Raw genomic sequence first — 122,718 nt, 5'->3', positions numbered from 1 at the left:
TAGAAAAATAAAGAATCCCACGCAGACGACGTCAGTATACAGCTAGTAAATAAAATAAACTTTGTATATTAATGATATTCTTTTTTTTTAGAAAAAAACATTTTTTTTAGGAAAATAGTGTTAAATTCCACGCGGATGACGTCGCATATACAGCTAGTTCTAAATAAAATAAAATATAGTAGGTATTATGACATCATAGCGGATTATGTACTCACATTCCTTAAAGCATAAATAAAATGACACACATATAAATGTCTCTAACACTTAAACGTCATTTATTATAATATAGTGCAAGTGTCAGCTATAACTCGACACCTATTGACCCCTAACGTATTAGATTTTAGAGTTCTGTATTCAATATTCCTAATCCACAAGTTACTGTAGCGCACTTACTTACAGCGAGGTTACCCTAGAGCTAGCTACTTTACCTAGAAAATAAGTACTAATAAAAATTCAAAAAAGGAACGCTCGATCGGTTCACAAATGGAACGCTGCTTCCTCCCAATCGAACCCCCGTCCTATTCAAAAAGAATCGAAATTACGACGGCCGGAGTCGACGTCCTGACTTTAAACTGAGGGCACCCCTTAGACTAAAGTTGTATCCGTCAGGCAGGAATATAAGGAAATAATAAGGATGACCTTCAGGCGAGATAAAAATAATTTAGATATATATTGCGCATTTGTATATTACGTATTATTATATGCTTATCCAAAATATTATTATTTACACATATTTTCAAGTGTATCTTACAATACGTAAGTAATAATAATAATAATAATCTCGGGACAATTCACACAGCGCCATCTATACCCAATTTAAGCTAGTTAAAGCTTGTGTTACTAAATAACTTTAAATTCTTAGATATATTTTTTTCGTAAATACATACATATTATACATAGAAAACACCCAGACCGATACAAATAATCATACTAATGAATAATGTTTGTGCCGTGCGAGGAATCGAACCCGCGACCATCGGACCTAAAGCGGTATTCTAAATCATGACCAGCTTTAGGTCGCTCAAAAACTTATTTTATGATTACCTCTTGTCTGTGGGTAGAAACTAAATATGCCATTACTCTATTACCGCGCCATTTTCCATAATCTTTTTAATATTCTATTTAAACGGAACCCAATATATATAGTTATACTGGCACTTGATATTTTTTCTACAATGGCTGCTCTATGCAAAAAATGTTTACGTCCATTCGTACTTGAAGTCGTAAATATATATTTACGATCATGCCCTGTCCCCTCAAAGTTAGAGTTCGTATAATCCAAATACAATTTCAAGGAATAAAAACTAAAATACTTAACACAAGTGTTCGGAGTGTGTATTCCTTTAAAGTAATCGAGGGAACGGAGTAATTAGAAAAAAACTAGGATTAATAATTTTATGGTAAATATAGGTATTTATCTTCAGACGATTCGTTCAGTTCAATTAGCCATGGCCACGAGGTGACTGGATTAAAGACCTACAGATAGAGAGATAAAACCACTCCTAAGAATATCCTTCAAATTTTTATACCTCACGGGTCTACGTAGTGAACTTAATATCAGGTCGCAGTGTTACGGGTCTTAAAGCAATCGACAATGTCAAAGTCTGTGTATCAGTTTTTTAACTTTGCACTACAAAACTGCTGAATGGATTTTAATGAATTTTGATAGTATAATAATAATTATTATTATTATTATGATTGTATCCTGATGATCAACATAGGTAATCTTTAATCAAAAGTAAACAAAGTCGCGGTTAATTGTTAGTATATTGTAACATTGGACGCAGGTGACTCAGGGTTCAGTTCTTTAGGTACTCTATAATGGGTTTAAGTGTGGTGATTCGTTGCCAGTTCATTATATTTCAGACATATGATTGATAGGTGCAATTAATTTCATAATATCTCAATCTTATAATTATTCGTTACTACAATTAATTCAGCAATAAGTTCTGTAATCGCCATTTGTATGGGAGTGGACGAGAGCATTTCGATACCATTAGTAAATTTAGAGTAACATGGTAGAGAGGCTGAACGAAAATATTAGCTCTGTATCCCGGCGGTCGGTGTGCCCACATGTTCCAAACTAGTGATGTGAACGGTCCACAATAATTACAATCGATAAAAATGTCGATATTTGTTGATTTTATCGAAATTAACAAACTGCGGCAGAGTATAAAGCATCTTGTGTCCTCTGTCTGATATATTTCAGTACGTTTTTTTGTGTATGTTTTTAATTGAAAATTAAGCTATAGCGTTGAAATGGCAAGGTTGAAGAGGTGATATCTTTTAATTCATGATATCTTAATTCTTGAATGCAAACGTATGAGTGATATCAATGGACGTCATATGATGATGGATGTTCATGTTGCTGTTCAGGCAACGGTTAGTATTTAGGTACCATAAGATGGGTAGCTTATTTTCCATTACAGTTGAATAAATAAAAACTGACATAAAAATGATGAGGTTTTTAATTGGACAATATAAGTTCATGTATTCATTCTGCAATTAAATATTCTTAGCAAAGACTTAAAAAGTCTTAGACTAGTAATCTTAGACTTTAACTTAAAAAGCCGGTAAATTAAAGCTGGCTTAAAACGGTATTCTATCTGGTAAAATATAAAGTTATAAAATTGAGGATTGGAAATTTTGAGTATTTTTTTTAACTTATGTTAAATGTGATATCTTTACAAATAGTACACCTATTCTAAGCATTCACTTGCAATCATTATAATTTATGTACTGTTTTAAATGACGCGGTCATTATTTATTAATAAAATCACGGGACCTTACCACGTTTCATTTTTATTGAGTTCCCGATGTTCATTACAATTTAGCACAAAGGTGAAAGTAAATAGATGTCATGAATATAAATATATTTCGTGTTAATTTTTAACTTGTATATTTTTTTATTTGTTAATTGTTGCTATACTATTTTTATTTAATATAACATTTACTTGTTAATTGAGCATTTACAAATAAAGCAATATTTATCTCGATATCCTTCTGTAACAACTCGATAATTATAAAATATAATAAACAAACACCATCCTTATTCCCAGTCGGGCGTCTTACGAGCGGCACAGTCACAGTGTAGTCAAGTGCGCGCGCATCCCGAACACCAGTGCGATTCAAAAATACCGACCTATACGGCTCAGCCGCATTAGCTTGACATGGGCTGACCGCGCTCTGTTTCTTCTGTACAAACAAATTTTCAATAATTTCAACGAAATTCCAAATTCGGGAAACGATTCTAATTTGAAAAACATTCCAAATTCGAAACAATTTCCAAATTTAAAAACCGGCCAGTGTTGTGCCGTTTTCTGAGTGGTTTCCGCGAGGCCGATGGCGGCGATGTCGCCGACTGCTATCAAAACACTTATCGCAATGGTGCGGTAAGACAGAGAGCTGCCCGCAAGCCTACTCGGCTGGCTTTATTTGACTCCACGACCAGAATGATCAGGTAAGAATTTCACATCACTATTATAGCTAAAAACACTGTATTCCTATGATTACATTGACTTAGTCGCCGAGTATCCGCGGCATTTACATATGATGGAGTCTATTTTTAGGTTTACAATTCTGGCTGTGTGAAAGATACAATTGAACTGGTATAGTGAAACTTCCGTTCGTTTTCATTTTATATGTAAACATTTAGGACCGTTTTTAATAAATGTATATAAAGTACCGTAGAACCTAAACTTTTGGAGAACTAGCTAATATTTTCTGTTTTTAAATATTTCCTTAAAGTGAATTCGTGTTTTGAGCCTTAGCTAATTGCGTTTTTTATAGATTTTTATATAAATGGAATGCAAACAAACTGACAGCCAAACTGGTGGTAAGTGGTAATCGTCGCGTACAATGGAAAAAATTTTCTATAATTTCAACGAAATTCCAAATTCGAAACCAATCCTTATTTGAAATGTAATTGAAACGTAAATCGGTTTATCATGGACGCCTGCAAAACACGCTTGTATTATCATTTAGGAGAACTAAGATACTCGTACCCAATAATTTCGCTGCCATTCACCTTAACCGACATACAGGTTACAACAAAGCTGCTTGGTGCAGAAATGAGTAAAAAACTGGGACAGATGTGGGTTCCTGTTTAACTCATAAAGTATATGTACTGTTTCACCTATAAGCAAGATAAAACACGAGTCTACCTCTTGTATACCTCTGGTCCTTGACGCTGAATTGTTCAGAAGTCAGTTCTGAATTCAATTAAGCAAAGAGTGGGCTTGTGTAGTTGTAGTCACTGCTAGCTCTTATTTTATAGCAAATATGCCTTTTGCAAATACATTTGTACAACTGTTATCAGATTCAATACTAAAATAATCTCGAGAGAACTGTACCTTATTGTCAATCTTTTTTAAATAAATTATAATATGTTAGTTGCTGATAATAGATATCTATAGGTCAAAAGAATGTTAATAAACACCAATTAAGTGTAATTTATTCTTTACAAAAAAAATTACAATAGTTTTCATTTAATTTCATTAATACAAGCATCTAAATATTGTATATTAGTAGTATATAACAAAGATATCAAAATATGGGCTAAAAAAGAATTTGGAAATTATAAAATTCTACGTAAGCTCAGTGTGCTGATGACAAACATAAAACAAAACAAGGCAATTATTCTGTTTTATTTTACTATAATAAAAGACGACCTTGTGTAGCGTTAGTTGTTCAGACAAGGGATTCTATAATATGTTACGCAAATACTACTTGAATCCTTTTCAGTCCAGGATTTAGGGGGGGAGACAGTTGAACCATGTCCTGGGCGGGCAAATTCGAACTTATTTAGAATACACAACTCATCATTTTTAACGCACCTTTGACAACTTCATCACTAAGAGATGTAAATCAAATAAGTTGTTCATTGAAAATGAAGATATAACTCTTAATAAAGCCACAATAATTAACAGTAATAGTTATTGGATAAATAGTATGATAATATATAGCATGTTGCAAATATAGTGAAATTGCTGGTCGGAGGGAGGGGGCGGGGAGGTTAGTGAGGGCGTACTTTAGTTTGCGCCCCACCTAGAGAAAAAGGGAAATCTGAGGCTGTTAAATCAGCCCCAGATTTCCCTTTTCCTCGAGGTCAGCCCCAGATTTCCCTTTTTCCCGAGGTGTTTAAAGATTGTAGTCAATCGGAAAAATCCGAATTGTATTCTAGAAATTGTTATTTTATTAACCAACAGGTAAGGCGGTTATCTAATTTTAGATTAATAGCTGTACAGTGTTGCTAAGTTGACCGTTTTTTCCTACGTTTTGCTCTAAATTCCGATAAAATTTAAATCCTCAAGAAAATTCTAAAAAAAAATTTTGAACGATAATGGTAACTAAACTAAAAATGAACCCGAAAGACGCCGGTAAACTTGTCTACGTTAGATTCAAATACCCAGAAATGTGGTTATGTCAAATGATGATATTTACTACATAACAGCAGGGTATGCAAAACGGTATTATACACACTATAAGAGTAGTGAATATGGTATCAATTTTTTGTAATACGCTGACCAGAATATGTAAATTTATTTTAATTTAATAAATTCAAGCAAAAATGACTAAACTAAATTTTACATGTCTCTCCAATGGAAAATTATCGTCGCACTCACCCTAATTTGGGGTAAATTCCCCAATCTGGCATCACAGTAGTTGCAATAAAGTAATACTGTGGGAAGCCATCTCCATTGCGGACCACGTGTAATTGTTGCAATTACATTTTATTTGTAGAGATCTTTTACTCAATATGAATAAAATTACATTGCAGTCGTAGAATCGATTTGTAACGTTAATGAATGGTTTGCGTAATATGAAAGCAACTGAAACGGCCCAGGTACATAAATAATTACATTATTACGACGCTCGTCGGCATACTTGTGATATAGTAATGCATTTCAGCTCGTAGTATACATAATAGATTGTGCTCGTGTATGTTATACAAATAACTTTATCTAACGTCATGCAGTTATGTAGTGTTTAATATAAATAGTCTAATAATCAGTGTAAAATTAGAGTAATTTAAGATATAAAGTTAATACACAACTTCCAACCCCACAGTTTACTCTCACCACCAATCCTGTCATTGTATATACGCGATCATCGATGATCATGATCATTAATGATGACAATTGTTTTAATAATTAAAAAATCTTTAATTAATTATAAATTTGTATGCCTAATGAGGCAAAACATATTGGGACATTATATTATTACACAATAATCAATTGTAAACCCACATGTTTATCGCAAATAAATTTGATTTGATTTGATTTGATTCGGAAGTAAAGCGGTGTGCTAAACCGTCAGAAAAACATATTGGGACATTATATTACAATAACAATTAATGTAAACCCATGTTTATCGCAAATAAATTTGATTTGATTTGATTTGATTCGGAAGTAAAGCGGTGTGCTAAACCGTCAGTAAAACATATTGGGACATTATATTACAATAACAATCTATGTAAACCCATGTTTATCGCAAATAAATTTGATTTGATTTGATTTGATTCGGAAGTAAAGCGGTGTGCTAAACCGTCAGACCAACGAAGCCGTCACTACATATCAGCATCATCATCATCGCAGCCCGGAAGACGACCACTGCTTAACATAGGCCTCCCCAAAGATCTCCACGTCATTACATATAGCGAACTATAATGCATATACATGAAATGAAATTATACGTATAGTACATGAAATTAAATATCTGGGATTACTACATTCTTGCCTCTCATAGCAGAACTAAATACATAGGGAAAAGGTTTATTTTTTTAATTTAAAAATCTAAGATCTTCCGCTAAAGGGTAGTGTCGTGATATATCATGACATGACGTGTGTTTTCATGACATCTTAGTCTGTAATGGAGCTCATGGGAGTACGAGCAGACGTTGTTCATCGCCTGATGGTAACGGTCACCTAAATACATGAAATTTATATAGGTGACCGTCAGGCGATTAACAACGTCTGGTTGTTTATCACTCCAATGACATAAAAATTGTGTCGAAAGATACTTATTGAATAAAATAGGTATATATTTTTTTACTATCATATCCAGTCGGGGTTTTGGACGTCCCGATCATTAAGATTATTGTCAATATGTATTAAAACGAGAATTTAACTAACTAAGGATATATTTTTGTGTTGGATAGTCCATCTGTCGAAGAAGGCGTTAAGCTATATAACATTACGCTACGACCAATACGAGCGGAGCTGCAATTAGAAATATTTCAAAAGGTGGGGAAATTAAACGCAGACGAAGTTGCGCCGGTCAGCTAGTCATCTCATAAGCTGCTACCAGTCCTGTCAAAGAAGCCGCAACAGTATCTTAAACATAATCGTTCTTAAACGTAACAAAATTAAGATACTGATACAAATGTGGCTATTACGGTGACAAAACAGGTGTCTGGTGCATCAAAGGCGGCAGGATGTAATCATTAGACTGTATACTAACAGCGGTGCCTCACAGAATGGTAACAGTATTCGGTAACAGTCTATATTAGGAGGCTAAGAACTTCTCCGCATACATCTGTTTGTGTTCCAGGGTACCATAGCATAATTGTATAACATAAATTTCCCACATAAGGGCATAGTAAGAGGTTACTCATGGGGATAAGTCTTTTATGACAATAGTATTTCGGTCACGGGATTTTAAATACCCAATTATGTAAAAAATACTTTTTACCATTTTAGTCCATTTTAAAAGTAAGTTTGAGTTTCTTGCCAGTTATTCATAACTAAGTAACTACTTACTGTATGTTATGCGTTATGCATAAGTGATAAAATAGTAAAAGAATTGTAAAAACATACTATTTTTAAATAAATAATTAACCCTGGACAATTCACAAGAAACTTGCGTATACTCGTCCTTTTAAATAATTGTATGTTGCTTGTTTTACCTAAATACTTTGCGTATAAAGCATTATTGTTTACTGGAGTTATAAAAATATATTAAATATCTTAATCAGTTAATAATTATACAATGGAAATATTGTTAGTAATGATATCAAGTCAATATCGAGACACGATTCGATTCAGTTCGGGATATTTCTGTTTAGTTAAGGTCAATCTTACTCGATTCAAGTCAATTCAATCTTGATATTCAATTTCAAGACTTTATGAATTGACTATACATAATTGCAGAATTTGACAGAATAAGAAATATTAATGTAATAAATATTAATCCTTAACTAATATTATAAATGCGAAACTAACTCTGTCTTGCTGTCTGTCGCGATTGTTTTATCTATTACAGGAAAATGACAAAATCTCTTTCTGATAAAAAAATAATACATTGTTTTTAGTGTTAGCCATATTTAAATATTTAACAAATAATATTACCATATAACAAATAATAAGTCGACATAGTGAACCTAACCTATAGGTCAGCATACTGGCAATATTGTTGAAAGTACAAACGTATAATGCCTGCTATCAAAGATTTTGTACATTTTTATAGAATACTAGCTGACCCCATAAACGATGTTTTGCCATATAAATTAAAATCGCTATTAAAAAATAAGGGTCGGTGATAAAAGGGTGAAAATTTAGGGGTGTATGTGTTTTTCAGGCCACATTATAAATACAAAAAAAAAATCCAAAATAAAAATGTTAGATCAACCCTTATACCAGATACTATACAGACATACTGAATATTCATATAAATTTTCATAAAAATCAGTCAAGCCGTTTCAAGGGGTAAAGTAACTAACACTGTGACACGTGAACTTTTTACATAAGATGTAATTTTCGTATCACGCCACTTTTTCTACCATTATTATTTTAATATATTTTAATAGTATATCTGCTGCACAAATCTCTATTTAATATATTTTTAGCTAAAACGTGTAAAATATAGTGAAAATTATAATTGTGATATTCAAAAATGGAATAGAGATTTATCTACTGCATCTCTGTTTCCAAAAAAATATACTCGTACTATGTAATGGCAGAAATATGTGATTACAAAAATAATATTTTTATACCCGGATAAGGACGCGGGAAATCAACAGTGCAGTGAACTCTACTGTACCTACACGCGATTGTTTTTGTTTCGTATGTTAAATAATACAAGGATAATTTTACATCGCTAAGATTTTTTTTTATCTATGGTGTTATATTTTTTTACAATGAAATAGTAGACATATAAATAATCTTTATTCGAACAAACGTAATATCTATATGAGGACTTTTGAATAGTTTTATTTTTTTATTTCTACGTAATAATATCACTTAGCTACTGGCAATGTTTGCTAACAACTGAACAACACAAATAACAGGAGGGAAACTATAAAGTGGTCGACTGAAGGACTTGTATCCATGGTCATGAATAAAACATTATTTAAAAAAAAGGGAATTTATCAAGATAGTCTGTAGGTAGTGTAATCTAAACTAATATAAATGCGAAGGTGTATCTGTCTGTGTGTAAGCTTTCACACTAAATGGCTGTTTTACTTTAATAAAGAATGTACAAATATTATGAAATCGAAAGTAACGACATCGTTACATTAGATTTCGTAACATTTTGACATATGGTATATTTTAACTAAAATAAAATTAATGATAAAAGATATATTACAGATAGTGCGAATATAATTATGTAAATGTTATGCTCTATAAATAATAAATGAATGAATTTTAAAAAGTAATATATTCAAATTATAAATTTCTTTATTGAAGTAGGTCTAATACTTATGATATGTCAAATCTACTGTCAGTTCGGAATTACGAGATGAGAAGAATTGACAGAGACAAGAAACTCAGCTTGTATTCTTTTCAAATAAATGCTGTACATGTTTACAATAATACGGATTCATTTTCAAATTCAAATTTGGGAGAATAGAGTGAACACCAGCATATGCTATTGCAAAAGCAAATAGTCTAATCAGTGTTCGTAACCCGAACTGACTATTCCCCACGAGCAGCAATATACATATATAGTCTAGTAACCCCATAGCCAGCTATGTTGACCTTGATTATGTTGACCTCCACACGGTTCCCCCTGGAAATCATTAGATAAGTTTTCATTTTCAAAATTCCATTTCAATTGGCACTATGGCTAACTGACCTGACCTCATGCTCATCCTATCATCCTCTACTGGTTCCCCGCCAGCGTAAACCTAATGGTTTACGCTGGCGGGGTAATAATAATGGTATGGTATACCTTTATTATTTTTATTAAAAAATTTGCATTTTAAAAAACCCCTTTTGCAAATAACGTCCTAAATAGAAAATACGGTCAGTATCAAATAGAATATGGTGAGTGCGACCAACGTAACGTTGTCTAAAATTACCCCACCCACTATATATGCGTCTAATTTTAGTTTCTTCATGAATATGACTACTACTATACTGTAACTTTTAAGAATTTTTTTATCTATATAAACTAGTGGTCGCGCCGTAGTCGAAATTCAACCATAATAAAAAATACAAAAAGATCTTTGAACCAGCAATAATAAATGTATATTTTTAACAATAAACAAAAGAATATGTGTGTCTGGGTCAAATATAAATATGTATTTTCCATCAATGTTTAAAGGACCTAATCTATACATCTTTACATATAAATAAAATTGGAGTGTCTGTTTGTAATATTGATATAACCGTTTTTTACTACATGCATATGAATATAAATACGGTACATACACCAAAATAACATTATTTACAATTTTTGTCTGTCTGTCTGTTTTTTCCGGCTAATCTCTGAAATGGCTGAACCGATTTTGACGAGACTTCTTTTGGCAGGTAGCTGATGTAATAAGGAGTAACTTAGGCTACTTTTATTTTAGAAAAATTAAGTTAAACTCCACGCGGACTAATAAAATTCGCGGTAGAATAACATGATCTCGCGACTCCTGCAATTGAGATCGTAGGTACACGTGGTTTAGTGTTTAATTTAGTTTAACTCTTTTTATATTAATATATTTAAAGTTTATCTTTTGTATTTCTTAACAAAAATTATACAGGTATATGTTACTTCACAGTCTCTACCATTACCATTAAAACATATATCCCTTTATAAATAGGTATATTTCTACGACAGTAACCACACTGGTGGAAAGACGATCGTGTGAAAATTTTTCCACTCAAAAAAAAAAGGAGTTAGCTTTCAGCAGGAGTTAGCTATAAGTCCTTCGCAGGTTTGGAGTGTACTTTTTTTTCGTCCGCTGTGCCACGCTGTTTAACTTGACTGGAAGAGATCTCGTTCAGAAATAAATCCTTCTTTACTCAAAATATTTCTAATATTGTATTTAAAGGCAATAAAGAATATATAAAGCTTGACCAGTTGCAGCTAACAGCTATAGACAAATTAAAGCCACCTTCATAAAGGAAGACTACTGACCGAAAGGAGTGGTGTATCGGCGTTACAGTGGCAGATTACCGTCGTTAATGCCATGACCACAATTTATATTTATTTCTATTATTATTACATATGTGTTAGTCTATAAGGTATTTATAATATAGGCCCTTAGTAGCCTGAAATAAATTAAAAAAAAAATAAACGTCCAGTCTCCAAATTCAAATATTTCTATTAGATGTTTCGAAGCGATCTACTAGCGTATGAGTAGTCGTGACTTATTAAGAGAGAAATTCAAAGAGTCAAATATTCTCATCGTTGCTTCTCAATTTATATACTCGAATATGTAATATGTAAACAAAAATCTGCACTTATTTCCAAAAAACAGCCATATTCATAACATTAATACTAGATCTAAAGACACACTTGGAGGCCTCAAGTGTCTTTTAGAAAAAGTCAATAGGTCTTTTATAAGAACGGGTATAAAAAATTATAATAAGATACCAAAGGATATACTGGAATTACCCTTAAATAAATTCAAAATATCTGTTAAATCATATTTACTGAGCAAAGCCTATTACTCACTAAACGATGACTTGAATGAGCGTGCATGGCAATATTTGTACATGCACGGGATTTTCGTTTAATGTTAGACATAGACACCTATATAAGTAAACATTGTAAATAAAACGGGCCTTAAAAAAATAAGAGTTATAATTGAGTTTATTTCTTGCCAGTTCTTCTCAATTGAATCTGCATACTGAACTGGACGGTAGGGTAAAAATTATAATATAAAAATTTTACGTTCATAAGCGGCCAAAATGTCCTACATGAATAAATGATTTTAGAATTTGAGGACTTAGTTAATACGCAGTAGGAAACCCGTCTTAACATAATCAATGTGGTATCTACGCGGAGGAGATTAGTCAAATAAAATCGCAGTAAATAACAGGCTACGCTTTCCTATTGGGCGGCAGAGAAGCGCGCGCGCATCTGTTTAACGAATTACTTCGGTCCAATTCCGTGCGCGTGCGTTGACGCCGTGAATCATGCCTCGAGCTGCCACTAAATAAACAACCTTATCACCAAACCGTAAGGTCTATACAAAACTGCGTCGATTTCAATTGACCTAATGTGAATTAGGAATACTTTTATATTTACCCGTGAATAAACTATAGCAATTTGAATTTTTGATGGTTGATGACAATGATACTTATGATGTAGTTTATTGTATCAAATCTGAATGACAGTTTGAACTATAGACAGCTATAGATAGATATGAACTGTACCACCGTTATCACAAAATATTTTGTTACGCTCGTGTATATGTATATATTATAAATAAATAAAATTGAAGTCTATTTTTAATTTCAAATTAACAGTTGCACATAACACTAAATGCATATGATACGTTCATAAGATTTAACATCAACAAATTAATTTTAATTATTTTAGTCTGCCTATTTATTCTTGTGTTGCTAATCTCTGCAAAGGCTGGACTATTTTTGACGGAGCTTTAACTCGGAGATAGCTAATCATTTACGGAGTAATTTTGGCTTTTATTTTAGGAATAAAATCAAATTGAATATAATTTATTCAAGTAGGACGACTAACCTATGTTAGTCGTTCATGAATGTCGATATTTTTAATTTTATCCCTACCATCTACCTAATTCGATAGTATTTTTTACAGCCAGTTTATTAAAATTGTTTATTTATTTAGATGTCTGTATCTAACATTATACTGTGTTAGAGTTGTAAACAGTTCTGTTTTCCCAAGACATGTCCTAGTTTTTACATGTATTAGTACACGACGCGACGTCATGAATTGGTTGTAACTTGTAAGCAGCGTCTTGGGATTTTAATACTTTGGTTCACTAATTTTCACTACATGTTAATTAACGACTGCAACTTTATTATTGCGTCCTGTTTTTATACTCAAATGTTCTAATTTATCCAACTACAAATCCTGTTTTTTTTTAATTTGGGGTTGGCAACTCTATACTATGTCTACATAATAATATTTAGTAGCATTATAATACAGTTCCTTCGCTCACATTCTCCTTCATCACTTTACAGTGGGTGCCAGGCTCGGTATGGGGACCTCTACCAACTGCAACGCCGGGCTCTGCCCAGCAGCCTCCAGCAGACGATACCAGCTCGTTGGCCGAGCAGCTAACTGCGTTGTCACTGAGACGACCACCCAGACCACCCCCTCCGGCTTACATGTGTCATTTATGCTTCAAAAAAGGCCATTACATTGGAGATTGCCCCCAGGTGAGTGATTTTAATCATATTGCTTAATTGTTTGCTAGAAAATGTTGGGGCACTTGATACGACACGACGAAATTATGAATAATATTATCAAAGGAAAAAGGGGATAGGGAAGACCACGACACAGCTATATTAAGCAGATTGAGGAAAAACTTGGAATAGTGTCATATTAACAACTAATGAGGTTGATGGAGAACTGTGGAAAATTACTAGAAATCAACCGACAAGAGCGCGACTCTTAAATTATGAATGGAATAAATAAATAATTTTTATAGAATAAAAAATAAATTTAAAATAGAAGTAATTTTGGTTAGAGAACTAAAAATCGTATTATAATTTATTATAATTTTTAAATTTGTATTTTTCTAAAATATATACTATATTATATTATACTAGCCAGAGACTGTCTATTGACTGATCATCACGTTGTTTCTATAATGATCATTGTACTTATATTATCATAATCTGGAGGATTTTAAATCTAATTGTTATGTTATGTTAACACACAAGTTTGTTGCTTGTTCGTCTTGTGATGAGACAGCATTCCGACTGAACGGTAGATTAAAAAAAATGTTATGACTATTCAAAAGTGCTTCAATGTAAGTTTATTTGAATAAATGATTTTCTATTCTATTCTATTCTATTCTATGATTCTGAATTTAAAAAATAAAGAATAGCACTCATAAATAACAAAAATATAAATAATACTGGCCAGTGATAATTGATATTGAATGAATAGCGTTATTTCATATGATGGTCTATTAACATTATCTTTGGCTAATGGCAACACAAACCACCGGAGCCAAAAGAAAAAAAAAATTAACATAATCTTGAATCTGGGAAATTTAAAAATCGAATTACTTGTAATATACGGCGCGCATGTTTTGAAAATAGAAGTATAAAAAATCATTTTTAAAACTACATTTTATGTGTACCAGTGATCGAAATTTGGCCAATATTGATTAAATTATAAGTATGAACATTATTAAGGTTCTTCGCAAAGACTATAATCACAAGCACTGGCAGTCGCACAAGCAGTAAACAAAACGTGTGTGTTTGATACACACACGTATTGTGTGATATTTTTTTATTGATATAATCTATTTATATACATAATTTAAAAAAAGAAATTAACATTTTGCACTTCTAAATAAACTATGTACTCTTTCTCTATATAAACTATAAGCACAGATAACATAATATAACACACTATAAGTGTGCGAAATTTCATACTCCTCTGTCCGCACAATTTTGGTAAAAAGTACCCCTTTTCCTTTAGTCTTGTCGTGAAGCTATATATAGTATACTATATATCAATATACTATATATATATACACTAGCTGGACCGGCAAACGTTGTTTTGCAATATAAATTTAAGTACTATTATTGCTATTAAAAACAAGGGTTGATGGTAGAAGGGTGAAAATTTAGGGTTATATAATTTTTTTAATGCCACTTTATAAAGGAAATGTCAAAATAAATTTATAAAATATTAGGGGTGAACATCACTTATAACGTAGGGGTGTGGAAAATAAATAGTAGCTGATTCTCAGATCTACTGAATATGCATATAAAATTTCATGAGAATCGGTCAAGCTGTTTCGGAGGAGTAGATATGGGAACGAAAACTGTGACACGAGAATTTTATATATAAGATATATAATTTTTTAACGGTTGCATCATTCTATATTCATCTATTACTAAATTTAAAATTAATTTGGTTTATTTATTTATTTGGTCAATGTATCGACCAGTATACAATAGCGACGAGTATTATTCCTGTATGTAAGTATAGTCTATCTTTCTACTAGAACACAACGAGTGCTTTGTTATAAACATTTGTTTCTTTGTTCCAAGAACACAAACAATGTACTGATTTACTAGCTAATAATATAAATTGTACTTTATCTCATCCGGTAACCCGAGACCTTACCTAAATATTGATAATATGTTCCTTAAGGAAAATAATTAATATAATCATACAATTTAAATGTTTTGTTAATTTGAGCCCATATCAACCTTAAATAAATTAAATTTCATGAACACTCAATTATTTTTTAACAACGGCATGCCACGCTGCCATGTTTAAGTAAAGAGTATACTATATGTTAATTTTGTATGTTATTATCTATCTGTGTACCAAATTTCATTCAAATCTGTCTAGTAGTTTAGAAGACGAAGCCTAGGGTAAAAGCTAGTCATATATGTATATTATGGACAGTTGCCTGCGTTACAGCAATTCTCTCACGAATGTTTATATAATACCGAGAATCGTTCATCTCAAATGTACTGGAGTAAGCACTCGATAATGTTACCATTACCTACTGACAATATTAGCTTACAATTAAAAATGTAAGCATTGCACATTACAATGTCAGCAATGATTAAATTAACGACCACCTAGGTATAGCGATGGCTATAGTGTAGGTACTCAGACCACTGCTGATGTTAATTTATGTATAACTAGCCGAGAAATTTATAGTTTTTGTATTATTGTAATATATAAGCTATATTCAACGGCGGATCCAGGGGGGCGGGGTCATGGGGGTCATGACCTCCCCCCCTGGTTTGGTTCTAGGACTTAGGTGGACCACTAATTGAACATAATGGTTTTATTTATATATTTTGACACTGTACAGACCTTCGACAACTACATACCTTCAATATTTAATTAATTTAATATAATATAATAACTTTGTCCATTATTAAAATACCTACTTTTTACTTGTATCTATTGTTATCAAAATTAAATTATTAGTTCTTGAATTGACCACGACTATGTGACCCCCTCCTGACGCCAAAGCTGGATCCGCCCTTGGCTATATTACTGTAAAGTTTCTTCATAATCCGTTCAGTAGTTTTCGCAAAACAGAGTAACAAACATTCATCCATATTCACAAACTTTCGCGTTTATGATATAAGTAAGATTAATGTATACAAAATATTTTTATTTTGCTTAAATTACGGGAACATTTAATTTACGCAAAGTAACTTTATTATGTAGATAAATTGTTTATGCAACAATTGAAGAATTCTTTTACATGATGCCCACGGTTACCTTTTACCATCATCGCTCGGCATGGACAGGGAATTCGTACCCAAACGGTTTCAGAGAAGTTTCCTCCCCCCGCGTACATTTATATTGTAGAATGAACTACCTGCCGAGGTTTTCTCGAGAGACTACAGCATGGGGTTTTTCAAAAAGGGTATATTAAGGTTTTTTAAGAGTCGGCATCGCGCTCGTGACACTCCTGGTATTTCAGGGTATATAATAAATTACAAAGAATGTGATGTATTATGTTATTTTATTAAACTATTTGTATTACATGAATAAAGATTACATATATTTATATGGTCAAACGCCCCGTGAGACGGACGAAAAGGGTTGAAGATTGTGCCCAGTTACGTGCCTTGTCCAGAAATGAACTGCAGGGAGCCTATGATGATGATGATGATATAATTAAATAGAACTCACTTACCAGCGTCCATAACCTAAACCACCTGTTCACGAGTATGACGGTATAACATTCAATATTGTATGTTACAGGCTCGACCTAAAGGCGAAGGGTTAACCCCATACCAGGGTAAGAAGCGATGCTTCGGTGAATACAAGTGCCCTAAATGCAAGCGCAAGTGGATGAGTGGTAACTCCTGGGCCAACAATGGACAGGAGTGTATCAAGTGCCGCATCAATGTGTTCCCGCATAAACAGGTAACTAGTTAGTTAGGTACTCTAGTTCTTCTTGTTCGTCATCGAACTTATAAGGGTTACCAGTGGGAATCACGTAGAAGCCACCTGATAAAGTATATTGCTTGCTAGCAACGGGATTCTTACACCACGTTACTAACAATCTCCCACTCTGTTATACGGGGCCGGTTTGTCGGTCTGTTATTTCCTAATCTTGAGGCGCCATTTCGCTGGTAAGCAGCGTCATTTGACAGGCTCTTCTCCTTCATGCCCCTATGGACTTTAGTCAGCCAGATTAGCGGCATGCCTCGTTCTCTTTTCTGCCTCGTTCTCTTGTTGCCATGAAAAGGCACTTCTTCACAACGTGGTTTTCAGGTTTTGGCAAAATACGTCTATACCACCTAAGTCTAGGTACGCTCTCTATAAGCTTAAGAAATCTTATTAAACTTAATAATATTTTATAGATGATAATGGAATGATGCATCCGCCTGTGCTAATGGTTTACGCTGGCGCGGCACAGGCACTGAGGGTAATAAGATGAACATGAGTTCAGATCAGTTAGTCCGTCACGATAAATTCACCAGGAATTTATCAGAATAGTTTCTAGGGGAAACCGCCTGGATGTGAAGCTTACGGGTACATTGCTATCTATGGGGTCAACAGTCCACATTACTAACAATCCACTTTCCCCATGTAGGTGACTACCATCAGGCAGTCAGCCTGTTTCCTATTCCAGTTACATGAAAGACTGAAGGAACAACTCAATCGGGGGAAAAGGAATTGTTAGTAATGTGGATTAATAATCTCATTGCTAGAAAATACCATGTCAGTTGTCTTATCATCCTCCACTAGTGCCCCGCTAGCGTATACCATTAGTGCAGGCGAGTGCACCATTACAATATTATCCTTCAAAAAAAAAGAAGAAATCAATCATGAAGGAAAGAGAAATGACAATCAAACAAAAAGAGAAATGAAAATATTATATTTGTTTATATTTTCTTGCAGAGACCACTGGAGAAACCTGACGGGTTGGACGTGAGTGACCAGTCCAAGATTCACCCTCAGCATCTATGTCAGAAGTGCCGTTCCCTCGGGTATTATTGCCGGCGCGAGTACTAAAAACTAGTATTATCTTAGTTACTAGGATACGAGTATATACTGACATAAATAGACTCAAGATACTGTATCTTAGATTAACTTATCTTCAATTCAAATATTGCACACTTGATTTTCATTTTCATTGAAGCGAATCCCTATTTTTTATGCACCCTTAATACAATACTGCAATAATTAAAAAAATATGAATTTTGGAATATTTGGAATTTGGATTTTCGACTCTAAAGTATTAGCGTTATAAAGTCAAGTTTCCAAAATATGAATGGCAATATAGTATTAGTAAGCGATTATGTTTATTAGTATTCAATTTAAAATATGTGAAATAAAATTCATTACAACTACTAAACTATCAATACTGTGCAAAAATATTTGTTATAATGAATATATATAAATTATATAACCAAAATATTATAAAACCAAACCATTTGCTATCCCAAAGAGAACAAAAAAATGTCAAAATTATTATACAAATTTAGTATTACTTAAGTAATTTTTAAATGTTTTATTTTTGTCTCTATAGGTAATTTAATTTTGAAACTTGTTTCAATATATTTATATTTAGAGACATATATTTACGGTGCAAATAAAAATATTTACTAATTTACTACTTATACTGTGGTTATATGTACACAGTTTAAGATGAATAAATTACTTTAACCGTAAAATGGAGTAAATAAACTCCTATATCACTAAATTTTAAATATTTTTAATTAGTTTTTATTACTTAATTAATTGCATACAGTTAAGTACATTTTTTTATGCCCACATCGAAATTTATATTTTTGTTGTCTTAAATGTTAATCCTAGACTTAAGTTTTAAAAATAAGTTTTATCAAGATATTGAAATGTATATTTCGAACTTTAACTTTTGAAAAATTTTATTGTGTGTTTTGACTTAATTGTAAGATTATTATTTCATATATATATACTATTATTATATTATTAATGTCTAGATATTACGATATACTCTCTCCAAATGGCATTACAGATACTTATGATGGTTTATATGTATATTTAGATATGAACAAGTAATTTTTAGATTATATAGATTCTTGTTATTGGGGATATGGCGCTGATTCGTATAAGTAGTTATAGGTTATTTTTTTTGTGTTTAGGATTTTATGGCTCTTTTACGTTCAACTACATGATACTCCGCCTTAAAAGAACACATACTGCTTCTAACTCGCAGTTGTGTAATTTTGACTAAATTAGAAGAGTGCAGTAGGAAAATAAAAAAATACATAAAGAAACACACATTTGCTTGCTACAGCTGTTCCTTAAATAAATTATAGTTTATAAACCGTACCACCGTATAGATATGCTACTACTGTTTTAGAATTTTGAACAAAGTAAGTCAGTCAGTCCCTTCTGATAGCGCTCGATTTAGTTCTTTAGGTATTTTCATTAAAATGTTTCAGTAGATAATGGTCCAGCAGTTTAGCACACCGCTTTACATCTGATAGTTGCGGGTTCAATTCCTCTTGCGCTACAAGTATTTGTATTCATGAGCAATTAGTATCTGTCTGGGTGATACAAATGCAGATATAATATAGAAAAATATATTTTTATTTATTTATATATATTGTATATCATATACAAAAAAAAATAAAGTATTTGTATCACTCGTCTAGTGCCTATAATAAGCTCCGCTTATCTTGGGACTAGCCGGCACTGTGTGAATTGTCCTGGAAATTAAAATAAAATTTATAAAACCTTGGTAAAATATCCTACGCAGCTAGATTTAGTAATCACACCATAAGAAAAAGATGTACATCTGTTATTGACCCGATGGCCAGGTTGTGTTAATACCTTTTCTTTAATTTTATTCAGAAAGGAAAAAAACATTTAACATTATTTTAAGTTATTTTGTTTATTTTAATCTTTTTGTATATTAATTTTATAATTAAAAGCAAATTATTATGATCATAGACAACGAGTAGTTGAATTGTCAAATGTCAGTAACCTACATTAATTGCATTAATTAATTATTGTAATTATAATATAATATAATACTTATTATTATGACTTATTCATCTAATAAAAAATCTTTAAAGTGGGCTAGGTCAGCCTAAATTAGGCTCATTACGTGAGCATTATTTAATTATTACGAAATTTTACATTTTCTAATGTTTTACCTATTTTAAACTATCTCGTAACAAAGTTGATCTATCACTGGCAGGAAATGTCAGGATTGGTACATTCAAAAGGCTATCGGGCTAGTCGAACAAATACTCCAATAGACTACTGCTATTGAGTAAAAACAACATATGCATGATGACTAGACCCCTCACAGGACACTGCAAATTAAACAAACATATGGCAAAACTAGGCCTATGCACAACAAAAATCTGCAGATTTTGCCAAACTGAAGAGGAAACGTCACTACACATCCTATGCGGTTGTAGCCCACACTGCATAAACGAAATATCTCCTTTTGAAAGTTTACACTCTTTTCCGAGAAGATAAAAACCATAGCTCCCAAGAATATGCTTCAATTCTTGTCCCTGACGGGTCTAGGTAGCGAACTCTGAAAATGGGCGAGCACAATAGATCTATGTAGGCCGCAGTGCTACAGGTGCTACAGGCACCTGACAATAGTCTAAACAACCCAATAAAAAAAAGTTGATCTATTTGTGTTAATTTTTTACTACTCGTAACAATAGAAATATTGTTTCATTATTTCTATTGTTACGAGTAGTACAGGGGCTTAACATAAAATTATTTTATGATAAATTGAGGTATTTACCTCTCTCGACGTTTCGACTAGTTTACACTAGGCGAGGTCACGAGCTGACTATATGTCAGCTAGTGGCCATAAAATTATCGGTTTTAAGTCGCGGTTTACAATATAAATAAGTAAAGCTATCTCTCAAGATATTGCCTGTATTCTACTTCTAAATTTGCCATTTATTCTTAATTTTGTATTTTAAGATATACCTATGTATAAATATCCAAAGAACCAGTGAATTCTTAATGTGCCAAAAAAAATATATTATAAGTGTTATTAACTGTAGGGAATTAAGTTTCTTTTTTTTCATTTGTAATGTATTATTGCTAAATATGTGCCATTAATACTTATTGTTTTAAATTAAATATTTTTATATTTTATTTTTTATAATTTAGTTACATGTTATTATTAATTTGAGACAGCCATTTAATAAATTTTAAGACGTCCATGTTGTTGCGAGTTATTTTTCAGAGGTTTACAATTATATTACATTTCACATGGATTTGTGTAAAAATTTAAAATCTATACGATCTCTAATTAGTTAACGAAATTTAATTATACTTTTTTATCGTTTAATTTCACAAAAAAAACGTTAACGATAGTTGAAAGTTGTTAACGATGAAACTATAATACATACATATTATTTTTTTCCGTATTGTCCCATTTTTCACATTATTAACAAATAATACCCAACATACGACCTAACATTTATAGCCGACGTGGACGTCATAAAATCATGCCATTTCGATTTAAATCCATTTATAGTTTAATTATAATAAATTTAAGTAATGAGTCGCTGAATCGACGGTGCTTGAGTGTAGGTATGAGCATGGCCTAAGTCCATTTTCGTTCCATTATTTATATATAACATAATCACTAACATATATATATGTTTTAAGGATAAACAAAAAAAAATTAAATTTACATGTCCGTGTTAAGTACATCTTTACATCATCATCATCATCGCAGCCTGGAAGACGTCCACTGCTGGACATAGGCCTTAAAGATCTCCACGACGATCGGTCCTGCGCTGCTTTTATAACTTTAAGTACATCTTTACATAGTACAAAATAAAGTCGCTTCCACTGTCTCTTCGCTCAGATCGTTTAAACTACGCAACTGATTTTAATATATAGATAGTGTTTTAAGATGATGGTTAATATGTATAATACATGTATATTGTACACCCGTGCGAGGTCGGGGCGGGTAGCTAGTATACTATAAACGTATTCACACAATTCTAAACAACGCAAACTCTTTATAAATGTGCACTTTGATACAATTACAAGATAATTCAAATGAAACAAACTCAATCAATTTCGTAATTTAATCAATATTGTTTTTGCATTATCTTACTCTTACATTCTTTTTTTTATTTTATCTGATAAAATAACCTATATTTATTAGTGCCATATCTATGTAAAATATTACTAATATATAATATTATAAATGCATGTATATGACGACCTCGGTGGTTTAGAGGTTTAGCACACCGCTTTACATTCGATGGTAACGGGTTCGATTCCTCGCAAGGCACAAACATTTTGTATTCATAAGCATGATTGTTTATAGCGGTCTGGGTGTTTTCTGTGTATAATATGTATGTATTTACGAAAAAAAATCTATTTGTATCAGTTATTACTAACTAGCTGAACTTAGGTCTAGATGGTGCTATGTGTATTGTCCTGAAATTATTATTATTATAATGCAGACACTACTCAACTGATATTGATGAAACTTTACAGTCATATAGCTTATACATCAGAATAACACATAGGCTATAATTTAAAACGTACTTCTTCTTCTTCTTCTTCCACTATCCCACTTTATATGGGTTCGGCTCTTGCGCGGGTCAACTAGTATTAAATATATATGATATAATATTCCCTAAACTATGGACTTTCGTCATGTTGTTTTAATTTTATTATAAAAAAAACGCGTGTTCCATTAATAATCCTTAGTATTTTTAATTTCTACTGAAGTAATTAATTATGTCAGTATTGGCATACTTAAATTACTATATTTATTAGTATTAAGGAGATTGTATTACAATATTGTATTATTATATTATTGATGAACATATTATTATAAACTGTTACTTAAGCTGTATCGATACTTCTAAATTTTTAATAAAATTTGATTATGAAATAATAGTTTTCTTTTCATTTGATTCAATACGATTCAATATATAATTTTCATGTAGAGCCTCATAGAGAACGATTTCATATGCTCACATTTCTCGCAGTAGGAACTAATGATCCACTGTCATTATATATATACAGGCTACATGGCTATAAATATCTTATGTACATCGACAGGGAATTCATCCCCACACGTTAGAACCTAAGTGGTCTCGGAAAGTGCAGTTTCAGAGGAGCTCCCTCCCGCGTACACCTAGATTGTGGAATGAACTACCTGCCGAGGTTTTCTCACGAGACTACAGCATGAGATTTTTCAAGAAGGGTGTATTAAGGTTTCTTATGGGTCGGGCTTATTAACAGGCACGTGATAACCTTGGTGTCTCTTGCATCCATAGGCTACGGGAAGCATTTACCATCCGATGGGCCGTATGCCTGTTTGCCACCATCGTAGTATAAAAACAAAAACCTTATGTACTAATATACCTATGACATAATAATAAAATATAAATATAATTTGTCTCTACGGTCGCGCTAATAAAAACAAATAGCTAAATTAAAATGGAATAATAGACCCGTGCGAAGTCGGGCTGCGTTGATAGTTGATAATATTCTATTATCATATACTTTATAGAAATATTTTTATCATATCTATGTCAGATTATTTATACAAAATCTTTTAATGATATCATCCTGACATAACTTATCATGTTTAACTCTCCATCAAAATCTGGAATATTATTTACTTACTCATGGGCAACTTTATCAGATGGAATTTTGCATGAATAGAGCAGTGTTGCCATTTATTAGATTCACTAGATCCGGTATATTTGACCACCTGTATTGTTGACAAAATTTCTTACTGGCTTTAGTGGATTTTTTATTGAAATAAAAACCTAACATAACTAAACATACAAAATTATTAGAATTTAATAATATAATTGTTCATTAATAATTACTGAACTTTTCCAACAGAAATTATATTCTAATATCGTCCTATATTCCAAAATAAATAACCTAAATATTGTCAAAATTTAATGGAATATTTTTTTACTGTATGGAATTGTAACATTCTTATTTATTTCATAAATACAGGGTAACAAATTGGTTGGATATTTGGTGACTTTGAGAAGTCCTGCTGGTGGCTTGCTGAGGGGAAGGGGAGGGGAACTTTTTAGTTGTTAGTAATGTGAATGTTACTACGTCAGGTTGAACTCTACGTGCTTCTCCAGGAAACCATCACGTTAAATTTCTGGTAAAGCAACGATGGGCTGACCTCACCTCATACTCATCTCATCATCCTCCACTGGTGTCCCGAGTTACAATTTCTTAAAGAAAAAACTGGTGGCTTGCTCAAACTTTTTTGGCAACACTGATAAAATATTATGGTAAATTACTGAATTCTGTCATATATTTAGATCAGATATATATGCAACTTGTGATTAACAAACGTTAGACAAGTTTGTACACTTTAGACGTTTACATCCTTTTGTGTCAATGTAACAGTGTTATTTATTTATTACATATAATTACAATATAATAATCACAATGGTAAGTTAACTAAGTAGCATTATGAACACCTTTCTTTTATTTAATCGAAATGATAAAATGGCCAACCAATTATTTAATAAGTGTATTGTAAAATGTAATTGTTAATTGTTGTTATACATATATATGTATAAATATATTCATATTTAATATGTACGTATTTAACAATTTCTGTTCATTAATAATGAATAATATAGAAGCGATTTTAATTTCATTGATTTATTTCAGGTACTTACTTGTCTTTATCGTTTATGTTGCTATATTGACTATTTAATATAATAGCTGTTCCCGCGGTTGCAATTGCATATATTACTGTAAAGATTCATCAAAATCGTCAAGTAATTTTTGATTGAAGAAGTAACAAACATCCATCCATTTATCCATACGTTCATAGTCACTAACTTTTGCTTTTATTATATTACTGATATTAGTAAGATAATTTATAACTATATGTTTTTACTTTGCTTTGTATTATAAAGGGATTTGATAGTTTGTTTTCATTAAATAGGCTCCGAAACTACTGGACCGATATGAAAATTTAGTTAGTGTTGGATAACCCATTTATCAAGGAAGGCTATGGGGATATAAGATCACGCCATCACCAATAGGAGCAGATCTGTAATCAGAAATGTTGCTATATGTCCGGGTACTGGTGAAGAATAATTGGATGAGCATGAAACCAAGGCACTTAGATCGTATAGTAGAGGTCGACTTTACTAAATGATTGTTAATTATTTCAGTCGAAAACACCTGGAAAAGGCTTAACACCATACCAAGGAAACAAACGGTGTTTTGGAGAATACAAATGTACAAATTGCCAGAGGTTGTGGATGAGCGCTAACTCCTGGGCTGACTATGGCCAGGAATGTACAAGATGCAAAATCAACATATATCCACACAAACAAGTTAGTACTTCATCTATTTTTAGTGTATTAGTAGTTTTGGCCAGATTCGAATTCACGACTCACATGGACATCTGTCCACTTGTTTTTGCCGTAAAAACAAGTGGACAGATGTCAACTACAACTTCAACCCTTGAAGTGGTGATAAGGCAGTGAAATCGGCAATTGCCTTATCTCTGCTTATATGACATTTTAATAACAATAACATATTACTTGGTCCTCCAGAATGGTAACGCATGAGTATTTATCAGAGGCTTCACATGATAACATGAAATCCGTAGTGCTGTTCCGTTGTATATTGGCTTATTTACCATTTCAATTCAAATTTATTTCCTATTGCTACAGAGCAATAGGAAATAAATTTTAATGCACATTGATAACTGTTACCCACAGCCCTGTGGGTATAGCCCTGACAGTTATGAACGTGCAATTAACCATATTGTTAAATGTTTATAGTGGATATTTAAAAAACATATTTCGGTCGAATATAAATTAACTTTCCTACTAAATGATGATCCCGTCCAGTTCAGTATACTGAACGGGAGGGAAAATACATTAACTCAAAAAAATTTACGTTCATAAGCGGACATTTAGTCGCTTATTTGATTTGATTTAAATTAACCCAATTTATATTTAATTACATTTTATCTGATATTGGTTTCAGGCTCCACTAGATAAACCTGATGGACTGGATAAATCTGATACAGAAAAAGAACATATCCAGTCATTGTGTGAAAAATGTCGCAAACTGGGCCGTAATTGTCGCAATTACTATTCACATTAATGACTGTAATTAATTAAAAAATTTAGAAAAATCCACTCTATAGTTTTAATTTTAAAGTCTAAATACAAAAATTTGAATTGTATTAAATTGAAACAGTACAGTACCTTTACATGTGTTGAATTGTTGTTATAAGCAACAAGATTAAATAATAAAGAAATACCTATTACTCAGAATATCGCAGACCTAGTACAATACTGAAATAACTTAAAACTTTAGGAATATCCACTGTAATGTTTTAATTTTAAAATCTGAATAAAATTTATATTATTTTTGTTAACACAGTACAGCTCTTTTAAATGTGTTAAATTGTTATATACAACAAGATTAAATAATACTACAGGAATATCTAGTACACATTTAACAATATCACACCTAGTAAAAAAAAATACGACTTTAAGAACATCTTCTCTATAGTTTTAACTTTAAAGTCTAAAGCCATAAATTAGTATTTTTTCAATTAATACAGTACAGCACCTTTACATGTATTAAATTATTGTTATATGGCGACAAGATTAAATAATATAGTATTTAAGAATATGTATTATTTTTCTATAATATAAATAACAAAGCAGTTAACCGCTGACCTAATGAGAAGTGTTAATAATCACATATTTTTAACTAACTGTGCCCGCGACTTAGTCCGCCTGGAATACTAACTTTGACCAAATAAAGATATAATATTTAATAGTCTAACCCAAAAAAGCCAAAGAAAAATGCTTCTTTGTACTAAATTAAAAAAAAATCCATATAAACATTCATTTTATTTTAAAAAATTAATTATAAAAGTATGTAAAAAAATTTTTTTTGCAAACTTTGTATGTCATATTCGTTCATATTTAATCCACAGCCTACAAAACAGATTTAAAGTCTTCCTATGTGATGGGTTGAAAAATCGATTGTTTTTTTTCATAAATTGCTCCCTTAACATGTCTAGAATACGGTAGTAAAGCGATTTTAGAAAATTCGAAGTCGTTTTAAAGATACAGCAGGTAAAAGAAAGAGCGGTTCGGAGCGGTGAGTTGGCAGTTAGAGACCGGGCCTATTGTGTACCGTCGGCTTTATACCTGGCCTCCCTTTTATTAATATATTTGTTTATACAAGTTTAGACACGTTTCTACAGACTTAAACAGAAATTAAGGAATAGGAGGAAAAGGAGCAGGTAAACTTACTGATAAAGTTATCTAAGAAATTACAAAATTCTACGGATTAGCAATTCGACGCCATCCAGATTCGCTTGAAGATATGAGAAAGGAAGTTTGGGCAACGTACTATCACAAATGTTCTTCTGATGAAAACCCTCAGCATCAATTTTGTCCAGAAGGCGAAGACAGTTGGTGTAAATGGCGTAAGGCTGAAGCTAATAATGAACTGGACCAATTTCATCACGATAAACCACCTCTAATTCCGCAAGTCCAAGAAGCTATCAAACCGGTTTTCGAAGATTTATCGAAAGACGAATTATTAATTCGTTGTTTAGGAGCAGTGACACAAAACAATAACGAATCTTTGGATTCTTTGATTTGGACTTTCGCTCCTAAACATCTTCATTCTGGTCCCAAAGTTGTTGAAATTGCTAGCTACTTAGCAGTTATTATCTTTAATGAAGGTTTTCAAGGTATTTTAAAAGTTATGTCGATTATGGGATGCCCTGTTGGTCGTGAAGCCCAAGCGTATGTTGAGAAACGGGATGAAAAGCGAATCTTACGCTCTGAGCGGCGCGTAAGTGATGTCGTTAAACAAGCCAGGATTGACTCAAGAGCTGAACAATCTGCTTTAAAAGAGTTTCACGAGGAAGAGGAAGGAATACTCTATGGACCAGGCATCGCCGATTGAGAGTAAGTTGATATTTTAATAGTTTTTAACGGACTTGAAACTTTAAACGCGTTTTTCTCAAAACTGTGTTTATCAAACTTTCCTCCATTGTATCTCAGAAACGGCTGGACCGAATTACTTGAAATTTACAGGGCACACTCAATATATGTAAACGCATGGAATGAACTATTATCAATCGAAAATCGAAAAACTTCGATTTTTTTATAGCAAAAAACAAAAAAAAAACGCCTAATTTGCAACTTTTATTTCAAATGTCTATCAAAAATCCAATTTTTTTTATATTCATTTGATTATAGGTCATTCCGTGCTTTTAAGCCTACAAATTAAAACGCCGTTTTTTTTTTTTTTTCAGGTAAGCCGATCAGCCGGAATCGTGGAGGAAGTGGGAGCTCTTTTTTTCGAGGCGGGGGTGTTCAGAGCGCTGTAACTCTAGTTTGACTGAATATTTTTAGCTGAAATTTTATATTTATACTGTCCAAATATGTGTTAATAAATGATAAAAAACTTGAAGCTCTAAATATTTACTGGTCGTAGAAAAAAAATCCTAAAATATCCCTAAAAAACAGGCCGTCACATAGGAAGACCCCCTTAAAGCTATTCAACCACTTACAATCTATTTAATATATCGATCCAATAGATTTGTCAGAACAAAATTGTGTTATCTATATCTTTAAATAGTATAAAACGAAGTCACTTTCACTGTCTGTTCGCTTAGATCTTTTGCAGTTTAAAAGATCTATGCGAACAGACAGTGAAAGTGACTTTACAGTTAAATACTAGGCAACAGATTTTACAGTTTAAAGTTTATTTAGCAATAGATAGAGTGATTTAAAGGGTAGGTTTATATGTATAATACATGAACACCTAAACGGTCTACAACTCAGAGGGGACAGTGAGTCCCTCTGCTGTTCTGTTGTAGCCATGTAGGTAGTATCTTGGTAAATTATTACAATAAAATATCAACGACGATAGTAAAGATATTAGTTTGAATGGCAACGAGCATCTATGGAAACTCAGCAAACATCGCCTACATACATGAGAACACATTTCGCTGAGAATATTTATATCTGAGAGGCGAGTCCCTATCCTAACATTCATTTAGTTTATTATCCATCTTCTCTTAATTAGACAATGAAATTACTGGAGTGGCATCTAGTTGTCACATTATGATGATGATGATCCTCCTTGTCGTAAATCCAACAACAGCCACTCACAAATGCTTCCTTTCATGCGCTTTGTCACATTATAATGTGACATAAGCATACTACCGCTTACCATTGGGTGGTCAGCTTGTTTATTATGCTAATTATACAAAAATATCGCAAAATATAAACACAGAACAATATTTTTAATGTAAAATAACTATTGGACTTAATTGTCGTTATTAACGATAACTCAAAAAACCACAGGTCAACTGTATATGGGTTCACACGAGAAATACTAGATTTCAAATAAAAGAGGAATTTTCAAAAATGGAACAAATAAACCCATAAAAAATACTTACAGTTGATTTGAGAACCACAGCATCATCTATTTCTGAAACAGAACTAGTTCCATCGGTACCTGACAACTAAAAGTTTGATTTATTTATTTCCACAAATAAATATGTGTTAATCAAATAATAATATGTTCTCGATTACAGAGGAAGACATGAAAATAGATACTTATAACAAACTCAAACATAACGCAATACGATTGTTATCATTGTATTGTTTATTAGAAAAAGAAATAGCTGGCCATATATAAGGACTCTCGTATAGAGACGAACCATATAATCATTTCAAATTTGGAATAGAAAAGAAGCAAAACAAAATGGCCAACGTGTTTAAGTTGACAGCATTCTTTTTGCTCGTGTGTTTGATAGCGGCTTGCATGGCAGAGAGTCAGCCCCAAGATTTACAAAGTGAACTGCATCATGGAGATCATAACTTAGAGAAACGGTCATTGGATCATGAAGACGGCGATGGAAACGAATATATACAGCCGGCTTACGAGAGCGCGTACGGCGGACATCGTATTCGTGTGTTGCCAGGATTCCTTCATTGATTATTTTAAAATTACCACAAAATGATATCTGCTCTATGAAATGGATTTACTTTTATGCTTTGTTGTATATATTAAAGGACTCATTCAATACTACAATGTTTTTTCCATCTGCCACTAATCCGCCACCTATTTTTTGTAAATACTCTCTTTCCAAAGGTTGAAGAGATTGCATTAGCTATAAGACCGCCTTTTGTACTTAGTATTATTTTTTATGTTTTTAAATAGTACTACTACTAAGTAGTAAAAGTTTATAAATAAAATAAAACGCCTATTAAAAAAATATGAATGAAATCACATTGTAGTAAATAAACTCACTTCTCTATATACGTCTATATGTATTTATTAGTTATATACATTTCATAACTCGTTGCTCAAGTTGCTTTGGCCTTAATCCGCCCCGCGCCTAGGGCTAACGCAAGGTAGATGTCATGAAATCATGAGTGAAAGTGAAAAATAGGCTCCGATTTACAATGGGCCCGTGTAGCCTTAGTCCGCCACTACGTCTCATGCATTGTTTGTATGACTAGCACATTAATCGCCACGATAATATCAGAAAAAAAAATCAAATGGGCCATAGTAACTTTATTTGATAATTCAGATAAAAATGTATCACAAAAAAATTTGCCATAATTCCCGGACAAACACTTTTTTTATTTCTCACATATGTCATATATGTGTGACATGACCCTATATTAAAACTTTTTTTCTCGTCTTATATGTCTGACGCATCCAAACAAGATACAACAAGTATTAACCTATCGTTTTGAACACAGCGCCTTCTACCAAATCGGGTAGGTCAGACATACATATATATCTGACATGGCTCATGTAGAACTTCTTATCGTCAGACACGAATGACTGACATGGCGATTAACGTGCTAGAATTGCAGTTTGTACAAAGTCATCCAAACAGTTCAATGACTGAAATCTAAATATACCTATATAACTCAAAGGTAACTGACATAGTGATCTATCAACGCACAGCCCAAACACCTTGGATCGGGCTGAAATTTGGCATGCAGGTAGATGTTATGACGTAGGCATCCGCTAAGAAAGATTTTTAATGAATTCTACCTCCAAGGGGATAAAATACTGGATGAAAGTTTGTATGAAACTTGTCAATCAAGCGATGCCGCGGGCAAAAGCTAGTATATGTATAAATGTTAAATAAAAGACGGTGTCTGCTTCAACGGTTACTTATGAACGGAAGAGAACTAGCACAGTGTAATACTATGTAATATTATGTTATCTGTGGTAATACTATCCTATAACATAATAGTTATATTATGAACTGAATGGAACCAACACAGCGTAATACTAACTTATACTAATATTTATAAATTTAGCCACAGTATAACAAAAACATTAGTAAGAACAGAACAAAGACATCAAATACTATCTGTCACTCACGACTTCGTCCGCGTTGAATTAAAATAAATAAAAATTAAACAAATGTACTCTAATTTTCTCCTTTTAGCTATCTGCGAGTGAAAGTCCCGTTCAAATCAGTCTAGCCGTTTCAAGATTACCAAAAACAAACAGACAGGAAGACATTAAATTTTAATATTGTTTTTTTATAATAGTATATTAAAGTATTATAAGTAAATAAAAGTATAATCCTATATATCGTATGTACATTCATAAGCATTTAGTGAAAATATTAAGAATGTAACATTTTTTATTATAAAATTGAATTTAAGTTAAAAATCATGTGGTTTTATGCCCCCTGGATACGACAATCGTAATTTGCAATAGTATATACAAAGATTTAGCTTTAACGTTTTGACAAATAATAGGATTTAATACATCAATATTCAGTCTCTTATCAATCTTTTGATAAGTTTATTATAATGGCTCTGTATTATCACAGAGCGAGTATGTTAAGACTGTGTAAACTAAATAAATATAGGTAGTAAGTAAGTTTATTTGCTTTACAGACAGGATAAGTAAACAATTAAGTCACAGTGATGATATCAGCAGGCAGCTCTGTAATATGCCTTTATACAGTAGGCATGCAAATTTTTATTACAAAGCCTAAAAAAATACATATGTTATAACAATTATATTCTAATTTAATATTTAACGATTATTATACAATGTTTTTACAATTATTATTATTATATATATATATATATATATCTCCGTTTGATGGGGTAATAGACTGATCATTGCGGGTAAAAATAACCAAACAATGATAGTATAAATGATGAATGATGAGGATGGATAATTTTCAAGTGGAAGACAAAAATTTGCGGACTATTCTATTCAATATTACAGCTTTTTGGAGAAGGAGTTTCCCTCTCTACCACACAATGGAACTGGCACTCGTACGGTGCCTTCGTAGAATACTAAGAAGTGAGTTTCCCTCCTCTTAATCAATTTGTATTGCCATATATATTAATTAGTGTTCCTATTAAAAGCATTCGCAACGACTCGATATATGGTTTAATTTTAGAGTTTTCCATCACGGTAGATGTTTAATGTATAATATACTAGCTATGCCTGCGGTTATACCCGCGATATTTATAGCCTATACATTATTCTGATGTATAAACTATATTATTGTAAAGTTTTATCAAAATTTGTTTAGTAGTTTTTATGTGAAAGAGTAATAAACATCCATCAATACTCACAAACTTTCGCGTTTATAATAGCTTTAACCCGTGGCTTCGCTCACATTGAATATATTAAATAAGTTTATTACTGGCTGCAAGATAAAGTAACAAAATGTTATTTTTTATTTTTATAAAACACTAGCTGTCCCGACAAACGTTGTTTTGTCTTAAAATAAAAAATAATTAGGGGGTCTACCCCTAACATTTAGGGGGATGAAAAATAGATGTTGGCCGATTCCCAGACCTACTCAATACGCTCACAAAATTTCATGAGAATCGGTCAAGCCATTTCGGAGAAGTATGGAACGAAAACTGTGACACGAGAATTTTATATATAAGATTAAAAGTATTTATATATTGATTAAGACGGCGTGGTTAATTTTATTGACTTATATAAAAGGAGGCAATTCTAGCTTCTAATTATGAAAAATGTCATGTTTCTATTTAATCGACGATATATATTTTACTCACCTAGGAACGTGTCTCATATTAAACCAGTTTAATACAGTCCTTCCGTCACACTATTTGCTCCAGCTGGCTTTTCCAGCTTTAACGAACAATTGGTGAGAGCAGGTGGCACTCCAAACCCGCGGCATATTTTCTTGACTTATGGAGCGGCTGAAGGCCAGTTTCTGTCTTACTGATATGACTTTAGTCTGAGGGCACCTCGAACTCGAACCTCGATTTCGAACGTCCTAATTTCGATCTCCGTTTGAATTGGACGGTAGATCAATCGGAAGCCCACATCCACCACTGCATCATCATCCATTTAAAAAATCTTCATAAAGTTAGATCTTATTATCTAATTTTATGAAGATTTTTTAAATTATCTATTATCGTACGTATATATTATATAAATACATAATTTTAGTGTCTACCGGTGCCCGAAACTGACTAAAATCAGTATTAATACTTTAATAATTATCTTATCTGTGGTCTTAATTGTGTAGTCTTTAATAGTATAAGCTATTATACAGGTATAATATAATAATTTGAGTAATTACATTAGTACAGTTACATCAAAATGCAGACTATACTTTGTGCGTTATAGTATTATGCGAATGACAGTTGTTTTATGTAATAATAGCTACTCGCCCCGGTTTTGAACGGGTGTACATGTGTTATATATATAAAGCATCCTCTAGACACTCTATATATTAAAAAAACAGCTTTAAAATCCGTTGCGTAGTTTTAAAGATTTAAGCCTAAATAGAGACAGACAGCGACAGCGACTTTATTTTATACTATGTAATGATGATTATATATCTGTGGTAGTATTAACAACGGGCATACAGCTATGACGCACTCGTCACCCTACTGCGCCGTGCAACATTCTGCATCTGTGGCGCATTATTTTGCGCGGGAAAATGAAAGACGACAAAATGGCTTCTTCTTCTTCTGCAGAAATACTAATAAATTGTTATGCTCTTCATTATTAATTATTTTATACTGTTCTACACAACTTTATATGTCTGTAATTCTTATATTTCAATATACTACTTTTATATACAACAAACCGAATATTAATACAGCTGCTAGTAACATACCTAACACAGTTAAGAAAAGGAATTACGTAATACGGTGTGACTTCTCAGCAGGGATGTTATGGATATGAAATTTCGGATACGATAAGTTTCTAGTATAGTGATGATTATTATACCGGACACGGATACGGATGCGGATATGAAATTATTTCGAATTATCCGTTAGTTTCGGATAATTTCGGTTACGGATATTAATTTTTTATGTAAATTCTATAGGAAAATACAAATATATACATATAAATACAATTGGAGTGTCTGTTTGTAATATTGAAATAACCGGTTTTTAGTACATGCATATGAATATAAATAAGTAGCTAATAAAATGGTTACATAACGTGTCTCAATTAGGCTCCGCCCCTATCCGATATTATCCGGAACTTTTATTTCGGTTTCGGTTACGGTTACGAATATTTTTTTATATCGGATATCCGATAGTTTCGGTTACGGTTAGCTCCGTAACATGCCACCTGCTTCTCAGTCCTCCGCAATGACAGAACATGAACGGTATAATGTGCGTCACGTAACCACCTGATATCCATAGTTCTGTTCTTGTATACCAGTTGAGGAAAATATAATGATTATGAATAATACGTCTAACTTTTTTTTTAAGGTTTACACTGGAAAGATGAACTCGCCTTCGCTGACGTTTTACGCTGGTGGGCTACCAGTGAAGGATGATAAATGAGGATGAAGTCGGGGCAATTAGCCAAGTTGGCAAATGATTTGTGATGACGACCTCGGTGGTATAGCGGTTAGCACACCGCTTTACGATCGATGGTCGCGGGTTCGATTCATCGCACGGCACAAACATTTGTATTCATGAGTATGATTGTTTGTATCGGTCTGGGTGTTTTCTATGTATAGTATGTATGTATTTAAAAAAAAAAAAACTATGTATATGTATCAGTTCTCTAGTACCCATAACACAAGCTTAAGCTAGCTTAACTTGGGTCTAGATGGCGCTGTGTGAATTGTCCTGAGATTATTATTATTATTATTTATTACACCTACTTTTAAATTACTTGATTTACATGATGGTTTCTAAGTGGAACTGCATGGAGGTCAACCTGACATGGTACGTAGCTAACTATGGGTTTATCTGTCCATATTTCTAACAATACCCTTCCCCCCAATACGACCAGGTATTAGATTGACATAATTAAATTAAATTAAATTAAAATTAAACATAATTAGATAACAAGTTATAACTTCGGTGGTTTGGCAATTTAGCACACTGCCTAACTTTCTGATAGTCCAGGTTCGATTCCAATACCTGACAGACTTTTCTATAGATGTTGTTTGTCTTGTCTATATTATGAGTATATATATTTACAAAAAAGTATTTCTGTTAATTCACTAATACCTAATTAGGGATAGTTGTGTCTGTCTGTACTCTCTGCTTAATTTGTCGCTAGATGGCGTTATATGAATCATGTATTTAAATATTTATAATAAAAAGTGGTAAAATGTATCTGTCAACCGTAGCATACTACTGCGCGAGAGTTAAGATATTTCTTTATGACTTAAACACGTTTATAACTATGCGTATAGTCATTAAATTACAGTGACAAAACGGTGGGAATTTACACAGCGTTTTAACTTAGGAGAATCAAAAATAATTTTATTCTATAATATTCATTAGACTACTTTTGTATATATTAAATGAAAGGATTCAAGAAAAATAGAGATGTGCCTCGCAAAGTTTACGAGTTATGGGAGATCACGGAGAAGTTTGGCAAATATCAGGCATTGCAATACGCTTGCATTTCCTTCGGGACAATATTCGTTGCAATTGTCAATATTAATTATATATTTATTGCTAGTGACCTTAACTACAGGTAAGAAACAAAAAAGTTATTATATATTCAAGACATTACAATAATCTTTACATAGTATAAAACAAAGTCGCTTGCGCTCTTTGTTCGCTTATATCTTTTAAGTTACGCAACGGATTTTAATTCTATAGATAGAGTAATTCAAGAGGTAGGTTCATATGTATTGTACATGCGTTTTATAGTATAGAACAACCCGAGAAATTCAAAGATCAGTAATGTGCCCGTGCAAAGCTGGAACGGGTTAGTATTATAATATATAAAATTCTCGTGTCACAGAGTTAGTTGCGATGCCTCCAAAACAGTTTAGCAGTTTTTTATGAAGTTTTATAGCTATATTCAGTAAGTTCTGAGAATAAGTGGGATATAAATAGTGTCATGTGATGATAGTGTTTATATAAATAAATAAATAAGTTCTTACAAATTTTTTGTACCCTAAGTGATAAGGATGGCACAATTTAATAACAATAATATCTCAAGACAATTCTCACAGGCCCATCTAGTCCCAAGCTAAGTAGAGATTGTGTAATAGACATAGATTGGGTACTATACAACTGATATAAACAGTTGCCATGTACATGGATACATTTTTTTGTAAATAAACACATATTATACATAGAAAACACCCAGACAGATACAAACAATCATACTCATGAATATAAATGTTTGTACCGTGCGAGGAATCGAACCCACGACCATCGTATCCGATGGTAAAGCGGTGTGCTAAACCACTAGACCACCGAGGCTGTCGATGATGTTTATAATTATAACATATTATATGAATAGAGTTAATAGTAGGGAAAGATACTTTCATATAGATAGATAGATAGATAGATAAAAAGCTTTATTTTTCAAATTTTACATATTATTATTCTACTATCCTGCAAAACTCCTGTCGGGGTTTGTCTGCAGGCATGTAGTTATCTCTTATCTACTTACAATAGGTACATGCTTATATATTATTTTAGATAGTATTTTAACGTACACATAAAATACAGTATTCCGTTTTACAATATTTAAGTATTAAATACTATTAAATAAGGACAAGTTTTTTTTTTTATGTGATGTTATATGTTTTTAATAAATGGTTTCTATAATTTATACAAAAGGATTTATATCTATTTTGATTTCTGATATGTTGAGGCATTTTATTAAATATTTCAGGCAATTTTAATTGTAACAATCGATATCCATAATAATTATTTAGATGTAGGGGTGGGGTTTCGTATTTACCTTGTACACATTTCCTAGTCTCTATACGATGGCTTGTTTTCGTCATTTGGTGTTGTTTGCTGTGGTTTTTAGTAGCTAATAAGTATTTATGTTTTTCTGATGCAGGTAGAACGTTACAAATTTTAAATAATTCTTTATAGTTGTCTTTAAATATTATTTTTAGTTTTTCTCCTACAATTAATTTTAAAAATCTTATTTGTATTATTTAAATTTTTTCTATATACGTTTTAAAGGTTAAACCATAACATTCAAGACATATTACATACAAGACATATATATTATGTTATCTGTGCTTTCATTAAGGTTTCCGATATATAGGCAAAAAATAAAATATATTTTATATCCTTCCGGCGGTAGGACATGCTGACCTGATATGCAAAGAACTGGGATTACAAAAAACCCCTTGAAATATATTTTCATAATAACAAAATTTACCTTTTTAGATGTCGAATCACAGAATGTGAGACTACGGAAGCTGCATATGAAACCCCACCGTGGGGGTCAAACGTGTCCGTAGACAGGTGTTCGAAGCCCGTTCTGAACGAAAGCTGGTCGCAAACACAGTCGTGTACGGCCGACAGTTTCTCCAGTTCTATAGAACCCTGCACGCAGTGGATCTACGAGAGTAACAACACCATTGTAGCGGATGTAAGTTAGTTAGTAAGTTATAACTTCAGACCAACATGATATGGGAATATAGTAACATTAAAACTACTCATAGGATTCAAGGCTAATTTACTTATAAACTGTTGACTGACACTGGTATTCTATACCCGTTGAAGAGGGAGAAATGTTGGGGCCTCAGAGTAAGCCCCTATACCCCGAAAACAACACCCGGGTAACTGACAAAAAATTGACAGCCTCTTGGGGCGATTTACTAACTTAAATTCTAAAAACTAAGCTAGGGATTATTATAGATAGAAATTATTTACACTCTTAACTTATTAATTTAAGGGTACTATTTTACATGGGGTCTGAGATTATTTAAATATTTTATTTTATTGTTTTTTTTTTAATAAATACATCAAATTTTTATAACAGCATTATTGCATATACTAATAATTGCTATGAATATAATTTAGGCGCTTGTCGACTTATAATCTATATCAATATTATTTTTCATGTCTTTTTAAATACGCCCCGTCGACACCGATATATGGTGTTATTATTTTAAAACACTTCAATATTTTAACAATTCCTACTGTACCACTACGTTAAAACAATAATACAAATTAAGAAGTGATTGCCATTAGCAAATGAACATGTTTCTATTACCGTGAATTTCAGACAATCTTCTAATATATAAAATTCTCGTGTCACAATATTTGTAACAAAGCACCTCAGAAATGGCTTGACCGATTCTTGTGATTGATAGTACCCTCACACCTACCCCATACCCTTAAGTGATAAAGTAGTGATGCCAGATTTTTTTTCTGCCTCTAAGAGACAAACGCCTAAATAGGCAAAGAAATACGGGACTAAGCCGGGACTTCTGGCAACGCTAGTGATAAGGGTGTTGCACCGCATTTTTTCTACTCTCGGCGGCCGATAACTGATACATTTATATGGAAGAACAACGTATGGAGACAGCGTACAAGGTCAGCTAGTACATAAAAAAATCTTCTACTGTATTAATTCTTCCAGTTGGACCTGGCCTGTGAACCTTGGAAGATGAACCTGGTGGGTACAGTGCATAGCGCCGGTATGCTGATCTCCATGATTGTAGCCGGCTGGATAGCAGATAGGTATAAGAATTAAAGACATTACGCTTCCCTCCGATCGATCTTCAGTCTAATCCAAACGAGGGGCCATAGCCAAGGTTCGAACCGCTAGTAGTGCCCTCAGACTAAAGTCGTATCAGTCAGGCGGGAGTTGACCTTCAGCCGCTCCGTAAGTCCTTCCGCGGAGTGCCAACTGCACTTGCTCCCTATCGTCCGGTGAAGCTGTAAAGTTCAGCTGCAGCAAATAACATTTGTGTAGTCCGAAAAAAAATTTTTTTTTTTTTTTTAAATTGATGATAATGTAATGGCATACTCGTACACGCTACTGGTTTACGCTGACGGGGCACCGATGCAGGATTATAATATGAGTATGAAGTTAAAGTCAATTAGCCCATCGTGACAAATTGGTGTCATGATGGTTTTAAGATGGACCTACGTGGAGATGGTACATTTACATACAGGGTATGGATGGTACATAAATACAATTACAACCTGACATGGTACATTCCTACAATATTGAGGTTAGTCAACATTACCAATTATGTTATCTGTGACATTACTAACAGTCAGAGACATTAGTTATTGAAGATTTCATGGTGTTAGTAACATTTGACATGTCCTCATTCCGCCGCGTATATATATTGAAGCCAAAGCCGGGGGTAAACTTATAGCCGCGTCTCGAATTAATGTTTGTTATTATTATAGGTGTTCACTTTAGCGGAGAATCAGTCAGAAATATAAATTGACACACAAAGTTTTTTTGGTGACGACCAGATTTGAACTCACAACCTTTTGGATGTAAATTCAGGGTAATAAACCACTAGATCTCAACGCTGTCATATAATTTCCTTTTAAATATAAATACTTATTATGTTTCCTAGGTTTGGACGTAAACCAGCCGTAATATTCTTCGTAGTGGGCACGTGTATGGGACACGTCAAGACTTTCGCCACGTCCTATTATATGTACATAGCCATAGAGTTCATTGAAGCGGCAATTTCCGGAGGTGCTTTCACTGCCAGTATGGTACTCTGTAAGATATTTTTTTATATAAATAACTCTTACTAACGCGGGAATATATGCCGATGGTTCACCATCAGATCTACACAGAAATTTACTATAAAATCTACTCTACTCACTGATCTGTAATAGATCATGTAGCAATTCTTTTGTGGACTCCTGCGATACGGGTTCACCTAATGCGGGGTCCAATGTATAATCAACTTTATAATATTTTGAATGTTTTAAAATAAACTGAAAGCTAATCTCCATCTCAAAAAGTCAGCTTTAACAGTAGTCTCGCGGAATACTTCTATCGGTTCCATAGAATACCAGGAATTCGCGAACAACACCTTAATAACCATTGGACAGTGTACAGCAATATAATAATATTATACATATTAATTTTCTTTCCAGTGATAGCAATAAACGGAAAAAACAGACGTTTCTATCTTCTGTAACATTTGCCACAACGCTTATTTTTGATTACAACTCTTTCTACCCCATCTGGAATAACAGTTATAAGGCTACCTATGTATCTATATATACCATATCTTATCTTATTATTAATATTATAAACCCAAATGTTGGATGGATGGTATGTTTGTTACTCTTTCACGCAAATACTACCGAACGGTTTTGATGAAACTTTATAGTACTATAGCTTGTGCATCAGAATAATATATAGGCTATAAATTTAGTGCAGGTGAAACCGCGGGTACAGCTAGTATACCATAATGTTATTACAATAGAATTAATAGTACATACCTATGTATATTAAAAAGTGTATACCACATATAGAAATCTTTGTTTCCAGTGATAGAAATAAGTGGAAAGAAACAGAGGCTTCTATCTTCTGTGCTATTTGCGTACGCCATTTACGTTGGAGAATCACTTTTCGCTGTCCTTGCAATGTTTATTCCATACTGGAAAACTCTTGCACGCATCATATACACACCAGGGATTGTTTATCTCGCTCTAATTTTCTTTATCAGAGAGAGTCCGCGATGGCAATTGTTAAATGGTAAAACTAAAGAGGCAATTGAAACCTTAAGATTAATAGCAAAGACGAATAATTTGAAAATCAACGACGTAGTAACAGAATCGGACGAGGAGAAATTAAAAAGTAAACTCAATATTGGGGAGACTGTTATGAAGGAAAGTTATAAGAAGATTTTTACATCAAAACAGATATTAAAACGTATATTGGTGGGGACAGTGAGTCGTTTTACATCAAGTTTTGTGTATTACGGGCTGATAATAAACGCAGTATGGCTGCCTGGGAACAGATATACAAACTTTTTGTTGTGCACAGTGATGTCGTTTCCAGGCGAACTTATATCTTTGTATTTAATGAATAAAATTGGAAGAAAACTGCCACTTATTGTTGGATTTGCCGTTTGTGGGGCATTGTGTGTAGGATCTGGTTATGTACCTACATGTAAGTATAAGTATCTACATATTTTTTGTATTGTTAAATTTGAATGGCAAATAAAATTGGTACCACCTAGCATGAACAGCACTAAGAACATCATGTTACAACCATATTACCACTAATGCGTTGGTATTTCAGATGTCATGACTCTTATCCTACAATTTCACTACCTAATCTGACTCCTATAACAGAAGAATCTTAAAGCTTTTGTGGGCCTTCGACCGCTCTATAAGATCTTCCACGGGTTTGAAGTGTCCTCTGCACTTACCTCCAATTCTGTCTGGTGAAGCTATCAGGCCAACTACGGCCAACAGCATTAGAAAGAACATGAAATGAACAGTAGAAAACAAAAATAACGTTTAAATGAGTTTCTTATCACACTCTTTTTAAATCTTATTGCTTTACGAGTGCATTTCAATCTAACTTTTCTCTACAGCACTGGTTTGGTTGAAGATAACTCTGTTCCTATTGGGCAAAGTGGTGATATCTTCATGCTTCACTGGGGCTGTCACCTACAGTATGGAGCTGTTCCCCACCAACGCCAGAGGCACTCTACTCGGAGTGTGCGGCTTCGCTTCTATTCTGGGCAACATGCTTGCTCCTTTATCACCCATGTTGGTAAGTGATTTAATATATATTATATTTTTTTGAATGTCTGTTTATAATAGTAGTAACAGATAACTTCATGATTAGAAAATTTAGACAGACAATAGATACTTTTACAGATATGTACATATTCTTTAACAATATATCATAAATTTATGTGGAAAAAATATATCTTTGTAATGATTGCAAAATTGTAAAAAGATTATTATTATAATGGATATATTAAAAACCCTAGATTAAATTGTTTCATGAAAGCGGGTATTGTATGTTTGTTTGCTTGTAATATCTTTTATCTACTCGTGAACAAAACGTTTTTAAAGACATCGAAATATCACCTTCAATATCCCTTTTATACATTCAAACCAAAACGAAATGCTTGATAATCTAATATTTTTAAAATTTTTAGCCTTTAAAAATATATTTTGTCACGGAGTAATATGACTTTTTTGCATGTGGTGTTAGCTAGCAACTACTAGCCCCGTTTCGATGGCCTTTGAAATAGCTAGTCTATATCACTGTGAGATATCTTTTTAAGAATTCACATGATATCCTACATCGAATATATTATTTTGTTTCAGTATGTAATATCATCCTCCCTTCCCACGATATTATTCGGAGTGTCTGCAGCTGTGACAGCCATACTGATAACCATCACACCTGAAACGAAAGAACTGCCCCTATTCGACACCGTCGAACAAGTTGAAGCCAGTATGAAAGCGAAATCTCATCCAAGTAACGAGAAGACTACAATATCTACTATTACATGAGTATTATTACAAAGGCCTCACATTATTAAGTGCCCGAACTACTCGACGACGGTTTTCGATTGGTGCATTTCCAAAGAGGGCAGGGCCTAACAAAAAATACACCAATAGAATGGCGTCGTTCACAAACATCATCTTAAAATGTGAGCTCACTCTTATACGGAAATTATTGTTAGTGTAATATTCTTTGGAAATTTATTTATTGCCATTTGTGTACGAAAGTATAGAGAATGTAACGCGAAATAAGACAACACTGTCTTTTTAATTTAATATAACATTTTATAAATATTCAGTATTTTTATTTCATCGGCTTCGAAATGATAGCGTTGATGTCACATAGGCTATAAATTTCATGCGAGTGAAACCGCAGGCACAGCTACTGCATTACAATATTACCTGACCTGGGCAATTTCGTCTTACTTGACATTTATAATTATATTTCGCCCAAATTGGGTAATATCTCTGTAAATGCGTTATCCTGAGTAAAAGCTATATTACTATAAAATTTCATCAAATTCATTCAATAGTTTTTGCTTGAAAGAGTAACAAACAACCGTTTATCCATGCAAACTCACGAGCTTTCGTATTAACTTTATAACGCTCGAGTGACTGAAATTATAAAAATGTGCTTTTGGCATATTATCGCAATATTTTTATTTTCTAAACCGTATTAGTGCTTAATATTTGACCGATACCAAAACCTTTCTTTGTAAATTTAAATTTCTTACGACTCTATGGTATTTAAGGCACAGATAACAAACCAAATTGATGCCAGACCTTCGGCTGATGTTGGATTCAGATATACTCTGTGAAATGAGGGAAGCCAACGCGTTTGTAGTAGATAATGCCTACACTGATAACGTCTGATTTATGTAAGAAATTAAATGAAACGTTTATTTGCGAGGAATGTGATATGCATTACGGAATCGGTACATATAGTGCCAAACATTCTGCCTCCAAATTTTATATTAATGAATAGGCTTTAGTAAATAATTATATAATTCTAGACAGATTACATAATACAATAAAAAAATGTTATATAATAAATATTTATATTTATATTTCACCGCCAACAGTTATTCCCTGCACCTCCCGAGATTGACTGGTAGATAATGCCGCATGGTGTTAATTCCGACATATGTTCTTTGAAATTATTAAATTATATGCGTTAAAGTAAAATAAATAAATATTATTGTTTAGTCATTTTTAGCATTCATTATATAACAATTTAGTCCTTCTCGACTAAAGGACTTTAAGTAACTGGAACAAGCTGATGGTCCACACGATGGTAAGTGGTAACAGTTAAAAATATGTTAAACGCGGGTGTCACATTATAACATGACATCTCGCTATCAAGTAGCCCATGATACTACTCATTCCGAATTACTGTTTCTTTCACCGCCCTATCTTACCGACCCAAAATACAGCTTACAAAGCAAGCTGCTAGGCGGCTGAAATTGGTTAGACTAAGGTACTCGTACCTATGCAGAAGACTCTATTGAGTACAAAAAAATGTATATTGTAAGTACGGCTTACAAATCTTGACTAGAAATAATTCAGAGGTTAGATAGGAAGTGCTCAATGTTGTGGATGTATTATATAAAAAGAGCAATGTCCGCTACACTACTAATCTCAGCTATAAAACGAGAAAAGTGATAAAAAGTGCTGACGAGTAGAACTTGCACGTGTCGAGGAATAAACGGTAATCTCAATTTCAATATAACAGTTCGACAGTTTTAATTGGAATATTATTAATATGAAATTAACAACATTAAATAAATTCTTGAGGCAATTGAGATTTGCGTTACGAGCTAACGAACACATTTGTTTACACTTCGAACGGTTCGCAACTTTTTTAGTTACAGGTTTAGTTAGTAAATTTTTTTACAGTATTTAGACTGTAAATTATTAAATCTGATTCTTGAATTCATATTAGAAATACGTAGTTTAAATAATTTTATTTTGGTTTGCGTAAACTACAAATTCAGAATTCAGTTTATTTTTATATTCACAAAAACGATGATAATTTCATAGATATCAAGATTTTTGTGAATATACATATTTAGGAGAGCTAGTCTGGGTAATCTTTTCTTCTTTGATGTATGTAACTCATAGACTGGTAGAGTTGTAAGAACTTTTTACGTTAAATGTATATAACTGTATGTAAATGTACATTCAGTAAGAACAATGCTCGTTATAAAGAAAACAATCAATTACTCACCAATAAATTGTACATTATTTACGATACTAAATTAAAGTAAATTGTACTGAATCTCCATCTGCAGGCTGCATAGATTTTTTATAATGTTTTATATTGCACGTGCAACTTAAAACAATAAATTATATTGAAACTTAATAAAAGAATATTACATAACATTGAAAATTTTGTAAGATTCTTAGGTGCCCCCGCCTGTGTTAAAGATTTACGCTATCGGACACCAGTGGAGGATCACGCACAACGGCCCACATGAGAGGCTTATTGCGGAGAATGGAGTCCAACTTACATTGCATTACATTACATCACTAGTAGAGGATGAAAACGTGAATGATGTCTAGTCATAACTAACTCATTCATGTTTAACAAGGGCAACGCCCTTACTGACATATTCAACAAAAATTTATCTCGATGGTTTCCAGGGGAAACTAGGTAGAAGTCAACATGGTACACAGCTGAGAGTGGGGTTATTAGTCTATTACTAACTATTAGAGTTGTGGAAAAGTCCGTGCCCACAACGGCGAATCTTCGCTTACTAGACGCAAATAATTAATATGGAATTGGCCCCATTAATATTAATAAAACAGGACCAATGTTTCAATCATTCAAATCACTTGTTATTATATTATTTGCCTTTCGCTTTATTGCGGTCTATAGCTATAAACATTTTTATTATTCTTTCTCTCAATAATTTGACATTCTGTAAACATCTTTAGTATTTCATTCTAGCAAATACAATTATATGAGTGTATACAATTATATGTATATGTATGAGTGAGAAGCACAAACATATGTCTTCTATAAATTCAATCGAAATTATATTTTTTTCGAGGATAATTTTAGACATCCAATCTATATAACATCCTATGATAAAGTAGAATATCATAAGCACTAAATTATTATCATAACATTAAATTTTTGGTTTATGAGTTAACAACACTGCCACTTTGAAAGATAATGAAAAAATGGTCTATGATTAAGAATGAACAAATATAATATATTATCATTTATCACTATTTATTTTTAATGCTTTACAAATTAGTATAATAATAATAATTCTTTATTTATATGACGTCATTTAATTAAATTAATGCAAGGAATTTTCTGAAAGGATATTTGGGGACACGACAACGAAATTAGAAAATTAGTATTTTAATGAGTTCAGATATAAATTTATGTACATACATTATAATGTTGTTTCTATGTACTCAGTAATTTATATTTCTGTGTATCAGTAGGATTTTTAGAGGACCCATCACCAAAACATAAGTGGTATTCATAATATATACATATAAATGCTGTTGGACTGAGTATGCTGATGTGTGTTGTCCTGATCTCAATGAGGAGCTTCTTAATAAGTTGGATCAGCTCATAAATAACTCCATTCGTTTCATTTTCAACCTTTATAAATATGATCATATTTCTTCATAGCGTTATCAACTAAAATGGCTCCGTATTCGCCAGCGTAGGCAACAGCAATTAATTTGCACTCTTTACTCTATCCTTTTTGATCCTGCTTCCCCGAAATATTTGAAATGTAAATTTCAATACTTCCGGAATTCTCGTGATCGTCAGCTGTGATCTATAAATGGTCTCCTTCTTCTTACTCCTCTTCATAAAACTTCTTTCGTCTCCCACTCATTTAAGCTACAAACTTCACGGCTCTGGAACTCACTCCCTGAACACATTCGAGTACTTATCAATTAAGTATGTAATTATTGTATTTATTGTATTAAAAAGTAGGTCAATTCTATTTATGTATGTAAGTATTTATGTGTATTTTTTTTATTAAAATTCTATTTTAATTTTAATAGCCGCATTCATGTATCCTTAAGGTTGACTGGGAGAGAATGCTGTAGCATTAAGTCCACCTTTTGTACCAATTTTAGAGATCAATAAAGCAAATAAATAAATAAAATAAATATATATATACAAGTTTTGTTCATATTATATAGTTATGTAATACTACTATTACACAACCTCGTGTTCATTTTATTGAGATAATTATGATCCGTGACCCCTATTTATCTATAACAGACATCACAATCATTAAATGTCATACAGACAAAATATAATTTAGTACATAATTTGTGCAATATAGACAAAAAAACTGATATGTAATTATGAAGAACACATTAGTTATGGGGCCGACTATGGAACTCAGTACACTATTGTAAAACAAAATATTATCATGCAATCAAACGATGGAATATATGTAATATATTATTGGTGTTTCCATTACTGAAGACTATATATGTAAATATATATATATGTATAAACATACATACAAAGTTTTATTGATATTAAGTACAAATACCCGACGTTATGATATATAGTAAACCACTGAGCTGAAACGTCCTCAACCAATCAATTTATAATTAACCAAGTTCATTATCATCTACCTTGGTGGTATTTATGATCTAAGTACATAATATAATATATGATATTTGTCCGACATAAGCTATATATACATACTAGTATATGTATATAATAACATCTCTCCACAATGTATCGTCGCTGTTACGCGGTTTAATTGCCAATTAATTATTACACACATCTTCGAATCAAGCGCACGCGTTTTTTTTTAATATTCGCATATCAGAAGAGTTCGTGCGTATAAAATACAAAGCTTTAATCACATTAAATACATTATGAATTATAAATAATAAAGAATAATACTAGCAAAGCTATTTTTTCTTTTATTGTGTGTTAAATGAAATATAAATTTGTGTGAAAAAATACTAGTAATATATATATTGTTTTAATTTGTTGTACATAGTGTCAGTGCTGGCTATTTTCATAAATTAAATGGGGGAAGTAAAAAAATAAAGATGTACCGCCTAAAGTATACGATATGTGGGAGATTACGGAAAAGTTTGGAAAGTATCAAATATTACAATATATTTGCATATGCTTCGGTATCGTATTTGTTACAATTGCAAACATTAATTATGTATTTATTGCTGGTGATCTTAACTACAGGTAAGAAATAGAATAGACATTATTTCCTTAGTAGTATTATATATAAACTCGAATGATAATTAAAATTTTTATACCCTAATGGATTTTCAAACGTTACTAATCTATATATATAATCTATTAAACACAGTGGTTGTAACCAAACTCCTCGGAAAGAGCTTGTCCAAATCTTATAAAATTTTATATGTGTATGTTCAGTAGATCTGAGAATAGGATGTAATTTATTTTTCATACCCCTAAGTGCTAAGGATGATCCTCCTCAAGTTTTTTGAAAATTATTTTATATTATTTTTGCAACCCTAAATTTTTAGATTTAACATGACATCTTTTTTTCCAGGTGTCGAATACCAGAATGTGAGAGTACGGAGGCTGCATATGAAACCCCGCCGTGGGGATCTAACGAGTCCGTTGACAGATGTTCGAAGCCTATTCTGAACGAAAGCTGGTCGCAAACACAGTCGTGTACGGCCGACAGTTTCTCCAATTTAATAGAACCCTGTACAGGGTGGATCTACGAGACTAACAACACTATTGTAGCGGATGTAAGTTGCATTTTACCAACGATATTATAATGCAAACATTGGAAAATTTATTAAGCAGTGAAATTTCTTGATACGGCCGCATGACATCGTAGACCTCCTAACAGACAATGTATAAGAGGTTCCATGCGTGTCCCGACATAGCAAGATTTTTCTAGTGCTGTTAACTTATATATAAGACCTTTGCTACTTAACGTTTGCCGTTTCAATTACATAAAAGAAAATTATCTTTTTCTTAGTAAATCTCATTTAATTATCACATGATTTTTGTTTTCTGCAATATATATATTTCATTCATAATAATTTAAGAGGCACGCTCTTGTCGGTGGAGCTGTTGCCATTTTCCACTACCTTCCGTCATTTACCTTAAATTTTCATACGACACGAATCCAGTTTTGTCTTTAATTTGCCAATGCAATTGTAACTATGCCCTGTTCTTCCTCTCTCGTTTTTTCTTCATAAACTTATTGTGCCATATCAAGTGTTTGTCCAAAATTTTTCTTCGTCTATTTTCAATAGTATTCAATATTTGCCTTTTTCTACCATTTTTTTTTATAATTTATCTCAATACTAATATTCATAAAATTACTGTGCCATATCAAGTGTTTTAGGGCGAGCACAATAGATCTATGTAGGTCGCAGTGCTACAGGTGCTACAAACATCTGGCAATAGCCCACACAACCCAATAAAAAAAAATAAAAAAAAGTGTTCCCCCAATGTTTTCCCAGATGCTTTTAATTATATTCTGTAAGTTTTAATTATTATATCACGGGGAGTGTTCTGAGGAATTGTTCGGATTAATACCAGCTGCTGAGTTTCACCACCGTACTACCCGTCAGAAACTGAAACACAATCCTGATCATCTGGATGAATGGCGGTCTTCCACAGTACGGTTTTCTAGAAACGTTTTGCCCTGCACAACCACATTGTGGAATCACCTTCCAGCAATGATATTTCCGAACCGATACGATATTGAAACCTTCAAGAAAAGAGCTTATTCCTTTTTAAAAAGCCGACAACGTACTTTTAATTCCCCTGGTGTTGCGGGTGCTCATGGGCGGCGGTAATCACTTACCATCAGGTGAGCCGCATGCTCGTTTGTCCCCTGTGTTATAAAAAAATATATATTATTAAAACTTACAGAATATAATTAAAAGCATCCGTCTATTCTGAATAATTCGAACATGCTGTTTAAAAAAAAATTATTTAAATATACTTTAGATTCTAATATTAATTCTATTTAGAAAAATAATAGTCTCTTTTAAAATACCAGTATGCACTTCTACTTATTGGATTACTTGTTCTTATTGAATTACATGTACCGTAAAATCTACTTCAGAGAAATGTTTATTAAAGAAAACAATAAAATCTCTTTTAATAAACTTCATAATACCACCTGTAAATGATTATTACCACTATTTATTAACAAATTAGAGGACGACTGATAATGTAATCTCTGTGTGGGGTAATAAAATATATTTTTGCTACACACTTCCTCACTAAAATGACATAACAATTACACATGTGCAAATTGTACACAGATAATGCGGTTATTTAAGGAGCCCTAGTTGAGAAAACCCAACACGTCAATTTACGTGTTTAAATAGATCGTCATGGAAATGATAACTGTTTAAATAGTATAGAATACAATTCAGCATGACAAACTATTAAGTTCTTCATAATAGGAGTTTTTAAGATGCTATCAACATTCTAAGAATTAAAATAAATATTATTAGAAATCCAAATTTACAAAAAAGACATTAAATTTGTATTAAATATCGAAAATAGCGTGTACATATGGCGGACTCAACACCTTGCGGCGTCATCTACCAAGCAACCATGAGTGGTGTAGAGAAAGATCGTTGGCGATGCACTAATATAAATGAGACATGTCAAAAATATGTATATAAGGCAAAACATATATAAATTTCTACAAATTTCTAATATCTCAGGTCAATTAAAACAGCGGCAATTAGTTACAAGCAGAGCTTGTGTTATGGGTACTACACAACTTATATATATTCATAGATACGTTTTTTGTAAATACTTATATATAATATAAATAGAAAATTGCCAGACCAATACAAACTATCATACTCATGAATTCAAATGTTTGAATCGATCCCGTAGCCCGCGGAAGTAATGCAGTATGCTGTACCGCTAGACCATCATGGCCGTCAATTTGATTTGTTGATGTTTTTTGTGTAATGAATTAATGGCATACAAGCTGACGGTCCATATGGTGGTAAGCAGTTACCGTCGCCTTTACACATATATAAAAAACAGCATTACGGACATCACGTTATCACGTGGCACCCATGATACCACTCAAGCCACTATTCCACAATGGCAAAGCGTGAGTGGTATCGCGAGGGGTAAGAGAACTAAGATGTCTCTTATGCTGTAATTTCACTTACAGTTGGACCTGGCGTGTGAACCTTGGAAGATAAATTTGATTGGTACAGTGCACAGCGTCGGTATGCTGGTCTCCATGGTAGTGGCCGGCTGGATGGCAGATAGGTATAAACCAAATCATCCTAACTCCTTACTAATATTATAAATGCGAAAGTAACTTTGTCAGTCTTGAAGTCAGAAAACGAAATTTGGTACACAGATACTCTAGACCTTGAAAAAGGTCATTGGTCATGAGTTGTAAAGGAGCGATGAATTGTATGGAAGTATTGTCATTTTTGAAGGTAGAACGATGAAACTTCTTACATTGGCTTCTTTGGGGTAGGTTATTGAATTTTTTTTTTTCATTTTTTATAATGAAGCAGACTAAGTCACAGACAAACTAGCACAACATTAAATACGAAATTAAATTGTTATGTTTCCTAGGTTTGGACGTAAACCAGCCGTAATATTCTGCGTAGTGGGCACGTGTATGGGGCATGTCAAGACTTTCGCCACGTCCTATTATTTGTACATAGCCATAGAGTGTATTGAAGCGACTTTCTCTGGAGGTGCTTTTCCTGCCGGCATGGTGCTTAGTAAGTTGATTGTACACTGAAATTAACAAGATATATTTATTTATTTTGAGAAATATAACGGTATAATTTCACACATTATTAATCATATTGAATTGTCTATGCTAATTAATAATCTTCAGCAATAACAAGTATAACATCTAGTATAAGACATGTAGGTATGTCAAGTAGGTATTACGTTTGTCACAACGTTTATCTTTGACTACAACTCTTACTACCCCATCCGGAATAACAGTTATGAGGATAACTATGTATCTAGGTATCATAATGTTAGTACTATAGTATTAATAGTTTTACAAAAAACATTGTTCCTTTTTCCAGTAGATGGGATTATGTTTTCTGCCATAAAAAATCGAAATTGTTTCCATGGAATGATTAATTGTATACTTAACAATATTTTTTTCTTTCCAGTGATAGAAATAAGTGGAAAAAAACAGAGGCTTCTATCATCTGTGCTATTTGCGTACGCGATTTACGTTGGAGAATCGCTTTTCGCCATTATTGCAATGTTTGTTCCGTATTGGAAAACTCTTGCACGCATCATATACACACCGGGCATTATTTGTCTCGCTCTGGTCTTCGTGATCAGAGAGAGTCCGCGATGGCAACTGCTAAACGGCAAAACTAAAGAGGCGATTGAAACTTTACGATTAACAGCGGAGACGAATAATATTAAATTTAATGATGTTATAACAGAATCGGACGAAGCTATATTAAAAAATAAACTGAATATTGGAAAGACAACTGTGAAGGAAGGTTACAAGAAGATTTTTTCATCGAAACAAATATTATTGCGTATACTAGTGGGTGCAGCTAGTCGATTCAGTGCAAGTTTCGTATATTATGGACTTATGATCAATTCAGTGTGGTTGCCGGGAAATAAATACACGAACTTTCTATTGTCTACAGTGATGTCGTTTCCAGGCGAACTTATATCTTTGTATTTTATGAACAGGATAGGAAGAAAACTGCCACTTATTGTTGGATTTGCCATTTGTGGGACGTTATGCATAGCATCTGGATATGTGCCTGCAAGTTAGTTTCTTTTTGGGTTCTTATAGTATGTACGACACGATTTATACCCATTACATTGTTGGTCGGTATTTTGGTACACGTCAGAACCTCCTTCCGTGTAAATTTGTTAAGTTTTTTTTTATGTTTATGATGATTACGTCACAATCCTTTAAGCAGGCAGTCTAGTGAAGGAGAAAAGGACTATGTTAGTCATTCTTTATTGAGTATCTACTGTACCAATTTCAGTCAGTGTATACTGCCTGGACTGACGGAATTTGAAATGGCAACTCTTTTATGATATCACTGCCATCACAAGAACATGTGATGTCCGTGTTGTTGTTCATGTATGTAGGCGACGGTTACCACTTACCATCTGGTGGACCGTTAGCTTACTTAATATTAAAATTCATTCATTCATTCATAATTTAAGAGCTACGCTCTTGTCGGTGGAGCTCTTGAATATTAAAATTACATAAACAAAATACAAATAATGTCAATAGGACTACTTACCGTAATCAGTTTCTCATCTGGGCCGTTGTACGTATAGAACTGAGACTACTAAAGTAACCAGCCAAGCTCCACCCAGAAGCGCAGAAGTCTCTAAAGAAAAAAGATTCTAAAAGACTTTCATAAATTACTCCACAGGCTTGGTATGGTTGAAAATAACTCTGTTCCTATTGGGCAAAGTGGTGATATCTTCATGCTTCACTGGGGCTGTCACATACAGCATGGAGCTGTTCCCCACCACTGCTAGAGGCACCCTGCTCGGAGTATGCGCCTTCGCTTCCAGACTGGGCAACATGCTCGCCCCTTTGACACCTATGCTGGTAGGTTATTTAATTATAAATTGCATATTAATTGAGAATTAATTATAATAATAACATTGTATTATTTACCACAATAGTGTTATGGATACTAGACAACTCGCAGAAATACCTAAATTAATTTTTATTATGTTTTCGGGGTTGACGCAGTTAACAGAAATACATTTTTATTAATAAATAAATTATAATAATATCTCAAGACATTGAACACTATGTCTTCTAGTACCATACTAAGCAGAGCTTGTTTTATAGATACTGGACAGCTGATATAAGTACATATAACTTTTTGTGCGAATATAACGAAAAGGTTAGTCGACATCACAGAAGACCGAAGAGCTGGCAGCTACCTTGGACAAAGAATTAGTCTAGCTATTCAAAGAGGGAACGCTGCCAGTATCTTCGGAACGTTGCCTAAAGGGACCCCTTTTAATAATATATTTTAGTCATCATATTATATATTTTTTTAAGCTTTTTAATTTTAGGTTCTTAGTTGTACAATTAGGTTATGTAAATACTAGTAATAAATACAATTTCAATTTTTTGTAATACATACATAATATACATAGAAAACACACAGACCATTACAAATTTCTACCGCTGTTCTGTCCTCATTGTTCTTATAATTTTTTATATACTCCAAATTTATTTACTTAATTCCAGTACGACATATCAGCGTCTCTCCCCGCCATACTGTTCGGAGTATCTTCAGCTGTGACAGCCGCACTCATAACCCTCACTCCTGAGACGAAGGAACTGCCACTGTTTGACACCGTGGAGCAAGTAGAAGCCAGCATGAAGGTGAAACGTGACGAGAAGACCACAATATCTACGATTGCATGAAATTTGCAACTACGTACCTTAAGGTTTATTCTTCAGACCCGAGAAGGTCCAATTTCAAATATCCAACAGCTGTCATTTCAGTTTTGATTGGATTGTCTGTATGTCTTGTTTCGTACTTCTTGAGTATTCACGAACATTACAGAAGGTGTAAATATAAAATCCGCTTCCAACACTTTTCGATTATTCCTCCAAATCCTCCTATCAAATACCTATAAATTAGAAATTTGACTACTGCTTCCTTCTTCGTGAAATAAAAGTAACTGTCGATGTATAATAATAATATATTTATATTTATTTTATTTCCAAATGAATGAAAAATTTACTAGGAAATAAATCATCTTTATTTCCTAGTAAAATCCAGATAATGTTTTATTTCCAAAGTCAAAGAGTATAATTATTTGAACAAGTAATCAGTAAGTAATTTTTTTCAAATATAATAAAATACGAGATGAAAATAAACAGTATCTAAACCTATTTGTTTATTACTTTTTTTATCTCCTATGTCTCAGTATTTTAATTATTTATACAATTAAAGTAATGGTAAAGGTTAAGAAATCCTGATTTGAACTCAGATTTTACCACATTTGTGCTGATTGCCTAAGCTAAAAGTGCATTCCACAAACTATCCTACTTATCCTTGTCTCTACACACAATTGTTAATATTTTGTCGATGGGTCATCTACTATTAAAGAGGATCTTCAGATTAAAGTATTCCCTCAATTAGACCGATTTTCTTTGAACAACTTCATTTTAGAATTACCTACACGTAACTATAAAACAAAAAGGACCCAACAGCAAATTATTGTACAAGAATTCACGACAGCACAATAATTTGAAAAAGTACTGAAAGCATTAGAATTATAATTAACTTTTCATAATAAAGTAGTAAATAAAAAAAGATCTCGTAAAATTTCCTAGAGCAAGTTTAAATTAAAATACATTAATATAACTTAAAAACGAATTACACTATCATATAAACGCCTGCTAATTCAGAACTCGGTATTTGGGGAGTTTGCGAAATATTTTTTTTATTGTGGCAGGAAAGTTATTTAATATTGAAAATTTTTAAAATATCCACGCAAGGGCTTATTTGAAGTAGCTATATTTTCCAAAGAAATAGATATAGGATAAGGTTTTTACTCTAATTAATCAAGTTATCCAATTAATTAGTTAGTTAACAAGTTATTAAGTTAAGTTATAAAAAAATATTCGTATTGTTCATGTGCCGGACATGAACAATGGGAATATTTATTTATAACACAACCAGATTGTAGTGTTATGTAGTTATGTTATAATTGAATATTCAGAAATACAATTTTCTTCATGAAAACGACAGTTATATCTTTGTAGTTTGTACTTAATAATCACTACATAGTATAAAACAAAGTCGCTGTCGCTGGCGCTGTCTGCCCGTCCCTATGTATACTTAAATCTTTAAAACTACGCAACGGATTTTGAAGCGATATTTTTTTAATAGATAAAGTGATTCAAGAGGAACTTTTATATATATATATATATATATATATATATAATACATGTACACCCGTGCGAAGCCGGGGCGAGTAGCTAGTACGAGTATAAATGAAACATCCATTATTATTTATTTAATTATAATGTTAAAAATACCAGGTATATTTTTTTATGTAATACTAAAATACATGTAGTTATACAAAATATCGCAAACATAATAGCAAAATACTCTCTCAAGGTTGTTCATTCATGATGTTCCTGATTCAAACATGTACACTCAACAACAGAAAACAATACCGAATAACAGTTTTACCCCCTGTATTCATAGAAACCGCTAAACGTTTATTAAACCAGTTCAGTTTTTGTATTAAGTTAAAAATATCAAATGCAACAGGTAAGTTTCTTGCTCATTCTTCTAGGTTGAATCAGCATACCAAAGGAACGGTAAAATAGAAATAGACTATTAAAAATTGAACTGAAATTAAATTTTAATGTATATTTAGTTTTTTTTTTATGAATAATGGGGTAAAGTTATAATAATGAGAACATTATGTGTTACATACAGTCTTCAAAAATACACATTTTCTTTTAAAGATTAGGTATATATGTATAATTCGATATACGATGACTCGGCCCATTCTACAAATTAACGTAAAGGAAGCATCGTTTGAGCTGACCATAGTGATAAAGGAATAGTTCTTAATTTTATTGGTATATAATAATGGAAGTAACTAGTATTTGACTGAACATTACGTCAACTAGTTTCGGCGCTACAGTTAAGCTTCGGTTTCTCTAATTAATTAAACGAAAATCACATTACTAGTAGTAAAAGGGAACTAATTTAAAACTATCAGTTTTAACCAAATATCTATTAGAACCTAATTTCGTGTCGGATACTATACTAGTAGCACAGTCGTGTTACAAGCACGCAAGATTCTAAAGAAATAGTTTACTGCAAAAAAAACGTGGGGCCAAGTCATCGTACAATTCCTACAGCAACTCTTGATATAAACCTCCTCTAGTTAAACACCTTCAACATTCAGTTGGTGGCGCAGCCGCAACGTACTCCTTCACCTTTGGCAAGGACTGTACTGTATCGTACAACTTCTTGAATCTGGGGTACTTTGTGTCCAGGTCCGGAGCCTGCATCATCACCTTGAGGTAATCGTACAATCCCGTGAACACGAAATCTCCCCATGTCAACTGGAAACAAAATAGATGAAATATTGTATTTATGAATATGACTTTTAATTTTAATATTAAGTACAAGGGGGAAGGGGATTATCAGTAATGTGGAATGATGACTCCATTGTTAAAAATGTACTATGTCAGGTAGACCTCCACGCGGTTCCCCCTGGAAACCATCGTGATAGCTTCTTGAGGAATTTGTCCACATGGGCTAACACTGACCTAACGGGTGCACCATTATCATCCATAAAAAAAATATATTAAGTACATATACTAGTATAATATTAAATACTATATGTTATGTAGTTTATTCATTGTTTTGTATATTTTGCAATCTATGATTAAATCGCTAATAATGTAATTACAAGAGACCACAGGACCTCGCTGGTCTAGTAGTTTAGGACACATCTTTATCACGTCACATGTATGTATGTAATTCGTAGAATCTTTTTAACCAATACTCTCCCGCCGAAGTCAAACACAATAATAACAATATTAAAGTGATACACACCTTTCCGCCTACAAGGTAGCCGTTGTTTTGCTTTATAATCTCATCCAGTTTCTGCAGCAGGAAGGGGTACAGGGTTTTCGCGTTCTCCTCGTGTTTCTTTGCCTTGAGTGCAGCGTCTGTTTCATAGTGTACTGCAGCTGACTCTGTAATCATCATGTTATCATGTCATCATGATATAATAGTCCTAAAAACGTCTCGGTCTAACTAGTGGCCATTTTAATTATATCTTACTAATATTATAAACGCGAAAATTTGTGAGTATTGGTAGACATTTGTTTTTTTACTGAGACGTACAGCTCTAAACGCCTAATAAAAGCACAAAGCTTTTATTAGGCGTTTAGAGCTGTACTGCTACTTACATAGATACATATATTATGTTCGTTATCTAGACCCATTAGGGACAAGAATTGATGGATATTCTTAGGAGCGATGATTTTTATCTCTTTAGGATGTCTCTCTCTCCAAAAGAGATAAAAATTTTCTTCCACGATCTCCCAATTCTATTACAACATTAGGTTCTTACATACACAGCGGTCTTCTGATTGATTTTTCTACTTACATACTCATTGATTCAAGTACAGCATGTTAAATTCAATGGATTTTTTTTTTCTTATTTAGGGACTTTTATACAATCTAAAAGTATATGCCAGTCCCATTGTACCCTAAAACTAATTAATCCATTACCTCACCACAAACTGAACAAATTGCCTATATCTATTCCTTTCTAATTTAATGCAGACAAAGTCAGACACACAAACCAAGCAAAGCTTTTAAATCTAGACTCACTTGAACGGATATCGTTGAGGAAGTCCACGTACTGGTCGATGAGGAAGTCTTCTTCAATATCAGCACCGGTCAGCCCGTACTTACGGCCCAGATATCTTGCAATCGCCACACTCTGGGTGTATACCTTACCATTCAGCTCCAGAACTGGCATCTGGCCAAATGGGGTCTCTGTAAAGTGGTAACGACATTTTTTTAATAAATTTATTTATTCATTTATTTCGGATATCCATCCATATTATGTTAGTAAACAAATTATACACTATGTTAGTAAATTACAATATATATGAGTGACGCAGTTCTATTTCGCGTTATAGCTTTAAAGCCATCTACCAGACCAGCTGATGGTAAGCGTGGCCTGCACATCATCCATCTTATGCTGTGTGTAGTGGTTATGTTGCCATTTGGTGGACTAAGATCTAAATGGAAGATGAGTAATGTCTGACGACCAAAAATTAGTAACCTGCTAATTATAATAATAATATCCATGGACAATTGAATGGAAGAGAAACATATTACGTCGACTCCAAATAAACGGGATAAGGAAGAAGCAGATGATGAATATCCATGGACAATTAACATAGAGTTCATGTGTCATCACGGTAAGCAGATTCTGTGTTATGGGTATACTAGACAACTGATAGAAATATTGATTTTTTTTGTTAGTAATCTAGACTATCTAGAACCGGTTTTTAACATGAATAATTTTATGGTAAATAAAGGTATTTACATCTCGACTAGACATTTCGACTAGGTTGCACTAGCCGTGGTTATGTGCTTATAAACTTAACCATGGTTATGTGGTTATGTGCTATGTGGTTAACAATATAAATAATATGTAATAAACACGAAATTTTAACTTTTTAAAACTCTACCTTGTTGTTCTACCTCTACTTCAAATAGATAATAGTGATTGACAATATCCTGAATATATGGTAATAAAGTTCTCAAAATGATTCCTGTTGCTATAGATGTTATAGATTTTAAAGTCATACACATAGAGTCGAAAATATAACAAACGGAAAGCTACCAAAACTCAGATCGTCGCGTCGTCGTGACATAATAGATCCAATTATGTTAACCTTGACAACGACAATCTGTTCATGGCCATCTATTTCTGAACTCTATTTCTATGGCATTGAATTACAATATGCATTGAACAACAATAGAGTCTAAGGAATAATACATTTTTCATTTCCTAAGTTACTTGTTAATTCAATCATTATGGCATAGTGCTTATTCTGTGCTTGTCCAGTTTTTGCACTGTTATTTTAGTGAGAAAAACATGTTGTTTACTATATATTTATTCCAAGGAAGAAAATATAGATATGGTCATAAAAATAAAGATAGTGTAACAACCTCTTTACTGTTATCATTTATAAACAGGGCCGGATTGAGGTTATGCAATTCTCGGAGCCCTGTTTAAAATAATTACTAAAAAGAAGTCGTCTAAGGTCGTCGACAGAATCTACAATATTTTTAATAGGGTTTTAGAATCATTTGTCTTTTCAATTTGATATAGGGACAAAAATATATATATTAGTTTTATCATAAAATGTACGCAACCATATTACTTTTGTTACTCGATATGTTTATGACAGTCAGACAATATGGAAAACAAACAGACACCCTTGATGGTACACTTGATGGTAAACAGTAACCGTCGTCTTTAAACATGTACAGCTGCTTTGCCAGAGCACTAAGATGGTATTAAGCATATACAGCAGCAGATGACTAAGATGACTAAGATGGCATGCCTCTTATACTGTAATTTCACTGCTCTGTAAGTCTGAAGCATTTAGTAAATCTAAATTTTCTGTCTATGAAACATTTTGAATTTTATTTGTGTGCGCGCGTGGAGCCCATTATCAAATCGGGCCCTTAGGCAACTTTAGGCCTAATAGTTTATCCGGCCCTTATCTGTTATCTGGCATGGTAACAAACCAGAATTTGTATTTGTGTTGCTATGACAGATTAGATAATATGATTCATAACATGTAAACAGAATATAGAGTTTAGTCGCAACGTTACTCGCCGTATTTCCCAGCCCACAAGATACAGATCTGACCCAGTTTAGAGACTATTGATAAGAGAAATGAAATTCTATTGTAGTAAATAAATAAATTAATGGATGAAGTATAAATAAATTAAATAATTTCATTTTAAATTAATTTCTTATTCCTCATGTATAGGGTTTTTCATGGGACGTCCATAAGTCACGGTTCATTCCATTTACTTTATTAAATTTACGATTTGAATTAAGATTTCTATTATATTCGTATTATAAATACGTACTGCCCACGTAACATACGGCTCAGGCAGCCGCCATTTTCTTTGCTCTTTTTGTTTATTATTTATTTTCACGTAGCCTCAAGTGTGTTGAACTGAAAATCAGTGCTTTATTCTTTAAACAATTTCCGACAAGTAACTTAGTCCTTTTTGTATTACCGCTGATCACATGTAAAGCGTAAACTTGTTAATATTATGTCGATCTATGTCTAGTCCATATTCATATAAGTGTAATTGTGTGTAATTTGTAAGAATTTAAATAAACGTCTTGTCTATCTATCTAAATGTTTACCATCGAATATGTTTACCATCATCGTTGGACAGTTCGATTTTGTTAATATTAATGTCTATCTATGTATATTCCATATTCATATAAGTGTAATTGTGTGTAATTTGTAATAATTTAAATAAACATCTTATCTATCTATCTAAATGTTTACCATAGGATACGTTTACCATCATCGTTGGACAGTTCGATTTTGTTAATATTAATGTCTATCTATGTATATTCCATATTCATATAAGTGTAATTGTGTGTAATTTGTAATAATTTAAATAAACATCTTATCTATCTATCTAAATGTTTACCATCGAATATGTTTACCATCATCGTTGGACAGTTCGATTTTGTTTTAAAAATAAATAGCTTTATATAAGGTTCTTTTAACTCACAATAACAAGGAGAAAGGGAATTTTTAGTAACGTGGATTGTTGACCCCATTGCTAACAATGTATGGTATCAAATTGACTTCCACGTTGTTCTCCCTGGAAACCATCATGATAAATCACTGATGATTTTGTCACTATAGGCTAACTGACCTGACCTCATGCTCATCTTAACATCCTCCACTGGTGCCCGGCCGGGCCGGGCGTAAACCGTTACTGCAGGCCAGTGCACCATTCCATTATCATCCATAAAAAAAACAACAAGAACCCTGAGATCCTAACGCCCGTAAGAGTTTATCAATAACATGGATTCTTGCAATAACCTTAAGTACAGTAAGTACTATAAGAATATAAGAGCATTCTTTATGTTGAAACTTTATAATACATTTTTTATATCACATACATTATCTGTGTAGTTTATACAGATAATAAAAAACGCATGCATTCATAATAATGCACTTATAATAATTATGACGTCTGTAATAGTCTGTATGCATCTCGATAAAAAGATTATTCTACTGTACTGCATTGGGGTCGCATTATCAGAAGCAGTTATTGTTACATGCTATGTAAACATAGTAGCGTCCGTATTATACTTAACTAGCTGTACCCACGACTTTGTCCGCGTGAAATAGTCACCTTGACCAAAAATTATTTCATAATCTAACCCAAAAAAGTTAAAGAAAAAAGGGTCATCGTTGAAGCTACAGAAATGGCGAATTTTCAAACTAATTTTCATCACCTATTTTATTTAACCTCCTTAAGGGTAAAATTTTTACAAACTTTGAATGTCATATTTATTTAATTTTAATGAACAGCTCAAAAAATAAGTTTCAATCTTCTAAAATAACGATACCTCTATACAATCTTTCAGCTTCTCTTTCAATCCCTTACAACCCTTTTTTCACTTCAAAAAGTAGCCTATGCTCTTTCTCAAGGTCTAGACTATCTATGTATCAAAGAGCATTTATATCGATTCAGTAGTTGTGGCGTGAAAGCGAGACAGACAGACAACATTACCTCATCCTTCGCACCACGCCCTATTAAAATTTCGCGAAAAAGAGTAACCTATTGCCGTCTCCAGGGTCTCGTAATACTTTACATCGACAATAATTCATCATAATCGATCCAGCTGTTTAGGCGTCAAAGTATAACAAACTTAGTATTGCCACAGATAAGATAATACTACATACATTTATAATAATTAGGTTTATAGGAATATTTCAGGTGTATTGCTTATTATGACGCAATCCAGTAGAAATGCTTGTAAAAAGTCATTACGCCTGATATCAAGGCCGTTCATTTTAAATTGCCTAACACAAAGTGTATTAGATGGTCTATTTTTACAATATGGTAAATAACCTGACAACTGGGTTGACAAATGACAGCCTGACTTCTGATGATCGCGGGTTCTATTCCTCGTACGATGCAAATATTTGTATTCATAAGTGTTTCGAGTTGGTTTGTGTTTTCTATGTTTATGTATGTATTTGCCAAATGTTGTTTATATTTTTCTACCAGTTGTATAGACACTAGTAACGCAAGATCCGCTTAGCTGAGAACTAGTAGGCGCTTTGAGAATTGAAGATTATTATGTTATACTAGCTGTGCCCGCGATTTCGAGCATATGGAATAGAGAACTTGACCAAATAAAGAAAATATATTTAGTTACATTATAACCCAACAAAAGTTTCATCGTTCTACTTAAAATATGACGATACTTTCGTAGAACTTTTCATCTCCGCTTTCAAACCTTTAGAACCCTTTCTACACTTTTAATTTCCAATTTATAAAAATATATAAATGTATCGCACTACGAATTACGTTCATGCATTACATTTAATACTCACTATGCCTGCGGTTTCACCCGCATATTTATAGCCTATGTGTTTTAAGGTATAAGCTATATTGTTGTGAAGTTTAATTAAAATCCATTCAGTAGTTTTTGCGTGAAAGAGTAACAAACATCCATCCACACTCACAAACTTCCGCGTTTATAATATCAGTAAGATATAAAATTCTCGTGTCACAGTGCTAGTTGTCATACTTCGAAACGGCTTAACCGATTTTGATAAAATTTATATGTATACTCGGTAGATTTGAGAATATTGTTATCTATTTTTTATAGCCATTAGTGATAAGGATTAGCTTAATTTGTTTTATTATTATTGGATAAAATTTTTTTTTATTATTCATGGTTGCATTAAAAGTGTCATGCATTTTCACTCCTCTACAACTAACCCCTCTTTTTATATAGCGATATTAGTACTTTTATAATTTTCCATTCTCGGCAGTAACTGATAATAATATATTATTTACTATAATATAATATAAATGAATTGATTATGAAGTTTAGTAATATTCGTACTCACTTGGTTTGTACTCCGGCCACTTATCATTTGGAATACGATCATCCTGGAACTCCTGGCCGCCGTAAGACAGCAGCAGACGGATAGGCTCGCCCAAAGCCTTCACGGGGAAATAGTGATATACAGCAGCCGGCATTTTCTGTATTTTTTTTAATAATATGTAATTATTATTATTATTTACAGAGAAGAAATACTTAAAGAATAGGTTTGGTAGTTCTTACATGCAAACTAAACTCTTTTTTATATATGTATTGTTTTTACTTATTTTATATATAATGTACAAATTCTTATCTATCTATTTTCTTTAATAATTACGATATGAGCCATTCAAGGTTTTTAGCCGATCCTTCAGATAGTGCTGCAAAGCAATTTGCTCATTTTTGAAGTGATATTTTATAGTTTTAAGGTATCTACAATAGAACTGGCATGTATTTTTAGCTTGTACAAAAATGGAAATTTCAAAGAAATTAAAAAAAACAACACTCGTAAAAGTTAGTGATAAAAAAACGAATGTTCAATGTCCATACTTTGGGATTGGATAAAACATTAAAAACCGCTTTAATTGATCTGTTCTGTCGTACGATGTACAAAATGATTAGTACCTATGTACTCGTACGATCCACGATAAACGTATTTGTAGATAAACGTTAAAATATAAGCTAAATATTATTAACAGCACACAATAACAAGTCAAAGGATTTTATAGATATAAACAAAAATAACAAGTACCTACAAATAAGCAAAGTAAAGAATTTTGGTTATATATGTATATCAAAATTTAGGAACAACTCATTTCGATATTCAAATTTTTAATTTCAATTTTTACTCTCGAAATATTAATTTTTCATATTCGAAATTTCAATTTTTAATTTGTATTCGATTTTCGAAATGTGATCTTACTTTATTCATATTTTTTAGTTCAAATTCACACTTTAGTCCATTTTATAAAGTAGAGGATAAGAACACATTTGGATATTCGAATTTCAAGAACTGCACTCGAAATTTCAAATTTTTATTTAGTATTCTATTTTTGAAATGACACCTAAGTGTATATTGAATATTTCTTTTAGATTGAATTTACCCCTTACTCCATTTTATAAATCAACGGATAAGAACTCATTTCGATATTCGAATATCGAGGTGTGCATTCGAAATTTAATTTTTTAATTTAGTCCTCTTTTCTATATTTAGGTACTTTACTTTTTTCGAATTGATATTTATGTACTTTATATTGATATAAATTTTTTTTGGTTTGAATTGATACCTTATTCAATTTTATAAAGTACCGAGTAACGATAACGGTAAAACCACCATATTTATTACCGAAGCGATTGTTAACGGACTCCGATAAAGAGCAAGTATTCGAGTGTATTGCTTTGGCTAAATTAATTTCGATTATATATTTGCAATCATTATAGTTTATGAACATGTTGATTCGAAGCAAAACTACATGTTACAGAATCGCTATAGTCTCTTTGTTATTGAGTACCTATGTACTACATGTATCTATGTACATACAGTGCATGGTATTGTCCATTGTTGATTCGTTGAAATGCGTTACAATACAACATCCTTCCAGCATATACCCAATACACAGAATATAAAGTACCTACGTAGCTATAGTACCTATAGTTAAATACCATTAAAAACGCAAAAACAGTAATGACCTAAGTACTAACATGGTGAACGAAATGAACCAAAAAATATTGATAAAATTATACACGTCATACTTATGTTACCTTCAAAAATTTGATCATTTGATTACAAAATTAATAAGTTCCTTTCTGTGTGTTATTTAAACAATATTAAATATAAAAATATATTGAATATAATGCAAAATTTTCGTAAATTACTCTTCTACATTTATTTAAACATTGGCTGAAATCTGCGATTCTGTAAGATAGCATCATTAACAAAATATAATTCGTCTACCCACACGTAAATTAATACAACAAACAGAAAACATTTCAGTTTTACTTTGTAATGATTACTTAGAAAAAACACACGAACAAATTAATAAATATTCTTATTGGAAGGTTTAACAGCCGGTCTGTATGTCATTATAAATAAATATGAGTGTAGTTATCCTATAGATCGCGGGGCGGATCGTTAATCCGTACTAATATTTTAAATGTGAAAATGTGCCTATCTATCCATGACTTTTATTTTATGACTTAACGGCTGAACAGATTATAATCAAATTTGTTTTTTTTTTCGGACTACTCTAATGCTGTTGGCCGCAGCTGGCCTTTACAGCTTCACCGGACGTTAGGGGGCGAGAGCAGATGGCACTCCAAACCCGCGGAAGGACTTATGAAGCGGCTGAAGGCCAACTCCTGCCTGACGGATACGATTTTAGTCTGAGGGCACCACTAGGGGTTCGAACCTCGGCTCAGGCCGTCGTAATTTCGATCCCCGTTTGAATTGGACGGGGGATCGATAGGAGGGGCACCCTGGTAATTTGGTATATAAATAGATTGTATCAAGATGACAGACATAGCAGAACAGGTGACAATGTATATCTTATCCGGTACTAGGTATAAGAATAGCAAAAGTAACCACATTAATAATACTATATGTAATCACAAGCAATTTACATTTAATTAAGGGCCACTATTTATAAATAAATATAACTATTAACAAGTAATACTTTATTCATTTATTTGTCCACTTTATTGTACCATTTATACAGAAAAATATTAATATAATATACTTAAATGGGCTTGCACAATAAGCGGTAAAAGAAAAAAATATGAGAGGAAGAGTAGGTAGTAACAAAACTAACTAATACATGAATGTAAATTTATAGCATAAATGTGCTATACATTGGAGAGTGATACTAAATATTCTATGTACTAAATAGAATATTTAGACTCACCGCAAAACAAAGAATACATGAATGAAAAATATAGCATATTTAGTACATAGTATATTTTGTCTTACCAGTTAATATGTGGAGGTAAGGAAGTAAGTGCTGAATCGAACTGCGTGTCAACACGGCAGTACTGGCTATGAACAGTAATCGACTGAACTGATGTGAGCCCACGCGACTGGTTTGGTTTGCGGGCAAACTCGGTGCGGTGGGATGAGTTTGAGTGAGACTGACTGAATAAGGGCTAGGGTTGCCAATTGTGACTGGAGCGGGATCACTACACAAAAATAAAACAAAAACACAATAATTTCATTTTTATTTCCCAACAGGGTTCCAAGACAGTCAATACAAAAAGAAGAAAACAAGATACTTAATATAAAAATTTATTAAAATAATGATGGACAAGCCAGCAAAACTAGCTGTTGGAAATCGCCCTGTGCGGTCATTTAATTATATGTACATATAATAATATATTTGTTTATGAAAATTTTTTACTTTTCTGTTATATCACAGAACTGTTCTCGAATATCTTTATTGTAAATAAGGTACTTTACTAGAGGTTGCACTTATACGTGATCACGCGAAAAACGTCGACAAATGCTTTTATTTATTATACCTTATTTATTGTATATAACATATATTTCATCATTTGCTTTCTTATCCCATTTATTTGGGGTCAGCGTAATATATTTTATACATACGTATATTTAACGAGATAGAAAGTTGAATATTGGTTAAAAATATATGCCAATTTTCAAATTTCTAACCCGATAACTATATTATTTATGAATATTTGTATGTAGTTTTCTCGCTCTATTGTAAAGTTTTATTTCTTTTAAATTCTAGAGACTTTTGCACAATCTAAATGTACATGCCAGTCCCATTATACCGTAAAACTATTATAAAGTTGTTTTTTTTAAGTTACGACAATTCCGCTTTCTTCCATATATACCTATATGTAATCTACCAATATCTACCAAGTGGGCATATTGAGAAACTATAAAGCTCGCTCAGTATTATGTAAATAAATAAAATATATCCTTAGTGCTCTTCGCGTAAATGGTTACGATAACCACTTACCATTAGGTGAACCATCGGATTGTTACCGATACCATTTCATTCATTCATAATTTAACAGCTACGCTCTTGTCGGTGGAGCTCTTCCCACTTTCTTCGATCTTCCATCATGCTTTTTTACATAAAAAAAAAGAAAACGATATAAGGAACCTTTTTAGAGATATCCAGACCGTTGACAACCCTGACAAGGGCATGGGCGTTTGAGTGTTGTTGGCCTGTTGCTACACAACTTCACCGGCCGGCCGGCCGGCGAGCGTGCATGAGGCACGCGTTGCTATTGCCAACAGTTTTATTTATCTTGTGACGCCCGCCGTAAGTAAGTGACGGCTACCAGCGTCTACTATGGAAAATAACCGACCTGATACGATAGCGTGATTTATAAGGAAACTAGCGACACGTCCAACTTCGCCTACCCAAACATGCATTTATTATTTCACTTTTATTACAGCGAACCGTCTTCCCTTCGCACGGATGCATTATAAATCTTTAAATTTCTCGGCTTGTTCCATACTATAACACGCATGTATTATATTATACATATTATAAAGCTGAGAGCTTGTTTATTTGTTTTAAAGCGCTAATCTCAGGACTACTAGTTCTAATTGATTTTTTTTGTGTCGTGTAATCCTTTTGTCGAGGAAGCGCTACGACTAATAGAAGCGAAGCATCAGTGAAATATGTTGCAAAAACAGGGAAAATTATTCATATTTGTGGGCTTCCGTTGCGTGCGCGGCGCGAACGCAGTCGGGGGCAAAGCTAGTGTATTATACATATAAACCTCCCTCTTGAATCATTCGATCTATTGCTGAAAACTGCCACAAAATCCGTTGTGCAATGTAAAAGATTTATGCGAACAAACAACAGAGGAATTTGCCTATCTGCAATCAGTACAGGTACCTACTATAAGCGAGTTGTTGGTAGATTGCGTGGGAGGATATCCATCCTTTGACAAAGTACTCATATTTCAGCTAACTAAAAATCTTTCATCCAGCAGCAGGATATTTGCTCTTTTTAGTCTCTTTGTTGGATTGCCCTTTGCTATTGACTAGAAGCTTCTGAGGTAGTTCTTTCGGATGAATAGAAAGGCGCACCTTATATTTGGTGCTTGATTTCTCAATTTCTTCCCTGATTGTGGCGATGTTGGCAAAGTGAACCTCCAGAGTTGGTGATGAACCATGGTGCTTTTAAGATGCACTTTAGGATGCAGGTTTTATAGTGTTGGAGTATTTCAATATTCGAGTAACAATCGCTTCCCCATAGCTGAATACCGTAAGTCTAAATTGGTTTGAGCGCAACCTTGTATATGAGAAGTTTGTTCTTCAAGGACAAAGATGACCTCCTGGCAAGTAGGAATTCGCGTCTTCATCTCAGACAAATGCTGATACATTTATAATTTAAATCAGATTGAAAGTTAAAAATTTGCTATATTTATATTATTATTTATATATTGACTAACTCAAGCGCGCGTCTAATTCAACTTTTTATGAAAATTAAAAGATTTTGTTATTACGATACTTTTAATTATTAATAAATTAAAAGAAACGAACAGTCAAGACACACTTTCTTTATAATATCTAGTATATACTATATTGCACGGAGGTTGAATGAATACAGAATAGAAGTAATTTTATTAGTGTTTTATTGCACGTGTAGATAAATATATCATAGTTAAACATAAATTTTACCAACAACATCATTGAGAATTATACATATATATGTGCCTAAGTGAAGGGCCAATGCCCTTGGAGGTGCGGACGAATGCAAAAACGTAGCCGCGATCCCGACAATAAGCGCTTATTCTAAAATCCTTGGAATTGTATTGAGTGGGAGTACATTCTCCTGGAGCGGACGGGTCTCCTCCTCTCATATGACTTTTCTCCAAGTAAAGAAAAAGGTCAGCAAAGGCTTCCGAAGTAGCGACCGCAGACCGGCAGATGAAGTTTGGGAATGCCTGCAGCATGGTAGACAATCTGGTCAAGATAGCTGGAAGCCGTTCGATGCGGACAGCGCAGGACCGATCGTCGTGGAGATCTTTAGGGGTGACCTTTGATCAGCAGTGGTCGTCTTCCGGGCGGAAATGGTGATGACGATGATGAAAGGAAAAGGTTTCGCGCCAATTTTACAAGTTAGTATGAGGTGCAGATGCTACGAAATCTTTCACTTTGGGCAATGATGTAACTGTGTCCTGGAGTTCTTTGAAGCTCGGATATGCCGCATCCAAATCTGGTGCTTGCAGTATGACCTTCAAGTAGTCATACAATCCCGCGAAGTAGAAGTCGCCCCATGTAAGCTAAAAACAAAACAAACAAAATTAGAATAGGTTCTTTTCCTATTCTATCTTTCCTTTGACGCACTTCAAAATTTGTCAGCTATTAGTTTATATGCTATTTTGATTAAATAAATTTGTCTGTAACGCGGTGGGAATTCCGTCAGTTGTACAATAATTTCCTCACGGCCCGTCCTGGACACCAATATGCTATTTTTCTAGTTTATTCACCACTTCAGACAAACTAACCTGACATTTTGAACACCCTGTCCCCTAGCGCCCCATCAACGTATACCGTTTGCGAAGTACAAATATCTGAGATTAAATTACTTGTCCTAATCTTTATTTATAAACTAGCTGTTCCTGCGACTTCGTCCACGTGGAATTTAACTTTATTTTTCTAAAATAAAAGATTTTTTTAAATAACCTAAGTTACTCCTTATTACATCAGCTACATGCCAAAAAAGTTCCGTCTAAATAGGTCGAGCCATTTCAGCGATTAGCCGGAACATACAGACAGACAAAAATTGTAAAAAATGCTATTTTAGTGTATGTACCGTATTTATAGTCATATGCATGTAGTAAAAAAACCGTTATTTCAATATTACAAACAGACACTCCAATTTTATTTATATGAATAGAGTATTTATATATATATAGATACCTTCCCAGCGGCGATATGTCCGTTGTTTTTCTTGATGATTTCGTCCAATTTATCCAGGAGGAATGGATATATATTATTTGCAAAATCCTCATGCTTCTTTGCTTTGACTTCAGGATCTTTTTCATAGTGCACGGCCACACCCTCTATTCAAATATTAAAATTCACTATATTTTACTCATTACTGTTAAATAGCGTCTATATGCTGTAGTCTAACAGTTTAATAAACTGCCAAAATTCCAAGTCGCAGGTTCGATACTCTCTTCATTTAAACATTTATGTTCAAGAGTATTGATTATTATATGTTGTAGTATTGATTATTCTAGGATTTATACATAAAAGGATTTCAATATTGTAGTCGTAGCCCTTGGTACAAAGCCTGTATAAATGGTTAATAATTGTGTTGGGTTATAGTAGTTTATTGCAGTTGTTTCCTACCATAAACTACTACTACCTCAAATATCAAGTGAGAAATAAATCTAGCTTTAAGTTACTTTCTACTATTCTAGTTGTACTTCAGTTTATTTAGAATTTTAAAATTCTAAAAGAATATATATATATAATTATTAGTACTATATATATGCACTTGGTATTTTATACTAATTATTATTATAACTATATAGATACTTGAGAGAGAGACTGCGCGATGACGAACTAAAAGTAAGAGTTCGTAAGAGCTGCGAACTAAATTGAGCTTTTCGAGAACGCTCAAGACTCCTTAGTCATTCATCATGGTGATGAACATGCCACTGAATACAATAATAATTTTAGCTTACTTGCTCGGATATCGTTGAGGAAGTCCACGTTTTGATCGATGAGAAAATCCTCTTCTACATCAGCGCCGGCGAGTCCGTACAACCGGCCTAAGTACCTTGAAATGGCGATACTCTGCGTATATTCCTTGCCATTCATCTCCAATACCGGCATTTGTCCAAATGGTGTCTCTGAATATAGAATTATCCTTTTTTTATAATTATATTTATAAAGCGTAGAAGAGTGTGGCCTAAATTTCTTGTTTGTTTGTTCTTGCTAACGTCTGGTAGTCAGGAAATTTAGGCCTAAAATAACGGCTAAACGGCTGAACCGATTTTGACAGGAATTTCAATCGCAATGACTAATATTATAAGGAGTAATTTAAGCAAATTAAGGGGGAATGGGATTGTTAGTAATGTGGACAAATGACCCCATTGCTACCAATGTACCATGTTAAGTTGACCTTCAGGCAGTTGCCCCTAGAAACCATCGTGATAAATTCCTTTTGGATTTGTCACGATGGGTTAACTGGCCGGTAGTCATTCATCTTATTATCCTCCACTGGTGCCCCGCCAGCGTAAATCATAATCGTAACTGTAGCGCAGAGGGAAAACTACTCCATTATCACTGATTAAAAACCTAGATTTATTTATTTTAAATAAATTTCATATATTTCAATAAAAAAAAGTCAAATTCTATACGGACGAAGGCAGATAAGAGCTATATATAATAAGACAAAAGCATTGAGTCGTAAACAAGTTCGTCAATAAATAATTCATTTACAGTAAGCTGTAAGAGGGTATTAAAATTGATACCAACGTAAGCAGGTGCCTTCAATGATTGTATGAAGGTTTCCATGGAATCGCCAATCGATAGGATGTCACCTTCATTCGAGGTTCACACACTTTTTATAGTGGTAAAGCTAAATGATAATACAACCCATCGGTCTATAAGCAATCATCTATTATATAGACACATTGATCATCATCATCATCTGCTTCTTCCTTATCCCATTTATTTGGGGTCGGCGTAATATGTTTTTCTCTTCCATTCATCCCTGTTCGCAGTCATCGCGTTATTTACCTCCTTTCTTACCATATCATCTTTCACACAGTCCCTTCATCTCTTTTTCCTTACTTAAAATATATAATAGACACATTGATATATATTAATAATAAAAATAATAATAATAATAATCTCAGGACAATTCACACAGCGCCATCTAGATCCAAGTTAAGCTAAAGCTTGTGTTATGGGTACTAGATAACTGATACAAATACATAGATATTTTTTTCGTAATTACATACTTTTAATATTATACATAGAAATAGAAAACACTCAGACCAATACAAACAATCACACTCATGAATACAAGTGTTTGTGCTGTGCGAGAAACCACCACCAGCCACCGAGGCAGTGTCGATTAGTACGAACTACTTAATGATTTCAGGTAGACGAGTAGTCCTGAATAACTTCCGATAGGAAGGGATACACCAAAAAACTACTTTTTAAGCAAATTAAATTCATACTTGGCTTATATTCCGGCCATTTATCCATGGGAATCCGGTCATCTTCGAACTCCTGCCCACCAAATGCTAGTAGCATTCGAATACTCTCGCCCAATGCTTTCGCGGGGAAATAGTGAAATACGACATTCGCCATCTTTCTGTGAAACAAAATAATTAAAAACCTTATTATAATAATACTTTTGAATAGTCACATTTTTTTATTCTACCACTCATTCGGAACGCAGACTCATCACTAGAAGAAAGAGATAGAAACTTGCGTGTTGCTGTTTTAAATAAATATTGTTCAGAATTAAATTTTTAGGAATTTTGTGTGAATTAAAACTATATATCAGTTTGTTTAACAGGACTTAACTTTGTAGAAACTTGTCTGCGTGACCTCTGTCTCACCTTTTTTAGCACCATGGAACCACCATTTTGGTACACACGTGGACCGTCTAATACCGTCAACCCTACCCTAGTTTGTATACCCAATGAATAAATATCCTATTTGTTGGGAACTTTTTTATACATGTTATATGTCTATATTTTTGTACTAATTGTTTTAATTATACATGGAAAATATTTGCAACTATATCGGTGCCTTTTGTGGTACAATCATACTCGTCTTTGATCTCCCTCCCATACACTACCTATTACACTTTATTTTGTTTACAAACACGACTTAGTTCAGTAGCTAAATGCAGATAATACATACGGTACATTGCTAGCAATGAGATCATCAGTCCACATTACTAACAATCCCCTTATCCCCCTCTTCAGTATAATAACTGCACCAATAGGGTAGATAGTACGTTCCTTTCAGTTAGTTAAGACACGCAATTTGGTCGAAATAAAGTTGCCCGTTCGGTCATTTGTATATAACGAAATGAAACAGCTTATCATAAAAGGGCCTTTAACTCACACCATACAACCCCTGAGATCCACACGCTTATAAACGTATTTTTAATTTACAAGAGTAATATTCAACTCACCAACGTACGATGTTGCTCCGTTGTTGTCGTGGTTATAGTTAGACAATTACTGAGTCCTACGGTGCTATAGACTAATACTGACAGATCGAAATTGTAGTCCCCTTCCATAAGGTTGGTGTGTGTGCCGCGGATATAAATATTAAAGTCAATTATTTATTCATAAAAATCAAGATTTTTTTCTTTTATAGGTATATCTATATTCTTCTGTTTTTGTATGGGTTGTTCAGTACTCAAACTATTATATGATTACTGTTACGGAAGGACTGTATTAACGCTGGTTTTTTTTTAAGGATGATAATGGAATGGTGCACCCGCCTGCGCTGACGGTTTACGCTGGCGGGGCACCAGTGGAGGATGATAAGATGAGTATGAGGTCAGGTCATTTAGCCCATCGTGACAAATTCACCAAGAATTTATTACGATGGTTTTCAGGGCGAACAGCGTGGAGGTCAACCTGACATGGTACATAGCTAGTAATGGGTTATTAAGTCCACATTACTAACAATCCCCTTTGGTTTAAAATGATACACGTTCCCAGGTGAGGTAAAATAAGTGTAATCAGCTCGCTAGCAAAAACATAAAGACAATTAATATGGCATAAGGAAACAAACGGTATACAAAAACAGAACGTCAAAATATAAAATTCAAATATATATAAAAAACATAAAAACTATCAAAAAGGTTGCCATCGGCAACAAATACTAACAATTAGTACATTTAACGAGGATTATTATTTTTACATAGTACCTATAAAACAAAGTGACTGCCGCTGTCTGTTCTTATATCTTTTAAATTACGCAAGGGATTTTAATGCAGTTTTCAGCTATAGATAAAGTGATTCATGTAAGTGAGGTTTATATGTATTCTACATGCGTTTAGAGTATAGAACAAGCCGTGAAATTCAAAGATTTTTAATTCGTCCGTGCGAAACCGGGACTTCTAGTCTATATAATAAGTGAAAGATAATAACTGCATGTTTGGATAAGGTTTTACTGTGATTTTGTGTTCATTATTTTTTCCATTAGATGCCAATATTCCATATTGTATGAAATTACCTATAAAATAAGCAATTTTTCAGAGCAGAATTAATTAATTGGCTTCGTAACTAAATAAAAACGTAGGACCCATACACATGTAAAAAATTGGTGGGAAATGCTTTCATTTTATTTGTACCTAATAGTTTATTGTTACCGTATTTTAATTCCTTTATTATTGTAATACCGACGTAACACTACGCTATATAGTAGAAAATTTAGTAACAGCTTAAATATAGCGTCACGATTGTAATCCTAGATGAGATAGTCAGAAGCATTGAAAAAAATCGTTGTTTGCTCTTCCAGTTATATTAAAAAATTATTCTATACATATAAATTTAAGTCTATACATACAAATATATTCTATTTATATGTATAGACTAGTTGTACCCGAGACTTCGTCCGCGTGGAATATAACTTTTATTTTTCTAAAATAAAAGTAGCATAACTTACTCTTTATTACATCAGCTACCTGCCAAAAAAAATCCCGTCAAAATCGGTCCAGCCATTTCAGAGATTAGCCGGAACAAACAGACAGACACACAAAATTTTTTAATAATGTTCTTTTAGTGTATGTTATTTCAATATTACAAACAGACTAGACACTCCAATTTTATTTATATGTATAAATTTCAACATCAATGTCCTATTAGCATTTTATTTGAATTAAAGTGATATAAAGTATAAGTAAAAGTGGTAAAGTAAATATTTGTCTATAGTAACAGTAACTCTATAGTGTGGCGTCGTATTATTGTAAAGTACTTGTATTATGAACACGAATGAAAACATAATAAATAAACATACATAAGAATTGGCCTTTGGCCTCATCACTTGTTCAAATATGAAGAAGTTTAATAGTAGACTAGGCTGTACGGTCTAAGGATCTTTGCCTGTTCCATCACTGAAAAGGAGATGGAAGAATATGGGGAAAAAAAAAGTACTTGTATTATATTCTGTGGACAAGTGTCAAACATTTTGACAGTTTGATTTTATTCGAATAGAATTTTGATGTATTTAGATATACATAGGCTCTTGAGTAGTATATTCTTTGTACATAGGTTTAAAAAAGTGTGTGTTGTGTTTATAAAGAACTATACCAATAAACATTATAACCAATTTTGGTAATGGCTACAGTCTTCATGAACACATAAATTAGCACTGAAACAGGCTCACTGATTTTCAAAATGTCTCAGCGCCGCCAAAATATATCCATGGAAACAGAAGAAAATCTAGGGGGAGCGATCAACGAATGTGTTCGCTACATAGTCATTCGTGAAGGCAGCAAAATACCTATAAAACGCGCTGAAATCGCGAAACACTTGAATTCTACGTGTCAAACACCTTCGAACCAAGTGAACAGTGTAGTTATTGAAGCAAATAAAATATTAAAAAAAGTAAGTATAGTTTGTGTGAGTACCTTTATCTAACGTAATTCTGCAGCTAAGCACCTACCTTTGCAAGTTTTAGTTTGAAGCATGAGATTTGGCAGTGAAATTACAAAAGTGGGTATTAAGACCTAAGTTTTCAGGAATGTAAATGCATAAACCATCAAATAGGTGTTATTTATTTTAGTTATGTTAGGTAACATGTGAGGCTAAATTGTACAATCTATATAATTGATTTGGAAGTTGAAAATATTATGGCTACATATATAGCTATTGGTTTTGTTACTCCTAAAATTTCAACTTACAGAAAGTTATAGTTTTGGAGATATTAATTTTTGAAATTATAATTAAAATATGTGAAAATAATTCTATTTTAGCTTCGAAAAACACTTATGACTGGTACAGTTATTGTCGAGAAACAATCATAATTTATGAACTAGAGAATCAAATTTATGAAACCAAAATAAAAATAAACCCAATTTGATTATGACAAATTGATGAGTCATAATTTAGAAAGAGAAAATATAATAGAAGGGTAATGGAAGAAATCTAGGTCCTCAGGATGATAGATAATAGCAGTGACAACCTAAGATTAGAAGTCTGTTGCAATGAGAGATCTGTAGAAGTATTGGTGCCTCAACTCTTTCAAAAGCATGTCATAGAACAGTCTTTTAAGAAAAAGATAATTTTGGAGGGCATATGACTCCCTTCCAGAATATGGATATAACCATAAAAAAGTTACCCATAAGCAACCAAGATAATCAGTTTGTGTGTGTGTGTGAATGTATTATAGCTTAAGTTAGTTGTAAGTATAGATTAAACTAGTTGTAACTATAGAATAGTATAAATTTGTAACTATAGAATAGTAATAATTTTTAACAGTAAATAAAGATTATTATTATTTTTATTTTAAGTATAGATAAGTAGATCAGTACAGAGTGTGAGCTGATATGATAATGATAGATGAGTTATCATTATTTCAATGTTGTACCTATAATTTGTAGTTTTGTAATATATGTGTTAATTATTATTTTTGTTTTATTTCAATTTATTTATAAAATACATATACAAATACAAAAGCTAAGGAAGAGATAAAGCCAGAAGGCATGCAAAAGAGGTCCTTCACTACACTTCGACGAGGGGAACTCTAACCCCCCAAAGAGATTCCCCTCAGTAATGGAGCCTCCGCAAGTAATGATTACCCCCCACCGCCCCAAAATTTATTGGATATATTACAAAAAATGCTTCCTAATCTTAAAATTTTCATATAAAAACAACTATGAGTATATATATACCTTTATTTCATTTTATTTCTATTTTTTTTTTATTTATTTAAAGGTTTATGGTTATAAGCTGATTCAAGTTGAATCCAAGAGTGGTATCCAGTATATCGTAGTGCTTAATGAAGAGAGTGACTTGGAGCCAAGTTGTGTCTCCAATCCTCATCATAGACGGATGTTGATTGCTGCTCTCACACACATTTATATGACTGGAGGACCAGTCAAGGAAGGTATACCAACATTTTACATGTAAGAACTTGTCTATTTACAAGTTGACTATTGAGATTTTTAATTTTATTTGGTTACAATGTTCAGATGAAATGTGGAAGTTTTTGTCTGAAGCTGGTCTCATGGAAGAGGATGACCACACAGCAAGGAAAGTTCTGACCAACACTCTCACTAGACAACTATATTTGCAATTTTCTAAGGTAGTATTTTTATGGTCTTCACATACATGATAATTATAAAAATAGTCCTGGACAATTCACACCGCGCCATCTAGTCCTAAGCTAAGCAAAGCTTGTGTTATGGGTTCTAAACAACTCATATTTATATATAGAGTCAATATATATTGATGAACTCGGTGGTCTAGCGGTATAGACACATCGTTTTACATCCGATTGTCATGGGTTCGATTCCTCGCACAGCACAAACATTAATATTCATGAGTATGAGTATTTATATTGGTCTGGGTGTGAAATATGTGTAATATGTATGTATTTACAAAAAAAACTATGTATTTGTATCAGTTGTCTAGTACCCATAACACAAGCTTTAGTTAGCTTAACTTGGGTCTAGACGGCGCTGTGAGAATTGTCCTGATATTATTATTATTATATATATCAATACATACACACTAACAAATAACTGGCTGTATTAATAGATCTTTATTCTCTATAATATACAATTTACCATGATTACTTGATCTTATTAGCGACTAGGCGGTAAGCAGATGGGCTAACTGACCTAACTTCATATTCATCCTATCATCCTCCATAAAATATTTTTCTTTCTTTCTCCACTAGTGCCCCGCCAGCATATACCGTTAGTGTAGGCTGGTGCACAATACCAATATTTAAAAAAGGGTTTGTTAGTCCATATTACTAACAATCTCTTCCCCCCAATATGTATTATTATTGCTGTCACTCAAAATTATTGTCTCTCCACAGGTAGGCGAAGGGGAACTGGCTAGAAATGTATTTGAATGGGGTCAACGGGCGATGGAAGAGGTACCTAAAATGTTTCTCCTGAATAAAATGGCAGAGGTAAATATGTAGCATAATTTAGATATAATTCATTTATTTGAAAGAGCAACATGCATGTTTGTAATTCATTCTCCTTTGACGAGTCTGCGTCTGCGTTCCAAATAAGTAGTACAATTAAAAATATATAGCTATTCAAAAGTGCTTTTGTTATTTGAATTAAGAATTTGAAATATGAATTTTCATGTTTTGTTAAATATTAGTTTCAATATTAATTTTCTCTGTCATTTAGATTCATTAAGATTGTCTATTTTTATTAAAGACGCTGCATTGCGGTTGGCTGAAATTAATGAGGCAGAAATACCTTTTAATTAAATTGAAATATTTATTTTACAGGCTTTCGGAAAAGATCCTAATCATTGGCATGAACAATATAAAGAAGCCACAGAAGAAACTAATTCATAACTACATTATCCCTAGTTGTATTGAAGTTTTCTATTATTATACGTAAATTTGCCAGAATTCTATATTTATCTTGTCAGCTTGTTACGGATTTGCAATCGCGGTACGCGAAAACTAGGTATGTGTTACATATAATAAAAATATATCAACTATGTACATGACAATACCATGGATACCACGTTATTATATGTTAGTGGGCACGCGTTGTCATTCCAAAGACTAGGATGTATATACCCTATAAAGTCACTGCCTTATCACACCCTTCACTTTTTCTTTCCGGACTACTCTAATGCTGATTACTGCAGATGGTCTTTACAGCTGCAGCGGGCGATAGGGAGCGAGTGCAGATGGTACTCCAAACTTATGGAACTTATGAAACTTATGGAACGGCTGAAGGCCAAATCTCGCCTGACGGATACGACTTTAGTCTGGGGGCGCCGCTAGGGGTTCGAAGCTCTGTTCAGGTCGTAATTTCAATCCCCCTTTGAATTATACGTAGGATCGATCGGAGCAGACCCTTCACGGAATGGGACGCGTTTATATACATATAGGCTAGCATACACACACATTCATTCTTACCTATCATACATACACATCAGATCCCTACAAGTGTAGATTTTATACAGCCAACTGCTTTGCAATAGATGAGACGGGTTGGGTACCTGCAGACGACTTTTAACAAAGTGTACCAAACTATTATTAATTTTGTTTATAAAAAGAAACTATTGAAAGTAATAGAATTTATTTACAGTTATAACAATAAATAGAGAAAGAAGTTTAATGGAAAGAATTATGAAGACTCTACCTCATTAAAATTTGAATATAATGATTGTGTTGTAATACAATTTCGGAAGAGTTCATGTGTTATTGCATATTCCTTCGAAAATGGCACATCATGTAATAAGTCTAACAATTCAAATATTTCCGTGTAGACGCCGGCGACTTTCGTAATATCTGTAGAGTTATGATAAAGCTCATTTGTGAGTTTAATTTTAAATTTCTTTTTTTGTTCATCAGATAGAGGGTTGGCGTTTCCTATTGCTTCCAAGTCTTTAGGTTCTGCTTCACACAATACACAACTGCATACAGTTCCATTGATGTTATACATCATTTCTCGTCTAGTCTTTTTTGTTAGTAGATGCTGTAACCAATGATTTCTGAAAAATATAATTTATACTAACTTTATATACATGAAAGATGTAATAAAAAACAAGAACATCTTTATAAAACATAAGAAAAACATACGAGTCCTGTATTTTTCCGTCTAATATATGTCTGCCAAACGTGGGATTGGACAACAAAAACTGAGTAAAATAAAAATATGCCAAAATACCATGCAAAGAAGCTTCTTAAATATCCAACTCAGCGACAATGTCAAACTTACCAATTTATGAGAAAAAACCAAATCGACAGATGCAATCAGAACAGTCGAGAAACTGAAATGGAAGTGGACTGGACATGCAATAAGAAAGAGAATTGGACCCAGCATGTTTTAGATTGATAATTATCCAAGAAAGGAAATATGAAAATGCGGGCAACAGAACAAGAAGCGAGAGGTTGATATAAGGACAGTGGCTGGACCAACATGAAGAAAAGCGTTGGACAGAGGTTTATAGAGTTTTGAAGAAGGACAAGCAGATGAAATCGAGACAGTGAAATAGAAATAAATGTCTCTCTATGAATTATATAAATATGTCTATCATAATAAAGACTATAAGTAAATAATCTTTATTACAGTCTAAACACAATACTAATGATGAAAAACAACGATAATAACTCGTGCAACTCTTGTTTAATTCAATATATCATCCAAATATTGTTGATTCAAATTAAAAATGGTGTAATTTTTTTTTTTTTATATATTTCGAATAGATACAATAATATGTAAGTGATAAAACTCTGCATATTAAATGCAGATTGTTTCTGTAAATTGATTAAGTGACAGAAATACTATATAATATAGACAGAAAAAGAGGGACTGAGGGAGGGAGATTGGAGAGAAATAAAATAAGAGAAGAACAAGGGTATAGCGAGAAAAGATAGCGCCATCTACTAGTTATGTATTATATATAGAAAATAAGACGTATTATTTAAAGAAGAAAATATTTATCTGGTTATTTCTTCATTACCGAAATCACAAAGTACAATGATAACGTGTAAAATATGTTTGCTATTTCTGAATTGTTCAGGCCTATTTTTATAATTATCATGTATGTAAATACCATTAAAATATTATTTACCTTAGAAAATTGAAAATATAGTTGTCTAGTGAGTGTGTTGGTCAGAACTATAAGTTCTGTAAAATAAAATATTATTTTAGCTTTTCTAAACTGAATACAAATCTTTTTGTACAGAAATAATAGTAAACTTTACGTTATAGTGAACAAATACAACAACCAATTAGATTTACTTACATGGGGCTGACAGACAATTCAGTTCCTGCTCTTATAATTTGTGTCGCTACCAAAGCCGTAGTATTATTATTGATTACTGTGCTGTATGTATTTGGTATACAGGACCGTTTTAATTTTCCAATGAATGGAAAGAGTCCAAGTCTTGGCGTCACCCACAATGTAATTATCTGTGGCTTAGTTTTTAGACAATTATTTGTAGCTAAAAGCATTGGGTGTGCAAATATTGTTAGGTGCATCAGTATTCTTGCAAAAGCACGAATTGCATACCTTTTGTCCTGAATTCTTACTGGGAAAAAACATCCAGAAGAGTCAATTATGGAAATGTAATGTGACCAAATTATTGTTGTATTAAAAAACATACCATGCATAAAGTGCACATTATGGTTGAATGTTAGAAGGGAAGTACAGTTTCTTGAATCATATATATCTTTTATTTGGTTTATTTTTTGCTTATTATTAACATATTTCTTTGACAGTTCGATCATTTCATCCCACGATTTGCACATGTTTCTCATTTTTATTGCAGCTTTGAGTACCATTTGAGTAATTGGCCAGTTCGCTAACTCTAAGATCTGACATTCAATATTATGATATTCTTTCATGCAATTGTCTTTACACTGTTTGCTGCAGAATAGTGCTTTGCAACAGCCTTCACAAGGGAATAAATTGAAAGAAAGTTTACAGCAGTGGTAGCAAGATATCCAAGTTGCATCTGAATTTTGAATTAGGTCTACAAAGCCGGCAAATACTTTCTCTAAAGCCAACACAGTCCCAACTTTAATGTCTGTCTTGGCCACTATTTTAGGACCGTTGGTATCCATAATAATATCTATTTCTGCGCTCGCGCATGGTATATCCGGATGGCGTTTAGGTATTTTAAAAAAAATTTCACCACTATACCTGGAATATTTAAAAATTATTACATTTTCACATTTTTTTTACTTAATATGTTATCTGTTAAAATTTAATCAACAAGTCTACCAATTGACAAAAACATCATGTTATGTCACAAGCAAGTAGCATAAACAAAGTTATTTAGGTGGATTGATACTTCAAAGCCTAAAAACAGGGGGCTAATGGAGAAAAGCATCCAAAACAGAGAGAAATGGGTAATGTTGAATAATAGTGTATATAATTAGTTTTATCTTACTAATATTATAAACGCGAAAGTTTTTCAGTATGAAATTATGAATGGATAGATATATGGATGGATACAGTAAAGTCCATATAATATAGATCAATATGGGCCTTTACAGCATGTAATTTAAATTAATATTTCCGAAGATATTACAGATCTGAAATGCAGGGACATAGCGGTGTGGCGCTAAACAAAACATGTTTGTAATGTCTAATGACAAAAAAGCTGTAAACGTTGTTTATAAGGACATTCTGTAGGTAGGTACGTATATTTAGTACCAGCATGCACCCGTGCGAAGCCGAGGCGTGTCGCTAGTTTTCTATATATGTTAGTCCTTAAGATATATATATAATATGGGCCAATATTGTTACATAATAATATTAAGTTGCCTGAAATAAATAAGACTGGGGACCTTTTATAAGTACTTACTTTATTTGTGTACTTTCTGTCCACAGAGAGTTTTCAGCTTGTTCTCTGCGTTTATATAATTTTTCCAATATGTCATCAGGACATCCCATAGTTATACAAGTATTGATGTCTTTGAGACAAGCTCTGTAGCACTGCAATGTGAATAGTACTGCGGACCGATTACTATATGCAAGTTTCATTGCAATGGACATATTTGGTGCATATGCAAGAGCTGTATTGTAACACTTTAATGCCACCTCATACATTTTGTTTTTATAAGCACTATTACCTTCATTTCTGTATTCATTGGAAGTAGAATCATTCTTAATCTCTCTCTTAAAAGATGGAACAACAAAATGTGGATGGGTTATCAGTGTCATGATTGGATCTGATATGTCAGAGCTTCTCATGGCTTCATATATTTCCTTTACCAAAATACTATTGTCTAATATGAAGCTGTAGATGCTTGGAGCTTCCAATGGCCACATTTTAAATATTAAGTATGTAAATTTTCTGAAATCATGTAAAATAAAAATATCTGTGATAAATCATGTAACTATCAAATCTTAATAATATTAAAGACTGGTATATTTGCGAGTATAGATGTTTTTTACTCTTTCACACAAAATATACTGAATGGATCTAAATAAACTTTACAGTAATATAACATATAGATCAATAACACATAGGCTATAAATTTCATGCATGTGAAACCGCGGGCACAGCTAGTAATAGAATAGAAATACTACACAAAATTTATGTTCTATTTACAGAAAAAAAAAAAATTTTAATCACTTACTATAGTGACTAAAAATACTTATATATATTATTAATGCAGCTATATTTGAGAAGAAAGAATATCAAAGAAATATTCGGTTTTTCTAATATGTATAAATGTTTTTTTTTTATCAATGATATAAGATGAGCATGAGTTGAGGTCAGTTGGCCCATCGGAACAAATTCACCTGGAATTTATCATGATGGTTTCCAGGGGGAACCATCGTGATAAATTCTCATTAGAGTATAGATCAACCTGACATGGTACATGGTACATACTACCGATGGTGCAGTTAGTCCACATTACTAGCAATCCCTTTCACCCCATGTTATTCATATGTACCTACTAATCCATAATAATATACTCAAATGCAAAAGTTTGTCAGTCCATGTGTTGCATTTTTATGACTATTTAAACAGCTGGACAAATGTTGATGACAAACTACATCAGGATGGACATAGACATATCTTAAATTTAAAAAACTAATAAATTAGACAATTGTTGCGTGTAGTACTATATCTAAATTTATAGGTTTGAAATTTGAATGTACCAGACTGTATTGTTCCTGGCTATTGTTTCAAGAGATCCTCTCCTACTTTGTGAGGAGTTTAGGGTAAAGAAAAGATCATCCAATGAGAAAACAACAGAGGTGAAACAAACATGATAAATAAAAAGAAACTTGGCCCCATGAAATATCTTACGTATGGGTGAAATACTAAAACTACTTCAGCCACGATTTGATATGTCAATGTTTTTGGAGGGGCTGCAAAGTTAGATGCGGGCAAGTAGGTACATACCTGTTAATTTGTTCTTTGATTAATTTTAGTTTTACTATTACGTCGCAAATTAACAAAGTTTTATCTAATTCGCAGCATAGCAGCGAGAAAATATAGTGACTAATATACTAATGCATCATGCATTAGTATATCAGTCACTATATTTTACAATCTAAAAACAATAGATTTTTTTGGTGTTACGAGCTAAAAAATGATAGACCAGTTAGATTTTCTTTAAACAAGATTGTTTAGAATTACATGAAAAACTCGATATTCAACTTAAAAAAAAATCTTTAGCTCATTCGTATGAAGTAGTATGAATATTCCAAGATAGTATAACAATTTGGCTAAGCAGAGTAGAGCGGAAATCAGCGTAATGTATATATTTAAACCAAAATTACGACTGAAAGTATTGCTATCGCAAGGATCGCAATTAAGTAAGGAAAGACGCAAGTCTCTAAATAAAAATATAACAAATACCAAAGAATACCTGCAAAGTAATTTTATTGCGTCGATATATACGATCCTCTTAAGAACAATAGTGAATTTGTGATCACAGTAGGTTCCTCGTAACAGGGGTCCTCGTTACAGAACAAAAAAGTAGATAATGATTAGAAATTACTTAGAACACAAACTAAGCGTTTTGTCTATTTCAGCAGATTAAACAAAAATAATTAACTTAATTACGTAGGCAACCTACTTGTTATGTGCTGTGGTTTGTTTGTATACGTTCACGGTTCAGCCCCGTCATGCTGGTCAGTGTTGCCAGTAATATTTAGGCGTGATCGCTAGGTAGTACAGTAATACGTGTTTTTAGACTTTTTTTAATTAAATTAACAATTGTCAGTTATCATTTGTTGTTATTTTTCAATACCTGGTATTTTTTTATATCACGTACCTATAGAAGACAAACAAGCATACGACATATCTGATGGTAAACGGTTACCGGAGCTTATTATACCGTAGTACATTTTTATAAATGCCGGTAGTAAATAATATTTTTTTTTTAATTAAGAGGAAATTCATTGTTTTTTTTCTTATGCCAATGAGTAAAATAGTGACATGTAAAAAATGCTCGTATTAATTTTTAATATGTAGGAAATACGAGCTCGTTATTGAATTATGTTAATAAAATAGGACTCAAATCATGTTGACTTGCATCCGCTCGATAAGTCCTTCTGAGGCTTTGAAGTGCCATTTCTACTCACTCCCTATAGTTCCATAAAGCTTTCAAGGCCAGCTGCGGTCAAGAACATTAGAATAGTCCGAAAAATTAAGAAAAACTCTTAATTCCAGGTAACTCGAGTCAACTTGAGTTAACTCGAGTTACCTGTATTTCAACTCGAGTTAACTCAAGTCATGTTTATTACGAGTTAGCACATCTCTACTCAATCTGCTAGGGATGTAGCTTCTATTTAAAAAATGGCTTACTAATTAATAAATCTATTATTTTTGTCAGTAGAATATTGTAAATAAATCGATTATTTTCCCACAACCATAATTTTTACTTCATGGTATGTGAGTGTTCTTATTTTTGAAATCATCACCGCGATGACTATTTAAAATCATCGCCAACACCAATAGCACTTTATCACATATAAATGTTTATATTGTTTGTGTGAGTTGTCTTATTTATTATACAGACAGAGAGACTCCCAGAGATTCTCCTGTAATGCAACTACATTTTTAATTATTTAAAATGGTACATAAACTATCATTTAAATTTTGGAGTGGCAGGAAATCACTTTTTCAATGTATTCGTGCTATCAGCCGACGTATAATCCACAACGCTTTAGGTTTAATTATAATGTGATAGCAATTTGAATCAAAAGAAAATAACTAATTTTTCTTACACGTTTGCTGAGAGTGCTGTTATTCAACCTTGGATCCGCAACTGAGATGGTAATTCGGGGTGCGCCATAAATTTCTTTACTTTTGTAATATTTATTTAAATAAAAAAATATATAATGGGTTGAACAATTATTTATTTATTAGAAAAATAAATGATGTTTCGATTTTTTTAGTTAGTTTCAATTAAATGACCAGCGCCTCGATTTTCACATTCTTCTAAACAACCACGAAAATCTTCAATAATTCATTGGTAAAGAAATTGAGATATAGCTGATGTCAGCTATATCTCAATTTTCTCTGTTTTACACATGAAAAATCGATATGAAAACAGAAAGAAAAAATCGTTCGTGAACAATAAACAGTAATTATTTAATTACTTTTTTAATATTTAAATTGATCAGAATAATCGATATCTACAGTATAATAATCGATTCTTCCTACAATTGTATATTTTTACGTCCCTATCTGTCATATTCACAAAATAGTTGATACTGTCATACATAAAATTGTTCAGTATTCAATTGTCCGTCAGTCGAATTTTTTATACTTATTTTTTAGTACAGATTGCAAAAGACACTATAATATAGTTCATAATTCTATTCTGTATGTTATTTTCTATTCTGTGTCTTAATTTAATAAGTATAAGTTAAGAATTTAGTGATTATTAGTTTGTTTTGTAATTTAATTCTTTAAATCGAAATGGCACAAACGAGTTCTGCTCCTACAAAAGAGCGATATATACCTAACGCACTTAAATTCGCTTTCGGTGGCCTTGCTGGGTAAGATTATATTAATTCTTCTTTTATAACTGAAACAATACTAAAGATATTTCATCTTTCAATGTCATTTCAAATAAAGTTTAATTCAGTTTCATAAAAAGCTGCATGTTTTAATTTAAAAATAGAATGTCAAATTGTTTATTTCTCATAGATCTATCATCGCTAGAGATTTATTCTACATAAAACGTAGTGGTTACATGCTCAGTGATTCTACATAACCCACCATAGTATAGCACACACATGAGAATACATATATATTATAGCATTGGATTTTTTTTTCTAAAATTGTCCTATTATCATTTAAGGTTCTCCTAGCTTTTGCGTTTTGGATAGGTACTAGGTTATCTATAAATTGATATGTGAAGCAAAATCTTTCTACTCCTTTATAAGAAAATTTTGTGAATGTAAGAGTATGAAATTTTGCAAACTTAAAATTTATGGAAGGGTGCATAAAGCTAGTATTTATTTAATGTTTTTATTATGCTTTTTTTTATTTTTTTTTTAAATTATAATCAATACTAAAAATATTCTGCACACTACCATGTCTTCGACAATAGACCCTTCATAATTGTTTAAATTTATAATTTAAATTAATTATAGTCATAGTAGAATCATTGGGTGACTACTAGTTTACATAAACATGGCATGTTAAGAAAACCTTCAATTCCTATTTTATACATTTGTAATGTTTTAATTTAATGGTTTATAATTAGATAATGCTATTAAATTATCTTCAACCTCACAAATTGCTGTATGGAATTATCTATGAATTTTTAAATAGTAAGTTAATAGAACATTTATGTAACAAAATGCCAAGGCAGGTAAAAGGCAAGAACAGGAAAAAATTTCATTTCTACCAATTTTTTTTAAATGGATGTAATATTCCATTACACATTCACAAATTGCTGCATGGAATTATCTATGAATTATTAAATAGTAAGTTAATAGAACAATTAACAAAATGCCAAGGAAGGTAAAAGGCAAGAACAGGAAAAAAATACATTTTTACCTATTTTTTTTAAATGGTACACCCATTTAAAAAAAAAAGCTGCTCCTGTCTACACTAATAGTATATGCTGGCAGGACACCAGTGGAGGATGATAGGAACAGCATGAGGTCAAATCAGTTAGCCCATCGTGGTAAATTCATCTGTAATTAATTTATCATGATGGTTTCCATAGGGAACCATGTGGAGGTCAATCAGACATAGTACATTGCTAGCAATGGTGTCATTAATCCACATTACAAACAATACCATAAGGGTATGGGATTGTTTGTAATGTGGATTTAGCATATAAGGTAGGTACAGGAGGGTCTATACCTTTTACGCTAAATGTTTGTCTTGTGACAAGATTTTTGTTCCATTTCTGTTGAGACACTTTATTGATATTAAAATGTTTAAAGTTTATTTTTGTATTCTCTGATCAAGAGCTGAGTCTCTTGTCAGTTCTTCTCATCTCGAAATCATTTCGAACTGACGGTAGATTTGACATATCATAAGAATCTGTAAAGATATTTATAATTTAAATTTGAATTTAAAGACTATTAAACAAAATTATATATATGTCACACCACTAAAACATTAACCCTTTATAAATAGTTTTACTATATATTTCTACAACACTTTCAGCATGTCAGCAACATGTGTAGTCCAGCCATTGGATCTCATCAAGACGAGGATGCAGCTGAGTGGTGGTGGCCGGTCGTCGTTTACCGTAGCAGGCGAGATCGTGGCGCGGGAGGGCTTCTTCTCATTGTACACGGGATTGTCGGCCGGACTTCTCAGACAGGCTACATATACAACATCCCGTCTTGGTGTATACAACTGGCTCTTTGATTTGTATAAAGAGTGAGTACTGATTAATCAATTAATTAATAATAATAATAATTCAAGTGCTCCGTGAAGCCTGCGAAGACACCAGGAGTCTTCTGCGCTTTTGGGAGGAGCTTGGCTGGCTACGTTAGTAGTCTGGCTCTACACGCACAACGGCCCGAATGTGAGGCTAATTGCGGAGAATGGAGTCCAACATACATACGATAATAATTCAAGTAGTAGGTGTAGTAATTCGGGAGACAAACTTCCACATATACACCAACACTGATAATCCTATCACTCCTTTGAACAATCCAATGTGCCATTCATGGGGAGTACTTTTACGAGGGCATGAGACGAGGTTCGAACCCCCTATCGATGCCCACACAATAAACATTCATCATCACTCATCATCATTCACTTTGTAATATAGCAATGGGGTTATTAGTACACGTGACTCATCATCATCATCGCATCCCGGAAGACGTCCACTTCTGGACATAGGCCTCCCCCAAAGATCTCCACGACGATCGGTTCTGCGCTGCTCGCATCCAATGCCTTCTAGCGATCTTGACCAGATCGTCGGTCCACCTTGCTGGAGGCCTTCCCACGCTGCGTCTTCCGGTCCGTGGTCGCCACTTGAGGACTTTACGACCCCATCGGCCATCTGTCCTACGAGCTATGTGCCCTGCCCATTGCCACTTCAGAGTCGCAATTCTTCGGGCTATGTCGGTCACTCTGGTTCTTCTGCGGATCTCCTCATTTCTGATTCGATCACGCAGAGTAACTCCGAGCATAGCCATCTCCATTGCCCTCTGAGTGACCTTGAGCTTGTTCCTAAGGCCCATAGTTAGCGACCACGTCTCTGTGCTGTAAGTCACCACTGGCCAACACACATTGGTCGTAAACCTTCGTGTTGAGGCACTGCGGAAACCACGTGACTACCAATATTCTTCTCCCTAATTAATTGGGGTATTATAGTTAATGTATAATAATAAATGTATAGTGTTCCGGGGTAATTATACTATGTTGTTTGTTGAGACGATGTATATTATAGATGATAATAGACTGACCATACGTACATAAAAATATTGATCTTATATACTAAATGACAATAGGAAAATGTCAGGTGGGGTGACACAGTTTAGACACGGCAGTGTTTAGTAGCCAATATTGGATTTGTCTTACTAGCCATTACTAAATACTATTATTATTTTGATGTATCTAGGTAACTGTGTCCCATATATAATAATAAAAAAAATCCAGTAATTAAAACAGTCAAACATTGGAATAAAACATATAGGCCAAAAGGTTGTAACCACAAAGAACAAAAAGCGGTGCCCTATAAAGTATCTATCAAGCAGAACTTAGCCATAGAAATACAGAAACTAGTTTTTACGAAATGGAGAGAGAAATTTAGCATTGGAAATCATATATAGTAGGTACCAACTCTTAATAATATAGGTAAAAAAAATATTATATGTTACGACCAAAGTTTAAGGTCATCACATAAAACAATACAACCAAAACCACAGAATCCAACAATAAAAATTTGGGACAAAGTTCAAGTTGAAATTTCAGATAAAGATGTAACATGCAAAGAAGTTATTGGCAATCCTTCACCTTGAGGATAAGAAAAAACATCGTGATAGGATTTCTTTCTTACCGTTGTTCATGAAAAAAACAAATTTCGGTCGAATACCAATTAAATTACTTAAATGACAAACGTGCATAGCAAAAATTATTTGTGAACGAATGAAAATCCCCATTTAATCTATACCTATATAAGTGTACAATGTAAATAAACTGGCTTTGAAGAAAATAGTTATTCAGTTGAGTTTCCTTGCAGTTCTTCTCAATTGAATCTGTATAGTAAACTGGACAGTAGGGAAAAAATATTAATACAAAGATAAAGTCGTTCATAAGGGGCTAAAATGTCCTACATGAATGAATGATTTGATTTTTTTTTATACAATTAGAATTGCAAATAAGTCGATCCTACTTGATGGTAAGCGGTAACCGTTGCCTATATTACATGAACAGCACTATGGACATAACGACATCATGATCCCATGACTCAGTGGATTAACGAGGACTAAGATGACATACTATTTGTCCTGTAATTCCATCGCAACCTACAACCGAAACAGCTTGTAAATAGAGGTGGCCTCAGAAATAGGTGAGGCTGACGTACACGCAGACAATTTTAATTAAATGTCAGATACACATTCAATTGTAAAGCATAAACATTTGTACAAAATTTGTACACGTACTCAAAGATACAATAACAAGCCTATTTGAATTTTGAACGTAAATTCAAAATTTTAACAAACACAGTTTTTTGTCGTCCCATATCGATTTTTGAGCAATATATATATCAAATCTTTCAAAAATGCTCGTTGTGTATGTAGTCCATTTATGCAAACGTCAGTGCTAAGATAATACTCTGAAGGTACATATTTCTAAAGCATATGTGGTTGTGTCGATTTATATTCAAATGTGTATTCAAACATTTGAAACTATATCTGGCGCAGGCGTTGCTACCAACAGATGAAAACTTCAGTACTAAGACCGTACTCTGAACGTACTTATGTCCAAAGGGTATGTGGTACACTTTTGGTTGTGTCGATTTATATTCAAATGTGTGTTCAAACATTTGAAACTATATCTAGCGCCGGCGTTGCTACCAACAGATGCAAACTTCAGTACTAAGACCGTACTCTGAACGTACTTATTTCCAAAGCATATGTGGTACACTTTTGGTTGTGTTGATTTATATTCAAATGTGTGTTCAAATATTTGACTATATCTGGTGTTGGCGTTGCTACCAACAGATGCAAATTTCAGTACTAAGACCAGTACACTGAACTATTTGCAAAGATTTATGTTCAAATGTGTTAAAATTTCTTCAAATGTGTGTTCAAACATTTGAAACTATATCTGGCGGCGGCGTTACGTTACTACCAACAGAACTTTAAGTAAATATGTATATCTATGACCTTGACTGTCAGTTAGTATGTATCAGTTAAATGATGCTTACCCACGAATGCTCACGTACTGAGACAAATGACATTATCATGACATTATTATAATACTGTGGCGCCCGCGATTTCATTCACGTGTTTTGTAAACACCATGTAGGACGACAGAAATAAATATAGCATTTACACAACTCCGTGTAATAAATCATTTACTAAAATATTAACGTCATGTATTAAATTATAAACTTACGTCAATTCATAATTAATTCTTATTAGATTTGGACGCTTGTTGTATGCAGATTTTACAAGGGTTATGTTTTCAATAACGTCATATTACGTACATGTACCCAAAATCATTTAAAATTTAATTCAGGAAGACTATAGACAAATAATATTAATCTATTCTCAATTTGACCACAGACTAACAATAAACAAGAGTATATATATATATATTTATTTGTCAAATATGTGGTAGGTGTCTGAAGTCTTTTTTATGATTTATGTATGTATGTACTTTTATGCATAACTGAAAAATAATATTGTCATTCTGCACTTCTCTATATAAACTACTAGCTACTCACCCCGGCTTCGCCCGGGTGTACATGTATTATACATATAAACCTTCCTCTTGAATCATTCTATTTATTTAAAGAAACCACGAAATCAGTCGCGTAGTTTTAAAGATTTAAGCATACATAGGGACGAACAGACGGCGACAGCGATTTTGTTTTATACTATGTAATGAAGTGTGCGAAATTTCATTCATACTTCTCCGTCCGCGCAATTTTCTTAAAAAGGGGTACAAAGTTTTTGCTTGACTGTATATTAAATAATCTGTGAAAACTACAACCTTAATTCTTAAAGCGTAATACACAAACAGATAATTTTCGTCTGGTCACGATTTTACGGTTTTTATATATGTAAAAGAAAAATAAAGAAAAGTCTAAACTCTAATACACAAACAGATAATATTCGTCTCGTCACGATTTTACGGTTTTTATATATGTAAAAGAAAAGATTACGGCTGTATCATTTGCTTGAGATGGCTGGGTCATTTAAAAAAAAATAAACAAAAGTGTACATTATACTTGCATATCAGATAAGCATTGTACAGACCATAAAGTTTTTATCAGTATCTATTTATATACCGGTTGACATGACATTATGATCTTTGTTAATGTTTGTGTTGGTAACGATGATTTTTATTAAGATTAATTTACTTCTTCATTACATAGTGACGGCTTCGGTGGTCTAGTGGTTTAATACACTGCCTTACTTCCGATGGTCGCGGGTTCGATTCCTCGCACGGCACAAACATTTTGTATTCATGAGTATGTATATTGTTTGTGTCGGTCTGGGTGTTTTCTATGTATAATATGTATGTATTTCGAAAAAAAATATCTATGTATTTGTATCAGTTATCTAGTACTTATAACACAAGCTTTAGCTAGCTTAACTTGGGTCTAGATGGCGCTGTGTGAATTGTCCTGAGATTATTATTATTATTATAGTATAATACAAAGTCGCTGTCGCTGTCTGTCCGTCCCTATGTATGCTTAAATCTTTAAAACTACGCAACGGATTTTGAAGCGGTTTTTTTAATAGATAGAGTGATTCAAGAGGAAGGTTTATATATATAATACATGTACACCCGTGCGAAGCCAGGGCGAGTAGCTAGTTTATTATAAAGCATAAAGGAAAGATTATGGATAATTTATACTAGATTTAATACTACCCTCCTGCCACAGTATTGCACAGGATTTAGTTTGTTTTATATTATTATAATATTATTTTTAATGAATAATAATAATCATGAAATTAGTTCAGTTATCCCATCTTGTTAAATGGCAATTTATCAAGTTAGTTTCCAGGGAGATCAGCGTTGAGGTCAACCGGACGTGGTACAATGCTAGCAATAGGGTTATTAGTCAGCATTACTAACTATTTCCTTCCCCGAAAGTGGATGGTGTGGTTGGGGTCGTCGTCTCTACTAAGAGTACAAATGTGAAAGTGTATCTATATATTTTTTACCTTTTCACAACTGCTGAATAGATCTTAATGAAATTGACATGAGAATAGATTGTATCACGAGGACGGACATAGGCTTTCTACTATCTATACATATATATAATCTACATACGGTACATTTTTTACAATTTTTGTCTGTCTGTCTGTTTGTTCCGGCTAATCTCTGAAATGACTGGACCGATTTTGACTTTTATTGGCAGGTAGCTGATGTAATAAGGAGTAACTTAGGCTAATTTTAATTTAGAAAAATAAAGGTAAATTCCACGCGGAAGAAGTCGTGGGGTACAGCTAGTCTCAAATAAAGCAGACGAAGTCCGAGGTAAATGTTAGTGAAATATTCTTTAAGTATTTGTCCTGTAAACACTAAGTGTGTAATGAACACATTTAGCTATCGATATGAATAATCGAATTGATAAGATAGAGTATCGGATGTGGCCACATTAACCTTTGTCTCATACCGCGAAATGTTTAGAATATTTCTTTCAAATAAACCCATTATAAAAACGTTAAAATAGCATATTTAAAAATATAATTAAAATAAGCAAATAGATTAGATTACATTAGAGCATTATAGTTTTGGGGTTGGAGCATATCAAGCTATAAATTATATACCAGAACAAGCGGATTCCGCAAATGTTGCTTTGCCATATAAATTAAAGTCGCTTTTAAAAATAGGGGTTGGTTATAGAAAGGTGACAATTTAGAGTTGTATCAATTTTTAATACAACAATATTGATTGTTTATTTATTAAAAAAATTGTCTATTAATCTACTAGAATAGAATAGAAAATCATTTATTCAAATAAACTTACATTGAAGCACTTTTGAATAGTCACTACATTTTTTTAATCTACCGCTCATTCGGAAAGCTGTCTCATCACAAGAAGAACGAGCAAGAAACTTGCGTGTTGCTCTTTTAAATAATTTTATTATTACTTTACATTTTTAAGTTTAAGTGTGTGAATACAAACCACCAATTAGCACTAATTCAATTAAATACTCAAATAGAAAAAAGAGTACATTATGTGATAAATATTATTTTTCAGACAAAATGCCGGCGCCACTCCCGGCTTTGGCACGAAAACCCTGCTGGGTATCGCCGCGGGCGGAGTCGGTGCGTTCGTGGGGACGCCTGCTGAGGTGGCTCTCATCAGGATGACGGCGGACGGCAGGCTGCCTGTAGAGCAGAGGAGGAATTACAAGAACGTCGTCGACGCCTTGGTCAGGTGTGTAGCTACGTATACGCGAACATCAAAGTGAAGCGGTGTCCGCTAGTCCGCTATCGGGCCGTTAATAAATTATTTTTGATACTATAACAATGGATTCAATAAAAATTGAAATTGAAACAAGTTTCTTGCTTGTTCTTCTTGTGATGACAGATGTTGATGAAAATTAAAAAAAAAATAGTTTATGACTATTCAAATACCACATGCTTAAATTTGATGTTTATTTGAATAAATGATTTTCTATTCTATTCTATTCTATTGAATTAATTGGTAAACAAGCCGATGGTAACGGTACTACTAGACGGATGTTGATGAAAATTTACATTATTTTTATTTCACAAATGACAAAAGCAAAAAAAGACTGCGTTTTTTCTCCATTTTTGCAATATTTTATATCAGTTTGCCGAAAAAAGGTCTTAGCGTAATGTTTATATAGCTTATTTTCGTTAAATGGACTATCCAGCAAAACATAATTTTTCAAAAAGTAACCAGTAGTTCCTGATATTATTTTCAAACACAAACAAACTCTTCAGCTTTATAATATTAATAATGTAGATACATCAGAATAAATATTTATAAATTTCATGCGGATAAAGCGCGGGCAGGCTAATGAAATATACAACTATAGTGACAACACTTCATTACACGTTCACAGAATAATGGCTTCATTCAATTAAATGAATCTCGATCGTTTTCGTTAGTTTGCAAATATTTTTCAATCCATACAAGTGACTGATCGGGAAAGATTAATGAAAAACTCCCTAAGATTGGTAGAAAATGGTAATATCATAAGGCCCGCTTATTGTAAAAAAAAGAATTGAGTTTAAATCAATAAATAAATAAAATTTACAGAATAGTAAAAGAAGAGGGTACATTGAAATTATGGCGTGGAGCGACGCCCACAGTTGGTCGAGCGATGGTCGTCAACGCGGCCCAACTTGGGACGTACTCACAGGTAAACAACACAATTCACACAGCGTCATCTAGTACCAAACTAAGCAGAGCTCGTTTTATGGGTACTAACTACACAAGTTACTTTGAGACTGCGGAGCGGTGAGTAGGTGGGTCTTTGTCTGGGAAGGTCCCAGACTATGGCCCACCTACTCACCAATTTTTTTTACGTGGGGAAAATGTTCAGAAGACCGTAACCGCGCCGGAGTGATAGGTTTTGTGTTGGACTTTTACCTACTAAAAATCACACGATACGCAAGAGCCTATTCCGGAGCTGAGGGTTTTGCACGTGCATTCCATCCCGGCTCTAACGGCTATGGTCTACCCTATTGTACCCACGCTAAGGTTAGGGCGACCTATTTCGCCCTACTCCCCCACCAACTCACCTGTCCTTTAAGCCCAATATCTTGCAAAAAGGAAGACCTAAAAAATGCGACAGAATGCGCTAAAGTAGTCGCAACGTTCTAGGGTAAATTAATTCACAACTTCAACTTCACAGTTGTGTTACAACTATCTTAACCTGTGTTTACAAAAATAAAATTTATCTAAGTATTGTTTCAGTTGTCTAGTACCTATAACATAGGCTCTTCTTACCTTGAGACTAGATGGCGCGGTTTTGTCCAGGTTATTTTCTTACCTTGAGACTAATGGCGCGGTGATAATTGTCTACCCTATTTTCTTACCCTGAGACTAGATGGCGCGGTGGTATTGTCCAGGGTTATTTTCTTACTTGAACTAGATGGCGCGGTTAATTGTCCAATATCTTCTTAAAGGAGACTAAAAAATGGCGCAGAATGGTAATTGTCCAACGTTATTTTCTTACCTTGAGACTAGATGGCGCAATTGTCACAGTTGTGTTATTTTCTTACCTGTGTTTACTAAAACGCGGTAAAATATATCTATGTATTTTTTACCTTGAGACTAGATGGCGCGGTATAACATGTCCAGGCTTATTTTCTTACCTTGAGACTAGATGGCGCGGTGGTAATTGTCCAGGGTTATTTTTATTATGTACATCAGTCTTTAATGAAAATAAATGGCAATTTTGAAATTTCTTACTTAGGTTGTGTTGTTTGCAGGCAAGGGAAATATTCCTAGGGTACATATCTGAAGGTATCTTCCTCCACTTCTGCGCATCTATGGTGTCCGGCCTCATCACCACCATAGCTTCCATGCCAGTAGACATCATCAAAACGAAGTGAGTTCTAAAATATTCTCTATTGTAATAGCTGCTTTTACACGGAGTCTCTTCCACTTTTTTAAGGACTATTCCAATGCTGGTAACGTCCAACATTGGAATAGTCCTTAAAAAAGTGGTTCACTGAACGGTAGAGGTGAGTGTAGATGGGACTCCAAACTTAGAAGGACTTATGGAGACCAACTTCTGCCTGATGGATACGACGCTCTTTTTTTTTTTTTTTTATAACACGGGACAAACGAGCATTCGGCTCACCTGATGCTTACCATCAGGTGAGCCGCATTACCGCTGCCCATGAGCACCCGCAACACCAGGGGAATTGCAAGTACGTTGTCGGCCTTTTAAAAAGGAATAAGCTCTTTTCTTGAAGGTTTCAATATCGCATCGGTTCGGAAATACCATTGCTGGATGGTGATTCCACAATGTGGTTGTGCGTGGCAAAAAGACGTGCGTGGCTCTTGCAAGCACGACGGGTTTCACTTAGGAAATGTTCATGTATATGTAGACAAAGAGAACGAGAACGAGCAGGTGGACCATTCCATTATCATCCATTAAAAAAAACATATCGCGAGAATAACTTCTCAAAATGAATATACACATAAAATAAATATTTTTATACCGCGGTTTTATGTCTATAGAAATGAAAATAAAATATTCGGGATAAATTTCTACATGAAAATTAAAAAATAACAATTTATGGCACGGTTTTTTTTCTATACAAAAGCACAGACAGATTTTAGTACCATTCCATTGTCATCCATTAAAAAAAAGTAATGTGTGACGCAAGCTCGTTTACCTCTTATTTATACTATACCTACTAATTGTTTCAGAATCCAAAATGCCGCTAAAGGCGAGAGTCAGGTGGCCGTAGTGACGAATCTACTACGTACTGAAGGCGTGTTGTCTCTCTGGAAAGGATTCCTGCCTTACTACGCTCGCCTTGGACCCCACACAGTACTCACCTTCATAGCTCTCGAACAAATGAACTCGGCGTATTTGAAATATACGTAAAACGTTTAAAAAAGTAATTTAAAGCAATAATTACATAGATATACATACATACACATTACATAGATACATACGTATGTAATTTGACGAAATTTGACATTAGCAATGTAGTTAAACGGGTTTTAACACGAATAATTTTATGGTAAATAGAAATCATTATTATATATTATAAAACTAAGTCCTTGTCGCTGTCTGTCCCTATATATACTTAAATCTTTAAAACTACGATTTTGAAGCGTTTTTTTTTTAATAGGTAGTGATTCAAGAGGATGGTTTATATATATATATAATACATGTATGTATATGCAAACCGTGCAAAGCTGGGATGGGTAGTTAGTATTTAATGAGCTGGTATAGAAAGGGAGTAAATAACGAGATGACGGCGAACAGGGATGAATAGAAGAGAAAAATATATTACGCTGACTACAAATAAATGGGATAAGGCAGAAGCAGATGAAGATTATAATAAGGATTTCTCTTCGAAGAAATTAATGACGGTAGTTAAACAAACTGCCGGCACCTATCAACATTGACATCGCTGTTACTCCAGTTAGCGCGTGACCACGTCTAGTGCGGCCTAGTCGAAACGACGTGAGGTAACCTTTATTTACCATAAAATTATTCGATTATCCGACGAAAATGTTTTATTATACCTTTATTTACCATAAAAATAATTCGTATTAAAACTCGTTTTACTATATTACTAATGTCAGTCATTTGACACATTACAGATTTGTTATATAAAAAAATGCGAAAGATTTTGATTTGATGGCAATTCTGGAATGGCAATTCATGAGAGCTCGTACTCGGGCGTCACATAATGACAATGTCAGTAGTGCTGTTCATGTATGTAGGCGACGGTTACCGCTTACCATCAGGTTCGCCGGAAGCTTGTTTGCCATTCCATTAACTTAAAAACAAGTCAGTAACGTCGTGTGACCTTTGTTAATTTCATATATCTATATAATTATTGATTAAATTAAGCTATTCAAATGGTAGTGGGGTTCAAATCCTAAATAAATAAGTGACACCCGTTAAACGTAAATTCTATTAATTGTTACTGATGATCTAAATAAATATATCTGTTTTAAGTTACATTGACTTCATCATAAATATAAAATCTATCTTATATATAAAATTAACAATGTTAGTACCATACTCCTCCGAAACGGCTTGACCGATTTTTATGAAATTCTATATGCATATTCAGTAGGTCTGAGAATCTGCTACTATCTATTTTTCATACCCCTAATATGGGTAGTCCATCCCTAACATTTTTTTTTATTTTACGGACAAATCTTTGATTTTATATAATATTTCTTAAAATATGATTAGTTGTATAGTATAAAAAATAAACGAATATAAATAACGAAGCTATGAATTCGAAGTAACTAAATTTATTATCTGTGATAATTATTGATTGTCTGTAAATGGGTGTCACTCAAGCTACAAATCTAAATAAATATCACACAATGATGAAGGATGGAACAAAGTTGGAAGCTATTATACTATATTATTTAAAAAAATATTATATGTCATAACATGGCTAATAAAATAGAGAAAAAAGGTGAATGTAACATATAGAGCATTATAACAAATAGGATTTCTAATGGCGCATCTCTAAAGATGCCTTTTTTTTTACTAAATATAATTTTCTTCGAGTAACAATAAATCACCTCGTCAAAATGTCCAAATTCATTTATACGATACATGAAATTGTTGATAAATGTAATTTTGTTTGTATAACATTATTGTTATAACAATATTTCTATATTTATATCTATTTTTAGATCTTGTATTATTAACATACTCAATATTCTGAATTAATTCGTAGAATGACAATGTGCCAAATATAATTGATAGATTTTCTAAATACGATTCAGAATTTAAAAAAATGCATATTGTTTATTAGTTTTCTACTACTTAATGGATTTATATTATTTGGAAAGTCATACTAGGCTTCCAAACTATGATGCCTTGTTCAGTAGCGAAACTATCGCAATATGGGTAGACTCAATAATTTTTTCACCATTAGAGAATGAAGGAATTTGATCACCATTAGAGAAGGTCGTAACGGTAGTCAAGTTTCGCACTGAATATTTGTGATCTTGCACCAGCTAATTGTAGCGGAATTAAATAAAATAATATAAATCTATTAAGTAGTGAAATTATAAAATAATTCGATAAAATATAATTGCTTTTTTATTTATTGCTTACAATGATTCCAATTTTTTACGCTTTAATAAAAAGGGTAGTTTATTTTTATACTTATGATTTTTCTTGTTTGTACTTTGATGTATTTTTGTGTTGTGCGTTTTTAAAGAGACAAATTTTCGATAAATTTATAATGTGAGTTGTATTTGTCTCATGACAAACAGAACAGAAAATATTTGACTCTCTTGTAAAAAGAGTTTTTTTTGTTACTTCTTTTTATTTGTCTTTCGCGTAATGCGAGTTTTTTCTATTACTTCTTTTCGCAATATCTGCTTTAATAGCAGGTTAAAATTAAACTGACAAAATATAAAAATGCTATTTTAATAAGTTAAAACATTGTTTGTTGGGTGTTCGAGTAATGAAATGTGATTTTTACTCAAATAAAATCTAAATTTTCAGCTGAGAATATTTGAAACTTTAGAAAATTATTAATTACCTATGTTTTTGATTTAAAATAAAATCAACAGACCAATATTACTTTTCTTATGTGAATGAGTACTTACGTCCTTGCTAAGAATTGCAATGTCGTGATCTCTTGTCATTTCTGGTATGTCAAAGTCACTAAATCATTTATTCACTTGGGCCTACCTTTATCACTAACCCTACAGCATCTTCATACATGTATATATTTTTATATTATAATGATGGTAAACAAGCATACGGTCTTATGAACGGTTACCGTAGCCTATGAACGACATAACCAGGGCTGTCCCAAACGCATTGCAAACACCAACATATTACAAAATTAGTTTTTTAAAATCTAGTCAACAGATATGATTTGACGTGTTCATTATTTTTACGTATAATTAGTAAATCATGGAATCTCACCACGTTTTACTCATGATCATGGCAGTGGAAACACTCCAAATATCGGGAACTCAATAAAAATAAAATGTGTAAGATCTAGTGATTTACTCATTATACGTATAACAGATATGATGTTGTGATTGAAATTAAAATTGCGGTAATGTTTTATTATTCTTAGTAAAGGCGGCATACGATGGATAATTACAGTAAGAATAATTTGTAAGCATAAGCTTGAATTATTCTTACTATAATTCTATAGAATTTCATGACGTTTTTAATTCTCTTCAAACCGACTTTAAAAATGTACTTTGACCATAATCGTTGTGTGTGTATATAAAGCGATAACTTCGCAAATTGTTAACCAATTATTATGATTCTTTATAAACGGAATGGTTTCTTGTTTCTCACAAAACTTTTTATATGAAATATTTTGTTTATTTTTATAATTTTATTATTATTGATATACAGATGGAATTGATTATATTTTCTATTTAATAGATGAACGACAGCATTCGAAGGTTTTATGTTCCTAGTTAGTTGCCGTTTTTTTAATGTTATGCGGGATTGTTAATAGATCGAAAATGTTATTATAGTTGAATTCTTAATACAAAATTAATTCTAAAGCAATTTGAAATTACATGGTCAACCATTTTCGCACGACAACCTAATATAATATAAGAAATTAGTGGATAGTTTTATATTTTTTTTTTTATTTTTGAGCTGTATATAAACTTGATATATTCACTTTGACACTATATTACGGAAGTTAAAAAATGCTGTATATCTTTGACATTTTTTATTTCTGTCTCAGTAATAATACTATTATTTTTTTAATTTTGAGCAGACAATTAAAAAATGCTGTATATCTTTGACATTTTTTTATTTTCAGCTTAGTAAATAAATACCTAATTTTCAATAACATATTGATCTATTCCCAGTCCGGCAGGCGTGATCGTCTTTTGTACGTTCGTGTAGGTACAACGTGATACCACGTCTTGTTATATAAATATATATATTTTTTATAGGGGCCTTTTATTTGTAACTAACATAAGATGCTGTTGTAGATATGTTATTAAAGATTTTGTTTTTATAATTATGACGTTTTATTTAGCTTTTTTCATTAAAAATAGGTGATGATATTTAGGTTAATGATACGGCGGAGTACATGGCAAGATGAGATTAAATTTTGATCATCTGGAACCCAATCCAAATTCTTCAGGAATTAACCATAGTTGTTTTAATAATAGCCCGCGTAGAACTGCCAGAAATAAAATAATAATGAAGGCAGGAAAGATTGATAAGTAAATAATAATCAATAATGAAGGCAGGAAAGATTGATAAGTAAATAATAATCATCCAATAAATAAGTAGGAGAAGAATAATTAATGTTCATAAAGGAATACAAAATATAGAATATTCTTCATGTAGGTAGGCAACGGATCCCACTTACCACCAGGTGATTTTTGGATAATGGAATGGTTCATCCGACTCCTCTAACGGTTTGTACTGACAGGATACCAGCGGAGGATGATCACCTAACCATGAAGTCTGTTCAGTTAGCCCATCTAGGCAAACAGCAACTTTCCATGATGGTTCCAGCCAGGACCCGGTGAACCGCGTGGAGGTCAACCTAAAATGGTACATTGCTAACAATATAGTTATTAATCCATATTACTAAGAATCCCCTTTCTTCGACACGTTATAGTTATATAAAATTATGATGCATTCTCAACATCAAGAAATTTAATAGAATGGTATCGTATATCAAATTATATTACACGTGATTAAATATCGAGGTAGACTACAGTAAGCTGGTATTGGATTAAATACATTAGTTGTACATCATAAACAAGTACATAGCTACGTACTATAATAAGGGGTGTTGTGTCCATAGCCCCACTAATACCCCACTTGTAGGTCTTCCATTAGTCATATTGACATAGTTTAGTGGAAAAATTGCGACACACTTGACACATGTGTCGCTAGACCCATAACTTAGAATTAAAAAGATATAAGATTAAAAATAAAAAAAAAATCCAACCATAAATATATTTTTTTTAATGCTACTTATTGTGTTATAAAAATTAACGGAAATTAATGAGAAACAGTCTACGTCGATTCAAATTGTTTTTAAACAAATCAGTGAAAATGTTTAATCTATATCAACACATGAAAGCAAATAATGAGGGTAAAGAACAAAAGGAACCGGAGACGACAGGTCACGACAGGTTTTATCAGGAGCGTCCGAGGACCAGCTACAGGAAGAAGAAGAGACGCGGTGCCTGCAGGAGGGCTCAATCGGCTGCTGAACTGAACCCTGATTCTATTGCAGCAGCGAACAGAAGGAACGCTTTCAGAATACGCTCTGTTTCCACAGACAGGGATGAAAGTGAAGGTGCTTATGCGCTTTAATTATTTAAAAAAAATGTCTATGAGTTTTCCTCATGATTATTTTATAAATGTTATTCATAGAGTGTCCACAGCATTATTATAAGTTCAAATTAGTTTACAATTAATTAAATTAAAATTCTATTCATTACAAATACGCGCAATGTAACTTGAGCAGAAAAAAATAGATTAAAGGTATTTCCAAACCTATCGGTTCGATATGAAACCTGCAAAAAAGGAGTTTATTCCTTTTTAAAAGGTCGGCAACACAATTGCAATTCCCTTGGTGTTGCGGGTACTAATGGGCGGCGGTAATCACTTACCATCAGGTGAGCCGCAAGCTCGTTTGTCCCCTAAGCTATAAAAAGTTATATTCGTTGCAAAATTCCTTCTTTTTATTACTGCTGCTTTTTTCTATGCTTTCTTCTTTCCGTATATACCTTTCTTTCTTGTTTTGTTTCTTTGTAGTAATATCAGCGTACGATGGTCTTTACCTCATTGTGGGCTTTAAATTACGTTATCTGCTAATACGTTAATTTTGTTTTGTTGCTAACGGAAGACGCTGCGAAACAGGATGATGCTGAAGGATCATCGTGCGCTTGTAGTTCAAGTACCTACTTTCTATATATATTTCTGTCAATTATTTGTTTTATTTCGTACTTACATATGTATGTATTATACTAGGTAACCCAGCAAACGTTATTTAATTAATATTTCTAATAAAAATAGGGATTGATGGAAGAATGCTGAAAACTTAGGGTTATATACTTACGTATTTTGTATTGCTTTATATTAATCAATTAAAAAAAAATCTTACACGTCACCTACGTAGACTTTGATTTTACCAAGAAAATAAAGTATAGGTATGTAATAAATATAAAATTAAGTTTATAGGATTTTTTTCTACGACTGACAAAACGTTTTACTTTTATTTTTACACGTACAAAAATCTGTTATTTCCTATTACATTAGTACAGGTAACTATAATTTATGTTCATTTATATTTTAGAAGAGAATTCCGAACGTACTCCTCTAGTGGCGCAGAAAATAGACTCATTAGCGAAATTACTGTTCAACAAGTCGCTGATAGGCACCGCGTCTGGTAAATCTTCACCTTCTGAACCACAAGCATCGCCCAGGTGACGGATTTTTTTTACCTTTTTACATTAATATTATGCTTGTGCTTCAGATTTGGAAATCTACAACTACCTACTCCAATTGTATTTTTTATGTACCTAAATGATATATCATGTAATAGAAAAATAACAACCAGCTGGGTTGCTACCATTGGATTGTTATTTTTACACAAGCTACCAAATGGATCTATGCAGGTTGTAGAACCTGACAATAGCCCAAAACCCTCGATAAATAAATAAAAAAATATATAGTCAGTATATTAAATACTGGAACAGTATATAAATCGCTGGAAGGCATTGGATGCGAGTAGCGCAGGACCGATCGTCGTGAAGATCTTTGGTGGAGGCCTATGTCCAGCAGTGGACGTCTTCCGGGCTGCGATGATGATGATGATGATTATATACAGAACCAACTTGTTAAACTTGGTATTTACATGCTTAAATCAATTATAAAAACTGTTATTTTTAACAGAGTCGGTGATCGTTCCATGGAAAGCTCCGCTGCTCTAGCAATCTGCACTGAATATTTGTCACAGACGTCCAGGCAAGTGCAATATTATATTATTATATAATACGTAACTAATCATATATGCAACATATTTTCATAATAAGTATTGTGTTTAATTCCACTACGATTAGCATGTCTGAGATCACAAATATCCAGTGCGGAAACCTGACCACTATTACTGGAAGGTCCTACCTTTTAGGTACTACCTTCTCTATAGGTGAACAAATTCCGACCGTTATTGGATCTACACCCATATTTCGACACGTGTCTCGTCTCTGAACGACACGTCATCAACCATTGAATAGAGCTCGGATAGGTGAAGCCTAGTGCTGACTGTTCGGCGACCAAAGTGCGACTAAACGATCAACACTGCATAAAATAGGTTTTTTTCAGACTACTCTAATGCTGTTGGCCGCAGCTGGTCTTTACAGCTTCACCGGACGATAGGGGCGAGTGCAGATGGCACTCCAAACCGGAAGAAGGGTTTATGGATTGGCCGAAGCCCAATTCTCGCCTGACGGATATGACTTTAGTCTGAGAGCACCGCTAGGGGTTCGAATCTCGACTCAGGCCGTCGTAATTTCGATCCCCGTTTAAATTGGACGAAGGATCGATCGGAGGGGCAACCGGAGACGCCAGTGTGGAACGCCCGGGCGCTCACAGGCGCCGGGTTGATTGCGCGTATGGTGTGGTTGAGGTCGCAGTCTTCGCCAGCAAGAAAGGACGGAACGGGTGGACCCATAGGGCATTAACTATCGTCATGGGGTCAATAAGAACGTGCATTGGGCGACGTTGTCGCGTATATCAGATATGGCATAAAATAGGTTTTTTTTGTATTATAATGGAATGATGCACCCGCCTACGCTAACGGTTTACGCTGGCGGGGCACCAGTGGAGGATGACAAGATGAGCATGAGGTCAGGTCAGTTAGCCCATCGTGACAAATTCACCAGTAATTTATCACGATGGTTTCAGGCGTGGATGTCAACCTGACAAGGTACATTGCTGGCAATGTAGAGCTATTAGTTCATATTACTAACAATCCCCTTTCCCCCCAGCATAAAATAGGTTTCACTGTATTTTTTTATACTTTCCAGATATGACTTGCTCTCACAATTGAGCGCTATCGGTTCCCGGGCAAACAAGCATTGGTTTGCAATACACGACAATTCCATCAAAACTGATAGACTTCTCACGTTGGTAAGGAATGAAGGAAGGCATATTTTAATGTTTGATATTTCTTTCACTCGAGAGTTAAACAGAAATATAATATTATTATTGTTTTATATCGCCCAGATTACAATTGACTATCTCTTAGATGTGATTCAGGGTAGTTAATTAATGACTTAATACTATAGTAGGGCATAACGGATTTTTTTTCGTTGTAGACATAAGTCATGCTTCCATTATGTATAATTATGTTATCTGTGCTTTTGCCTAGCGTTGCTCTCTAAACTAGGTATGTTATGTATATTAGGTTTGCTTTCAGATGCCTCTAACAAACAAGTGCCCCATCGAACCGAACGAGAGGTCCAGAGGTCTCATTATGGAGTTATTTCGGGCTCTGCACCATCCATATATCTGTCCAGTACTTGATTTGGAACTGTGTAATGGTCACGCTCTCGCAGTCTTGCCTTTCAATGCTCGTGGCAGTTTGAGAGATCTAATTTACAAGGTGCGTGCTTTACCGCCATTTTGTAATAATCAACAGTGCAAAATGGCGGATATCTGAATACAGAGCAAAGACATAATTATTGTGTTATTATTTAATTCATTAGTGCTGTTTGGGAGTCTATATTCACATAGTTAATTTTTTTTTTATTTTTTATACTATAATTTAAAATTATTTTAATTTAAAAATATAAAGTTCGTTCATTTTTTAATGAGAGCTTTCTGAATGAGCAATAGACTACAAAAAATAAGTATGACTATTGAAAGTACTTAAATTTAAGTTTATATTACTGTATTTATAATATCAGTATAATTGACGACTGTTAAATTTGTAGAATGACGGCCTCGGTGGTCTAGGTGTAAACAGCTAGACCACGCCGCCTTACTTCCCTTAGTCGCGGGTTCGATTCCTCGCACGACACATTTGCATTTGTGAGTATAATTGTTTATATCGTTTTGGATGTTTTCTATACATATTCTGTATATATTTACAAAAAATCTTTATATTTGTATCAGTTGTCAAGTACCCATAACACAAGCTCTTAGCTTGGGACTAGATGGCGTTAAATTGTCCTGAAATATTATTATTAATTTGCCATCGACAGAGTACCTGGAATGAGGAATATTCCCGTAAATACAGCTCAACGGGCACCGGTCTACCAGCGTGGCAAGTGGCCAGGTTCGGCCGACAGATGCTCGAGGGTCTGATGTTTCTTAAGGAGAAGGGGTTCCCGCCATTCCGCCACTTGCATTCTGGCAATGTGGTCGTACAGAACGGGGTGGCAAGGTTAGTTGCATGTTTTCTATTCTGCACTTAACTCGGCAGATGTATTGTTGATATGTAGGTAGGTATGTTGTATTTCTTTACTTAATATATTTATATTATTTATATATTTAGACCACAAATATTCAGTGCGAAAAACTGACCACCACTGCTGGAAGCATTACAACCTACTCTATTGCTGATCAAATTCCGTTCGTTATTGAGTCTTCACTCTTCACCCATGTTGCGACACGTGTTTCACCTAGGACTTAGCATTATGGGGCATTGAATAGAGTAGAGGCACAAGTCCCGGGAACTGCTCGGAGTTTTCCTCTCTGCTACACGATGGATCCGGCATCCGCATGGTTATTCCATGGAATGCTAAGTTTGTCTCATCACTATTAAGCGATAATTGAGGTTAACACTTTACAATCGCATCTTTGAGATATTTTCGTGATCAAATGAAATGGTGCATCCGCCTGCAATAACAATCCAGGCAGGCACGACGTTAGTGGAGGATGATAGGATGAATATGAAAATAGATTAAATATCCCAAAGTGACAAATTCACCTCGATAGATTCTGATTCAAGATATCTTTATTCATATAGGTCTGTTACAGACTCTTATGATATGTCAAATATACCGTCAGTTCGAAAAGATTTCGAGATGAGAAGACCTGACAAAATATAACAAACAAATCTATTTTTTATATAAATGTTTAGAATAACATTTGTCTTCAGGATATGTGGTTTGGAGAACACTCTGATTGGAGCACTCCCTCGATGTCCGTTGGCACTGGCCGCTCCGCTCGAGCACGTGGAAACTCTGTCACTCGGTCACGTGCTGTTCGAAATGTGCGCAGGCGCAGAATTAGACATCTCATTACTACCGGACCTGTTACCAAGTTATCCACATGTAAGTATATGTATGTCGTTATATTGGTTACTAATATTATTAACGCGGAAGTTTTTGAATGTGGGTGGATGTTTGTTACTCTTTCACGCAAAAATTACGGAATGGATTTTGATGAAACTTTACAATAATATAGCTTATACATCAGAATAACACGCCGGTGATACCTCTGGCACAGCTATACTTGTTATCATAATAATATCTCAGAACAATTCATACAGCACAGGCTAATCAAAGCTTGTGATATAGATACTAGACAACTGATATAAATACATAAATACGTTTTATTATAAATACGCACATAATTTATAGAAAACACGCAAATCAATGCAAACAATCATATTCATGAATACAAATGGTTGTACCTTGCGAGAAATCGAACCCGCGACCATCGGAAGTTAAGCGCTGTGCTAAAGCTAGACCACCGAGACTTAATGTAATTTGAATATTATTTTATTAACTTCTATAAATGTGATGATATTATTTTGATTATACTTTTGCTTGCTAATAAATAATGTTGGATCCTAAATACAAAAAGTTATTGTTTTTTAATGTTTTGTTCGTCCAGGTTGTGGAGATAATAGAGCTGATATTTGGTGTCCGTACTCCGAGTCTGCACGAGTTGGTGTTGTGTGAACTGTTCAGAAAGATAGACTTGCGTGAGATGAAAGGTCCCTGTCTACCGGTTAGTTTATTCCATATTTATTTCTAGTATCTTTATGACTTATATAATATATAAGTTTATTCTTTATTTATTTATTTCAACTTTATGGCTATATAATACATATATGCCTTGCAGACTAGCATACATATTACCTTTACATGGAATTGAAGCAAATTTTGTGCACATTGGTTAAAAACAAATCTACTTTGATTCTTTAAAGTTAGATTTAAAATTTTATGTCAAGAAATTAGCCGCAAATTCCGCAGTTTTGTTTTTCATTTGTGTAAGGAGTATCGACGGGCTGGGACAGAGTAATCAACCAAAAGACCAGTATAGAAGTAGTAGTATATTTTATTCACAAGTGGATAGGCAAAGGTACAATACTATACAGTCATCTTTAGATCCAAAAGAGCAGTTTGGTATCATTTTTTTAACATTTGCTTTTTATATACATAGGAATTGTATCAAGCAGCCAAATAGCTATTGTTTTGATAGAATTTCAGTCAACGCCTCTCACAATCGTGCCTATCATTGCTGGGCGAGGTGGCTCGGCGGCAGCCTGGCTCGCCCAGGACTCGAACCCCGCCACGACGTACCGGCCCCGCCTCTCCAGGTACTCCAACAGCACGGAGGTAAGTTCTCATAAAATATTTGTAACAACCACATTATAAGATGTAGTTTCAAGTTGAAATACAAAAATCATTTATTCATGTAGGACATTTTAGCCGCTTATAAACGTCAAGTTTTTTACATTATAATTTTAATTTTAGTTACATTATGTCGACTGTTGCTGCAATAAATGAAAAATAATTTCTATTTTCATGTAATGTATGTATACATTGAAGTAGTAATCACTGCGCTTTAAAATAGCAAACGAAAAAATTAGTTTGTATAATATAATAATTATTATACAGAGATTTCTTTAAATACAATTTTTGAGCTGTATATTTATATTTGGTATTCGTAATCTTAAGATAATTATTTTCTGTGAATGATTAAAACCTATTATAGATATTTATTAATTAACAGGAGACATTTCCCGATGGAACAGGACTACACCGAGGAGTGGCAGTGGTGATATCAAATTATGATCCACAATTAATTAAATTGGTGATGAAATTAAATAAATTGACAATTAACAAAAATATGTACCCGAGTTTCATTTTTTGCATAACATATATATATATTTATTAAAACGTGACTTCTTGACCGATTACTACTAATCCCTTCCTCGTATGAAAAATGGTTATCGTCAATGATATTCAAGAAAACGAGTTTTGTAGAGTATAGACTCTTTCCTGTACTCTTGTAAATAAATAAATAATCATGTAAAAAAAATGTAGTACAATATAATAGAGTAACGATTTACTACAGATACTGCGAAACTTTGCCGCCAAATTGTTACAAAATGGCGTAATCGTAATGACCGCGATACTGTTTATCTATATAGAAACATACATAAACAGACGGTAGCCTATATGGGCTACTGTTACGATTTTAAGCTGGGTCGGTCACCTATATTTTTCTTATTGCAATATATAAATGTCATTACAGATAATAAAAAATAAATTCCGCCAAAATAATAATATAAACATTTAAAGTTAAAATAAAACTTGTTATAGGCAAAATGAATTTTTTAATACCCTTTATAAATTATTAAATTTGTTGTATGTATTGGAATGTTTATAATATTATTACTATGTAATAAAAAACTTATTTAAGTGTTTCTATTTATTTATGATTTAAATCGTTATTCTAACACACAGCCCAAGTAACTTAAGAATAAATTTTTATTTCGAAACCATTAATGTAAGTGTTGCTATAAAAAATGAAGGTCATAACATTAGTGTTGCCATTATACACATGATCAGTAGAGTCGGTTAGTAGCAATTGATCAATATTCATATTAAGCTGATCGATCAACTTGCTTATTGTGGTTGTTTATTTAGTGGGACAAATATACCTATTTAACGATCCTGTGCAAATAGGAATAGTAATATTATAGTTGTAATTTTGGTAATCAACAGAACAATTTTAGTTTTAAATTACGTAAACAATAGTTACAGATGCAATTTGTTGAACAACACTAAAATTACAATTATAATTTTGGCGATTAACAGTACAATTATAATAGTAAGATAAGCAACAGTTACACTTGTGTTTTGGAAATTTTAATTTTGGTGGTCAACAGATACAATTTAGAGAATAACGCTAAAATTACAGTTGTAATTTTGGTATAATTACAGATTCGGAGAATAACTGTGAAATTACAATATTAATTTCATGCCGTTGCAAAACAACGCATCGATAATAAAGCAATATTTCAATCTTCGGTTAAAACTTTTTCATTGAATACAAAACATATAAGTCATATGTTATCATATTGTTAAGTGTTTATTTGAGACTTCAGACTTTTATATGTGTGATTCTATTTCAAATAATTTACGAATGTAATAGTCCTATCCGAAAACTGGAAAATTAAAACTACAAATACTAGAATAATAACAATACATTTCAACAATAATTTGTATATTAAAATTTATAAAACGCTATAGTATACAAGGAAGATTGGATCCATAATTTGACAACAGAGATTTAAGTATGTAATATTATCTGTGCTCTAAGTGAAGTGCCAACGATAAATAACGTCACAAGGATTTCAAGACTACTATCTTGAAATCTCCAAAGACGAGGATCTTCTCGCCTTTGTCACATTTGTAAGACTTCCCCCGACTAGTATGATGTTACAAATTTACAACATTAATTATAAAAAAAAAACAGAAAAGCAGTACCATAATTAGTTTTACTTCAAATTAAAATATGTTTTAATAAAATTTAGAATTCACATCACTAAATTTATGACTCCACTCTTTGTCCTATATGTCACACTTTATCGAGCTCCTGTAACCTTAACATGTGACATCATTTATGGCTGACCCCTAATGTATATTAAAATGTATCTACTATTGCTTATAAACATGAAAATGTATTGTATGTATTAAATATTTGTAATATTGAGTCTATTCTAATCCTGCATACTAAAATTTTAAATGGTGTTAATAACTTTATTATTATATTATAATAATAAATATGGTAACATCCTATTAAAATGTCCCATAGACAAATATTTTCATACTTTTTAACTATTCTAATGCTGTTGGCTGGCCTTTACAGCTTCACAGGACGAAAATGTGGGCTAGTGCAGAGAGCCCTCCAGATCAGTAGATGGAGCAGCTGCAGATCAACTCCTGCTTCTACTTCTTCCATCATATTTCGCTTAACGACGTCACTAATCGAAAAACCAATCGACTTAAACTAAATAAAATAACAAATTAATTAACTTGTAACTCAGCTTAACATGTGACATGGTGTGTAAACAGCACACCGGTTATAAACCTAGTGTATGTAATTTTTTTATTGACTGTTTGCAGTCATTGCGACGCTACACTAAGACGATAGTGAAAATGTATGGAATGCATTGCATAAGTACCTTGCACTTAAACATTTATATAAAACATAAAATATAGGTACATCAATAATGTACATAAATATTGGCCGAATTATCAAAATTGTGTATGCTGCTCTAAATATATTGTATTGTACAGTTTTTTCAGTCATTAAAAGTCATATGGAATAGTGTCTATTGATAACATATTAATGTAGATGTCCAGTACAGTCCAGTACAGACCGCAATATTCTGTAAAATTCTTAGAATTGTCGATAATTTACAATTCCAAACATTTTACAGAGTACTGTTACAATAATTATACTAGTGTTTACATTTTATTGCATTCGAATGTACAAGTACATCACAGCACATAAATAGGTCACAAAATTACTGTCTATCACGCAGATTTCATTATGTTTATTAAAACAATTTGCTTTGTAATACGTTGACAAATAGCTCTAACGATTTATTGATAAACTATTGTCACAAATCAATAAGGCTCAAAAATGTTTATAAATCTATGTTTATCCTATACAGATAGGATTAATAGGTCACATATGAAAATTATACATTTATGCATTTGCCTTATTTAATAAAAAAAAACGATATATTTTCACTATGGAAGGAATTTCATAGGTACTTACTCGTAGATATATGTATATAATTAAGCACTAAATAAGTAACTTAAATTTGAATAAGCCAAACTTCTAACAGTATGCTTTTAATATTAAAAAATTCATAGAGTAACTAATACCAAGATCAAGTATATATACCTGACCTGATATTGAGCAAATAATCACTACATTTTAATCAAGAATGTTCTCTATAAAACACTTTATATATTTTTTCCATATTATAAACGTGAATCTGTCTGCGATTCTGAACGACATATAGTAATTTTCACAATTTAAATTTCTTGTCGACACACTGTAAAGATATATTTTATACATTGTATGATAATAAAATTGTATACATAGTATATGGTTTGGTATCCATTTTAGTTTTTCCGTCAAAAAAACTCGATATTACCCATATGCGACTTCTTCCACGATGGTTTCCCAAGAGTCGGTGGACTCAGTTTCCCAGGAACCCTCGTCATCCTCCGGCTCTTCATCATCGTCGTAATACGCGAGCTAGAGACATTGAAAACATTAAATGTAATATTATTTTATTTTTTATATTGTTATGTTACAACAGTCGTCCATTTTGTCCATAGATTTACAAGTGATATGTTTTTCTTTTTTTAATATGTTAGTCTACATCGCTAATGTCATGGGTTTTAAAATAATTTCCGAAAACCATAATTAATTTATATAATATTCTTTAATAATATATCGTTTTTGTTGTAAAATTGTTGCACAAAAGCATAATTCATATAGTAATACATACACATCACATATAATAACATTATTCTTTGAAGATTCAAAGCTTTCAATATTATGTTATTTTAGTTTAAATCCAGCAATGTCTATTTCATATATATTCCTATCATCACAACTGTGTTCTTGAAATATTTTTTAAAGGCAACTTTTTTACAAGTGAAACGTCAAAGCTGATGGTAAATGGTAACAACAGGCATTACGATATCATGTGATACCCGTGGTACTCATGCATTATCATTACGAAGGACTAAGATGACATGTCTCCGTGCCCTGAAATTTCACTGCTTTTCCTCACCCTTCAACCAAAACACATCTTACAAAGCAAGCAGCTCGACGGCTGAAACAGGTGGATAACACACGCAGACGATTTTATACAGAGCTTATGTAGGGGCCATCTATAAATTATGTCACACGTTAAGGGAAGGAAGTATCGATAAAGTGTGACATTATGACACAAGTGTCACAAGGTGTGGGTGGGGATCTTAATTTCGTTACACCACATTTTAAATCTGATATAGGTATCTCCTTCTAACATAATATATAAAATTCTCGTGTCACAGTTGTCATAAATTTCCGAAACGTCTTCACCGATTTTTATGAAATTTTATATGTATACTCGGTTGGCACTATTTTTATACCCTTAAGTGATAAGGGTGGCTCACACCAAAATTATTTTTGTATTTTTAGACAATATTTTTATTGTTTTATGATGTGGCATTAAAAATACATAAACTTTTAACCTTCTGCTAGCATCCCCTATTTTTAATTGACAAAACAAAGTTTGCCGGGTCAGTTAGTGTAATTATTAATATACACGGTTTTAATTTAATCATATCTAAGTTTAAAATTCCTAATATGTGATGTCACACTAGGGAAGGGAGGAGTGATACAAACACAGATCAAAAAATGATTAGCTATGACAAGCACGGTAGAGATCAAAATACCATGAAATTCAAGTGACATATTTTTACAGATGGTCCCATAATGGAGACTGTAATAAAATACCTCAGTCTCGTGCAGTCTCTGGACGGTACGCACTTGTATCTGGAACATCCAAGCGCGGCCCAGGATGGCGACGGTACCGCTCAACAACAGCGGCATGCTGAGTCTACACTTCCATGCGAGACCCATGAGGAATATGAACAGGCTCTTGCGATTAGCCGCCATATTCGCATTATACCTTAAAATAATAAATAAACAGCCATTTATTCAACTGCTTTACAACTACCCGAACGAGGTAGAGGACGTCATCCAGCTACCTGGTAGGTCAGCATGAAAAATCTCATCGAAAAGGGATGGATGATTGGCCAACCCAACAACCCAGGACCGCAAAATTAAGAGAACCGACCCCATATAAAGTGGGATAGTGCAATGAAGATTCATTTAACTGTTATAACTCTAACATTTTGTTATTTTGTCTTGAGTGAGGAAGGGGATTGTTAGTATTCAGCTATCAGATCGACTTCGAAGCATGGCCTTGGAAATTACCATGATGAATTTGCAAGGATGGAATATCTATGTTTATTTCATCTTCATCCTCTACTAATTTCTCGCCTACCCATATTGTTAGTGCAGGCAGATGCACCATACTATTTGATCAGGAAAAGGATGGTGACACAAATATCTCAATGATCCGATTGTAATATGTTAAACCGTATTTTTCGCTTACAAAGAAGACGAGCCGAAGAGGAACATCTTAGCATTACGTGGATTCACCGTGCGCCTGTGGCAGAGAGGAAAACTCCTAGCAGTTCCCTGCACGTGAGACCCGTGTGTAGGTTTAATCTCTCTTGATTTCTCCCTGCCTAGCCAAATCTGGTTGCCTGATAACGCAGCTACACGTTTTATCTTTCACGATAATTATATACGTGTTCAGGCCACGAACGGAAAACCGACATCAATCGTATAAAGATTAATTAAAAACTACTAGTCGGATTGTGGCCTTTAGATGGAAAAGTCAGGAATAATTAAAATCGGTTGACGCATAAAAATATTCTGAGTTTACACAGAAAAAAGGAAGAATTAAAAACCTCCTTCTTTTTGGAATTATAGCTAGCAATGTATCCTGCCAGGTTCATATCTATAGGGTCGATAACAATCGCGGTGAATTCCTCCTGAACTATTTGCCTGCAACTTGCTAAGTGATCTGATTTTCCCCGCATCCTTTTCGTTTTTCTTTTGTTTCCTAGTGTGTATCGAAAAATATCCAGTATCAACCACAAGTCAATCATCATCGATCTAAATAAAGAGAATATCAATGAGAATGAATGAGATATCAATGAGCATATTAGGTTTGTGATCGTTTTAAGTGTTTCATATAAAAATCATGCCAAAAATCAACTAATCGTTTTAGGATGATATGGAACAGTTTTCTCTACCAAGAAGCAAAATGGAAATCCGAAAATAAATTGTATATCTTTCTTATATTTTATACTAACTGTCACGTGATCAGTTTAGACCGGGAGCTATTTTTGGTATTCTCTTGCTTCTTGAGAAGAGTTGTCGAATATTATGAATAGTTACTATCACAGGGTTTCGGTTTGTTCTAATGCCTATTACGACTGAGACTGTATATTGGAATATTTATAATTCAGAATTCTTTTAGTGTAGGGTATAGGGTTCATAGTTTGAAATTACGTTACACGATATCTTCTTAATCTCTTGGTAGAAGAATTGTTGAAGATATGGCAAACTTCGGTGCATTTTATTACTACGTACTACGTTAGTACTACGTACGTGGTACTAACGAATGTAATGGTAACCTTGTATACATACAAATGTGAAAGTTTGTCAAGGTAATTGAATATTTATTAGTCATTCAATCAGTCAGTAGATGACAGGCACTTAATTCATTCCAATGACCTTGGTTTTTTCGAGGTACCCCGATCAATTTGGATCAACTACAAAATTAAAGAGTAGGTCAAAGATTCATTAGTAATGGGGACCAGTGACATCAGGTCGACCTCTCCGCAGTCCCTTCTAGACACTGTCGCGGTCAATAACTGCTGAATTTATCCCGATGTAGCCCACTGACATGATGACTGAGATGACTTCATGCTCATCCTATCCTGGTGCCTTGACAGCGTATTCATGCATTAAAAAAAACAAAGAGGGACAAGTTGACACAGATAAGCCATGTTAATGTGTGACTTATGAATGTAACTCATATTAGTGCTAAGTAAGAGGGATTAATCATTGAAAACACAGATTAGTTCAAGCATTTATTAATATGAATTGCATTCATAGATATGTTATGCAGATTATGTGGTACTTAATTAGGATCTACTGTTAATGTTATGAGCGAATCGACTTCCACTAAGACATTTGTAGACAGGATCCTAATTTTATCCCTAAGATACATTGAAACGTTATTGCCATACACGTTTTGTTATTAATTATATGTCACAACTAAATTGTAGAACTCGTATGTAATGTAACTGTAACTCGCAATGTAAATCTAATCTAAAGCTAGTCATAACAAAAACAGAAGCCATTTTATGTTTAAAGTACGATAAACATTAAGTATTTCAATAACTGTCAGTTTTCAAAATCAATTAAATATTGCACTAATTTACAATATTTCTGTAGAGATATTTAAAAAGCACTCAAAGTGTATTCAAATGTTAGACAGAAAAATAACAATATTTTTTGTAAATATTTGATATTTTAGTTTTGTAGAATCCAAGTATAATATTTATCCAAACCAGTAGTGGTAATAAGAAACAATACTACATGACTAACATTACTTTAAGAAGAAAAATGTTGAAAAATTTTAATTACCATATTATACATACAAAGATTGCGCGATTTCAGCATGATAATCTGGAGTCTGTGCTAATTAATTTTTGTTTCATGACAAGTTCCACAATTTGGCTTCGAAAAATAGATGTGAAGTTTAACATATTTATACTCACTAAAAAGGAATGTATCGAGTAATATGCCTATGACATTGTAAATATATAACACTAGAAGATATAATTCTATATAAATATAATATATTAAATTTGGCAATTAACACACTATCAGTAAGAAAGCTACAAATATTTAGAGAGCTAGTACGAGAGTAGGAATCTAAGTTATTCATCATCGAAATAATCAACATGCTCCCCAGGTGTAAATTTGCCTGATTGCAGAACCTTCATACATTTCTTTGCTGTTATTTCAGGTTTTAACAATGTGCCCTGGTTTTTGAAGGTTGTGAATACATCCCTGAGATTATCATTCACAGCTTCCGCCAGCACATAGTCAATCATGGCTGTCTCTACAGGACCTGGTGAATAATTCAGTACACGGACATGCTTTTTTTCCTCAGCGAGCACTCTGAAATACATCTCCCTCGCTGCCTTCCCACTGCAGTAGAACGCCATACCACCCATTGGCTTAATGGCACACAACGAAGTTACATTAACAATTACAATCCTGTCTTCAACCTCTTTGAAGATTTTAAGAAACTGAGTATTCAATGAGATAACTTTAAAAACATTCAGATCATAATACTCCCTCAACTCGTCAACATTCTCCATTCGTGATGTCTCCACAGCTAAATTACCAAGGGAACCGACATTGTGAAAAATAAGATTTAATGCAAAATCTGCTACATTCTTCCCTTCTAAAGACTTTTCTAGGATATCCTTCATTTCCTGGTTAGACGCTTGGGACAAGTCGACCGATTCAAATAGCACTTTAACATTATTAGACTCGCAGAGACTTGCAGTTTTCTCCAATTCTTGTTTATTGCGTGCCAGTAGCAACATCAAAGAGTTGGGGCCGAGGAGTTTGGAGACTTCGACAGCAATCGCTCTGCCAATACCCTGAGAAGCTCCTGTTAACACACAATATGTGGAGGCAGACAAATCAATATTAGTTGAAGAGGCCATAATTACTTACAAAGTATGTTTAAGTTTAATGAGGTTATTCTTGGAGTAGCTTCTCTTCTTCTGTGTCTCCAATGACAGGATCCAAGTCACAGCCTTCTCTCATCAAACGGTCAATGCAGTCAGCTCTGTAAGCTGCAAGATTCTCCACAACCTTATTTTTCTTTTTGATTTGTTTCAATTTTCTTTCTGGAATATGAAAAAAACACAAAGTTTACGATAATACGATTTTACAAGTAAATTTTTAATAGCAGTGAATTGAAGGTAATATGTCTGCAATTAACTCTATTGCACTTTTGCGCAACAAAAAATAATATAATACGCATAGCAATTCAATAATTGATAACTTATTACCCAAAATAGCGAGATATTCAGCAGAATCTGACAGCTTCACTGAGTCTTGAACAGGTTCAAAATTATCCTCAAATTTTGAGATAACTTCAGTTTTCACTTCACCGCCCCAAGGATCCATCAATACCTGTAAAATAACATAGAGAAATCTTAACTAACCGAAATTTACTTCACACAAACATAGGAAATACTATTGGAGCTACATTTGATTAGGTTTACTTAAAATATTTCTATTTTATAGCAGATATTATATAAAATTTTAGATACTAGAAAATACTTTTTTTTTATTTACCTGATGGCGAGGCAATACGCCCGATGTTAATATTCACGTTGACACTTGACAAAATGTTTTTTTTTACAAATAGTAACCATTTAACATTTCTATATAGTTTGTAGAATCGTACAAGTTTATATTAGCAGATTATGAAAAATAATGATATGAAAATGAATCGGAATAATCGAATGAATGAAGTTAAGGATGTGACATGATAACACAATAATAAAAAAAACTAAGAACGAAAACTGTTACGGGAACTTATACTGAAACTAGTTGCAAGTTAAAACTACATATATACATTTTGTATTAATGTTTTTCTGTGAAGGCTTTTAAAGTATAAGAAAAAAATACTTTATGTGAAGTATAAAGATATGGTGAATTACGTAGTAATGATGATAAGGCCTCTTATATAATATTATTTCTTAATTTTCATATCAATATTCTTTCTGGATTCTAACTTTTCTATGATTACAAAAGGCGGTACTAACTACTAAATAATATTAAATTAGAAACTTTAACCGAAAGAAATTATACTCAGGATATGATGCCGCATATAGTAATAATGATAATAATAATTTCTTTACACATTTCGGGCAAATAGACTTGACAGTACTCGTGTAGTATAATGGAACTATAGTTAAAAACGCAACTATAGTTTCAGTATTATTGTTTTTTACCTATAGAGATAAAAATATGCTATCGTATTAGAATACAGCAACTGTTATTTTGAAACAAATTTATAACTGTTTCGTAAATGTAACAATAATAACCGAAACAGTCGTTGCACTTATTGCCTAACACGCAATTCTGCTCCAGTGTTGCCGTATCCAAATTTTAAAATCCTACTTGCCAAAAAACAAATAAAAATAAAAATCACTTTTTGATATAAAACTCTTCTCAGTTCTCAGATATTTCCTAATTATTTTTTAATTGAAAAGATAAATTGCAGAGTAAAGGTTAAAAATTCCTGAAAATATACAGATATCTAAATTGTATTTATGTATAAAGATGTTAAGCAGTGATGTAGATTGGGTGATATAGCTATACCCGTAGTACTAGCTGCGGCCCCGAATTCGTCTGCGTATGTATATTTATAAATTAACTTCTACTAGTGTCGACTCTGTAGATATACCTATATAGACTCTAGTTTAACGGTTTATGTAACGCATCGAAGGCCCCGGTAGCTCTCAAATTAAAAAAGTTGTCATTACGTCTATTTTGCCTAATTTATACATGGTCCATATAATCTTTATTTACCAAAAAATGTATAATCGAGTTACAAACATCCATCGAAAAAACTCTCAGGTTTAACATTAGTAATTCTAATACAGCTGATAAATCTTTCGCTACTTTAAGTCGCGAACAAATGCTAAGGCGCCACTAAAGCTCTGGAAATAGGCATCTCAATATCTTGGGAGGTGAAAAAGAAAGTCGCCTCCCTCGGGGTAGTCGGGGCTGACGGGTCCTCATGAGCGGATTTCTTCAAGTAACAAAAGGAAAGGTATTCAAAGTATGTACTTAAACTTAATAAGAGTACCTACTCTGTAGTTAGGTATATATCAATGTAGATTTTGTAGGTGAACTCAGAATATAGCTCAGAAATTCACAGAATACCTACGTAAGTCTACTACTTGTAGATAGGTAGCTATTCCGACGATAGCACAATAATAGTCCAAGCCGAGCACTAGCAAGTTTTGTTTTAGTAGATGCTGTACAGGCCCACTTCAACAGTCACAAAAACATAATCACCTCTATTACTTTGCAATAAAGTCCTAAAATGTATTTACGTTTTGCTTACAACAAAATTAGCAATTTACAGTTTTAAAAAGTACATAAAGCAATAGGTTTTAAAGTTGAATTTTGTATGACGAGTAATTGCGATAAAAGCAGTTTTACAGAACGGCCGCAGTAGACGCAGCTGCCCCGTCCCGCGTTCTGCGGTGCTTCCCCTTCGGCCCGCGGTTACCCCGCGCGTGTCGCGGTATCAAAAACTAAATTATGACAGACAGGACAACAATAATATAGGTTATTTGTTTATTTACACACATGTATGATCGGTGATTTGGTATTTGTTTTCCCAAATCGTAACAATTGTAGTGATTTTTTTTACTAAGATGTGTTTCAAGAATCGCTCGTTTTAGCATTTTCCTTCAATTAGTAAATATTAGGCTCAATTCAAGCTTATCTTTGCAACTAGCCTGATAATTAAGGGATTGAATATAAGAATCATATTATCTTCTCTACTGGAATTAAAAAAAAAGAAAACACCAAGACTGAACGTAACACATTTTAAAAGTAGTATTTCGATGTAACCTTTTCATATTACTCATATTTCAAGAAATTATTTAAAAAGATTACCAAAATACCTATTTTATAATTTTTATTCTTAAACATTATTGCACAATTACAACTTATCGATGTTAGAACTAAAAACAAATTAAACGTTTTTCTGGATTCTTTCTTCTCTACTATTAACTAATTTTAAATAAAAACGGAAGTTCCTATTATTTTAGTTCCTACAATTACTATATTACCTAAAAAGTCCAAATATAAAATTTCGTAAGCGTAATCTTAGACGACGTTTAAAATTTAGCCGATTTACGAGTAGTTACTTTGTAGTAATATCGTTTCGCTCATCTCGTCGTTTTTAAGGTGCGTTCTTATTTGTTGGAAGAGGCGGGCAATTAGAATTATTTTC

General features: G+C 33.1%; 11 protein-coding genes across 12 annotated transcripts; 6 read left to right on the top strand and 5 right to left on the bottom strand.

The window, feature by feature from the left end:
- Positions 1 to 13,382: 13,382 nt before the first annotated feature.
- LOC131848935 (zinc finger CCHC domain-containing protein 24-like) lies at positions 13,383 to 18,481 on the top strand (the record flags this gene model as incomplete). Its single annotated transcript, XM_059198896.1, has 3 exons — positions 13,383 to 13,580; positions 17,125 to 17,289; positions 18,271 to 18,481. Coding segments are annotated over 3 exons (477 nt in total), but the record flags the coding sequence as incomplete, so codon positions are not given.
- A 17,700-nt stretch (positions 18,482 to 36,181) lies between these two features.
- Positions 36,182 to 43,112, top strand: LOC131848934 (solute carrier family 22 member 3-like). The gene is made up of 7 exons (XM_059198894.1): positions 36,182 to 36,357; positions 38,028 to 38,232; positions 39,229 to 39,329; positions 40,187 to 40,338; positions 41,122 to 41,745; positions 42,176 to 42,357; positions 42,924 to 43,112. The coding sequence occupies exons 1-7, from the start codon at positions 36,182 to 36,184 to the stop codon at positions 43,110 to 43,112; spliced, it is 1,629 nt and encodes a 542-aa protein (XP_059054877.1).
- A 5,066-nt stretch (positions 43,113 to 48,178) lies between these two features.
- LOC131848933 (solute carrier family 22 member 3-like) lies at positions 48,179 to 54,572 on the top strand. Its single transcript, XM_059198893.1, has 7 exons — positions 48,179 to 48,306; positions 48,641 to 48,845; positions 51,263 to 51,363; positions 51,682 to 51,833; positions 52,242 to 52,865; positions 53,490 to 53,671; positions 54,329 to 54,572. The coding sequence occupies exons 1-7, from the start codon at positions 48,179 to 48,181 to the stop codon at positions 54,506 to 54,508; spliced, it is 1,572 nt and encodes a 523-aa protein (XP_059054876.1). The 3' UTR covers positions 54,509 to 54,572.
- Positions 54,573 to 56,940: 2,368 nt separating this feature from the next.
- Positions 56,941 to 66,748, bottom strand: LOC131848928 (glutathione S-transferase 2-like). The gene is made up of 5 exons (XM_059198887.1): positions 66,728 to 66,748; positions 63,788 to 63,923; positions 58,464 to 58,631; positions 57,678 to 57,820; positions 56,941 to 57,181 (listed from the first exon to the last, which is right to left on the bottom strand). The coding sequence occupies exons 2-5, from the start codon at positions 63,918 to 63,920 to the stop codon at positions 57,011 to 57,013; spliced, it is 615 nt and encodes a 204-aa protein (XP_059054870.1). The 5' UTR covers positions 63,921 to 63,923; positions 66,728 to 66,748; the 3' UTR covers positions 56,941 to 57,010.
- A 2,942-nt stretch (positions 66,749 to 69,690) lies between these two features.
- On the bottom strand, positions 69,691 to 85,346 carry LOC131848938 (uncharacterized). 2 transcript variants are annotated; one of them, XM_059198901.1, is made up of 7 exons: positions 85,281 to 85,346; positions 83,258 to 83,749; positions 81,691 to 82,590; positions 72,943 to 73,079; positions 71,437 to 71,604; positions 70,664 to 70,806; positions 69,691 to 70,023 (listed from the first exon to the last, which is right to left on the bottom strand). In XM_059198901.1, the coding sequence occupies exons 2-7, from the start codon at positions 83,722 to 83,724 to the stop codon at positions 69,853 to 69,855; spliced, it is 1,986 nt and encodes a 661-aa protein (XP_059054884.1). In that variant the 5' UTR covers positions 83,725 to 83,749; positions 85,281 to 85,346; the 3' UTR covers positions 69,691 to 69,852. The 2 variants fall into 2 exon arrangements, with proteins under 2 accessions (XP_059054884.1, XP_059054885.1); XM_059198902.1 differs by lacking the exon at positions 70,664 to 70,806 and having other exon boundaries at positions 69,903 to 70,023.
- Positions 76,006 to 79,363, top strand: LOC131848939 (non-structural maintenance of chromosomes element 3 homolog). Its single transcript, XM_059198903.1, has 5 exons — positions 76,006 to 76,341; positions 77,671 to 77,842; positions 77,928 to 78,040; positions 78,782 to 78,877; positions 79,211 to 79,363. The coding sequence occupies exons 1-5, from the start codon at positions 76,132 to 76,134 to the stop codon at positions 79,277 to 79,279; spliced, it is 660 nt and encodes a 219-aa protein (XP_059054886.1). The 5' UTR covers positions 76,006 to 76,131; the 3' UTR covers positions 79,280 to 79,363.
- Positions 85,347 to 87,260: 1,914 nt separating the features above from the next.
- LOC131848912 (mitochondrial 2-oxoglutarate/malate carrier protein) lies at positions 87,261 to 98,669 on the top strand. Its single transcript, XM_059198871.1, has 6 exons — positions 87,261 to 87,420; positions 89,051 to 89,269; positions 95,288 to 95,467; positions 96,320 to 96,422; positions 97,498 to 97,616; positions 98,447 to 98,669. The coding sequence occupies exons 1-6, from the start codon at positions 87,341 to 87,343 to the stop codon at positions 98,625 to 98,627; spliced, it is 882 nt and encodes a 293-aa protein (XP_059054854.1). The 5' UTR covers positions 87,261 to 87,340; the 3' UTR covers positions 98,628 to 98,669.
- A 5,073-nt stretch (positions 98,670 to 103,742) lies between these two features.
- LOC131848914 (slowpoke-binding protein) lies at positions 103,743 to 110,933 on the top strand. The gene is made up of 11 exons (XM_059198873.1): positions 103,743 to 104,040; positions 104,593 to 104,643; positions 105,043 to 105,172; positions 105,642 to 105,713; positions 106,775 to 106,877; positions 107,167 to 107,352; positions 107,954 to 108,135; positions 108,853 to 109,027; positions 109,593 to 109,709; positions 110,184 to 110,320; positions 110,718 to 110,933. Exons 1-11 carry the CDS (start codon positions 103,743 to 103,745, stop codon positions 110,764 to 110,766), a joined length of 1,500 nt encoding a protein of 499 aa, XP_059054856.1. The 3' UTR covers positions 110,767 to 110,933.
- Positions 110,934 to 113,633: 2,700 nt separating this feature from the next.
- On the bottom strand, positions 113,634 to 119,489 carry LOC131848917 (uncharacterized). Its single transcript, XM_059198877.1, has 3 exons — positions 119,406 to 119,489; positions 115,524 to 115,698; positions 113,634 to 114,269 (listed from the first exon to the last, which is right to left on the bottom strand). Exons 2-3 carry the CDS (start codon positions 115,683 to 115,685, stop codon positions 114,162 to 114,164), a joined length of 270 nt encoding a protein of 89 aa, XP_059054860.1. The 5' UTR covers positions 115,686 to 115,698; positions 119,406 to 119,489; the 3' UTR covers positions 113,634 to 114,161.
- Positions 118,302 to 119,395, bottom strand: LOC131848915 (sepiapterin reductase). Its single transcript, XM_059198874.1, has one exon. The coding sequence runs from the start codon at positions 119,393 to 119,395 to the stop codon at positions 118,595 to 118,597; it is 801 nt and encodes a 266-aa protein (XP_059054857.1). The 3' UTR covers positions 118,302 to 118,594.
- On the bottom strand, positions 119,430 to 120,221 carry LOC131848916 (uncharacterized). Its single transcript, XM_059198875.1, has 3 exons — positions 120,036 to 120,221; positions 119,747 to 119,870; positions 119,430 to 119,581 (listed from the first exon to the last, which is right to left on the bottom strand). The coding sequence occupies exons 2-3, from the start codon at positions 119,862 to 119,864 to the stop codon at positions 119,430 to 119,432; spliced, it is 270 nt and encodes an 89-aa protein (XP_059054858.1). The 5' UTR covers positions 119,865 to 119,870; positions 120,036 to 120,221.
- Positions 120,222 to 122,718: the final 2,497 nt, after the last annotated feature.

Source organism: Achroia grisella, unplaced genomic scaffold (assembly GCF_030625045.1).
Source record: "Achroia grisella isolate CSIRO2021 unplaced genomic scaffold, CSIRO_AGI_Agris_v1 utg6026, whole genome shotgun sequence".
In the NCBI taxonomy this organism is placed as follows: Eukaryota; Metazoa; Arthropoda; class Insecta; order Lepidoptera; family Pyralidae; genus Achroia; species Achroia grisella.
This window is presented reverse-complemented; position numbering and strand designations above follow the sequence as displayed.

Bases quoted from the DNA above. Each gene is read 5' to 3' on its own strand.
- LOC131848938 (XM_059198901.1), bottom strand. From the start codon at position 83,724: ATGTGGCCATTGGAAGCTCCAAGCATCTACAGCTTCATATTAGACAAT. The intron at 71,605-72,942 runs GTATGAATTTAA...TTCTATATTCAG, and splicing joins ATGGCCGGAATATAAGCCAA to AGACACCATTTGGACAAATG. The intron at 70,024-70,663 runs GTATCTATATAT...TTTTGTTTTTAG, and splicing joins GACATATCGCCGCTGGGAAG to CTTACATGGGGCGACTTCTA.
- LOC131848915 (XM_059198874.1), bottom strand. From the start codon at position 119,395: ATGGCCTCTTCAACTAATATTGATTTGTCTGCCTCCACATATTGTGTG.
- LOC131848933 (XM_059198893.1), top strand. From the start codon at position 48,179: ATGTGGGAGATTACGGAAAAGTTTGGAAAGTATCAAATATTACAATAT. The intron at 51,364-51,681 runs GTATAAACCAAA...TATGTTTCCTAG, and splicing joins GCCGGCTGGATGGCAGATAG to GTTTGGACGTAAACCAGCCG. The intron at 51,834-52,241 runs GTAAGTTGATTG...TTTTCTTTCCAG, and splicing joins TCCTGCCGGCATGGTGCTTA to TGATAGAAATAAGTGGAAAA.
- LOC131848934 (XM_059198894.1), top strand. From the start codon at position 36,182: ATGAAAGGATTCAAGAAAAATAGAGATGTGCCTCGCAAAGTTTACGAG. The intron at 39,330-40,186 runs GTATAAGAATTA...TATGTTTCCTAG, and splicing joins GCCGGCTGGATAGCAGATAG to GTTTGGACGTAAACCAGCCG. The intron at 40,339-41,121 runs GTAAGATATTTT...CTTTGTTTCCAG, and splicing joins CACTGCCAGTATGGTACTCT to TGATAGAAATAAGTGGAAAG.
- LOC131848939 (XM_059198903.1), top strand. From the start codon at position 76,132: ATGTCTCAGCGCCGCCAAAATATATCCATGGAAACAGAAGAAAATCTA. The intron at 76,342-77,670 runs GTAAGTATAGTT...ATTTATTTAAAG, and splicing joins CAAATAAAATATTAAAAAAA to GTTTATGGTTATAAGCTGAT. The intron at 78,878-79,210 runs GTAAATATGTAG...TTTATTTTACAG, and splicing joins TCCTGAATAAAATGGCAGAG to GCTTTCGGAAAAGATCCTAA.
- LOC131848917 (XM_059198877.1), bottom strand. From the start codon at position 115,685: ATGGCGGCTAATCGCAAGAGCCTGTTCATATTCCTCATGGGTCTCGCA. The intron at 114,270-115,523 runs GTATTTTATTAC...CAATGTCTCTAG, and splicing joins AGAGACTGCACGAGACTGAG to CTCGCGTATTACGACGATGA.
- LOC131848916 (XM_059198875.1), bottom strand. From the start codon at position 119,864: ATGGATCCTTGGGGCGGTGAAGTGAAAACTGAAGTTATCTCAAAATTT. The intron at 119,582-119,746 runs GTAATAAGTTAT...TTCATATTCCAG, and splicing joins TGAATATCTCGCTATTTTGG to AAAGAAAATTGAAACAAATC.
- LOC131848912 (XM_059198871.1), top strand. From the start codon at position 87,341: ATGGCACAAACGAGTTCTGCTCCTACAAAAGAGCGATATATACCTAAC. The intron at 87,421-89,050 runs GTAAGATTATAT...CAACACTTTCAG, and splicing joins GCTTTCGGTGGCCTTGCTGG to CATGTCAGCAACATGTGTAG. The intron at 96,423-97,497 runs GTAAACAACACA...TGTTGTTTGCAG, and splicing joins AACTTGGGACGTACTCACAG to GCAAGGGAAATATTCCTAGG.
- LOC131848914 (XM_059198873.1), top strand. From the start codon at position 103,743: ATGAGAAACAGTCTACGTCGATTCAAATTGTTTTTAAACAAATCAGTG. The intron at 104,041-104,592 runs GTGCTTATGCGC...TGCTAACGGAAG, and splicing joins AGACAGGGATGAAAGTGAAG to ACGCTGCGAAACAGGATGAT. The intron at 107,353-107,953 runs GTGCGTGCTTTA...TGCCATCGACAG, and splicing joins TGAGAGATCTAATTTACAAG to AGTACCTGGAATGAGGAATA.
- LOC131848928 (XM_059198887.1), bottom strand. From the start codon at position 63,920: ATGCCGGCTGCTGTATATCACTATTTCCCCGTGAAGGCTTTGGGCGAG. The intron at 58,632-63,787 runs GTGAGTACGAAT...ACCACTTTACAG, and splicing joins GTGGCCGGAGTACAAACCAA to AGACCCCATTTGGCCAGATG. The intron at 57,821-58,463 runs GTGAGTCTAGAT...TGATGATTACAG, and splicing joins CCTCAACGATATCCGTTCAA to AGTCAGCTGCAGTACACTAT.